This window comes from Somniosus microcephalus, chromosome 14, assembly GCF_052327205.1.
Source record: "Somniosus microcephalus isolate GS21.2 chromosome 14, FLI_Smic_1.0, whole genome shotgun sequence".
NCBI classification, from domain to species: Eukaryota; Metazoa; Chordata; class Chondrichthyes; order Squaliformes; family Somniosidae; genus Somniosus; species Somniosus microcephalus.
The window spans coordinates 91,589,339-91,707,173 of record NC_141000.1 but is presented as its reverse complement, the minus strand read 5'-3'; the positions used below and the strand labels follow the sequence as shown (position 1 = coordinate 91,707,173).

Here is a 117,835-nt window from a genome sequence, read left to right as displayed (position 1 = left end):
ATCCGGATATAATACAGAGACAACAAGTCGAGTTCAGAAGCAAAGCGCCGAAATTGAATCAAAAAGAATGGGACGTATTGGCAAAATGGTCAAAAGAACCCAATGATCGGGTCCAAAAGTCCCAATTTGCCTCCTGGTAAAGTAATGCCCGAGCAAAAGGAATATTATTGCAAGATGAATTTGGTGTGCAAAAATCCCCAGACAGGCTTAAAGCAGAATGTAAAGCCGACAATTTAAAACTGAAACAAGATCGTGAAAAACAAAAATTAGAAAAAGGTATAAAAGATCGAAAGGAAGGAATGTACCCGATGGCTGAGAAATCGGCTAAAGACGCGAAGGCAGCTGCGGATAAAGTAGAGCAGGATATGTTAACTATGAAACAAGCTTTTGAACAACTGCCATACGATGAAGCATCAGAGGATGATGAAATTATCACTCAAACGTTGGTAAAATTGAGGGGATTATTGGCTTCAGCTCAGTCTCGGCAACAACAGCAACCCCAACCATCTTCACCAGCACAGTCACTGTCGGTGCAGTCACCTCGGCAACCACTTCCCCAACCATACAGTCACCCTCCGCTACCCAACAAATCAAATAATCCGTTTCTCGGGTTATCTAATTTACCGACCCCACCAGTGTCAGCAGGACAAACGATCCCATTAGGAGGCCATTTTCCATTACCGAATGCGGCATGGGTTCCCCCAGCCAACTCTGGATGTTTTACTTGTGGTAGTCCTCATCATTGGCAAAGGAATTGCCCATCCCGACTGTAGTGTATGTAACCTGTACCACCTTAAGAGGATACCTTAAGGTGATGGACTACTTTTTGATGGCTCCTGTACATTGTAGTACCGGTGGTGACCACACCGGTATATAAACCCTGCGGAGCAAAGTTGTATCCCAGTTCAGCCTTGACCCTCAATCACTAAAGACCTGTTTAATTATTTCTGTAGTCTGTGTCCTGTTATTCAGCATAACTACATCTGAAAACACAGACTCAACACCGACCACAAAACGAATGGTCATTTCAAGGGGCAAGACCACGTTTTAATCCAGGCCAGAGAGGCAGGGGCAGGGGAGGTTTCAGAGGACGTGGCGGACATAGGGGCAGAGGAGGTTACACTCAGGATGATCAGGCCTGGCAATCTTGACAGGAATGTTGGAACGGCGGTCAGTCCACTGCCACCCCCACCACCACCGGCGACCCCACATTATGAGGGAGGTGCGTGGTATCCCCATAATAATCAGTTTTGACAACCCACACCCTCGGGAACCTCGAGTGATACTGACGCCGCGTCACTAATAGACAAACAATTTCCCCAACTTACGGCGAATGCCAAGTTGGAGCCATATGTATTTTTACGGATCGAAGGACAAGATTTGGCCTTTTTAGTGGATACCGGAGCCACATACTCATCCATCTCAGGGAAGGATTTGGATATCCCTGGCACAGGAAAAGTTAAAAATCTTTGGGGCTTCTCAGGAACTATGGTTACTAATGAAATCTCAAAAGAAGTAAAGGTGGAAGTAGCAGGCATCGTCACCCCCCCAATTCCTAAAAACAAAGGATATAGAATTTAATGTCCTCGGCCGGGACCTATTGTGTAAATTGGGTGTAGTGATTAAATGTAATAAGGAAGGATTATCAATCGATCAGGAGGAAAGGAGTCCTATGCTTTCCCAAACGGAAAGGTATTCTCCGCAATGGTGGGCTTTGGACTTTGGAGAAGATGAGAAAGAAAAGCTTGTCCTGTCCCTTGGATCACTGTGGTGTAAAACTAATCAGTCACAAGTTTTTACGGAACAAATAAACCCGAGATCACCTTTACATTGTACGCTAGCATATGATAAAACTGGGAAGGATCAGGTTCTGGAAGATTTTTTCAAACCTTTTATTGGGACACAGCATACTCTTGAAGTCTGGGGATACTTTGCGGGAAGGGAGGGAACTGCCGCCTGGGTTCAGCTAGCATCCGGAGATACGAGTCTTTACCAACAAGATTGTAATAGGGCCCCCCATATCACCCTGCATGTCAACCTAGGTTTTTCGGCTAAAGATCTCGGGCCGATGGCTCAAAGAGTTCTGTCGAAACTACCAATCGATGCTGAACCAGGATTTCACCGGCTAGATGAGCACACTTTCGCTTGGTTATGCGATTGGCCCCTACTCCTGGCATCGATCCTCATTACCCGGATCGATCCACGGTTCCCTTAAAAATGGAAGAGGGGGTTAATAGGAACCTGACAGAGGGAATAGATCCTGCTGTATGGGCAATACATCCTAACCAAGTAGGATTCGCTAAAAACGCTGAATCATACAGAGTCCAATTAAAGCCAGGGACTAGATTGCCAGCCATTCCACAGTACCCGATGAAACTGCAGGCTAGAAATGGCATTAGACCAATGCTGAAGGATTATGTACAACAAGGAATTTTAGTACCCACCTCCTCGCCGTGCAACACACCTATATTTCTAGTTCCTAAGCAAAATAATGATTGGAGATTAGTACATGATTTAAGGGCCGTAAATGAAGTAGTTGTTCCAATGTTTCCATTAGTCCTGGACCCATCCACTATTATGGCTTCTATTCCCCCGAAGGTTGAAAGATATACGGTTATTGATCTAAAAAATGCTTTTTACGCGATTCCAATCCATGTGGATTCACAGTACTTGTTCGCCTTCTCTTTTGAGGGCCAACAGTATACTTGGCCACGATTACCACAAGGTTTCGTTGATTCTCCGACCGTCTTTTCAAGGGAACTGCACAAATGTTTGGCCCCTTTGCAACTACCAGGAGGTTCAACTCTTGTATAATACTGTAGTGTATGTGCCTTTAAGAGCCCCCTGTGTACTGTAATGCTGGTAATGGCCACTCGGGCTATATAAGCCTGTATATTGTGTTGTATCAGTTAGTTCACCTCCAGACTTTGTCCAGTAAACACCTGTAAACCAACTCCTGCCTTCAGTGTCTCTATTAACACACGGATACAACAGTGGTGACGAATTGGAAACAGACTTACCGCCAATTTGGCGGCACCTCAAGGACATCGATTCCTCAGACATCCAAAGTCGAAGAAAAGCAAGAAAAAAAAACTGTGGTTTCACCAGCTAGCCGAGCTGGTGGCAGGTACTGCAATAATCCTTCCTGGGCGGTGGGCTGGGGCTCCATCGGCTGGCTCTGCAGCGAAGGCGGAGGCAAACAGAAACAGACGGGGTGAGCAGTCGGGAGACGGCCGGCGCTGCAAAGCAGGTCGGCGTTCGGACCTAGCAGGGCGGGGAAAAGTCCCAGAGAGTCCGGCGGGAACGAGTCTCCACCTGTAAAAAAAAAACGCGGGAAACAGCGTTGTCAGCAGCAGCAGCGGCGGGAAAGCGCGGGAAGAGCCATATTTTTTCTGCAGGAAAAAAAAAGGAAAGCGCGGGAAGCGCCATTTTTTTCCAGGATGCCTAAGGCTGGCAATATTGATGCTTTTGATAACGATATAGAGGATTGGACCACATATGTGGAAAGAGTGGAGGTATATTGCACAGCAAATGGAATAGAAAATGATAAAAAGGCGTCAGTACTTCTAAATCTAATGGGCGCAAAGGCATACAGGCTGTTACGAAACTTAATCACTCCAGCCAAACCGATGGACAAGAATTTTAAGGAGATTGTTGATACCCTACACTGCCAATTCGGGGCAGGACTGGCAGATTCTCTACGAGACAAATTCGTCTGCGGTCTCCTAAGTGAAGGAACACAAAAAAGGTTACTTTCTGAGAAAGATTTGACACTGGACAAGGCTTTCAGTGCAAGAGGAGCTGCAGAGATACAGCAAAAGCCACAGGACTTCGGCACCCATGAAATGACACGGGGTTTCGAGAGATGTTATCGCTGCGGCAGATCCACCCATGACCAGAGGGACTGCTGGTTCAAGGACAAAGCATGCAGGCAATGCGGAAAGATGGGACACATTACACGTGTATGCCGATCTGGAAACAAAAAATCCACTGACAGAAAAAAAATCAATAAGGAAAAGTACAGAAAGGTACAAATGATGACGGACAGTTGCTCCGAAGACCAGAAGAGCGAAAGCGACTGCGGAAGCAAGAGACTAAGCTCTCTCAAATTACATAATGTAATTGCCAAAGAAGATTACCAGACCATTTGGGTTACCCTCATGATAGCGGGGTCCCCAGTTAAAATGGAGCTAGATACAGGATCAGCTCTGACCGTCATAAGTCGACGGGATTACGAGCGGCTATTTCCGCATATACCTTTGAAAGACACATCCATTATCTTGAAAACATATATGGGGCAGAAAGTATACCCCAAAGGGAAAATAAAGGTGCCTGTTGTATACAACGGCAAGAAAATACAGAAGTTGTATTTATACGTTCTGCAAGATGGTGGTCCACCGCTGTTGGGACGTGAATGGATCAGGAAGATACGTTTGGACTGGCACTCCATTCAGGCACTGACGGTGACCAGTAAGAAAAAAAATGATGATGACGTCATACCTGAACGATTAAAAGACATCTTGGCCAACGCCAAGGAAGTGTTTCAAGAGAAACTAGGAACCTTGAAAGGCATCACCGCCTCAATAAAAGTGGAAGATGCGGCAATTCCCAAGTTTTTTAAGGCAAGGCCGGTGCCATACGCAATTCGTCCAGCAGTCGAGGCAGAGCTGGAGAATTTGGAGAAGGCAGGCGTATTATCCAAGATAGATTGGAGCGAGTGGGCAACACCCATCGTCCCGGTCATGAAGAAAACGTCGAATAATGATAAATCTGAAGAACAGAGAAAAATTCGCATCTGTGGAGACTTCAAGGTGACTGTAAACCCGGTCCTTCACACGGTACAGTATCCTCTTCCGAGGATAGAAGATATTTTCGCCTCACTATCTGGAGGGAAACGTTTCACAAAAATTGTCTTGGCACAGGCATATCTACAGATGGAGGTTGAGGAGGCCTCTAAAAAGTATCTCACAATAAACACACACAAAGGCCTGTACCAGTACAATCGACTGGTTTTCGGAATAGCATCAGCTCCAGCTATCTGGCAAAGAGCTATGGAACAAGTCCTGCAAGGGATTCCTGGTACTCAATGCTACCTAGACGACATCCTTGTAACAGGAGAAAACGACAATGAACACCTTGCCAATTTGGAGAAGGTGCTCACTAGGCTGAGAGAACGGGGCCTACGAGCAAACCGCCCCAAGTGCGAATTTTTCCAGAAACAAATATCATATTGTGGCCACATAATTAATGAAGAAGGGTTGCATGAGTCCCCTGAGAAAATTGAAGCGGTAATAAAAGCACCAGCACCTGAAAATGTCTCACAATTAAGGTCGTTCCTGGGATTGATAAATTACTACCATAAATTTTTACCAAACTTGTCAACTGTTCTGCACCCTCTTAATGAACTGCTACAAACGGGAGTAATTTGGGAATGGAGCGAGGACTGTAAACGTGCCTTCCATAAATGTAAAGGCTTGATCACGTCCAAGGAAGTTTTGGCTCATTACAACCCATCACTGCCAATCAGACTGGCGTGCGATGCATCCCCTTACGGCGTAGGAGCGGTATTATCACATAGATTCCCTGATGGCTCAGAACGGCCGATAGCTTTTGCGTCACGCTCATTGAACTCAGCTGAGCGTAACTATGCCCAGATCGACAGGGAAGCACTCAGCCTGGTATGGGGAGTGAAGAAATTCAACCATTACCTACACGGACAAAAATTTACCTTGTTGACTGACCATCAACCCCTCGTCTCCATATTCAACCCTAAAAAGTGTGTTCCCATTATGACAGCGCAAAGGCTACAGAGGTGGTCCCTTTTCCTAGGGGCACACCAATATGACATAGAATACAAAGGATCAAAACAGCATGGGAATGCTGACAGTTTATCGTGCCTACCGTTGCCAACGGTAGAAGAGGCACCTACAGTAGACCCAGTGGAGATGTTCCACTCAACCATAGTGGAATGTCTACCAGTAACAAATTCTGCCATTGAAAAGGAAACGAGAAATGACCCGACTCTCTCAGGAGTCTACGATTTAACGGTGAAGGGATGGCCAGCACATGGCGAACCACTGTTGCCAGCATTCTCGCAAAGAAGAGAACAGCTGTCAGTGTGCCGAGGAACCTTGATGTGTGGATCCAGAGTGGTGATTCCACCCAAACTCCAGGATAAAGTGCTAAAGGAGCTTCACGAGGGGCATCTGGGTGGAGTGAAAATGAAGAACCTAGCCAGGGCGTTTGTATGGTGGCCAGGTATCGATGGAGACATCGAAGAAATGACCAAGAGCTGCCTAGGATGCCAGAAGGTCCAAAACGCCCCACCACAAGCCCCTCTACATCCATGGGAGTGGCCCTCATCTCCATGGCAAAGGGTACACATCGACTTTGCTGGTCCATTTATGGACTCAATGTTCTTAATCGCGGTTGATGCACACTCCAAGTGGCCGGAGGTAATAAAGATGTCCTCCACCACCACGGAAAAAACCATCACAGTATTAAGGACCATATTTGCCAGGAATGGGCTGCCTGGGCAGATCTGTTCTGATAATGGACCGCAATTTGTGTCCGAAGAATTCAGGAAGTTCTTAAAAAACAATGGGGTTAAGCACTACACGTCCGCCCCATACCATTAGCTGAAAGGTTTGTCCAGACCTTCAAGAAGGCCATAAAGCCATGGGCAATGAAGACATAAAACTTCAGCATAAGGTAGATAACTTCTTGTTTGCATACAGGAATGCAACACATATGGTTACAAACCAAACTCCCGCCATGATGTTCTTCAATAGAAGCCTAAGATGCCGGCTGGATTTGATCAAGCCAAACATCAGAAGGGACGTGGAGAACCGGCAATTTCAAGGCATGAATGAAAGGCCAACTAGAACCTTCCAGATAGGTCAACAAGTTTTGGCCCGGGACTACCGTACCGAGAAATGGCAGCCTGGAACTATTTGCACACGACTAGGGCCGCTGATGTATACCGTGGACATTGGAGAAAGCATAATAAGGTGCCATGCTGACCAGATCATAGAGTCATCCAAAAAGGGACAACCTACACCACAACTCTATACGCCTAATGATGAAGTAGAGATACCCATAGTATCTACCTCCGATCCGGTGATACTGGAACCAGATGAACCCGACACTGGCATTCAAGCCGAATCAGCCTTGCCAAAAGAACCTACTACACCACCAGAAACTACTACACCACCGAGGCGTTATCCGGACCGAGTCAGGAAGCCTCCAGAGAGACTGACTTATAATTGATTAACTGCAGCAATGTGTAGATTATTGTTCTTGTAACATGTAATTAATGATTACTTAAAACATTATGTACTGGTTGGCTAAAAGGGGAGGAATTGTAGTGTATGTGCCTTTAAGAGCCCCCTGTGTACTGTAATGCCGGTAATGGCCACTCGGGCTATATAAGCCTGTATATTGTGTTGTATCAGTTAGTTCACCTCCAGACTTTGTCCAGTAAACACCTGTAAACCAACTCCTGCCTTCAGTGTCTCTATTAACACACGGATACAACAAATACGTGGACGACTTGCTTATTGCATCACCCACAGAGACGGATTGTCAAATGGATACAAAATTCATTTTGAACCATTTGTCAAGGGAAGGGTATGTAGTATCAAAAGCAAAAATCCAATTTTGCAAGAAGCGTGTCACGTATTTAGGGCACATTCTGACACCAGATGAAAAAGTCCTGCTCTCGGAAAGGACCCAAACAATATCCCAATATCCGGAACCTACCACTAAAAGAGGGATACGAGCATTTTTAGGATTAATAAATTTCTGCAGGCAATGGATACCAGAAATCACTAAACATACAAAGCCCCTAACTATACTAACAGGATCACAGGTTAGAGAACCGTTTGTTCTATCAGAAGCACAAAGAGATGCGTTTAATTCTTTAAAACAAGCCTTAAAGAGGCCCTGCCCTTAGGAAGACCAATGTATGATAGACCATTTAGGTTGTATGTGACTGCTACCGATGGATGCTCACATTCAGTCCTAACTCAGGAACATGGAGACAGGCAGAGACCGGTGGCTTACTTCTCCACTAGCCTAGGCCCAGTAGAGAGAGCCCTCCTTAGATGTCTACAGGACATAGCTTCAGCCTACCATGCAGTGACCTCAGCAGAAACTATTACCTTACACTCAAAGGTGGAGATCTATAGCAGTCATGCCTTACAATCATTACTGAACAAATTATCCACACAGCACATGACGTCGGCAAGGATAAGTAGATACGAGATTAAGTTAATACAGAATCCCTTGTTGACCTTCAACTTTGCAAAAAACATAAACCCAGCCAAATTCTTACAACTACCCATAGAACATGTAGGTGACAAAAATTGAGACCCAAACAATAATTGTGGTGTATGTAACCTGTTCCACCTTAAGAGAACTACCTTAAGAGATGTACTACTTTCTCTTGGCTGCTGTATACTGTAATACCGGTGGTGACCACACTGGTATATAAACGTTGTGTAGTGATTTGCTGGGCAGTTCAGCCCTGACCTCCGAATAGTAAAGACCTGTTAAAGTTATTCTTGTTGTCTGTGTCCAGTGATTTATAATAAGCATAACTGGGACACACAGACTCAACAGTGGAGACGAGTCTGATCTTACCCTGCGGCAGTTTTACATCCAAGGCAGCTTCGTCCTCAGAACGGGCGTCGAGAAGAGGCATCCGCCCTCATCATCCTGCTGAGCACCACATCGCACGGGAGGCATCGAGAACCCGGGAAAAAAAAAAGAAAAAAAAAAAAGAAAACTTCTGACCACGAAGCCCTCCATCAGCGACAGGCAGTGATCATCCCTTCTACCACGGTGGTGGGTAAGCCGACCAGCAACACGAGCAGAAAGTCGGCCGCGTTGGCTGTGGAGTAGGGGAGGGAAAACGGAGGAAAAAGGGCGGAGAACTCGACTGCGGCCGGTGAAAAGGGCCGGGCTGCAATCGGGGCCGAGAGGCGCAGCGACTGGGGTAGCGTTAAGGCCACGAGAACCGCGGAGAACTCAACCGCAGCCGGTGTAAAGGACCGGCCTGCAAGCGGGGCTGAGAGGCGCAACAGCAGGGGAAGCGTGAATGCCACGGGAACCGCGGGGGAGCAAAAAAGCAGCGTCGGGGAATTGAGAACCGCTGGGGAGGCGAGAACGGCAGCAGCACGGCAATCGCCATTGCAGCCAGCGGGGGAAGAAGGCAAACGCGGGAAGCCGCCATTGTAGTCGGCGGGGGAAGAAGACGAGCGCGGGAAAAACCGCCAAGCGCGGGAAGCCGCCATTTTAGTAGGTGGGGGAAGAAGACAAGCGCGGGAAGCCGCCATTTTGGGAAAAAGAAAATTTAAAGAAACTTGCAAGGATGCCTAAACATGGTAACATCAATGCTTTTGATAGCGATGTCGAAGATTGGGCCACGTATGTAGAACGCATGGAAGTTTATTGTAAAGCAAATGAGGTACCAGATGATAAGAAAGCACTAACCTTATTAAACTCAATGGGTGCGAAGACGTACGGGCTATTGAAGCACCTTGTATCACCAGATAAACCGGCGGATCAGACTTTCGCGAATATTGTTACTGTCCTGAAAAATCATTTAAACCCCACGCCGCTGCTGATAGCGGAACGATTTAAATTTTACAGAAGAACGCAGCTGAAAGAAGAAAGCAACGCTGAATTCTTAATTGAACTGCGTAAGCTATCAAAGTACTGTCAGTTTGGAACAGGACTAGCAGATGCGCTGAGAGATAAATTTGTGTGTGGATTGTTAAAAGAAGGAACACAAAAGCGACTGCTAGAGGAGAATGATCTTACGCTTGATAAAGCTGTCACTATTGCAGCATCGCACGAAGCTGCAGCGAGAGGCACTGCGGAAATGCAGCTAAGGTCATCGGAACTCAGCACCAATCAAATGGCCTTGGGTGCAGTAAAGTGTTATCATTGTGGAAAGACAACGCACGATCAGAACCAATGCTGGTTCAAAAATCAGGATTGCAGAAAATGTGGCAGGCTTGGTCACATAGCTAAAGTATGCCGGTCAGGAAAGAAGACCAGCAACAAAAAGTCACCGCAGGAAAAGTGCAGAAAGGTACACAAGGTGACAGAGAACAGTTCGGATGAACAGAAGTCAGATTCAGACTCCAGCAGTAAGGAACTGGGTTGTCTAAGAGTACACAATGTGGGTAATGAAGCAGACCTCCAAACTATCTGGGTCACACTTCAGATAGCAGGAGTCCAAGTGAAGATGGAATTGGACACTGGATCGGCATTGACGGTCATGAATAAGCAAGACTACAAAAGGTTATTCCCACATATTCCCCTACGGGATACGGAGATTGTATTGAAAACATACACGGGGCAAAGAGTATACCCCATCGGAAAGATAGAGGTAAAGGTGGTCCACAAGGGCAAAGAAAGCCGAGGAATGGACTTATATCTGCTCCCTGAGGGAGGTCCACCACTACTGGGACGGGAGTGGATCAGGAGAATAAATATGGACTGGCATTCCTTAAAAGCACTAACGGTAGATTCCGGTAAAAAAGATGTCAAACCTAAACGATTGTCCAGAATATTGGACGATGCTAAAGAGGTGTTCCAACAGGGACTGGGAACACTGAGAGGAATTACGGCAAACATCAAGGTTGAAGAACATGCAAACCCGAAGTTTTTCAAAGCCAGACCGGTACCTTATGCGATACGACCTGCTGTGGAAGCTGAGCTGGAAGGGCTAGAACGTTCAGGAGTACTGTCTAAGGTGGACTGGAGTGAGTGGGCCACGCCCATTGTTCCCGTCATGAAGCGTTCATCGAGCAACAAGCCGGAGGAACCGGGGAACGTTCGCATCTGTGGAGATTTCAAGATCACTGTTAATCCGGTGCTTCACACGGTGCAATATCCGCTTCCGCGGATTGAGGATAACTTCGCTTCGTTGTCTGGCGGGAAACACTTCACCAAGATAGACCTGGCGCAGGCGTACTGACAGATGGAAGTTGAGGAAGAGTCACGCCAGTATCTCACGATCAACACGCATAGAGGCTTGTATCGGTATAATAGACTGGTTTTTGGAGTGGCATTGGCTCCAGCAATTTGGCAGAGGGCCATGGAGCAGGTATTACAGGGAATTCCAGACACACAATGTTACCTGGACGATATTCTGATTACAGGAGATGATGATGAGGAACACCTTGCAAATTTGGAACTGGTGCTCACCAGATTGAAAGAATATGGACTTCGAGTTAATCGCCAGAAATGTGAGTTCTTTCAGAAGCGGATCTCGTACTGTGGTCATGTCATTGACCAGGAGGGGCTTCATAAGTCTCCTGACAAGATCGAAGCTGTTGTGAAGGCTCCCGCTCCAGATAATGTATCCCAGTTGAGGTCGTTCCTAGGGTTGATTAACTATTACCATAAGTTTCTGCCAAATTTATCCACGGTGCTGCACCCGCTGAATGCTCTTTTGCAGAAGGGAGTACCATGGAAGTGGAGCGAGGACTGTAAGAGGGCCTTTCGCAAAAGCAAGGCATTGATCACCTCAAAGGAAGTGTTGGCTCACTTCAACCCAACGCTGCCTATTCGTTTGGCTTGTGATGCTTCTCCATATGGTATTGGGGCAGTACTCTCACACAAGTTGCCAAATGGCTTGGAGAGGCCAGTCGCGTTCGCATCCAGATCATTGACCTCCGCTGAGCGCAACTATGCTCAGATAGATAGGGAGGCTCTCAGCCTTGTGTGGGGAGTAAAGAAGTTTAATCATTACCTGCAGGGCCAAAAGTTTACGCTACTGACAGACCACCAGCCATTGGTATCCATTTTTAACCCTAAGAAGGGTGTTTCGGTGATGACAGCACAGAGGCTCCAGAGATGGTCCCTTTTCCTAGGGGCACATCAATATCAGATTGAATTCAAAGGTACAAAGCAGCATGGTAATGCTAATGGGCTGTCGCGCCTGCCACTACCTACAGCGGAGGAGGCACCGACGGTTGACCCTGTTGAGTTATTTCACTCGACCATCATCGAATGTTTACCAGTCACCAATGCAAGTATTGAAAGAGAAACCAGGAACGACCCGACACTGTCCCGGGTCTACGAATTGACAGTGAAGAGATGGCCAGCACATGGTGATCCACTGTTACCGGCACTCTCAGCAAGACGAGAACAGCTGTCCGTCTGTCAAGGAACATTGATGTATGGAACAAGGGTGATTATTCCTCCTAAGTTAAGAGAGAGAGTTCTAAAGGAACTGCATGAAGGTCATCTGGGGGGAGTCAAGATGAAAAGCCTTGCTAGGGCTTATGTGTGGTGGCCGGGTATCGACCAACAGATAGAGGATCTGATGAAAAGCTGCTCAGGGTGCCAAAAAGTTCAAAACGCACCTCCGATTGCACCGCTGCATCCATGGGAATGGCCTTCAACCCCATGGCAACGTGTACATATTGACTTTGCTGGTCCATTCATGGACTCCATGTTTTTAATTGTGGTGGACGCACATTCTAAATGGCCAGAAGTGATTAAGATGACTACCACTACCTCGGAAAAGACGATTGCGGTGCTAAGAATGATATTTGCAAGAAATGGATTGCCAGAACAAATATGTTCAGACAACGGACCGCAGTTCGTGTCAGAAGAATTCCAGAAATTCATGAAGAAGAATGGGGTGAAACATTATACCTCTGCCCCATACCATCCGGCTACAAACGGGTTGGCCGAGAGATTTGTACAAACGTTCAAAAAAGCAATAAAGGCCATGAGCGAAGATCAGATTCCACTACAACACAAGGTGGACAATTTCCTACTGGCATATCGAAACGCCACTCATGCAGTGACAAACCAAAGTCCTGCCATGATGTTCTATAACAGGAGGTTGCGGTCCAGGTTGGACTTGTTAAAACCAAATGTGCGGAGGGAAGTCGAAAACAAACAGTTCCAGCATATAAATAACAAGACCACTCGGAGTTTCGAAATAGGACAACCAGTGTTAGCCCGGGACTATAAAAATGAGAAATGGCAATCTGGAACAATTCAGGCCAGACAAGGACCCCTGATGTACACGGTAGATATTGGTGAAAATGTAATACAACGTCATGCTGACCAACTGGTAGAATCGAGAACAAGGGTCGAACCCATGGTTACGGCAGAGACAACCGTGGAAGAAGTTAGTGAACCTGAAGCATCTACCTCAGAAGTGAATGTACCTGATGATGATGTCCAATCCATAAGAGATCAACTAGATGAGTCACCCCAGCAACGAGAATCAGAGATCCCTGAAAGGCGTTATCCAACTCGGATCAGGAGGCCTCCTCAGAGACTGAATCTTTGAACTGTTTTGCATGAAGTTGTATATATATATATATGTTATTATGTTATGTTAAATGGGGATATACACTGTTAAGCTAAAAAGGGAGGATTGTGGTGTATGTAACCTGTTCCACCTTAAGAGAACTACCTTAAGAGATGTACTACTTTCTCTTGGCTGCTGTATACTGTAATACCGGTGGTGACCACACCGGTATATAAGCGTTGTGTAGTGATTTACTGGGCAGTTCAGCCCTGACCTCCGAATAGTAAAGACCTGTTAAAGTTATTCTTGTTGTCTGTGTCCAGTGATTTATAATAAGCATAACTGGGACACACAGACTCAACAATAATCAGATCTGATTTAAAGGACGTGCCTTTGAATACCCCAGACCATGAATACATTGTGGACGGATCGGCCTCTAGATCAAATACAGGTGAAGGACAGATAGGATACGCAATTATAGAATCACCAAATGTGGTAGAATCAGGTAAACTTCCAAATCATTGGTCAGCACAGAAAGCAGAATTACACGCACTAGCAAGAGCATGCGAATTATCAGAAGGGATGAAAGTAAATATTTATACGGACTCGAGATATGCCTTCGGAGTAGCGCATGATTTCGGAATAATATGGAAAAGGAGGGGTTTTCTGACCACATCCGGGACTCCCATATCGAACCAAGTACAGGTAGAAAGATTGATGCAGGCAGTATTACTACCCAGGGAATTAGCCATAGTAAAATGCCAGGCACACACACGGTTACATACACAGGTTGCTGAGGGGAATAGAATGGCAGACGAAGCAGCAAAATATGCCGCTATGTATGAGGACCAAAAACAAATGCCCCAGTTGGAACAAAAGGAGGGAGGGAAGTATCCTTCTTGTGCGCCATCGTTGGAAGATGTACAAAAGCACCAGGAGGACGCTCCTGGAAATGAAAAACAAAAGTGGATAAAAGAAAATTGTAAAAAAGATCCTTTGACACAACTATATGCAGACCCGAAGGGAAGGATAGTTGCTCCAAATTCTATACTCCCCTGGATAGTGCATACGTGTCACACACTATTCCACGGAGGAAAGTACCCTATGGTAAAACAATTGGAAAATTCTTGGTACAACCCAAATTGGGGAAAAGTGGCACAGCAGACAATTGATCACTGTCTGATATGCCAGCAACACAACCCGGGAAAATCCACACCAACCATAACAGCAACAACTCCTATCCCAGACGGTCCTTTTCAAATACTACAGTTAGATTTTGTACAATTAGAATCAGCTTACGGATATAAATATGTACTAGTTATCATTGATGTATTTAGTAAATGGATAGAAGCCTTCCCAACAAGGAACAATACCGCAAAGACTGTGTGCAAAATAATACTGAAGGATATCGTGCCAAGGTTCGGAGTGCCAATACAATTGAGTTCTGATAACAGACCACACTTTGTTGCAGAAATTAATGCTGAACTTTGCAATGTTCTCAATATTAGACAACATTTACATTGCCCGCTCCATCCACAATCAGCAGGACTGGTGGAAAGGGCTAATGGAGCCCTAAAACTAAAATTGGCCAAACTCTGTGTAGAAACCAAATTAAAATGGCCAGAAGTATTACCAATCGCATTATATGTCATGAGGACCAATCCTGCCCGAAAGACAGGATTATCACCAGCAGAAATTATCTTCGGAAGACCTTTAAGAACCCCGTTCTCGGCTCCCATGCAAGACGACAGGCAAATAGATATTCATGTAATGGACAATCAGATGATGTCTTATTGTATGTCACTAACCTCTGCTTTAAAGTTGTCTCAGCAACAGGTAACAGCCGTAACTGAACCAACACCAGATGATGCCTGTCATCGACTCAAACTGGGTGATTATGTCCTCGTAAAGAACTTCTACTGAAAAGGATTAGAACCCAGGTGGAAGGGACCCTATCAAGTAATGTTAACCACGCATACAGCAGTGAAGGTCGAAGGAAAGACAAAATGGATTCACGCTTCACACTGCAAGTTGTCATCACTGCTCTTGTCATAATGGACATAACCTCAACAGCGACAGAGGGACAATGCATCAATCGCTGCTCCAAACAGCACGGGTGCACTGAATTTTCTTGCGGATGGGGATGTCGTGACAATTCCAATATTAACCGAGGGAACTGCACGAATGACTCTGCCGACAATGATAAAATTAAGGCATCAGCAATGTATTGTAAACAAGGACAGACTACATTGTGCACCTGTACTCAGAGACTTCCCACGGGGCACACATGGTGCACCATAATTGACGAACGGTCAACCATCAGCACAACAGCTAGCCCGATAGATAACACTCAGGAAAGGGGATACAACCAAGCAAAATATGAGTGCAGAGAAGGGTATAGAGCTAACGTACTAGGAATGGATAAAAATTGTGCTGATGTGAACGAATGTTGTACGGACATCAGTGATTTCTCAAAGCAAATCCAAAACGAAATTGATGAAATTGACAGAAAGGGAAAGGAGGCCGAAGACATTGACCACATGATATACCTATCAATTCATCCAATGAAAAGCGATGAGTTAAGACAGTAACTATAGGTTTTTATTGGCTAAATAACAGAGCCCACCCTCGTGGGTGATCGGATCCAACAAGGAGGAATACCAGCCAGTCGACCACCTTTATACCTGGGCAAGTAGGTGGAGCCATGGGCGGAGTCAGCAGTGGTCAGCCCAGGTATAACAGCGTGACAAGAGGCGACCTCGTGTAGTGATACAACAGTGTAAACAGTGATAACCATAGTGTAACGATATAACAGTGATAACCATAGTGTAACGATAGTGAACGATAAAAGTGGTTTACCACATTCACCCCTTGTTTAGATTTGAGTCCGGCGGGGTGAAGTGTACTACCAGTTCGGGTATGTCAGTCTGTCCGGAGGCCTCGTAAGCCTTTCCGATCGTCGCAGCAGCGGCGGCGGTGATGCAGTATCCGATGTTAATGCTGGTGTCTGCGTGGTCGGCGAAGGCTCGTGGGGTTCCGGCATGCCATCTACCTGGGCTGGATTTGGGGGGGTGGTGGGGGGTAACGGTGGTGTCTCAGGGATGCCCGAGGGTGCGAGGTCTCGTCAGGAGACTGTGTCCTCCCGCCCGTCTGGGTATGCCACATAGGCGTACTGGGGGTTGGCGTGCAGGAGGTCCACCCTCTCGACCAGGGGGCCCGTTTTATGGGCCCTCGCGTGCTTTCGCAGCAAGACGGGCCCCGGAGAAGTCAGCCAAGTTGGTAGCGTGGTTCCCGTAGTCGACTTCCTGGGGAAAACAAACATTCGTTCATGGGGGGTGGCGTTAATGGCAGTGCAAAGCAGTGACCGGATGGAATGCAGCGCTGCCAGGAGGACTTCCTGCCAGCGAGAGGTTGGGAGGCCCTTGGACTTTAAGGCTAAGAGAACGGCCTTCCAGACAGTCGCGTTCTCTCTTTCCACCTGGCCGTTCCCTCGGGGGTTGTAGCTGGTGGTCCTGCTTGCAGCAATACCTCTCACTAGTAGGAACTGGCGAAGTTCCTCGCTCATGAAGGAGGAGCCCCGGTCGCTATGTATATAGTTCGGGAACCCGAACACGGCGAAGAGGTCGTTCAGGCATTTGATGACCGTGGTACTGGTCATGTCTGGGCAGGGGAAGGCAAAGGGGAAACGAGAGTACTCGTCAATGATGTTGAGGAAGTACACATTACGGTCAGAGGACGGGAGGGGCCCCTTAAAATCGATGCTCAAGCGCTCGAAGGGGCGGGTGGCCTTGATCAGGCTTGCTCTGTCCGGCCTAAAGAAATGCGGTTTGCATTCGGCACAGGTTTGGCAGTTCCTGGTCATGGTCCTGACCTCCTCGATGGAGTAGGGCAGGTTGCGGGCCTTAATGAAGTGGTAAAGTCTGGTGACTCCGGGGTGGCAGAGGTCGTTGTGGAGGGTCTGCAGTCTATCAATTTGCGCGTTGGTGCATGTACTTCGTGATAGAGCGTCTGGGGGTTCGTTCAGTTTACCAGGCCGGTACAAGATCTCATAATCATAGGTGGAGAGCTCGATTCTCCACCTCAAGATCTTGTCGTTCTTGATTTTGCCCCTCAGCTTGTTATTAAACATAAAAGCGACCGAACGCTGGTCGGTGAGGAGGGTAAATCGTTTGCCTGCCAGGTAATGCCTCCAGCGTCATACAACCTCCACGATCGCCTGGGCCTCCTTCTCGACCGAGGAGTGTCGGATCTCAGGGCCCTGGAGGGTCCTTGAGAAGAAGGCCACCGGTCTCCCCTCCTGGTTAAGGGTTGCGGCTAGGGCGAAGTCGGATGCATCGCTCTCCACTTGGAAAGGGATAGACTCATCCACCGCGTGCATTGTGGCCTTAGCAATGTCTCCCTTAATGAGGGAGAAGGCTGCGCACGCTTCTGCCGTCAGGGGGAAGGAGGCGGACTTCATGAGGGGTCTGGCTTTGTCCGCATAATTCGGCACCCATTGGGCATAGTAGGCGAACAGCCCCAGGGTCCTCTTCAGCGCCTTTGGACAGTGGGGGAGGGGAAGCTCCATGAGGGGGGCGCATTCTTTCGGGGTCGGGGCCGATGACTCCGTTCTCTACTACGCAGCCGAGGATGGCAAGGCGCGAGGTGTTAAACACACATTTCTCCTTATTGTAGGTGAGGTTCAGCCATTGGGCCGTAGGGAGGAATCTCTCCAGATTAACATCATGGTCCTGCCGGTCGCGGCCGCAGATGGTGACGTTATCTAGATAGGGGAACGTGGCTTGCAGCCCGTTCTGGTCAACCATCCGGTCCATCTCCCTTTGGAAGACCGAAACCCCGTTGGTGACGCCGAAGGGAACCCTAAGGAAGTGGTAGAGGCGGCCATTCGCCTCGAAGGCGGTATACTGGCGGTCCTCAGGGCGGATAGGGAGTTGGTGGTAGGCCGACTTAAGGTCGATGGTAGAGAATACTCGGTACTGTGCAATCTGATTGACCATATCAGATATGCGGGGAAGGGGGTATGTGTCCAGCTTGGTGTAACGGTTTATGGTTTGACTGTAGTCGATGACTAGGCGGTTTTTATCGCCGGTCTTAACGACTACGACCTGGGCACGCCAGGGGCTGTTGCTCCTCTTGATGATGCCCTCTTTCAGGAGACGCTGCACCTCAGAGCTAATAAAAGCTCTGTCCCCGGCGCTGTACCGCCTGCTCTTAGTAGCGACGGGTTTACAGTCGCGGGTGAGGTTGGCGAACAGGGAGGGGGGCGGAACCCTGAGGGTGGATAGGCCGCAGGTGGTACGCGGTGGGCGGTTTAAAGGCTGTTGGTTGTCGACTGTGAGTGGGGGGAGGGGTCCACCGTATGCCAAAGTGACACTTTGAAGGTGGGATTGGAAATCCAGCCCTAGTCGGATGGCAGCGCAGAGTTGGGGCAGGACGAGAAGTTTAAAATTTTTATACTCCGTGCCCCTAACCGACAGGGTCACAACACAGTATCCGCTGATGTCTGTTGAATGGGACCTCGACGCCATCGAGATCCGGTTGCGCGTTGGCTGGACAGTGAGGGAGTAGTGGCTCACCGTGTCTGGATGGTTGAAACTCTCCGTGCTTCCGCTGTCGAACAGGCAGGTCATGGCGTGGCCGTTTACTTTGATGTCCATCATGGACTTGGACAGGTGATGCGGGCGAGCTTGGTCCAGTGTGACGGAGGCTAGTGTATGGCTGAGCGAGCTGCTGTAGTCTGCGGGTGAGGCTGTGGTCGGGTCTGGAGACAAGGTGGCGGTCGAGTGTGGTGAACAAAATGGCGGTGCCCACGACGTTGCATAAAATGGCGGAGAAGATGGCCGCCCCCACAACTCACATGAGGCACTGCCGGTGTCGGTGGCCTTGATCAAAGATGGCCGCCCCCACGACTCACACGAGGGGATACTGGCATCTGTGGCCTTGATGAAAGATGGCCGCCCCCACAACTCGCATGAGGCACTGCTGGCGTCTGTGGCTTTCCCCCTGCAGGCCTTCGCGAAGTGGCCTTTCTTGTGGCAGTCGGAGCAGGTCGCGTTTCTTGCAGGGCAGCGCGCCCTCGGGTGTTTCGCCTGGCCACAGAAAAAGCAGCCGGCGGCCCGATCGCGGGGCTCCGATGTCGCAGCTGGTACCGGGGGTGGCGGTCCCGATCGGGTCCGGGACGCCGACGCTGAGGTAGGTCCCAGAGGCGGCGGTGCGAGGGGTATTGCGGTCGGGGTCGGGCCCGAGTCCCAGGGTCGCGCAGCACAGTACCTGGAATACGCCTCGAGGTCCCGATGGGCCACTTCCAGAGAGCGAGCGAGGGCTGCAGCTGTGTTCAGGTCGAGGTCCTTTGATTCGAGCAGTCTTTGCCGTGAGTAGTCGGACCGAAGGCCTTTCACGAAGGCATCGCGGATATTCTCTTCAGTATTTTCTGCAGCCGTTACAGCTTTAAAGTCACAGTCCCTGCCGAGTGTTTGTAGCGCCCGTAAAAATTCATCTACAGACTCTCCTGGCTGTTGCGGGCGGGATCTTAGGAGATGTCTGGCATACATAGAATTTACCGGGCTCTGGTACTGCTCTTTCAGCAGGTTGAGGGCGGCCTCGTATGTAGTAAGGTCCTGGATGAGTGCAAATACTTTAGGGCTCACTTGGGCGGTCAGAACTCTTAGTTTGGATCTCTGAGGCACGCCGGATTCTCCCAGGTAGGATTCGAAACAGCTCAGCCAGTGTTTGAAGTCGAGGGCTGAGTTTGCTGCCTGTGGGTTTAGATCCAGGTACGGCGGTCGGAGGGCTCGCAGCCAGGCCGGCTGCTGTGGCTGTTGTAGCTGGGCGTCTGACTGGTCGTTTGGCTGCTCCGTTAAAGACATTTCAAAATTTAGCCAATAAAATTGATATACCTATCAATTCATCCAATGAAAAGCGATGAGTTAAGACAGTAACTATAGGTTTTTATTGGCTAAATAACAGAGCCCACCCTCGTGGGTGATCGGATCCAACAAGGAGGAATACCAGCCAGTCGACCACCTTTATACCTGGGCAAGTAGGTGGAGCCATGGGCGGAGTCAGCAGTGGTCAGCCCAGGTATAACAGCGTGACAAGAGGAGACCTCGTGTAGTGATACAACAGTGTAAACAGTGATAACCATAGTGTAACGATAGTGAACGATAAAAGTGGTTTACCACACCACACAACGGGAAATTGTGGATGGGGGCCGTTGTGTCTATTAGATGGACTATTTGGAGGACTGTTTAGAACAATATTGGAATGGATCATTTGTTTGGTTGTCTCATATGTACTAGTCTCGGTGATAATCAACCGACTGATTAAGTGTGGATCAGGAGGTGAAAAGCAGATGGTTATAATCAGTAAACCTCAAGGAAATGTCAATGTCACACTGGATTGGACTAGGATTAACATGGAAGAGCTGCAAGAATTAGAGGAAGGTGATAGCATTTACGAAGATTCGGTGTAGTACTAGGATAAAATGGGACAAGAATGGACCCAACCCCTGGACATTGGTAACGGGTTACCTTTGCTTGATTGTATGCTTATATTGTATATTGCATTTAACTCCCAACTGAAATATGGCGACTGACTCGGATAACCATATATGCTGTATATGTTCGGAGGAAACTATAAGTGATAAAAAAAATATAATCTTTGAATATGTAATGTATGTATGGAATAGTTGACACCCTGTCCAGTATGTAGAGGAAAAGGTCGAGGTTATCATGTAATGAAAAAAGGAGGGAATGATAAGTTAATCATATACTGCCTTACAAATGCCTTGCAAGGCATGATGGACTAGTTGACATGGGTTAAAAGTTTAAATGTAAAAAAAACTGATGCAGGACTATTGGAATGCAGTAGAAGTAGATCAGAAGGAACAGAAGGAGCAGAATGTTCTACTCCCTAACCACACCCAAGGTGACATAAGATAACTGGTGTAGCAGTCTCATGGTCACTATCTGTTGAAAGTTCGCCCACTTATGTCTATACAAAATGTGAAACTTAAGCAAAACTCTGTAAAAAAAAAACAAGTAACTCACGGAACGCGTGATCGCCTAGTTTCCTGTTTTCCCATGACTTGCAGTGTATGAAAATGTATAAATGTTGTAGCTCCGTGGGTCTCGGGGCTCACTCTTGGGAAGGCACACTTGTGTGCAGACACAAAGGGTTTCTCAGAGTGAGTCCAGGTACCGGATTACCTTAATAAAACTTTACTTATTTTACAGTTTCTGACTTTGTGTATTACTGAGAAAGTGATAGACTGACCGGCGTGTTTAGTCTCCTAAAGCAGCGAACCCTGATCCCCCAAGGTAGGGGTAGATCCTCCTCATTGATGGCGAGGAGTTAACATCGTGTCCCCTAGTCCTTGTACCATCAACTAGTGGAAACAGCCTTTCCCTGTCTAGCCTATCCAAACCCCTCATAATCTTGTACACCTCTATTAAATCACCCCGCAACCTCCTTTGCTCTAATGAAAACAAATCCAACTTCTCCAACCTGTCCTTGTAGCTAAGATCCCCCCATCCCGGGAACCATTCTGGTAAATCTCCTCTGCACCCTCTCAAGTGCCTTCACATCCTTCCTAAAGTGTGGTGACCAGAACTGGATGCAATACTCCAGTTGTGGCCGAACCAGTGCTTTATAAAGTGTAGAGGGTGGTGTGTTGGGTCGGCTTTGTCCCTGGCTGTTTTGAGTGTTTCGAATCGCTCCCACACCCTTGGGTTCTAGACTCCGGACTTAGGTACAGGCTGCGATACAAAATTGGAGTAGACAACTGGTTTGGCACAAGAAAACTGTGTTTATTAGAGTCACAATAAAATTATACACTTAAATTACTGGAGTAGTTACAGACATTCAAGAGTACACTTAATTAAGAATGGGGAACACACGGCACAACGAGGGAAAATCGCATTAATAATCCCCCTAACCTTGTTCCACCCCCAATATCTAACTAAATTGTACTAAAAAGAGCCAGGGATCATGCTCACCAATAGGGGTTGCTTGACAGTTCGAATCCTGTCAGTTAAGCCGGTTGCGTTTTTGGGGTTCGCTCTTTTTGTCCTTTGAGGCCTGCCATTGCCACATGGTCCCAGTCTTAGAATCTGCAAAGGTTCTTCAGTTGGGTGGAGTCCGCTGATGTGATATGGGCACGGTTGTGAATTTATCTGGTAAGTACCCTTTCCTTAGTTAGAAATAGGGAATAAAGTTTTTGTTGGGTACTTTAGCTTATAGAGTGGAAAACTTTGGGTTTTGTTCTTCCGGTGGTGGTCTGGTCGTCGAGTTTTGTTGCGGATGAGGTTTGGTTGATGGTCTTCGGTGTCGGCTCGGTCGCGGTAGCCTAGATCATTACCTGTGTAGTGGTAATGATCTGAAGGTATGGTTTACCTGGTGCTCGTGGTCGGTCCTTGTGTCGGGCTGCGGTTGCGGCCTTGTTGTCTTTGGTCGAGCCTGCCCCACCGTGTCCCCTTGCCGTGATGTTCCGTGAGCCTTCCGGTTGAATGCCCGTGTCCTGTAAGCTTCTGCCTGTGTCATGATGCCTTCTTGGTTACCGGTGGGCCTACAGTTATACTGTTTTTGAGTTTGTTATCTGCACGCCAAATCAGGGTTAGTTCTTTGTCCTATTTTTGGCGGGCTCGTTAAGGTGATTATAGCCGTTCACCTTAACTGGTTTTTGGGTGGTTGGCCCGTTGCTAAATGGTTTTTAATGTCTTGGTATTTGTTATGCATAATGTAAATCGGTATCTTCCTGGCTTGGTAGCTAGTTCGAACGGTAAGTGATTATATATGCATTGTCTTGATGGGCTTTAGGTTTGTACAAGATTAAGTCATTTCCTGAGTTGATTTGTTTTAAAGGGAATAATGCGTGTTCTGTCTCCTTCAGCTGTCTAGTTTTGAAATAACAAATCAAAGCTGTCTCCCACAGGCCCAGGCATGTCAAGTTTTGAGTTTTGAACTTGACATGCTGTGTGCAGGGCCCTGCTTTAACCTTGCAGCTTTTGCCATAAAGTCCAAAAGCCGTTTCCTTCAGGGTTCCCTTATTTATTAACTTGGGAAATGTGGGAATTTTGAGAATCCTACAAAAGGTTCAGCATAACTTCTCTACTTTTGTACTCAATAGCTCTATTTATGAAGCCCAAGACCCCATATGCTTTGCTAATCACTCCCTCAATATGTCCTGCCACCTTCAGGGACCTATGCACATTAACTCCCAGGTCCCTCTGTCCCTGCACACTCTTTAAAACTGTGCCATTAAGTGTATATTGCCTCTCCCTGTTCCTTCTGCCAAAATGCATCACCTCACACTTCTCTGTATTAAATTCCATCTGCCACTTGTCGTCCATTCTGCTAGTCTTTCTATATCCTATTGCAGTTGATTGGTATCATCCTCACAGTTTGCCTCACCCCCAGGTTCAGTGTCATCGGCAAATTTACTTTGGCAGCATCTTCTTCCTTGGTAAAGACAGATGCAAAGTATTAATTTAGTACCTCAGCCATGCCCTCTGCCTCCATGCGTAGGTCTCCTTTTTGGTCCCTAATCAGCCCCACCCCTCCTCTTACGACCCGTTTACTATTTATATGCCTATAGAAGGCTTTTGGATTCCCTTTTATGTTACCTGTCAATCTATTCTCATACTCTTTCTTTGCTCCTCTTATCTTCTTTAGGTATCCAATCCTGCCCTTTTTTGAGCCAGGTCTCCAATATTGCCACAACATCATATTCCCACTTGGCTATTTGCGCCTGTAGATCACTAACCTGATTTACCACGCTTTGTACGTTTACACACATGCACTGGAAACCTAACATAAGAACATAAGAAATAGGAGCAGGAATAGGCCGCTTGGCCCCTCGACCCTGCTCCGCCATTCAATAAGATCATGGCTGATCTTGGATTCAAAGCCACTTCCCTGCCCGCTCCCCATAACCCTTCACTCCCTTATCTTGCAAAAATCTGTCTATCTCCACCTTAAATGTATTTAATGACCCAGCCTCCACGGCTCCCTGGGGCAGAGAATTCCACAGATGTATGACTCTCTGAGAGAAAAAATTCCTCCTCATCTCAGTTCTAAAAGGGCGACCCTTTATTCTAAATCTGTGCCCCCGCATTCTAGATTTCCCCACGAGGGGAAACATCCTCTCTGCATCTACCTTGTCATGCCCCCTTAGTATCTTATATGTTTCAACTAGCTGAAGTGCCCGGCGGTGCCGAGGCTTTTTCGAGGGAATGTTGTTGTTGGAAGAGAGAGAGAGCGAGCGACTGGGGGGAAGAGAGAGCGACTGGGGGGAAGAGAGAGAGCGACTGGGGGGGAAGAGAGAGAGCGACTGGGGGGAAGAGAGAGCGCGACTGGGGGGAAGAGAGGGAGGGGAGGGGGGAGGGAAGAGGGGGAGGGGAGGGGGGAGGGCGGAGGGGGGAGGGGGAGGGCGGTGGATGGGGAGGGCGGGGGGGAGGGGAGGGGGGAGGAAGGGAGGGAGGAGGGGGAGGGGAGGGAGGGGAAGGGCGGGGGGGAGGGGGAGGGGGAGGGCGGGGGGGAGGGAGGGGAGGGCGGGGAAGGGAGGGGGAGGGGAAGGGAGGGCGGGGGGAGGAAGGGAGGGGGGAAGGGAGGGCAGGGGAGGGTGGGGGGGAAGGGAGGGGGGAGGGCGGGGGGGAAAAGGGGGGGAGGGAGGGCGGGGGGCGCCCCCCAAGGGTCGCGGCCCCCCCGAGGGTCGCGCCCCCCCGAGGGTCGCGGCCCCCACCCCCCCCCCCCCCGAGGTGAAGACCGCCGATTGCACGCGCAGCAGGAGCTGAGACGCGGCGTCTCTCTCGGCCAGTGGGCCCGGTTGCCAGGGCAACCGTGACGCTGACCAAGCCAGAGAGAGAGACGCCGCGTCTCAGCTGCTCCTGCTGCGCGCGCGGCACCCCCCCCCCGAGGGTCACGGCCCCCCCCCCCCCGAGGGTCGCGGCCCCCCCCCCAGGTGAAGACCGCCGATTGCTGCTGTGCGAGACGTCCGGCGGGCCCGGTTGCCAGGGTAACGCTGGACGCTCAGCAAGCCCCGCCCCCCGGCCGAGCCAGAGACATCTCAGCTCCTGCTGCGCGCGCACCCTAGCGGCGCTGGGCTGAGGCTCGGCCCTCCAGCCTTCGAGTGGGGCCGGGAGGTGCCTAGCTCGGGCGTGGGTGCGGAGGAGACGCCGAGGCTTCTAGGCCTACCTGGAAAAACGGGAAAGGTAGGAAAATTAATGAGATTAGATAAGTTAATTACTTTCTAAATCATTTTTTAAAAAAACAATATGTGTTTTAAAAGCAACGTTTTTTTTAAGACGCAGAAAGCGGGAAAAAGAAAGGAAAAGTTTGGAATCAAGATGGCGGCGACTCACCTCGGTTCAGAACGATAAAGCCCGGCCACACGCGCACCGATTGGCCCGGCGGCACACGCCAGCAACCCGGCGTACGATTGGTCGAGCTCGAGGTCCCTCTGTCGCTAATGAGCGGATAATGAGATGCTAATGAGCGGAACGTTGAAGGTTTTTGGGATACCGCGGGCGGGATTTTAGCCCGGCCGAAACGTAAATACGCTTAAAACCGTCTCGGAAGCGTAAGCTTTCTTTGGAGGTAACGCGCGCGTAGGTACGCCCTGTAACTTTCGAGTGCATACCCATAAGCACACGCGATGACAGACAGATAGACAGATAGACAGATAGACAGACAGAATGACAGAAGTACCGATTTATATATATAGATAAGATCACCTCTCATTCTTCTAAATTCCAATGAGTATAGGCCCAGCCTGCTCAACCTTTCCTCATATGTCAACAACCTCATCTCTGGAATTAACCTAGTGAATCATCTCTGAACTGCCTCCAATGCAAGTATATCCTTCCTTAAATAAGGAGACCAAAACTGTGCGCAGTACTAAAGGTGTGGTCTCACCAATACCCTGTACAGTTGTAGCAGGACTTCCCTGCTTTTATGCCTTTTTGATTACTTGCTGTACCTGCATGCTAACTTTTTGTGTTCCATGCACAAGGACCCCCAGATCCCTCTGAACTGTAGCATTTTGTAATCTCTCTCCATTTAAATAATAATTTGCTTTTTTATTTTTCCTGCCAAAGTGTATAACCTCGCACTTTCCCACATTATACTCCATTTGCCAAATGTTTTCCCACTCACTTAGCCTGTCTATATCCCTTTGCAGGTTCTTTGAGTCCTCTGCACAACTTGCTTTCTCACCCATCTTTTTATCATCTGCAAACTTGGCTACATTACACTCAGTCCCTTCATCCAAGTCATTAATGTAGATTGTAAATAGTTGAGGCCCCAGCACCAATCCCTGTGGCACCCCACTAGTTACCATTTGCCAACTGGAAAATGACCCATTTATCCAGACCAAGAAGGTCTAACCTATCTTAGACCTTCTTGCATTCTCTCTTAGTCTGACCCCACCTAATATTGTACTATTTCTTACTCTAGTGCTAGTCTCTCCCAATCCTTTGTGCACTTTGTTTCTCCTTTCTATTGCTACATCCTGGTGCACATCCCATTGCCAAATTAGTTTAAACCCTCCCCAACAGCACTAGCAAATCCACCCCCCCCCCCACCGCAAGCGAGGATATTGGTCCCAGCTCTGTTAAGATGCAACCCATCCGGCTTGTACAGGTCCCACCTCCCCCAATGTCACAGGAATCTAAAGCCCTCCCTCCAGCACCATTTCTCCAGCCACGCATTCATCTGCTCTAGCCTCATATTTCTATACTGACTAGCTTGTGGCAGTGGGAGCAATCCGGAGATGACCACCTTTGAGGTCCTGTTTTTTAATCTTTCCTTGAAGTCCCCACAGATGCGAACCTTCCTTGGCTCCCCAGGCGTGCTGCTCAATGCTTTCTTCATTACCGGAATGATGGGTGTGGCCCACCCGCTCCAGTCCACCTTAGACAGCACCCCCGAATGCTCCAGACTCTCCAGTTCAGCTTCCACAGCTGGGCGTATCGCGTGGAAGCTGAACTGGAGAAAAATTTTGGGGTTGCGTTATCCTCAATCTTTATGGTTGCCTTTACTCCTTTTAGAGTCCCAAGTCCTTGTTGGAACACCTCTTCCGCGTCAGATAGAATTTGTGACAAACGTCCAGGTGCGACATCATCATCTTTTTTGTCAGTCACCGTTAGTGCCAGAATGGAATGCCAATCCAATTGTAGTCTTCGGATCCATTCACGTCCCAATAATGGTGGTCCTCCATCTCGTAGTATATACATGTATAGTTTCTGTGTTTCCTTTCCGTTATATTCAACTGGCACCCTTATTTTTCCTCTGGGGTAGACCTTTTGCCCCGTGTATGTCTTCAATACAATGGACGTGTCCTTTAAGGGTATGTGTGAGAATAGCCGCTCATAGTCTTGTCGATTCATGACAGTTAGGGCTGATCCTGTGTCCAATTCCATCTTCACTGGGGACCCTGCTATCATGAGGGTGACCCAAATGGTTCGGTGATCTTCTTTTGCGATCACGTTGTGTAATTTTAAACAACTTAGTCGCCTGCTCCCGGAGTCCTTATCACTCTCCTGATCTTCAGAACTACTATCTGTCAGTTTCTTTACTTTCCTGTACTGTTCCTTAGTAGTTCTTGTCATGTTGGTCTTCTTTCCCGACCTGCAGACTCTTGCTATATGTCCCATTTTCCCACATTGCCTGCATATTTTGTCTTTAAACCAGCAGTCCTTCTGCTCATGGGTTGTTCTGCCGCAGCGATAGCACTTTTCGGCTCCATACGCCATTTCGTTAGCGCTGTATTCTTGTGGTTTCTGTTGTATTTCCGCAGCTCCCCGTGCTGCTGTTTCGTAGGATACTGCCACGCTGAAAGCCTGTTCTAGCGTCAGGTCCTTTTTTGAAAGTAGTCGTTTCTGGGTTCCTTCACTCTGGAGCCCGCAGACAAACTTATCCCGTAAGGTGTCTGCCAGTCCTGCTCCGAACTGGCAGTGCTTCGATAACTTGCGTAGTTCCGTAAGATAGTCAGCATTGCTCTCATCTTTGTGCTGGTTTCTTTTATGGAACTTGAATCTTTCTGCTAACAGCAGTGGTGTAGGGCTTAGGTGTTCCTGTAAGATATGAACAATCTCCTCAAAACTTTTCTCCATTGGTTTAGCTGGGGTAATTAAATTCCGCAATAGGCCGTACGTACTCGCACCCATCAGATTTAATAATGCCGACGCCCTCTTTCCATCAGCCACCTCATTTGCCTTGCAGTACACTTCTATTCTTTCTACATATGTGGTCCAGTCTTCTACCTCGTTGTCGAAAGCAGTGATACTGCCACTTTTCGGCATCTTGGGCGATTTAAAATGGCGCCTCCCGCGCTTTTGCTTCTTCCCCAATGGAATAAAATGGCGCCTCCTGCGCTTTTGCTTCTTCCCCAACGGGATAAAATGGCGCCTCCCGCGCTTTTGCTTCTTCCCCTTACTGCCACGCTGCTCCTAGCGTTCTACGGGGTAATGGCGGCGACCCGCAGCTTCGGCGCGTCTCGCTTTCCTTCCCCCCCGTTTGGTTTCTCTCCGCTGTCCTGTTCTCGAGCACCGACCGCGCCCTGTGCTCTCCACCCCCTCTCTCTTGTTTTCTTTTCCCGGCGACACTGCGCGACCCGTTTCGTAGAGCCGCTCGATCGATCTTGAGCCCGCCGCAGTCCGGAAGGGTCAGCGCGCTACCTGCTACCAGCACGATTCGCTGGAACCACAGTCTCTACCGCAATTCTCCAAACACCGATGGATTCTTTGGGCGGTTTCCCTCGGTCGACGCCCGTTGCTCAGACTACGACCTTCCAGGACCTTCCTTTCAGGCGAGATCCCCGTGAGATGATGCCACACTGCAGGTGAGTTCGAACTTACTCGTCGCCACTGTAAAGTCCGCGCCTCAATAATACACGGACTTCGGGAGAACAGTTTAACAGGTACTTTACTGAACAAGAGGCAGCTTGAAACTGAAACTACAGAAGCCTGCTCGGGCCTTTTATACAGGGGTGGTCATTGCCGGTACTGCAGTCTAAGACCAGTTATTCCCTTAAAGGTACATACACAACACAGGTGCCTTAGCTGAATTAGATATTGATGTAAATAATAATTGTCAGTAGTTATTGAAAGAAACATAATTTTAACACAAAAAGCACTGATGTATAGGAAATAACAACAAGCCTGTAATTCTATACATCTCAAGCAATCTGATCCCTCCTGTAATTCTCGCTATAAGTCACAGAATGTTACAGCACTGAAACTGACCATTCAGCCGATGAATTGGGTTTTTCTCCATATAATCCACCTTGCCTATCACTCTCTCCTGATGCTCCCCATACCCTTAATATGTCTCTTTTTCACCAGTTATCTAATTGAAAGAATTTATGGATTCAGCTTGAAAGAAAAATTTACATTTGCATAGCACCTTTCACGACCAGTGGACGTCTCAAAGCATTTACAGCCAATGAAGTCACTGTTGTAATGTGGGAAATGTGGCAGCCAATTTGTGCACAGCAAGCTCCCACAAACAGCAATGTGATAATGACCAGATAATCTGTTTTAGCAATGCTGATTGAGGGATAAATATTAGCCAGACACCAGGGATAACTCCCCTACTCCTCTTCGAAATAGTGTCATGGGATCTTTTACGTCCACCTGAGAGAGCAGATGGGGCCTTGGTTTAACATCTCATCTGAAAGACAGCACTTCCCTCCCCTGGAGTGTCAGCCTAGCTTTATGTGCTCAAGGTCCCTGGAGTGGGACTTGAACCCAAAACCTTCTGACTAAGAGACAAGAGTGCTACCCACTGAGCCACTGGCTGACACTGCTACAGCTTGTGTACAGCCCAACTACCCTCTAAATAAAGATTTTTTCTAACCTCCCATTTAATTCTTCTCATGGTTAGCTTAAATTTGTGCCCTCTCGTTACCAGCTCATCGAGCAGTGGAAACATTGAGGGTGAGATTCGACTCTGGCAGTAGTGCAAAACCGCCGATAGCAAATCGGCGGCCACATCCTGCCGGTTTACTTCTCTATTAATTTCAATGGGAAAGGAAATCAGCAGGATGTTAAACGGGCTGCCGAGTCAATATCGCCTACTTTGCGCTACAGCAGAGGTCAAAGTTCACCCCCATTCTACTATCACTATTTGTCCCATCATAATCTTGACGACCTCTATCAGGTCACCTGTTAACCTTCTCTGTTCTAGTGGAAGAATGAGCTAACTTCTCAAGTTTCATCAACTGTAATCTGGTAATGTTCTAGTGAATTATAGTACACTTTTCCCTCTGCTATGATGCCCTTCCAGTGCCCAAAACAACACACAGTACTTCAATTGCAACTTAACTAATGTTGTGTCCAAGTTAAACATTACCTTTGCTTTTGTATTCTGTGCCTTCTAGATATAAAGCCAAAGGTTCCATTTGTCTTTTTTATGATAGCCTGATGGTAAAGGAGTCACTACTGCTTGAATGTTTGCCTTCAGACATGCTGCTGTAAAATTATTCTACAAATAAGTGTACGGAAGCTACGAGAACAAGAATGTTGTCCAGATTAATTTTTTCCTGTTTTCCTGTTTGTACTTTTTCTTTCAGATTTAAGAAGCAGCAAGTGTTGCCCAAGCCGATTGAAAATACAAGTCAACCGTGAGTCTCCAAAATGGATGAACAACCCACCATCTCTGTACTCCGGTCCCTTTACTTGCTGCTGGTTCTGATGATATTTTTGGTGCTGTTTCTAAACGTGGGCCATATAAAGGTATTGGGATTGTACTAAAATATGGTGGTTTGTGTACATGTCGATTATGCATTCCAAATGGCTAGCGTTAGGAGAGTCATTGTGTTTTGCTTTTGTCTTTCTTTTATAACAGATGATGATTATGCTCCTTTTGGTCTTGTTTTCTCTCCCTAGATTTCTCTCCACCCACCTTTTCCTGTCTTCCACAACCTCATCCAAGTGGCTGTTAAATGAGGGTCAGATTTTCTCCTTTTTTTTTTGTCTAGAGGTGTTTCTGAGTTATATGTCCCTGCCAACAGGCAGGCAGTATGTTCCAAAACCTCAGAATGTCCTTGTTGGCTACTAGTGAAAATGCAACTGGGGTCTGCCAAGGACACCTTGGGGGGTAGCCATTCGGGCGTGCCCATTTTTGGAGCCTTGTTAACATCAAGCCAGCGAGGTACAAAGAGCTAGGCAGCGAAGAGTAAATGAAGATCAGGCTGGTGCTAGCGTAATAGCAGCACTCGAGTAAGTGAGGAATTGGAGGCTCGGGTTTGGGAGATAGGAGACCAGCGAGGAGAATCGGAGGTCGGAGAGCGGGATCAGAGGCCGGGTGACAGGAAGCCGGGGAAGGGGATTGTAAACAAGCCTCAAGCAATGCTTCCACTGCCTGGAGCATTCCGGAGAAGCTTTGCAGTACATTCCTGAGCGGGTATCCTGATTTGTCACCATCTGCTGCATTCTCCACAATTTCGACATCATGAAGTACCAGCTCTTACCATCACCCGGCCAGCAAGAAGTACAGAAGGAGGAGCAGAAAGAGGAGGAAGATGAGGAGGAGAGGCAGGGCCCAGCAGAGCCCTTATCTGCCCGAGCTCTCAGAGACAAGCTCATCGAGGAGTGTTTCAACTAAACCAGCCCTCCCATTCCCCATTCACCAACAGTCCCACAATCCTTACCACGCTTCATATAACCACCATCCGATTGCCTTCCTTCTCTCCAAACTTATGGGCCTTGCCCTCACAAAGACACCAAATCCAGAACAAAAAAGCAAATTTATCAAACAAATCATGTCAGCATTGACAAAAATAATGACTAATCACCCTTGTGCAAACCCTTGGTGCTTGTCTTTTGTGCTTGTTTTCCTATGCTGGTGCTCCTACAAAGTGCATCCCCAGTGGCTACAGCTTGGGAGGTTGAAGGCTGCTGAGAGTCCACCGAGGACACTTCAGATGCCCTGGGAGGATGACCTCGAGCAGCTTTGGGCCTAGAGGGCCCGGCTGCAAACTGCAGCATCTCGGCTTGGGCCGGGGCTGTCTGGCCCAGCTGGCTGTGTGGCACTAACAAGGGCACTGGTGGAGTGGGTGGCAAGGTAGCAGGCATGCTATCTGATGTGCCTCAATGAATCCGAGACTCGACGTTAACGGAGCAAAGCAAGGCTTTTATTAACTCAGAAAGTAATACACATTGGAGAAGTGTCTCTCATCCAGAGATCTGCTGTACTGCTCTGAGACACGCTGGGGCTTGCTTAAGTAGGGGCCAGGTATGGGCGGAGCCCTACACACAATACAATACAGGTAAGGAAATGAAACTGAAACTAAACTAAACACAGGGAATACAGTGCCTGATGAATGGCATATTTCATCACATTCACCCCTTCTACAAATTTAGTCTGTTCGGGGGTTTGATAGTCCTCTGTGACCGACGTAGCTGTTGTGGTGCCGCGGGTGTCGGCTGGGTGTCCCCGGTGGCCTCCTGGGTCTCTGCCGGGGGCGCCGCCAGGGTTGTTGAAGGGGTAGTTGGTGGGGGCACCGTTGGTCGATGTTCTTCCGGGGGTGGTGAAAGGATAGTGGGTGGGTAAGAATTGCTGTGATCGTTGTTGCTGTTGTTGTCGTGGTTGTTGTCGTTACCGGCTGGGGCGACGTCTTTTATGGACAAGGTGTCCTCCCTTCCGTCGGCGTGCCGGACATACGCGTATTGGGGGTTGGCGTGGAGTAGGTGCACTGACTCCATGAGGGGGTCCGTCTTGTGGCCCCTCACATGCCTTCATACAAATACCAGACCTGGGGTGGAGAGCCATGATGGCATGGATACGCCTGAGGTGGATTTCCGGGGAAAGACAAACATTCGTTCATGAGGCGTGGCATTAGTGGCAGTACACAATAGCGACCGTATCGAATGGAGCACATCTGGGAGGACTTCCTGCCAGCGGGAGATAGGGAGGCCCTTGGTCCTTAGAGCTAGAGTGACTGCTTTCCATACTGTCCCGTTCTCTCGCTCCACCTGGCCGTTACCCTGGGGGTTGTAGCTGGTGGTACGGCTCGTGGCGATCCCCCTGGACAGCATGTACTGGCGTAGCTCTTCACTCATGAAGGACGCCCCCCTATCCGTATGGATGTAGCTCGGCATACCGAACAGGCAGAACAGGCTGTTGAGGCATTTAATGACCGTGGCGCTGGTCATGTCTGGGCAGGGGAAAGCGAATGGGAAATGGGAGTATTCGTCCACAATGTTCAGGAAGTAAACATTGCGGTCGACTGACGGGAGGGGGCCCTTGAAATCTAAGCTGAGCCGCTCAAAGAGCCGTGTAGCTTTGATTAAGTGGGCTCTATCTGGGCGGTAGAACCGAGGCTTGCACTCAGCGCAAGTGCGGCAGTTCCTGGTCAGAGACCGAACTTCCTCCATCGAGTAGGGTAAGTTGCGGGACTTTATGAAGTGGAACAGCCGTGTGACCCCTGGGTGGCAGAGGTCGTTGTGGAGGGTCTGTAGCCGATCCCCGGTGGCGCTGGCACACATCCCTCGTGAGAGGGCGTCGGGGGATTCGTTAAGGGCCCCTGGCCGGTAAATGATGTCATACTCGAAGGTGGAGAGCTTGATCCGCCACCTAAGAATCTTATCATTTTTAATCTTCCCCCTCTGTTTATTATTGAACATAAACGCTACCGACCGCTGGTCGGTAAGTAGGGTGAAGCGTTTGCCGGCTAGGTAGTGCCGCCAGTGGCGCACTGCCTCCACGATGGCTTGGGCCTCCTTTTCCACGGAGGAGTGTCTGATCTCGGGCCCTTGGAGGGTCCTCAAGAAGAAAGCTACGGGCCGCCCCGCCTGGTTGAGGGTGGCCGCCAAGGCAAAGTCAGACGCATCACTTTCCACTTGAAAGGGAGTGTTCTCGTCCACTGCCTGTAGCGTGGCCCGCTCAATATCCCGCTTAATGCTTTTGAAGGCGGCGTGGGCCTCAGCAGAGAGCGGAAAAGAGGATGCTTTCAAGAGGGAGCGGGCTTTGTCGGAGTAGTTGGGGACCCATTGGGCATAATAAGAAAATAACCCCAGGCACCTTTTCAGGGCTTTGGGAGTGTTGGGCAGGGGGAGCTCCCGTAGGGGGCGCAATCGGTCGGGGTCTGGTCCGATTTCCCCATTCTCCACCACGCTGCCTAGTATGCAGAGGCGCGTGGTGTTGAAAATGCACTTGTCCTCGTTGTAAGTGAGGTTGAGTTTTTGTGCGGTTTTCAGGAACCTCTCGAGGTTCGAGTCGTGATCCTGCTGGTTGTGACCGCAGATGGTGACGTTGTTGAGGTAGGGGAAGGCTGCCTTCAAGTGGTGGTCATCGACCATGCGGTCCATCTCCCTCTGGAAGACCGAGACCCCATTCGTCACCCCAAAGGGGACTCTGAGGAATTGGTAGAGGCGTCCGTTCGCCTCGAAGGCGGTGTACGGGCGGTCCTCTGGTCTGATAGGGAGCTGGTGGTACGCTGACTTGAGGTCGATGGTGGAGAACACCCGGTATTGGGCAATTTGGTTCACCATCTCGGATATGCGGGGTAGCGGGTAGGCGTCTAGCTGGGTGTATAGATTAACCGTCTGGCTATAATCTATCACCATCCGCTTCTTCTCGCTACCCCTCACCACCACCACTTGGGCGCGCCATGGGCTGTTGCTGCGTTCGATAATGCGCTCCTTCAGGAGCCTGTCTACCTCGGTCGCGATAAACTGCCTGTCCTCCCAGCTGTACCTCCTGCTTTTGGTCGCTATTGGCTGGCAGTTGGGAGTAAGGTTCGCGAATAGCGAAGGCGGCTTTACCTTCAGGGTAGCCAGACCGCACACTGTGAGGGGCGGCTGGGACCCACTGTAATTGAGCGTGATGCTTTGGCGGTGGCACTGGAAATCCAGGCCCAAGATCACGCTCGCACATAGATTCTTCATGATTAGTAATTTAAAATTATCGTATACAGTTCCGTTAACGGACAATTGTACCGCGCAGTAACCCATAATGGTCGATGTCTGGGTTTTATCAGCCATAGAGATGGTGCCCCGAGCAGGGACCACCGTTAGAGAGAGTTGTTGTGCTAGTTCAGGGTGGATAAAACTCTCCGTGCTTCAACTGTCAATTAAACATTTAATCCCGTACCCGTTTACCTCGATGTCCACCATTGATTTGGATAGCGGGTGCGGTCTGGTCTGGTCCACTGTGACCGATGCCACTGTAGGGCCCTGATCGAGACAAGATGGCGTCCACGCTGTCTGCTCACAAGATGGCTGACCCCACGAGGTCGGGCAAGATGGCGTCCAAGATGGCCGCTCCCACGGCGCACACGCGGCGGTGGCGGGTTTTCCAGCGGGGTTCCCTCTGCACACCTTCCCGAAGTGCCCCTTCTTACCGCACTTAAAGCAGGTGGTGCCTTTCGCCGGGCACAGGTTTCTGATGTGCTTCGGCTGCCTGCAGAAGTAGCAGTTGGGGCCCCGACGCGTCGCGGCTGTCGTAGGGCTTCTGGGGGGAGAGCGGGGCCCCGACGGTGTCGGGCTGCAGGGCGGGGAAGATGCCTTCCAAGATGGCGGCGCCCTTGGTGCACACGTGGCGGCGTGGGTGGCGCGGGCCGAAGAGTAGGCGTCCGAGTTTCTCTGGGCCACATCCAGGGATCGCGCTGTGTCCACAGCCTGTTTCAGGTCCAATCCCGTTTTTTCCAGTAGTCTCTGCCGGATGTAAGTGGAGCTGAGGCCTGCGATAAAGGCATCACGAACAAGCTCATCAGTGTACACTGCGGCTTTTACATCTTGGCACTTGCAGTCTTTGCCAAGCGTTTTCAGGGTGACTAGGAACTCATCCAGCGATTCCCCAGGTCGCTGTGTGCGAGTAGCAAGCAGATGCCTAGCGTACACCTCATTCGTAGGCTGCTGGTAATGCGCCTTTAGGATGTCGCAGGCGGCCGGGTACGTGTCGGCGTCTTGGATGAGGGGGTAAACCCGGTGGCTTACCCAATTCCGCAGGATTCCGAGTTTCATACTCTCAGCGTCCGTAGCACCTGTGATGGCTGCGGAATTGTCCAGGAAGAATTCCATACACTTAAACCAGTGTCCGAATCATGCCGATGCGTCCGAAGCATGCGGGTCCAAATCCAAATGTTCGGGTTTCAAGAGTTGGTCCATTGCGTTGAAAATTGAGTTAATAAAATTGATGTGCCTCAATGAATCCAAGACTCGACATTAACGAAGCAAAGCAAGGCTTTTATTAACTCAGAAAGTAATACACATTGGAGAAGTGTCTCTCATCCAGAGATCTGCTGTACTGCTGTGAGACACGCTGGGGCTTGCTTAAGTAGGGGCCAGGTATGGGCAGAGCCTTACACACAATACAATACAGGTAAGGAAATGAAACTGAAACTAAACTAAACACAGGGAATACAGTGCCTGAAGAATGGCATATTTCATCACACTATCACCCTGAAAGAGGTCAGCAGGTGCCTTTCCCATGGAGCCAAGGCCACTCTCCTGGGGCAGTGTCGCTGCACTCCTAGGGTTCTGCTGTAGAAGAGAGTGCAGGAGTGATGTGACACCCTGGAAGCCGCTTTCAACAGTAACCCCAAAAGCCAAGATGGCAGCTGTCTGACATTCCATGGCAGCAGAAATAACAACTTAAATTTTCTCCATTCAGCATCACTCTAGCCAGGATGGTGAGGCAGTCTACTTACAAACAATAGTTATTTTACAAGCTAGAGTTCTATTTTAATTGTGATGACCTTGATTTATGTGGTAGTATATGCTTTTTGTCTCGTTTCATCTAATATGGACCAGTATTGCTTGTGGCTAGTTGTCAGGTAAACTTCAGGTACATTTAGTGTACTGTCTGCAATTTTGGACACCCCGTTATAGAAAGGACATTAAAGCCATAAAGCGCATACAGCATATATTAACCAGGATGATGCCAGGGGTGGGAAACTATAGTTATGCGGAAAAACTTGAGGGTTACTGGGACTATTCCCACTGGAACAGAGAAGGCTAAGAGGAGATTTAATCGAGATTTTTAAAATTATGAAGGATTTATGAAGGAGAAAAAAGGGAAAGACTGCTTCCATTGGGTTTGAAGAGTCGTCAAGTTAAAATTGCCATTGAGAGTGAGCAGTCAAGTTGGAAGAAGATTCTTAAAGCAGAGGGGGAATTAGAGCGTGAAATGCTTTGTCACAGAGTGGTTGAAGCAGAGAACTTTGCATCTTCTAAAGAAAAATGAGGTAAGTATTTGGAGTATAGGAAGATGCAGGGCTATGGGGATAGAGCAGGGCAGTAGGATTAGTTTTACATTGCATTAGCAAAGAACAAACACATACGTGATGAGTTGAATAGCCTCCTTCTGTGCTGTAAAGTTCTATGGTTCTAATAAAGCTCATTAACAGAGACAAACTAGTTCAAATAATTGGCAATTATTAGAGTAATCATTATTCAATCATTTTGGAGTCAGAACATTTGATTTATTCAAGTGATCCTATAAATTTCCATGTAACTTGGATTTGCATTTGATGTAAGCCCCCAAAGTGTGGACTAAGTGATATACAAAGTCGACAACACTGGCTTGTTGTAAGAAAGACAGACCCAATAATTGAAGTAAAAACGGTTTATTCAGGCCTGGGGAGCTATGGCTCTTGCGTCCCAACACAAGGCTCCAACTCCCCCGAATCTCTTGAGGTTCTCACAGTTATACAAAACTTAAGGCCCTGCCCTAAAGGCGGGGATAAGCTTATTAACATATACAGAATTATAGTTAAATTGTAATTATAAAACCATGACATTCCATTCTTCCAGTCGCTTACAAATCTCACATTTCGTTATCAGTTGGTCTTGTTACTTTCTCATGACCCGGGCCTCAATTTTATTACTTTACGATCGTCCATTTGCTGTTGTCAGATGGCTTGGTCTTTCTAAGTATTTCTCTAAGATAGTAGATCTTTCCAAAGCGGGCAATCCGCAGACTTTCTGTCTCTCTCTCTTGAATTATTTCTACAGAGCAAAAACACTTTAGTTAGTTAAAAGAATAGAACCCTATTGAGCTTCACACTTAACAAACCCTTAAGTGCAAGGGTGTCGACTCGCGTGGCCGAACCCATATATCTCTCCCTCTTTCTAAGGGGTTGTTTTGACAGTTTTAATCTCTCAGCAGTTAACCCGTAGTCCTGTTTAAACCTTATCTGGGTTTATACAACTTTTACAGACTTCTATTGTTCAACTCAGAGCACAAATTAACCTATTCCCTCCATTTTATATATTGGTGTTATAGATGAATCCTGGTTTGTTTTACCTTATTAAATCCAATTTTTAATATCTTACTTCAGCATTGAACCATTTATAGTTCTATTATTTCTGCTATTTTAATGTTTTGTGTTGTAGATACATTTTGGTGCTGAATAACACCATAACCTAATTAGCACAGATTACAAACCACTTCAACTGTTCAAAATGCAGCCTGAAAATACACAACATTAAATCTAGACAGGGGTAATTTTCCAGCTTTGTGCTTCTGAAAGCAAATCTCGCATGTTGAAAGCCCATCTCATAAATTTCATTTAAAATAATAGAAAAATACATCAGAGGGGTGAAATTGATCTTGGGTGGTAGCGCAAGGCGGGCAATAGTAAATCGGCAGCTCACTTTACACCTCACCTGATATTCTTTTCCATTGCAGTAATTGGAGTGTAGAACTCCCATAATGCATGCCCAAATTATTGATAAGCACTCTTCCCAGTCAGGACCAGAAAATCACTGAATTATCATACTTCGAAGTATATCCCATGGAGCTCCACTGTCAAAAATCCTGAAGAAGATTACAGCCCGAACCACTCTTCCTTGCTTTTTTCTTAACAGGAGGAGGGTATGTATTGGAAAATGGCATGTGAGAGCTGGAAGCAAAACATTTTTCTTATAAAAGGTTGTTCCTTTTCACAGTGTAATAAATATTCAATCTCTGGATCAGAGCTAAATAGGAAGAGTTACCCAGCTCCAAAGTCTTATCCTGCAATGAAGGAACAAATACAGAAAGAGAAGAATCCATGGATACACAGACTGTTGCAGTGTGGCTACCAGAATCAGAGCTTCACCCCTGAAGAAAGGTCAGAGGGGACAATCCTTATGAAAATGATTGAATGGCCAAAACCACCCAAGCCTGCTGTGCCCTTTGTGAAAAGCAGCGACCCATCACATACTCGCTTTGTTATTTTAAATTCTGGAAAGACTTTCTATGTTGGAGATCAGTTACAAGTGATGCTGCGTATGAATGATTTTGAAGGAAACCCAAAGCAATATGGGGGTGACTATCTCCAAGGCCGGGTCCACACCCCAGCTTTAAAAGCCGGTTCAGCAGGAACAGTTATAGATAACCAAAATGGATCTTACTATCTAACTTTTAATTTATCTTGGCCAGGGAAAGTTGAAGTGTCCATTTCCTTGGTTCACCCCAGTGAAGGGATCCAAGTACTTGAAAGGCTACGTGAGGAACGGCCAGATAGAGTGTATTTTAAAAGTACCTTCAAATCAGGGAATACCTCGGAGACGACTGTGTGTAATCTTTGTTTGCCTAAAACTAAACCGCTCTGTAACTTTACTGATCTCAGGACCAGGGAGCCCTGGTTCTGTTACAAACCAGCGAAGCTCCCCTGCTCTGCTCGTATCAACCATGCGATGGGAGGTTATGCCAAGCACCCCTTAATAGGAGAAGAAGGTCTTTATTTCCTAAGGTACGTCATTTAACATTTTCTTTTTCATATTTTCCTTTTCCTTTTCCTCAGTGCCAACCTATATTGACAATCGGGATCCTATTTACGTCATAGGACTGTAATTTCCATATTAAAAAGGGCCTATCACCTGAAATAGGCGGTCGCTTTGGATACCCTGCAGTAGGCCCCTTTTTAAATGGAACCGGCCCCTTCGCTGGTGTTAACAGGGCACTAAAGCTACTGACCCCATGTTAAGGCTCTGTCACCCAATTTAGTGCTAACTATTGATTTTTGCATCAATCTCTATTTAGAGAGCTAACTAGTCTGTAGAACCTATGTGGTATTATCATTCTTGTGGTTAGGGACCAATCTGATGGTACAACTTGATTGGAAAGTGGCCATGTTTGATCCAGGCCCTCTCACTGAGGCAGCAATCAAAACTTTTTTGTTTGCTTTTAGGTAAAACTTGACCATTAAACATGAAGAGTGCCAGAGTAGAATATACATCAGTTCCAGATTATTTTGTTTTGTTTCAGTCTGGTTTCTGCCCTTGGGAGAGCAGGGACCTGAGTCCATTTACACAACCACCCTATTCCTTAGCCTGCTCAATGGCGTAACTTTAATCCTTTGCTTCTGATGCCCTTTCCTCAGCATTCGCTCATCTCCTTGTTGGCCCCTCATAGGTCTCTGCTTGCCTTCCCCAACTTCTCCCGGTCTTTCCTGGGGTCTGCTTCTGTCTAGCCAATAAGGGTAGAGGATACATGCCCATTATGTGTACTGCTGCTCAACCTGCCGCTGTCACTCTTTTCCTTCCCTGTGTCTCTTGCTCCTCCCAATACCTTCTGGCCTTGAGTGCTGCAATATCATGTGCCGCCATCCATGCTTATGTTCCTCTGCATACTGCGCAAATATAATGGCTCCCAGAGCACAAGCAGCCTTGGAGTGAAAGCAACCTTGAAAATTCTGTGCATTTTGCGTCCCAGATTGTACTCTTTTACAAACGTGTCAACTTTCACTGACGGTTTAGATAGAGATTTCTTCAAAAGTTTGTGAATGTCAAAAGTGTGAGGCTTAAGAGTTCCAAAAGAATTTTATTTTTTCAAATGATGTTCACAGCCTCTGAGCTTCCTGTCATGTCACTGAAGTCTACTGCTTGTTACCACCCGTCATGCCTCTTGACACTCAATGCTTGGCATCTGCCTTTCTGTTTCTGATGCTCATTGCTTGTTACCTGTCCTTTTACCTCTGATAGCCCAATACTACAAATCTTCCTTTATTGAAATCCATTGCTTGATATCGCTCTTCTTCCATCTGCCTAATGCTTGATATCTGCCTTCGCGCTGCTGATGCCCAGTGGTTTGAACCTGCCTACGTGCCTTTGATGCTGAATTGTTAATATCTGCCTGCATGCCTTTCTGCTGACAATGCTGTCAAAGGGCAACAAGTTGGGAGTGGCGAAACTTCATCACAACCAACCTGCTATCTTTTGACTTGACTGTGTTGACCCGAACTGGAAAAATAGTCTCGAGTTATGAGTTAAAGGCATGGACTGGAGACTACTGTACCATATATCCCTATTCAGAAACTCCATTTTATTTGGTAAAGATGCATAAATCCCAGGCTATACTTGCTGAGGCACAGTTCCATAGATGCTGGTCGCCCTCTGATACCTCACCAATATGGTCACTATTCATATATAATGGTGTGCATTGATAACTTATTTGACCACTGGGGCATCACAGCTGAGGCTGATCTACTCCTCACTCAATGCCTGCAGATGTACACTTCCAGCAGGAATCACTGGCTGAGCTCAACTAATTCAGCACAGATGGGACATCAAACTTGGGATCTTTCTCATTTGTATGACTCAGCTACTCACTGAAAAAAAGAAAGAAGAAAGATTTGCATTTATATAGCGCCTTTCCCGACCACCGGACGTCTCAAAGCGCTTTACAGCCAATGAAGTACTTTTGAAGTGGAGTCACTGCTGTAATGTAAGAAATGTGGCAGCCAATTTGCACACAGCAAGCTCCCACAAACAGCAATGTGATAATGACCAGATAATTTGTTTTTTTGTTATGTTGATTGAGGGATTAATATTGGCCAGGACACCAAAGATAACTCTCCTGCTCTTCTTTGAAATAGTGCTATGGGATCTTTTATGTCTACCTTAGCGAGCAGACGGGACCTCGGTTTAATGTCTCATCTGAAAGACGGCACCTCTGACAGTGCAGCACTCCCTCAGCACTGCACTGGAGTGTCAGCCTAGATTTTTGTGGCTGTCAAAAATCTACCTTGTTGAGATACCGCGGCAAACGTGGGAGTCGAGACAGAGCTATTGAAAACACAACTGCTTTATTCTGACCACATGGCAAACAGGAACTAGAAAAGCCCGCACATCCACTTAAATACTTCCCAGACAGGAAGTGCTCCCGGCAGCCTGTCCCTGCGGGAAACAAGTTGCTGGAGGAAAGGGCCCCCGGCTGGGGGCTTCTGCTTAGACTGTCTGTGCCGCCATGAGCGGATTATGTCCAGTGGTGGCGTGTCGCCACAGAGCTCCCCCCAGAATCCGCTTAGGAGGAGTGGACGAGTCGTGACGGTGGTCTAATGGTTCTGCCGCAGCGGCTCTGAGTGGTCACTGGTCTGGTTGGTTGGGTCGGGCGGTTCGTCGCCGGCTGTGCTGGCTTGCCGGGGGGACGGCCTCTGGCTGGAGGCTGGGCCACGGGGACCTGTTCCCCTGGTTCTGTGTGTGCTGGTTTGAGCCGGTCGATGGAGACTGTCTCGACCCTGTCGCCGAGTCGCAGCTTGAATACCTTGTCCCCGGTTTGTAGTACCTCGTACGGACCGTCGTACGGGGGTCGCAGGGGCCCGCGGTGCGCATCGTGTCGCACGAAGACGAAGCGCGCCTGCTGTAAATTTGGCGGGACGTGAGGTGCGAGTTCGCCGTGTCGGTTGACCGGAAGTGGGGCGAACTGCTGAGCGGAAGAGAAAGAGTCGAGCCGCTGCTGTTTGGCCGACCAAGACTTGGTAGGCTCCGGAAGGAATTCGCCAGGGACGCGCAGCGGTTGTCCGTAGACTAACTCCGCTGCCGAGGACTGGAGGTCTTCCTTGACCGCGGTGCGTAGGCTGAGTAGCACCCACGGTAGGCGGTCAGTCCAGGTACTGTCCTGCAGGCCGGCGCGGAGTGAGGCCTTGAGTGACCTGTGGAAGCGTTCACAAAGTCCGTTGGCCTGCGGGTGGTACGCCGTGGTGCGGTGGAGCGTCACCCCGAGGTTGCGTGCTGTGGCCGTCCAGAGTTCGGAGGTGAACTGGGCGCCTCTGTTGGAGGTTATGTCGGCCGGTACGCCGAACCTCGCAACCCAGGTGTTAACGAACGCCCTGGCGATGTCGGCTGTGGTGGTGGAGGTCAGCGGCACTGCCTCAGGCCAGCGTGTGTAGCGGTCGACCATCGTGAGGAGATAAGTTTGGCCTTGCGATGGCGGCAGGGGACCGACGATGTCGACGTGTACGTGGTCGAAGCGGCGGCTGGGTACCTCGAAGTCTCCCAGGGGTGCTTTGGTGTGCAGCTGTACCTTAGCCCGTTGGCAGGCGAGGCAGGAGGTGGCCCAAGTCCGAACATCTCTGCTAAGGCCGCGCCAGACGAAGCACTTGGAGAGGAGTTTGACGGATGCGCGGGAACCCGGGTGAGAGAGCCCGTGGAGCGCGTCGAAGATGCGGCGGCGCCAGGTCTCAGGGACGACCGGCCTGGGTTGGCCGAGTGAGACGTCGCACGTGACTGCCGTGGCTTCGGGCCCGTGCGCGACCTTGGCTAGGTGTAGCCCTGGCAGGCTGGTAGCCGCCGAGAGGAGGTCTGGGTCCGTGAGCTGGGCTGCTGCTAGTTGTGCGTAGTCGACCGCGAGGTGATTCACACAGACGGCGGGACGGGAAAGGCAGTCGGCGACCACGTTGTCTCTACCGGAGACGTGCTGAATGTCCGTAGTAAACTCGGAGACGGCCGCGAGCTGGCGTTGCTGCCTAGCGGACCAGGGTTCGGTGTGCTTGGCCATCGCGTATGCGAGTGGCTTGTGGTCCACATACGCGGTGAAGGGGCGGCCTTCCAGGAGGAACCTGAAATGGCGGACCGACAGGTGGAGTGCGAGAAGCTCGCGGTCGAAAGTGGAGTATTTGACCTCCGGGGGGCGCAGTTGGCGGCTGTAGAAGGCAAGTGGCTGCCATGCGCCATTGACCCACTGCTCGAACACGGTCCCGACCGCGTGGTCGGAGGCGTCGGTGGTGAGCGCGACCCGGGCATCGGCCCTCGGGTGCGCGAGCAGAGTGGCGTCGGCGAGCGCATTTTTGGTGGCGTCGAAGGCGGCTGCCGTGTCAGTGGTCCAGGCTACGTCCATCTTGCCGGATTTTCCTCGGAGGGAGTCGTATAGGGGCTTCATAAGGGCTGCGGCTCTGGGGATGAACCTGTTGTAGAAGTTCACCATCCCGAGGAACTCCTGGAGGCCCTTGATGGTTGTGGGGCGGGGGAATTGCTGGACGGCCTGCACCTTGTTGGGCAGGGGGACGGCCCCAGCAGGGGTGATGTGGTGACCGAGAAAATCGATCTCGGTTAGGCCGAATTGGCACTTCGCCGGGCTGAGGATGAGCCCGTGTTGGGCTAGGCGCCCGAACAGGATGCGAAGGTGTTCGAGAATGTCGTCTAGATAGACGAATAGGAAGTTCAGGTCCCGGAGGACTGAGTCCATAAGGCGCTGGAAAGCCTGTGCTGCATTCTTGAGGCCGAAGGGCATCCTCAGGAACTCGAACAGGCCGAATGGGGTGATGACGGCCGTTTTGGGGATGTCCGCGGGGTGTACGGGGACTTGGTGGTAACCGCGCACCAGGTCGACTTTGGAAAAGACGGTTCGTCCGGCCAGTCGGGCCGAGAAGTCCTGGATGTGTGGCACCGGGTACCGATCGGGGGTGGTGGCGTCGTTGAGGCGGCGGTAGTCCCCGCAAGGGCGCCAGCCTCTGCCGGGCTTGGGGGCGATGTGGAGGGGCGAGGCCCAAGGGCTGCTGGAGCGGCGGATGATGCCGAGTTGTTCCATGTTGGTAAACTCGGCCCGTGCGATTTCCAGCTTGGCCGGGTTGAGTCTGCGGGCGTGGGCAGAAACTGGGGGGCCGGTGGTGGGGATATAGTGTTCCACACCGTGCTTGGCGGCTTTGGCCGAAAAGGTCGGGTTAGTGAGGGCGGGAAACTCAGCTAGGAGTGCCGAGTAGTCGTCCGTGGCTCTGGCGAGGCAGTAGGTCGTCGGGCCGGCCGAACGGGCCGGGGTAAAGGCGCCGGGGATGGGGGCCATAGTGTTGATGTCGACGAGGCGGTGCCTCGGAATGTCGACAAGGAGGCCGTGGGAGCGTAGGAAGTCGGCGCCAATGAGTGGGCAGAGGACCTTGGCTGTCAGGAACTCCCAGCGGTAGCGGCGGCCCGCGAGGTCGAGCGTGACCATGCGGGTGCCATATGTGCGGATTTCAGAGCCGTTGGCTGCAGCCAGTGTGATACCCCGTGTGCCGCGTTGGATCTCGAGGGCGGAGGCGGGGGTGATGCTGTGCTGGGCCCCTGTGTCGCACAGAAATCGGCGGTTGGTTCTGTCGTCAGTGACGTACAGTAGGGGCTCCTTCTGCCCCGCGGCCATCGCGGGGGCCGGTGCGGGGGGGGGGTTTGAAGGAACACGGTGGCGTGCAGCGTTGAGCCCTAGCGCCAAAACGGGTGTGGTAGTAGCAGTGACCCGGAGTGGTAGGGCGGTCGGGCCTAGCGGCCCGGGAAGACCGCGTGGTCGTTGCCATGAGGTCGGGCGCGACGTCGCGAGCGGCCTGTGCAGAGAGCAGCCGGTCGGCCTTTTTGGCTATCTCATTCAGGTCCGTGGAGTCAGACTCCACAAGGAGCGGGCGGATGCTGGCGGGGAGCTGCCGAATGAAAAGCGTGCAAAAAAGGGCGCCGGGATTTTTGTCGTCGGAGAGGGACAGCATGTGGGAAAGCAGGTCTGATGGTGAAGCGTCACCAAGGCCGGGGAGGTCCAGGAGTTGGCAGTGGCGCTGGTAAGAGGACGTTTGAAATTTTTTAAGTAGCGCAGCCTTCAGATGCTCGTACTTGCCCTCCGTTGGTGGATTCTGCAGCGCTGCCCAAACCTTGGGGACTGTAGCGTAGGTGAGCGAGGCGACGAGGTAGTCGTACTTCGTGGCGTCGACTGTAATGCCTTTCAGCCGGAATCTGGACTCAGCTTGAACGAACCAGGCTTCGGCGAGGTTCTCCCAAAAGTCAGGTAATTTAACCGTGACTACGTTTGTATCCGCCATGCTAGCTTAGGATTCGTCCTGAGCGTCGGGGTCACCAGTGTTGAGATACCGCGGCAAACGTGGGAGTCGAGACAGAGCTATTGAAAACACAACTGCTTTATTCTGACCACATGGCAAACAGGAACTAGAAAAGCCCGCACATCCACTTAAATACTTCCCAGACAGGAAGTGCTCCCGGCAGCCTGTCCCTGCGGGAAACAAGTTGCTGGAGGAAAGGGCCCCCGGCTGGGGGCTTCTGCTTAGACTGTCTGTGCCGCCGTGAGCGGATTATGTCCAGTGGTGGCGTGTCGCCACAACCTTATATATTTTGAGCCATCAGGGAACTGCTATTTTGTTTTAAATGTTGCATGCGATTAATCTGCATTGATTTAACAGTATGGACAACGAGATATATGGGGTAGATTTTCAAATTGCTGCCGAAGGTGTAAAACTGGTGTGTGGATCAGATGGCAGGTGTAGAAACCATCCAATTTTTTTCCCCATTAATTTCAATGGAAATGAAAATGAGGCTGTTTCTATAACAGGCATCCAATCCACTACACCAGTTTTATACCCTGGCGGCAACTTGAAAATCCACCCCATATATATTTCAAATATACACCGGTCAGTGCCAGCTGTGGCTCAGTTGATAACACTCTCTAGGTGGGAGGGGCTAGGAGTGAGCCAGGTGTGACTGGTTGCCTAATTGCAGCTGGGTGTTGGAGGGAGTTTTGTAAAAAGTTGGTGGAGGGTTTTGTTTTCAGGTTTTAGGGCCTTTTAGGCCCACAATAAACAGCCAGATGGCTGCTGAGTGCTGGGCCCCTCAGAGGACAATATTCCCGAGAGGAATTTTATTAGGGAAGAAACTGTGGGGGAAGGGGAAGAAAAGATTTGGGCCGGGACCTCAGGAGGTTTGGTAAAGAAAATACGGTGGTGGTGTAATGTGAAGATAAGAAGATTCGAGCCTGGGATATAATCCAGGCGGTTCATGAGGACTGTGGTGAGGGAAGCTGTTTTGCCTGCCGACCAAAACCAAATGTGGGATTTGAGGTGTGATACGCTTATCAATTACTTCATAAAAGGTGATGAGTCGAAGAAGAGATGATGAGTCGAAAGAAGAGATGAATAAGGCTTTTATTAGCTAAGAAGAGACCATGCTTCTTCGTGAGTGACTGAACAAGTCTGAACGAAACCCACACAGTGGTGGGTGGAGTCAGCTGAGGCATGCCTCCATACACAGCGCCACCCAGAGGTGGCAATATACAATACAGTGGTTTACCACATTCACCCCTTGTTTAATGTGAAGTCCGGCGGGGTGAAGGGTACTACAAGTTAAGTCTATCAGGAGGCCTTGTCTGACGTCCTGATCGTCGTGGTGGCGGCGGTGGTGTTGCAGCATCCGACGTCGGGTCTGGTGTCTGGGTGGTTGGCGAAGATTCCTGGGGCTTTGGCATGCCGTCTGCAGGGGTTGGGTTGGGAGGGGTGGTGGGGGATAACAGTGGTAAAGGGGATAACGGTGGTAAGGGGGATAACGGTGGTAATTCAGGGGTACCCGAGGGTGCGAGATCTCGTATGGAGACCGTGTCCTCCCGCCCGTCTGGGTATGTCACCCAGGCATACTGGGGGTTGGCGTGTAGGAGGTGCACCCGCTCGACCAGGGGGTCCGTTTTATGCGTCCTCACGTGCCTCCGCAGTAGGACGGGCCCAGGAGAAGTCAACCATGCCGGTAGCGAGGTTCCCGATGTAGACTTCCGGGGGAAAACGAACATTTTCTCATGAGGGGTCGCATTAGTGGCAGTACAAAGCAGTGACCGAATGGAGTGAAGCGCTGCAGGGAGGACCTCCTGCCAGCGGGAGGTCGGAAGGCCCTTAGATTTTAGTGCTAAGAGGACTGCCTTCCAAACCGTCGCGTTCTCCCTTTCCACCTGGCCGTTCCCCCGGGGGTTGTAACTGGTGGTCCTGCTCGTGGCGATACCTCTTGTTAGCAGGTACTGCCGAAGTTCGTCGCTCATGAACGATGAGCCCCTGTCGCTATGTATATAGCTGGGGAACCCGAACAGAGCGAAGATGTCATTCAGACACTTGATGACCGTGGTACTGGTCATGTCTGGGCAGGGGATGGCAAAGGGGAAACGGGAGTACTCATCAACTATGTTGAGGAAGTACACATTGCGGTCAGCGGAGGGGAGGGGCCCTTTAAAATCGACGCTCAGGCGTTCGAAGGGGCGGGTGGCCTTGATCAGGCTTGCTCTGTCCGGCCTATAGAAGTGCGGTTTGCACTCGGCGCAGATTTGGCAGCTCTTGGTCATGGTCCTGACCTCCTCGATGGAGTAGGGCAGGTTACGGGATTTGATAAAATGGAAAAACCTGGTGACCCCCGGGTGGCAGAGGTCATTGTGGAGGGACTGCAGCCTATCACTCTGCGCGTTGGCGCATGTACCACGTGATAGGGCATCTGGGGGCTCATTGAGTTTCCCTGGCCGATACAAGATATCATAATTGTAGGTGGAGAGTTCGATTCTCCACCTCAAGATCTTGTCGTTCTTGATTTTACCCCTCTGCTTATTATTAAACATAAAAGCTACTGAACGCTGGTCAGTGAGCAGGGTAAATCGTTTCCCGGCCAGGTAATGCCTCCAGTGACGCACCGCTTCTACAATAGCCTGGGCCTCCTTTTCGACGGAGGAGTGTCTCGTCTCGGGGCCCTGGAGGGTCCTTGAGAAAAAGGCCACGGGTCTGCCCGCCTGGTTAAGGGTCGCGGCTAGGGCGAAGTCGGAGGCATCGCTCTCCACTTGGAAGGGGATGGACTCATCCACCGCGTGCATTGCGGCCTTCGCGATATCGTTCTTGATAAGAGTGAAGGCTGCACACGCCTCTGGTGTCAGGGGGAAGGAGGTGGCTTTGATGAGGGGCCTGGCTTTGTCTGCATAGAGGGGCACCCACTGGGCGTAGTAGGAGAAAAACCCCAGGCATCTCTTCAGTGCTTTTTGGCAGTGGGGAAGGGGTAGCTCCATTAGGGGGCGCATTCTGTCGGGGTCGGGCCCGATGACTCCGTTCTCCACCACGCAGCCGAGGATGGCCAGGCGCTTGGTGTGAAACATACATTTTTCCTTATTGTACGTTAGGTTCAGCCGTTGGGCCGTACGGAGGAAATTTGCTAGATTAACGTCGTGGTCCTGCTGGTCGTGGCCGCAGATGGTGACGTTATCCAAATAGGGGAAGGTTGCCCGCAGCGCGTTCTGGTCAACCATTCGGTCCATCTCCCTTTGGAAGACCGAAACCCCGTTGGTGACGCCGAAGGGGACCCTAAGGAAGTGGTAGAGGCGGCCGTTTGCCTCGAAGGCAGTATACTGGCGGTCCTCATGGCGGATGGGCAGCTGGTGGTACGCTGACTTAAGGTCGATGGTGGAGAATACTTTGTATTGCGCAATCTGATTGACCATATCAGATATGCGAGGGAGGGGGTACGCGTCCAGCTGGGTGTACCGGTTTATGGTTTGGCTGTAGTCGATTACCATGCGGCGTTTTGCAGTGGTTTTAACGACTACAACCTGGGCTCGCCAGGGGCTAGTGCTACCTTCGATAATGCCCTCCTTCAAGAGCCGCTCCACCTCAGAGCTGATAAAAGCTCTGTCCCCGGCACTGTACCGCCTGCTTTTGGTAGCGATGGGTTTACAGTCGCGGGTGAGGTTAGCGAACAGGGGAGGGGGGGGGACTTTTAATGTGGAAAGGCTGCAGGTGGTTTGCAGCGGGCGATTTAAAAGTTGTTGGTTGCGGACTGTGAGTGGGGGGGAGGGGTCCACCGTATGCTAGTGTGACACTCTTAAGGTGGCACTGAAAATCCAACCCTAGCAGGACGGCAGCACAAAGACGGGGCAGGACTAGCAGTTTAAATTTTTGATATTCAGTGCCCCCTACTGACAGGGTCACCACACAGTAGCCGCTGATGTCCATTGACTGGGACTTGGACGCCATAGAAATGCGATGGTGCGTTGGCAGAATCGTGAGGGAGTGGCTACGTACCGTGTCGGGGTGGACGAAACTCTCTGTGCTCCCGCTGTCGATCAGGCAACTGGTGGCGCGGCCGTTTACCGCGATATCCATCATGGAGCTGGATAGATGGTGAGGGTGGCCTTGATCCAGCGTCACGGAGGCCAGTATGTGGCTTAGTGAGTCACTATAGTCATCCGCCGAGACGGTGGTCGGTTCCGGTGACGAAATGGCGGTTGAGTGCGTTGGATACGATGGCGGCGGATGCCATGCGGCCGGGGGTACACAAAATGGCGGATAAGATGGCTGCTCCCACGGCCCGCACGCTGCGCTGCTGGCTGGCTTCCCCTTGCAGGCGTTAGCGTAATGGCCTTTCTTCCCGCAGCCCGAGCAGGTAGCTGTCTTAGCTGGGCAGTGCGCTCTGGGATGTTTTAACTGGCCACAGAAATAGCATTTTTGGGCCTGGTTACTGGGCATCGAAGCAGTTCTTACCGGAGGCTGCTGTCTCGGTTGGGTCGCTGCAGCGGTTGGTGCCGGGGGCGGCGGTCCCGTGTCCCACGGTTTCGATTGCCATGTCTCGGCGCCGTTACGGGGGTATGCCTCGAGGTTTCGGTGGGCCTCCTCTAACGAGAGCGCAAGGGCAATGGCCGTCTTCAGGTCGGGTTCCTTGCTTTCTAGCAGTCTCTGCCGGGTGTGGTCTGACTGGAGGCCCCTGACGAAGGCATCACAGGCGAGTCCCTGCGCGTGCTCCACAGCCGTTACCGCTTTACAATCGCAGTCTCTGCAGAGTGCCAGTAGCGCCCGTGCAAATGCCCCTACCGATTCTCCCGGTTGCTGCCTGCGGGATCCCAAGAGGTGTCGGGCGTAAATTGTGTTCACTGGGCGCGTATATTGCCCTTTTAGTAGCTCGAGGGCCGCCACGTACGTATTAGAGTCCCGGATTAGCATATATACTTGATGGCTCACCTGGGCGGTCAAAATTTTCAGTTTGTGATCCTCCTCTGTAACCTGTGAGATTGCGAGGAAGGATTCAAAGCAGCTCAGCCAGTGTTCAAACTTGGCTGATGCACCCACATCTTGAGGGTCGAGGTCCAGGCATGGTGGTCTGAGGGCTCTCAGCAATGTCTGCTGTATCCGTTGCTGTTGTTGCTCCTCAGGTGTCGCCATTTAACTTTTAGCTAATAAAATTGATACGCTTATCAATTACTTCATAAAAGGTGATGAGTCGAAGAAGAGATGATGAGTCGAAAGAAGAGATGAATAAGGCTTTTATTAGCTAAGAAGAGACCATGCTTCTTCGTGAGTGACTGAACAAGTCTGAACGAAACCCACACAGTGGTGGGTGGAGTCAGCTGAGGCATGCCTCCATACACAGCGCCACCCAGAGGCGGCAATATACAATACAGTGGTTTACCACAAGGTGACAGTCAGTGGCCGTGAGGAGGTGGAAAAACTGCTGCTCAGCCTGAAAGTTGGGGAGAAATTCTTGGAGGTGACTGCTATATTCAGAGGAGGTGGTGGTTTCATTTTTGAACTTGCCTGTGTACATCGAGGACGAAGTGCTGAGCAAAAAGTTGGAGTCGTGGGACATTAAAATCTGTTCCGAAATAAAGAGGAGGTACTATCCGGGAACACGGGTAGCAGACGGAACCCGGTATGTAAAGGTGCGGTTCCCAGAGGGGGTGAGGTCTTTGCCTTACAGTATGAAGTTCGAGACGCTGGAAGGAGTGCAGTATTTTCTTGTGCTGCACGATAACCAAGTAAAGGTGTGTTACTATTGTCTGGGACATGACTATCTCGTAAGAAACTGGCCTGATTTGTATTGTTACAATTGCGGTGAGTCGAGACATATCGCGTGGAGCTGCAAGATGGAGAGCTGTGGGGTGTGTTGTAAAGGCCCCACCCGCTGTGAGTGTGTGGCAGAAGGGAGCGAAATGAGTGATGAGGAGATGGGAGAAGGAGCAGGAGAGGAGCGTGGAACGGCCGGAGGTGCGGTGCAGGCGGAGGACACAGCCGGTAAAATGAAGGAAAAAGGAGCACAGGAAGAGGCAGAGGATGGCGGAGCGGAGATTGAGATGGAGATAGCGGAAAACACGGCGAGTGCTATGGAGGGGAACAAAGACAGCAGCGGGCAGCGAGGGTCGAGTGCAGACTCGAGCCTTAGTGCAGTTTGGCTCCCCCTGGGAACTCTGGTGTCTGCGGGGGAAGAGGAGGAAGGAGCGGGGTGTGTGGTGGAAGTGAGTGCTCCGGGGAGAGGCGGGGAGTCGGATATTTTGGTGAGCAGGAGGGGGCAGGGCGGGGAGAGGGTGCAAGAGGCAGGAGCCTTAAAGGGACAGCAGAATGGGATCGGCGAGAGAGAGACGTCAGAAGGGAACAATTTAGGTGCGCCATTGTCCCATGGAGTGAGGGAACAAGGTGCAAGGGTCAGAGGTGGAGACATGGTTGAAGGGGGCGGCACAGTGGGAGAAACTGCGATAGCAGGAAGACTCTCAATGGGAGATGAAGTATCTGACGGGGAGCAGGATTATGTATCTGACGGGGAGCAGGCACAGGGGGTTGCAGAAGAGCTTGAGTGTGGGGAATTAGAGGGGGAAAGAGACATGGAAGTCGGGGATGGGGTGGCATCATGTGGAAAGGGAAAGGTTAATGAGGGGCAGAAGGAGGGAGAAAGGGCAGCTCCTGGGTCCAAACTTAAGGCAAGAGGCTGAAACAGCGGGGAGGGGTCAAACAGGAGGGGAAAAAGAGCCGGAGGCTGCAGGAAAAAGCAACAGCTGCCCGAAAAGTTGAGAAGGAGCATGAGAGGAGGGAAGAGCCAGAGATTAAATGATGGGGAGATTATTGGGCATACTTCCCTTCTTTGGAGCCATGATTACATTGGTCTCGATTTAATGTGAACGGACTGAGGGGTGAGAAGAAATTGCAGCAGTTGTTGCAGGGTTTTAAAGGCACGGACCTGTTGTGTCTGCAAGAAACCTTTTGGGATGAGGATGTTCTAGAGAGAGTTCAGAAGGTTTGGAAGGGAGAGGTGTTTGCAAGTTGTGCAAACAATAACCGTAGAGGGGTGGCTGTTTTGGTGAGTCCGTCCATAGAAGAGAATGCTGCCTTGGTGGACAAGGACACTGAGGGGAGATTTTTACAGCTAAGGGTAAAATTGGAGGGATTTAATTGTGATCTCTTTAATATCTATGCACCGAACGACCATTGCAAGCGTTGCGAGTTTTTTCGGGGGTTATTCACTGAAGTGGCAGAGGTGGAAAATCCTTGTATAGTGGGGGATTTTAATGTATTTTTATCTTGGATGGACATTTCAGCCCAGATGACCTTTAAAGATGATAACTCCAGAGGGATGATTGTAAAAATGATGGCAAATTTAAATTTGAGAGACTTATGGAGGGACCGGAACCCCATAAAAAGGGAGTTCTCCAGAGCAGGTTGGGTGGGTGATGTTTTAAAACAGAGCCGTATAGATTTTGTGTTAATGCGGCAAGGGTTAAGTTCAGAGGTGATGGAGATTTATTATAAAAAAGTATTTTTTAGTGATATTTCAGCATTGGTTCTTAGAATTAGGAACAGCAGAGTTAAGATCGGTTCAGGGATGTGGATTTTAAACAATCAATACCTGAAGGAAAGTGCTTATAAAGAAGGGATTATAAATATAATAAAGAATGCTCAGAAGGAACTTTTGTTCTTGAAAGGAAGAAGAGTTTGGTGGGACAATTTCAAATATGAGGTAAAAGTTTTTTCGGTACGTTATGGGAAAAAGAGGGCAGCAGCTAACCGGCATCGAGAAGAGAATATAAACAAAAGGTTTACGGATGTCTGTAAAGCAGTTGACGGAGGGGATAAGGGAGCTGAGACTAAGTTCCGGGTGCTAAAGGAAGAGTGGGAATTATTGCAAGCTGAAAAATGCAAGGGGGCCATTCTCCGTGCAAAGGCTAGAGATGCATTAGAGGGCGAAAGATGCACTAGATATTTTCTAGAGCAAGAGAAGCTGCGACAGAGATTATCGTTAATTGAGGAGTTGAAGGTTGGGGAGATGATCATTCATGAAAGTGAGGAGATTTTGGAGGCGGCTAGCAGCTTTTATCAAGAGCTATATACAAAAGAAGACATTTCCAATTTGGAGATGGAGAAGGTTACTGCTTTTATTGAAAAGGGTTTAAAGGAGGATGAGAGAAGCATGTGTGATAAAGAAGTAGAATTAGCGGAAATAAAAATAGCAATAAGTGGAATGAAGGGGGGGGAAAAGCCCAGGGTCCGATGGACTAAGTGCAGAATTTTATAAGGAATTTTTCGAGATTTTAAGTCCATTGCTCTTAGGAGTTTTTAAGGAAATTAAAATTGAGGGAAGCCTGGCACCATCTATGAGGAGAGGTATCATAAGCTTAGCTTATAAAAATAAAGGGGATAGACAGGATCTGAAGAATTGGAGGCCCATCACACTATTAAATGTGGATTATAAGATCTTGGCGAGGGTTATGGCAAATCGTTTGAAGGAGGTGTTACCGGAAATAGTTTGGCCCTCTCAGTCCTATGGAGTCATAGGCCGGGACATCGCAGACTCTGTGGTCTCAATCTGAGATGCGATAGAGCTCATGGAAGAGAGTGGGAGGGAGGCTTATGTATTAAAGATAGATCAAGAGAAAGCCTTTGATAGGGTCTCTCATGAGTTTTTATTGAAGGTTTTGGAAGCATTTGGTTTCAAGGAAAATTTTATTCAGTGGATAAGGATTTTTTATTCAAACATATTTAGCTGTGTTAAATGTAATGGTTTTTTATCCAAGTATTTTCCGATACAGAGATCAGTGAGACAGGGTTGTCCCCTGTCCCCATTGCTGTACACATTGGTAGCAGAACCATTAGGTTACATGATGCGAAAGAAACAAGGTTTAGTTGGGATTGTGGTACCCAGTTCTGGGCTGGTGCCGGTGATGCACCAATATGCAGATGACACAACCTTAACATTGAGAAATGGGGAGTCAGTGAGGAAAGCTATGGAGGTAGTGGAGGAATATTGTAGAGCTTCAGGTGCCAGAGTGAATTATAGTAAGTCCCAATGCCTGGTTGCAGGGAGGGGTAGGGGGGAATGGTTGGGAGTATGTCCCTTTTAAGGTGGTGGAGGTTTTGGAAGTTCTGGGGGTGCATATGGGGTGCAAGAAAGACAGGGAAGAAGTGGATCGATTAAATTGGGAACCGAAGGTTATGAAAATTAAAAAGATTTTGGGAAGATGGGAAAGAAGGTGGCTGAAAGTGCAAGGAAGAGCGACAGTGGTGTCTGCTCTCCTGCTATCTAAGCTATGGTACTTATTGACGGTGGAGGATATTCCTGAGTGGGCAGAAAAGTCCATCCGAGAGGCTTGTGTGAGGTTTTTATGGGAAGGGAAACCAGCCTTGGTGGCTTACAATACCATCATTGGATGGAGAAATCAGGGAGGACTCAATTTCCCAGATAATGATTTGAAGAAAAAATCCTTTAGAATCAAATGGGTGAAGAGATTTCTTCAGAAGTCAAATACAAGTTTTTGGAAGAGTTGTTTTGAGCATTTTTTAAAACGAAGTGGGATAGGAGGACAGGGGATATATTGTATATGGAATACAATAATATGTTTTTGAAATCAATTAAACTTCTCCCTAAGTTTTATAAGGGGGTTGTAGAGACTTGGGCTCAATTTTTAAAAAGTGTGCAGTTTATGCCCAAGGGGGCTGAGGAATTTTTAGAACAGCCCTTATTTTTGAATAGGTGGGTCAACATTGAAGGAGAGGTTTTATTTAATCAAGCTTTTATAAAAGCTGGGATTACATCTGTGAAAGATGTATTATACGAGGTGATTCCAGGTTGGTTGCTGGTTGCCGGAAGCGATAGTGAGGGACATGGTGTGGGAGGAGGATCAGAAGGTAGAAGGAAAAGCAATAGGAATCATGTATGAGAAGATTGTGAGGGCAATGCCACAGGATTGGATGGAAGAAATAAATGCGGAAATCTCCAAAGGAAGCAAAGTGTGTCCTGCTTTTCCAAGCTTTGTACTGGAGAAAGGGGGAGAGTTAGTCCAATTTGACAACTGTAATACTCGAGATTTCTATGAGGTATTCAGAGAATGGAGATTCAAGACACCTGCTGGTCAGGAGTTTTGGCAGAGTATATACCCACAGCTGGACTGCAACAGGATTTGGAAGGGAGTGTGGGCGAATTTTAAATGCCCAGAATGGATTGAACTAGATTTCAAATTGGTTCATAACCGGATTTTTACCATGACGGTCTTGTGCAAGATTGGACGAGTGGAGGCGGCAACTTGCCCAATGTGTGGGACACAGGATGAGACTCTGTCCCATTTACTGGTGTTATGTCCGCAGTTAAATGACTTTAAGTACTATGTTCGAACGTTTTGTGAAGCTTTTTTGCTGGGTGGGGACCGAACAGCGAGAATGGGAATCCCGTGGGACTCAATTTTGAGATGGGGATTGCAGGAGAGTCTGCCAGAGTCTAGCAGAGTGGCAATTCATTTAATGTTCAGTTTGGCTAGATTCGTGATTGTGCAAAGAAGGAATGCTCTGTTTTTTAAGGGGAGGAGAATCAATCTAAAAGAGTATTTTAAATATAAGCTAAAAGATCATTATAAGGCTCTGTGGATGTTTTATTCAGAAAGGAATTTAAGGACAGTATTTTACAACCAATTTTTAAAGTACAATCGATTAATATATGTTACAGGTGACAAATTAAACTTCAGGTTTTGATGTTAAAATGTGGTGGCGGAATGGCTGTGCAGGGCGATAGAATTGATTTGTATCATACAATGTAATGATCACGATGTTGTAAATGTTCTTAATGTTCAATAAAGTATAATTTAAAAAAAAATAGCACTCCCACGCTCTGAGCCAGAAGGTTGTGGGTTCAAGGGCCACTCCAGAGACTTGCTATCTAAATGCAAGTCTTTCTTTTTTTTGGAACCATAATTTCCTTACAATTCTCCTTTTAGAATGAGAAAATGATTCCTAGTAAAGACTGCAGGGGTAAATTTCTGTCATGGTCCTCCCACTCGTCCATTGCAAGTTTGGTGGAAGAGCCGTGAAAAGTCCCAGATAAAATGCTGTTTGCACCATTTGTATGATGTTTCCACTGCTCTTCCACCAAAGTTACGATGGATGATCAGGAGAACCACAGTGAAAATTCACCCCCTGACCTAAGAAAACTACTAGGCACTTGATCTGAGTATTAAACGAGGCTTAGTAGTTTTCTTACGTCAATTTAATCAACTGTTTTTCAACATGGAGATCTAGTTGTGTCCTTCACTAGTTCCTGTTAAAGAATGTCCTGAGCAAGCTGGGCCCATGCCCAAGTATTTATACTCTCCCTGGACAGTGCCACCGGCAGGCCACCCAGTATTACTTCATAAGTCATTTCCACATGAATGACAAGATTCATGTCACCCCCTGTATGTACTTTTAAGTTTCCTACGTTACGAGCTCTTTAATTGCAACAATTGAAGGGTTCAGTGGCTTAACAGGCAATGATATATTTTCAGTGAAGTCAACATCAAGAAGCCCATATTACCCAGTGGTCCAGGTTATGTAACTGTGGAACCTTCACATCGGACAGGTAAGAGAAACGTAAATTATTGCAATGACGAGCAGTTTGACGGTTTCATATATTCGAAGAGTGATGGAGTTGGTGTTACAGATACTTCATTATATTCCTAACAAAATGCAATTAAATGTTTCATGTATTTATTTACTGAGTTAATTAACATTTTGAGTACAGTATTTGTGCTTAAGGCAATAGGATTTGTCCCACAGAACCTTGTATTTTCATGAGTTTATACCCATTTAATTAATACTGAACCAGTTACAATCCCTCTATTGTTGCTGTACAAACAGTTTGACATTTATCACAAGACTTGAGAGTTGGGCAGTTTGGTGTGTTTTAACCATTTAAACGTTTGTTTTTTTGTGGTTTTATAAAATGATTTTTTTTTAACTAGTGGTTTCAAAAGTTTGATTTTTTTTAATCCGCTTTTCCTCAATTAACACTTTCTGAGATATTACACATCAGTCTTAGTGCAGATCTTGACTGTCAAAGCACAGCATCAAATTGACTGATAAGAAAGTATTCCCACAACTTCAGCTGTTCACAAATGCTTTTGACCACAATGTAGATAGGTGTCAATGTTGAGCATTGGGTTACCCACCATGCACATTAGCCTGGAAATTACAATGGCCCATAATTTCCGATAAGAGGATTCCTGCGTGCGGAGGCCTCCTATCAGGAAAAAAATCGACGCCCTTACCTGAGGGCTCCCGAGGTCCGGACTCTTCCGCTCCTGGGCCTCTCCTGGTCCGCACGCGCAAAGGCCCAGGTATCCCAGGGGCGCAGGCGGTTCGCAAGCGTCCCTGGGATCACGTGGGCCAAGCGAGCCAATGGGAGAAGGGAATCCCCCTTCATACTTTTGACAGGTAGACCTGTCAAAAGTATGAATGGGGATCACTGAAAAAAGACACTACAACATTAAATAAATGTTTTAAAAACCATCATGTTTTTAAAATGAGTTAAAATTACATTAAATTAAATATTTTAAACACAAATTTAATTTTTTTTTAAATATAATTAGTTTTTTACGGGGCTAAAAATAAACTTACTTTTTTTTAAAGTATTTTTAAATTATAAATAAGTGAAAAAACATTTTTTTTTAACTCTTATGCTGGTAAAAGCAGGCCAAATACCTGCTTTTACCAGGTGTAAGATTTTTAAGTGATTTCAGCAGGCGGAGGTTGTGTAGAAAGTGGAACTCTCCCCCCGCAGAGGCCCTTCTCCAGGGCAGGCATGCGATCTGTCAAAAGGATTCTTGTCAGATCGGAAGTGCCGGTTTTCAGAGCGTGCGCTTCGCATGCCTGAAACCGGCACTTGCGCGGTCCCTACGGGTGTGTACACAGCTCGTACCCACCCGTAGGCATCGGAAAATACGGGCCTTTGAGTGATAAAAGCTGTACAAATGCTTGCTTCTCTCCGCTATTTTAACTGAAGGGTTAATCCATTTAAAATAAATGGACTAACTCCTCTTAAAAGAGAAGACAGAGAAAGTTGATATGTACGAGTTACACATTCATCGCTGAGAGTAATTTGCAGGCTGTCATTATTTCACTTTGATTACACATTTACCACACATAGCAAAAGGCAAGAAAATTGTGGAATTTCTGATGAGAACCAAATAGAATGGCCTTATTTTTTACCAATCTTTACCTGGTGGAAGCTCTGGCCCATCCACAGTTTGATGTCAGATAAGCAGTCAGGACAGCAGAGAAACAGTTGTGGAGTCAGGAATGCTCTGTCCTTGCAAACTATCTTGCCATCTCCAACCTCCCTTTCCTGTCCAAAGTTCTTAAACGTGTTGTCGCCTCCCAAATCCATGCCCATCTTTCCCGGAACTCCATGTTTGAATCCCTCCAATCAGGTTTCCGCCCCTGCCACAGTATTGAAACAGCTCTCATCAAAGTCACAAATGACGTCCTTTGTGACTGTGACAAAGATAAACTATCCCTCCTCGTCCTTCTTGACCTGTCTACAGTCTTTGACACTGTGGGAAAATTATTGGAATCTGAAGGACAGGATAAATCTTCATTTAGAAAGACATGGATTAATCAAGGATAGTCAGCACGAATTTGTTAAGGGAAGGTCGTGTCTGACAAACTTGATTGAATTTTTTGAGGAGGTAACAAGGAGGGTAGATGAGGGTAGTGCGTTTGATGTAGGGTATATGGACTTTAGCAAGGCTTTTGATAAGGTTCCACATGGCAGACTGGTCACGAAATTAAAAGCCCATGGGATCCAGGGCAAAGTGTCAAGTTGGATTCAAAACTGGCTCGGAGACAGGAAGCAGAGGGTAATGGTTGATGGGTGTTTTTGTGACTGGAAGGCTGTTACCAGTGGGGTTCCACAGGGCTCAGTACTAGGTCCCTTGCTTTTTGTGGTATATATCAACGATCTAGACTTGAATATAGGGGGTATGAGTAAGAAGTTTGCAGATGATACTAAAATCGCCTGTGTGGTTGATACTGAAGAAGGAAGATATCAATAAATTGGTCAGGTGGGCAGAACAGTGGCAAATGGAATTCAATCCGGAGAAGTGTGAGGTAATGCATTTGGGGAGGGCTAACAAGGAAAGGGAATACACATTAAATGGTAGGACACTGAGTAGCATAGTGGAACAAAGGGACCTTGGAGTGCATGTACACAGATCCCTGAAGCTAGCAGGCCAGGTAGATAAGGTGGTTAAGAAGGCATACGGAATGCTGGCCTTTATTAACCATGGCATAGAATACAAGAGCAGGGGGGTGTTATGTTCATAAATAAATAGATGTTTTCATTATGAACAGCTAACTTGAGCTAGTCATTTATTCAGCCATGTGGACTAGTGTACAGGCATCCATCTTGACTACTGCCTTGTGGGTAGCCCACTACTAAACATACAGCTACACCTAGTGTACCATTCTCGAATGACATGTTACTGATCATTACATCCCCCTTCCTTAGAGGTTAAACAAAATCAATATCAATCAATCATAACGACATAAACATCTTCACAACAGTCAACACATTTTCAAAGCTTTACTTTATAAACTCTAAGCTTTTCATTCTTTTATTATAGTTTTCTTTGTACTCAAAGATTAAGTCTATCAGGCTTTTTTACTTCACGTGTGGATCTTCTCAGCACAGGTAAGTCTGATGTGTTTTCATGAGAGCCTGTATGTGTGTTTGTGTTAGATTGTTCTGGTGGTGAGTGACAAGATTCAGCTGCGGCATTGTCATCGATTTGCTCTTGGATAGTTTCTTGTGTTTTCAGGAGAGAACGGCGGTTCCTCCTGAGAATCTGTCCTTCCTCAGTTCTAACAGTGTATGACCTTGGTCCTACTTCCTCAAGAGCTGTAGCTTTCCTGTTCCATGCATCTGGATCCTCAATCCTGACAACATCATCCCTTGTCAATGGTTTCAGAGTTTTGGATGACTTGTCATAGTGTGATTTCTGTTTCAGCTTTAACAGTTGAAGTCTCTGTCTTAGTTCCTTACTCTGCTTTTCTTTTGCACAGCAGGGTAGCGTGGTGTGCAACTTACGACCCATTAGGAGTTCAGCAGGTGAAGAACCACAGTCTAAAGGGGAGGCTCGGTAGCTCAGCAGGGCGAGATAAGGATCAGACTTGCTTTCTGTTGCTTTCTTCAGTAGCTGTTTGAGAACTTGAACACCTTTCTCTGCCTTACCATTCGACTGAGCATACAGAGGACTGGATGTGATGTGTTGAAAGTCATAATGTGCTGCAAACTGTTGCCACTCCTTACAGTTGAAGCACGGACCATTGTCGCTAACGGCAATCCTGGGAATTCCATGTCTGGCGAAGATGGGTTTAACATGCATTATGACACTGCTTGCTGATGTGCTTGAGAGCAGCACCATCTCAGGATAGTTAGAATAGTAGTCGATCACTATTAGATAGTCTTTACCATTCAAATGAAAGAGGTCCATACCAACCTTTTGCCATGGCGCTGTTGGTAAGTCAGCTACTATCATTGGTTCCTTTGCTTGTTTGTTTTGCTGTTTCTGACATGTCTCACATATGCCTATCATGTTCTCAATGTCCTTATTTATGCCAGGCCAATAAACAGTGTCTCTTGCTCTCCTTTTGCATTTTTCAATTCCGAGGTGTCCCTCATGAATCCTTTTGAGCATGTCTTGACGTAGAGCCTGTGGAATGACTATTCTGTTCTGTTTTAGTAATAGTCCACTTGTGACACTTAACTCTGACCTGATGTGATAGTACTTTGGACAGGAACCTTTTGGCCAACCATGATGAATGTTCTCTATTACTGTTTGTAACACTGTGGCCTAGAAATTCAGTGCCCTTAGCACCGATTTTGCGGTGCTAGAGGGCCTAGCGCTGCAATTGGCACCGGTTCCTAAATTGCCTGGGGCCCTTCCGCGGCGGTAGACCGGTAGCGCTGCGCCGGCACCGATGACGTCATCGGTGTGCGCAGCGTCCCGGTTGCCGTGGTAACCCGGCCCCAAGCCGAAATTCAGTTGCGCCCGCCTCGCCCGTGGCAGGCGCAACTAAGACTCTGGCAACAGAGTCTTCCCCCAGTGTGCGCCGGCGCATAAAGGTGGAGCGGCGGCCGGCCGCGTTCCCGGCGGCCGCCTGCCCGCACCTCCCTTCCCGGACTCCTGCATTCCCCCCCCCGCGGCCCTGATCAGTGTCTCATGCGAGCCCGGCACTTCCCCGAGGTGCCGGGCTCAGATGTCGGGTCAATCCGCCGGACAGTTGTCGGCTGCAGGCAGCTCCTCCTTAACAGGAGGAGGAGGCCTGCAGTTCCCCCGCCGGCCGCACCGCATCGGGTGCCGCAGCGGGGGATTAGCGCCGGGAAACCCAAGTTCACGCCCGCTTTGAGGCGCTAAAGGAGGGTTTTAGCGCCCACCGCCGTCTGGGCCCGGCGCACCCGAATTTTCGTCGGGCGCTGCCGCATTACCGCTGGCGCAAACTTTCTGGCGCTACAGCCCTGGCAAGACCAGAACCCAATTTCTAGGCCTGTATCTTTTACTGTTTCTTCTGCTATTTGCCTTGATTTTGTGTCTGACACGGGCAGCGCAGCAGTGACCATACTCACATGAACATCCACGTCTTCCTCAGTAGAGCTCACATGACTCATTGTGGGTGCTCGGGATAGTGCATCTGCTAACACTGTGTTTGCCTGGTGTGTAGATCAGTTCAAAGTCATATCTTTGCAGCTTCATCATGAGTCGTTGAATCCTTGGAGACATCTCATTCAGATTTTTTTTTATGATGGCAACCAGTGGGCAGTGGTCTGTCTCAACTGTGAAGGTGGGAAGTCCATATATGTAGCCATGGAACTTTTCTAGTCCAACTACCAAGCCTAGACATTCCTTTTCTATCTGGGCGTATCGACACTCGGAGTCAGTCATAGACCTGGAGGCATAGGCAACAGGCTTCCAATCTTCACCCTCTGCTTGTAGCAAGACCGCGCCTAGGCCATCTTTTGATGCATCCGTTAACACTTTGATTCTCTTTGTTGGGTCAAAGAAGGTGAGTAGAGGTGTAGTTGTCAGCACTGTTTTGAGGTTCATCCACTCTTGTTCATGTCTTTCTGCCCATGCGAACTCATTTATTTTATGTAGCAGGTCTCGCAGACAGGCTGTCTTGGCTGACAAGTTAGGAATGAACTTTCCAATGAAGTTTATCATCCCCATGATGCGTAGCACTCCTTTTTTGTCAGTGGGTCGGGGCATGTTGAGTATGGCATTTACTTTTTCCATATCTGGCTCTATTCCTTTACCAGATAGATTATCTCCTAGGAAAGTGACTTCCTGGACGTCAAATTGACACTTGGCTTTGTTGAGCTTCAGTCCATTCCGGCGTATGCTCTGTAGCACTTTAGTCAGTCTCTCATTGTGTTCTTTCAGTGTCGAGCCCCAGATGATGATGTCATCAACATAGACCCAAACTCCTTCCAGACCTTCAATTATGTGTTCCATCACTCTATGAAAGATTTCAGATGCAGATATTATCCTGAAAGGCATTCTGAGGAACCAATACCTGCCAAATGGTGTGTTGAAGGTACAGTATTTGGTGCTCTCTTCATCCAGTTTTAGTTGCCAAAATCCTTGTGAGGCATCGAGCTTTGTGAAGTATCTGGCACCTGACATTTCACTGGTGATTTCTTCTCGCTTGGGAATCTGGTAGTGTTCACGTTTTATGTTTGCATTTAAGTCCTTTGGATCCATGCATATTCTTAGATCATTGTTCTTTTTCTTTACACATACCATGGAGTTAACCCAGTCTGTTGGCTCTTCGACTTTCCTGATGACTCCTAGTGTGGTCATTCTGTCCAGTTCTTTCTTGAGCCGGTCACGCAGAGGTGCTGGAACTTTCCGTGGAGCATGTACCACTGGCTGAGCATCCTCCTTTAGCTGGATCTTGTAAGTAAATGGTAGAACTCCAAATCCTTTGAACACACCCTGGAAATTACTCACTACAGAATCCACTGAGTCATCTGGTCTGCTTATGGCACAGTTTATACGGTAGACTCTCTTGACCAGTTCTAAGTCCTCACAAGCTTTGTCACCTAGTATCGAATCAAGTCTGTCAGCCACAACAGAAAACATGAGATGATGCACTTTGTCTTTGACTGTCACTTTGAGTGTGCATACACCTAAGCTATCTATTTTCTGTCCATTATAGTTCTTCAGTAGTACTGACTTTTTCTGTATTTTGGGCTTTTCTTTCATATTGTTAATGTCACTCATACTGATTAAGTTTGCTTTTGCCCCAGTGTCTAGTTTCAATGTAACTAATGCTCCATTTACCTGCAGTGACATCATCCATTTGTCCTCTTTTACTGCATTAACTTTATGCTCAGCATTGTCCATTCCTGAGGGCTGCACATTTTCTGTATCCTTTTCGATATTGTCACATGACACCATTCCTACAAAAAATGTCTCACTTAAATCAGTGTCCTCAATCACATTGACTTGTTGCCCTTTCTTTGTTTTTACTTTTGAAAAGCGTTGTTTGGCAAAGTGATTCTTTCCATTACATTTTGTGCACATTTTTCCAAACGCTGGGCATTGTCTTGGCTGGTGCTGGTAACCACAGCGTTTACAATTAAAAATTCCATCCTCCGATTGCTTTGCATTTCTGTTCTGCCCATGTTTCTTCCCCTTGTTGGACACAGCACCGACAGCAGCACAGTCATTGGCATGGCATATTTTCACAGCATTCTCCAATGTTAGTTCGGTTTCTCTCAACAAACATTCCCTGACCTTTTTATCATGAATACCAAACACAATCTGGTCACGAATCATGGATGATTTCAGTTCAGAGAAATTACATGTCTGTGCTTTCAGTTTCAGATCGGTCACAAAACTATCAAAAGTCTCATTTTGCTGCTGTGTCCGTGAACGGAACACGTACCTCTCATAGGTCTCGTTCTTTTTGGGAGAACAATGTGTATCAAACTTCTTTAGCACATCGTCCATTTTTTCTCTGTCCTCCTCTTGATCAAATAGAAACATATTGAATACCTCTATCGCCTGTGGGCCTACAACCGTGAGCAGTAACGCTATTTTCCTTGCGTCTGGCATCGTACCGAACCCGATGGCAGCAATATAGAGTTCGAATTGTTGTTTGAAAGTCCGCCAATTGCAGTCGACATTCCCCATGAGTTTCAAACCCTCAGGTGGCTTCAAATTCTCCATGTCGCGTTTCACAATATTCAGCAGATATTACCAATCCTGGTACCATGTTATGTTCACAAATAAATAGACGTTTTCATTATGAACAGCTAGCTTGAGCTAATCATTTATTCAGCCATGTGGACTAGTGTACAGGCATCCATCTTGACTACTGCCTTGTGGGTAGCCCACTACTAAACATACAGCTATACCTAGTGTACCATTCTAGAATGACATGTTACTGATCATTACAGGGGGGTTATGCTTCAACTGTATAAAACAGGAGTTAGGCCTCAGCTAGAGTACTGCATGCAGTTCTGGTCACCACATTACAGGAAAGATGTGATTGCAGTAGAGAGGGAACAGAGGAGATGTTGCCGGGAGTAGAGAATCTTAGCTATGAGGAAAGACTGGATAGGCTGGGTCTGTTTTCCTTGGAACAGAGGCGGCTGAGGGGAGACCTTACTGAGGTGTATAAAATTATGAGGGGCATAGATAAAGTGGATAGAAAAGACCTATTTCCCTTAGCAGCGGGGTCAAAAACCAGGGGCCCAGATTTAAAGTAATTGATGGAAGGTTTAGAGGGGATTTGAGGGGTAATTCCTTCACCCAGAGGGTTGTGGGGGTCTGGAACTCACTGCCTGAAAGGGTGGTAGAGGCAGGAACCCTCACCACATTTAAAAAGTACTTGGATGTGCACTTGGGATGCTGTAACCTGCAGGGCTACGGACCAAGAGCTGGGAAGTGGGATTAGGCTGGATAATTCTTTGTTGACTGGCACCGACATGATGGGCTGAAATGGCCTCCTTCTGTGCTGTAACTTTCTATGATTCTATGACACGGTTGACCACTCCATCCTCCTGCAACGCCTCTCCACCGTCATCCAGCTGGGTGGGACTGCACTCACCTGATTCCATTGTTATCTATCTAATCGTAGCCAGAGAATCACCTGCAATGGCTTTTCTTTCCGCTCCCGCATCTTTACCTCTGGTGTCCCCCAAGGATGTATCTTTGGCCCCCTCCAATTTCTCATCTACATGCAGCCCCTCGGCGACATCATCCGAAAACACAGCGTCAGTTTCCACATGTATGCTGACGACCCCAGATCTACCTCACTACCACATCCCTTGGCCCCTCCACTGTCTCTAAATTGTCAGCCTGCTAGATGAGCAGAAATTTTCTCCAATTAAATATTGGGAAGACTGAAGCCATTGGGGGAAAAATTCAGTATCGCCCAGTTTGGGGCACGATTAACGGCTGTGTGCAAAGTTTAGCGCCTGGCGCAAATTATCGCCCCCGACGGCAAACCTGGCTTTTATCACCCCTGGAGGTGGTTGGAGCGCTAAATCAGGTGCTATACACCTCTCGGTGCAAAGGCCAAGGAGCGAGGCACTAACTCAGAGTGTGGGCGCAGTGCAGGTGCTGTCAGTAAGCCATGGAACACAGACACACTGGCACCGGACAGTTCTTAAAGGGGAGGGTCGATCTTGCTCTCCAGCCACACCCTGCTTATTGGAGCCTTGCATCTCGGCCTGGAGAGACCTGTGCCTAAATCTTGCAGCCAAGGACTATGGAGAGGGCCAGGGAGCAAGCACAGCACTTCAGCGAGCAGGCCTTGGAGGCTCTGGTTGGCGCGGTGGAGCGCAGAAGTTCAAATACTGTACCCAGAGAGTGGCAGGAGGCCTTTGTCGCGCGATTACAGAAGAGTGTGGAGGGAGGTGGCACAGAGCGTTTCCTCCAGGAGCATGGTGCCCAGGACCCATATACAATGTAGAAAAAGTTCAACGACCTCACTCGGGTCGTCAGGGTGAGTGGCTTTTTTTCCATACCTCTCCATCCCTCCATCTCAACCTCACTCTATGGTGAGAGGGTCTTAAAACCCCAATGCCCAACACTCATCCAACACCTATGGCCCTCTCATGAAACACACACGCACCTTCCACACTTTGCATACAGTAAGGGCTATTCACTTATGGGAGGCACATCAGGCAAGGCCATGGCTGCATTCAGTAAGGGCTATTCACCTATGGGAGGCACATCAGGCAAGACCATGGCTGTATATTTATCCAGACGACGTCCTTTTTCTTGCAAGCCAAGCTATCTCATAATAGGAGACGCAGCAACGGACGGGTAGAGGGCGGCCTCAGCTGCAACCCCTCAGCGATCTTGAGGGGGTGCGTCCACTGGATTGTGGCAAGCCAGGTGATTGGTCCCGTCGCCACTGGAGAGGCCGACCCGTTCTGGACAGTAATGGTAAGGTCATCACCTTTTTGTCCTCTCTCCTTCCACTTGTACCTCAGAACACCAGCCTTTGACACTTTCAATCCAACTTACTAAATCGCTGCACTCATTCCTCCCTTACTGCCACCCTGTCCTCACGCTAAAGCCACTCTTGTACCTCCCTGCTTTCAGATGATGATTCACCAGCGGAGGAGACGGGCCCTCAATCTGCCAGTGGGAGTGAAGCTGCAGGCGAGGAGGAAGATGAAGCCGGAGAATCAGCACCACCCTCTCCCGGGGAAGCCCATGCCCACACTGGGAACATGCCTTCCCTGGAGGGGAGCAGGGGAGAAGGGTCTGATGAGGGTGAAGCTCCAGGACCCAGTGGGCTGCAGCAACACAATGTAGCTAGGGAAGCTCGGGGGCCTTCTCCATGGAGGGAGAGTATGCCAGCGAGTCCTACTGCACTGGACACAGAGGAGCAGCGGCTGACCGCTTAAATGAACACCCAGGCAGTGCACATGCATACTGAGCTCATGGGTGCAGTGGGAAGGGTGCCTGAATGCATTGAATCACTGGCAAGGAGTGTGGTGCACTTCGCTGTAGCACAGGCAGATGCCGTGCAAATGTTTAGTGCTGCAATTCAGTCACTGGCTGCCATGACCCCATCTCTGACTGCTGTCATGCAGACTCAGATTGAAGCCACGCGAGCACTGTAGAAATTAATGGGGATGGGGTTATAATCTCTGGCCAGTCAGAAGTATCTGAGCTGCTCCAGAGCCCCGTGCGGTTTCGAATCGCTCCCCTTTTCTTGGTTCTGACCACCGGACTTATTCAGTAGCGATGTAGACAAAACGAGACTCGTGGTTGGGTGCAAAGAAGACCAGTATTTATTGAAATAAAAGGAAATAAATTGAAAATAATCAATACAGCACACCTATGCTTAATACAGCACTATTTTGCTTAATACAATACTCTTTTACTTAATACAGCACCTTTACCTAGTGCGGCACACTTTTACTTAATACAGGGTATACTTTTGCTTACTACAGCACTCTTTTGCATAGTACAACTCTTTTACTTGATACAGCACTTTTTCCTAGTGCAGCACACTTTTGCTTAATAGGGGAGAGGAAACGGACACATCGAGGGAAAATTGACTAAAATTACAATTTTAACAAAATCCCCCTTAATTCCCACCCCTAATACCTATCTAAGTTGCCTTGTAATGGGCCAGAAAAATCTATGCTCACCAGTGAAACGCCTGCTCCATGCCCCTGCGGTCTGTATTCTTCGCCGCCCCGCAGTAGAGATACCCCAGTATTTAAAAGTAACTGCTGGTAATCCACTTCTTTTGGGCGGGCTTGCTGAGCTGTTCTTCTGTAGGCAGAGCACGGAGGTGAGGCAGCAGAGAGAGAGAGATGGCCTCCTGAGAGGCTATCTATATACCCGAATTGGGAGCCGAAATCTTCGCGCCCAAATCCGGATGTATCTGGGCTATACAAAAGGGAATCGATCTGTCCCCATTGACTGGGATGGGTTTTAATGTATTACCCCATTCATTGGTTTGAATAAAGCTGTCTCAGTTTGAAAAAAAATGTCTGTTTCCTTAAGTGCTGAGTAAATAGCCCTTGGATGTTAGTGTAAACAAATCCAATTGTCCTGTTGTCCCGCCCAACCACAATTGATTGACAGTCTCAAGTACTTAATCTCTTGAGTCAACATTGTAAGAGTTCGTGTAAACAAACATCCATTGTCCTGCGGTGAAACTTCCTAAACTGCAGTTGATTGACAGTTTAAATACCTCATTACTTCAGAGGCTGGGTTTTTTTTCAAATCCTTTATCAGCCATCTTTGATTTTCCTTCCACATACACACAGGCTGTGTTGTGTCTTTTGCCACGAGGCCGGACAGCCATCTTTGATTTTCCTTTCACATACACACAGGCTGTGTTGTGTCTTTTGCCACGAGGCTGGACAGCCATCTTTGCTTTTCCTTTTCACATACACACAAGGCTGCCTTGTGTCTTTTGCCATGAGGTCGGACAGGCATCTTTTGATGCCCTGGATTTTTAAGGTATATTCTACCCAGGTTTTCTTTAATCAAAAATATAATCTTCGGGGCTGTAGAAATTTTGGAAATTCTTGCGAAACCTTACACACTGACTGCTGCCATCCTCGCTGGTTCAGACACATTTCCCCAGGGCTCTCACCACACCGCAGCAGGCCAGCAATCTATGCTCCAGCAGATTCCTCCGGATGCTGATGTGCTGCCCCTTGGGAGTGCCAGTGTGTCGGTTGAGCAGGGAGTTGCTGTCCTCTCTCAAGATGACAGCATTCCTGCTGCCACCACTGTCACTTCTCCACTGCACTTGCCACCGCCTGTAGGACAGACTGCTGTCACCCATGCAGAGTTGGTGCAGTCTGCATTCGGACCCTCCAGGCCCAGAGCTGGTCGAGGCCGTACTTCAAGGGCATCTGCAGTCTCAGGTTCTGACAATCAGCAGCCTTCCACCAGCCTTGCTGCAGCCACTGGGGTCCCATTACGCAGGAGCAGTAGGGTGGGAAGGGGGGAAGTGCGCAAGGGAAGGAGATCACACTCGAAGGGCAAAAAGTAGGTGGTGTGACAAAATGTTGGTCATATTTTTATTAAAGACCGAGGTTCGTGGTCAAACATTTGTTTAGTATTTTGGACATTATCATGCTGCTTGTCCGGGGTCATGGGGAAAGAGATGTACTCTCGTCTCCTTTTATAGAGGGCATTTGTGACCTGACGGATGCAGCAATGGACCGCGAACTGGGAGCTATTGCCGATGTCACCAGTAGCTGATTGAAATGAGCTGGTGGCATAAAAGTTGAGAGCCACTGTTATCTTCACTGCCACCGACAGAGACGTCCTGCTCCTCAGTTGAGGCTGCAGATCTGGCTGCAGCAGATGGCAGAGCTCAGTGACCACCTCCTTGCTGAAGCGCAGCCTTCGCAAACACTGCTCCTCAGACATAGTAATGTATGAGAATTGTTGGTGAAATACCCTGGGAGGGTAAGGTCTCCTGTACAGAGGCCTGTTGGCCCTCCTCCGTCTGGCCATGATTGCCACGCTCTCTCTGCGTTTCTGTGGCCTCCGGATCTGCTGGCGCAGGACGACGCCCCCAATTAGTGCAGCCCCCATAGTCTCTTGGCAATCAAAGTAATGAAGGTCAAAAAACAAAGTACCTGCAAAGTTATGGTCAGAAGCCAAAACTTCTTCAAACAGCTTTGACTCAATGCAGAAGTCTCTCTTTCTCTCTCTCAAAATCTCTCTCTCTCTCTCTCAGAACAAGTGGTGCAAAAATGTCTACCACACAAAAAACCAGGAAGAGGCCCCCTTTAAATAGCGCCCCCCCCCCCCAGCCCCACAGCGACTGGGAAGCGTTCCAGTCTACCTGTCGTTGGTTGCGCCAGGCAGAAGGGAGGGGGGGCATCACTCAATTTCCATTCTGGGGCGCCACAAGGGTGTTGCACGCTCGATTGACGTCAAGATCTGCGTGCGCAGGAGATTGGGGCGGTATTGTTTAGCGCCGCCGCAAAATGCCCGATCAATTCCGCGAGAGGTGCAGATATCGCCTCGCCCGGGCGCTAGTTGCTTTGTGTACCATTAGCGCCCTCTTAAGGCGCTAACGGGAGGCGCAAACAACTGAATTTTCCCCCCATTGTCTTCGGTCCCCGCCACAAACTCCGTTCCCCAGCCACCGACTCCATCCCTCTCCCTAGCATTTGTCTGAGGCTGATCCAGACTGTTCGTAGCCTCTGTGTCATATTTGATCGTGAAATTAACTTCTGTCCACATATCCGCACCATCACTCAGACCGCCTATTTCCACCTCTGGACCATCGCCCGTCTTCGCCCTTGCCTCAGCTCATCTGCTGCTGACAACCTCATCCATGCCTTTGTTACCTCTAGACTTGACTATTCCAACGCACTCCTGGTTGGCCTCCTACATTCTACCCTAAGTAAACTTGAGGTCATCCAAAACTCGGCTGCCCGTGTCCTAACTCGCACCAAGTCCTGTTCGCCCATCACCCCTGTTCTCGCTGACCTACATTGGCTCCCGGTTGAGCAACACCTCGATTTAAAAATTCTCATCCTTGTTTTCAAATCCCTCCATGGCCTCGCCCCTTCTTATCACTGTAATCTCCTCCAGCCCCACAACCCCCCCGAGATATCTGCGCACCTCTAATTCTGGCTTCATGAGCATCCCTGATTTTAATTGTTCAACCATCAGTGGCCGTGCCTTCAACTGCCAAGGCCCTAAGCTCTGGAATTCCCTCCCTAAACTCTTTCCGCCTCTCTACCTCTCTTTCCTCCTTTAAGACACTCCTTAAAGCCTACCTCTTTGACCTAGCTTTTGTTCACCTGCCCTAATTTCTCCTTATGTGGCTCGGTGTCAAATTTTGTTTTATAACACTCCTGTGACACACATTAGGACGTTTTACTACATTAAATGGGGCTATATAAATACAAGTTGTTGTTATTGCTGTTGTTGTTGTTGAGAATGATGGTGGGTATTGACAGTATACATATAGAAGCTAACTCTATGATTATGAATAATGTTGTTAACTGGCCACTTGTATAGGAGGAATAGAGGGGGGCCAAAGATGGACCCTCAGGGAGGGTAGAGGAGTGATGACAGCAAGTTCAAAAGTGGGAAAACAATGCCTGAGGAAAAGGAGCTGTTGATTATCTCTGAGAAATGCTGTCTATGTTTGTGAGCATTTTGCCCAGGAGAAGTAATTGAGTGGTCAGGAATTGGGTCAAGAGGAGGTTGAAAGAGTAGTGACAGGCTTTAAGGAGGGGTTGTATTTGATCAGGGTGACAGGGGTATAACAGCAGAGTATTCTGCAGTTGGTGCTTGCATAGGAGAAGGCTGGACAGGGAGGATGAGGGAGGCATTGGGCAGGAGGAGGCTGAGCCAGAGGTTTAGATAGTCCCAGTTTTGGAAATGAAGAAATCCATGAGCTCTTTTCGTCTGGCATCAGAGGTGAGGATGGAAGAGGGAGGTCAAGAAGGAAATGTGTAATGACAAAGAAGAGTTTAGGTTTGTGCTTTCCTTCCAAGATAATGCTGGAATAAGTTGTGAAGATTTGGTGGCCAAAATTAGCGATGGGGTTAAGGCAGGTCCATATGTCAGATGACCATGTGCGCTCGAGCCTCCACTCCACAGATTTGAGGTTGTAAAATTAGATGGTGTACCATAGGAAACAGCAGGAGTGAGAAACCACTGGGACACGGGCATTAAAAGTAGAAACAAGGCAGCTATTAAGCAAGTTGATAAAGACTGCAATGTTGTCAGTTTTGCATTTGTCACATATCTACTGGGCAAATCTGATATGTCCAGCAGACTCAAAGCATACTGATTGGCTTCAATTTCACATTCACTAAAATAGAACCAGAAAACTCAAGCATAGTGCACCTCACTGTCACTTGAAAAGAAAATCTGTTCCCAAAAAAAAATCCAAGCCCATCTCTGGGGGAAGAAATTAGGGTCCTTTCAGCAGCCATGTTGGTTTCCCACATTACTAAATACCCTTAAAAATTAAATTAAACTTTTAACATACTAAACACGTTAAAAAAAATCTACCTTTATGGAAAAAAATGACAAAATATATCCCTAAACTTGCTCATCCTACCTTCCCATACCTAGACGAACTTGTGCCTACACACAGCTGCTCTTCTGCCAGGGGGCTCAGGCTCACTTTCAGCCTTGAGTCCTGATATTTTTCACGGCTCCGTGCATGAGTGACCTGGGTGCCCCATAATCCATAAAATTGGAGGGACAAAGTTTTGTTCAGCAAATTTGTGCACTAATTCAGGCTTCTATCGAAGAATTCTCACATCCCAGCAACCCAACAACCCTCTCCCTCCTCTTCCAGCCATGTGAGGTCATGGCTCCTCTGTGTACTTGCATCATCTTTCAGGCCTCTGTGCATGCACTTTGCTCCTGGCTGCTGTTTGCTCTGCCAGCTTAGATTTGCCTTGGCTCCCCTTTAGTGCTTCCAAGCCAGAGCTCCCCAACTGTTCACAGGTCCCTGCTCCTTGAATACTCACCATCCCCCCCAGTCCCGGTGCAGAGATTCCTAAGTACTCCCCAAATTACCTACCAGATGCTCCCAGACACTTGGACCTGAGTACCTGTAGACCCCACATTCCAAACTTTACCCAGCTGAGTGGTCTGAGACCCCAATTCCACAGTGTGCTTCCAGAGCCCCTCCAACCCTCCATACTTCCAAGGCCCAGACTTCAGTTGTCCCAGACCTCATCCTCCACAAGTGGCCTCAGTCCCCTCGACAACCTGCCTCCCACATGCCTCCAACACAAAATTTCCTCCTTCCCTCCCACTGCCTCCAGCCTCTTAACTACAAGTATTCCAGTAACTCCCAGAGCCCACCTCCAATCCAGTTTGTGTTGGGTACTATTGTACTACGTAGCTTGGATTTAAAAATGGTAAAAGTTAGAAAATGAGTACATTGGTGAAGGAACATTTGTGAGAAAAGAAAGAGGAGACATAGAGAAGGATGGACTTACACAAAGACTAAAAGAAAAAAATGGAGACAAACAGAAAGATAGATACCACAGTCAGAAATGTGTGAGAGCTATATAGGGTGAAAGGAGAAATGAAGCATGGAAGACAGAGAAAGACAACGAGTATATATAATATGGTAAGAATTAGAAAGGCGGAAGAAATGAGAGAAACAGTTACAACAAGAGAGACAATGGCCCCGATATTTATGGGGAGGTGAGGAGGGAGCAGAGGGGAGGTGCAGTTTAGCGGTCGGGTCCCTCAGGTCCTGCCGAATTTAATGGCAAGACCTGATTACCATCCGTTTACGGCCGCAGCCAGCCCGATTGAGAGGCTGTCGGGCGGGTAGGCCTGCGGCACCAGGCCACAGCCGGGCAGTGTAGAGGAGGGGGGGTGAGATCGAAGGTCAGAGGAGGACATCGATGGGGAGGCCTGGATAGATCGGGGGTCGGGGAGAAGATCGCAGGGGGGCACGGCGAGATCGAGAGTCATGGGGGGGGCATCACTGGGGGGGTTTGCCTGGAGAGATAAGGGGAGGAGTGTAAAAGATCACGGGGGCCCAGAGAGATTGAGGATGGGGGAGAAGATCATGGGGGTCCCATGGAGGAGATGGTAGGGGAGCTGTGGAGGAGATCACGGGGGGCCGTGTAGGATATTGGCAGGGGGGGAGCGGTAGCCACGGACAAGATCACAGTCTGAAGAGGTCATCGGGAGGGCACTGGATTGCAGGAGAGGCATGGTCTGATCGCTGGGGAGGTTAACAAGGTAGCTTGGTGAGCTGGGGTGAAGCACTTCTGCTCCTCCTGGCCCACAAGCAGTGCTGGAAAGGCAATTAGTTGTTCCACCCGGTACTCCTCGCCTCCCTTCAGCTGCCAGGATTCCCGAGGCCCAGGAAACCCAGCCGGACAGTGTTAAAGCTGGAACAGAGATAAAATCTTAGGCACGCAGCCTCATTAAAATATTAAAGTGAGGAACCCGCCTCCTGGGAGCATGTTGTTTTTTGCTTGTATTCCCTTGAGCTTAGAAGGTTGATGGGTGACCTAATCGAGGTGTAGGGGGTTTTGGTTTGGGGTTTTTGTCTGGTCAGTCAGTCGTGTGCCTGAGCTGCCCCAGCCCCGTGTGGTTTGAATCACTTCCCCCTTTTAGTTCTGAGCACCGGACTTATTTACGAGTAGCGATATAGACAAACGAGACCAGTGGTTCGGTGCAAAGAAAACCAATGTTTATTAAAATAGAGAACAATTACTATACAGAGAAAATCACTATGGATGCAACACAATTACACTTAACGGGGGAGGGGAAATGGACACACAGAGGGAAAATGACTAAAATGACACTTTAGCAATTCCCCTTAACGCCCACCCTTTACACCTATCTAGGTTGTCTTGTGATGGGCCAGAAAATTGATGCTCACCAGTCTAGGATGTTGGAACGCCTGCTCCGTGCCCTGTTGCCTGTCGATGTTTTTAGGTTTTCACCGCCCCAGAGCAGAGATACCCCAGTAATTCAAACGTAACTGCGGGTGTCCGACTTCCCTGGACGGGCTCTTCCTCGACGATCCTCTCGCTGGGTTGATAATATGGCAGGGCACTGGAGGCGAGGCGAGAGAGAGAGAGAGAGATGGCTTCCTGAGGGACTAGTTCTACCCTTCCCGGTAGCCCTTATCTCCCGCCAGATCAGCTCATTTCTTTGTCTGATCTGGACGTGTTAAAACTCATACAAAGGGTACCGATCTGGGCCCATCGACCAGAATGGCCGGTTAATCGGTTTTAAACATCGCATCAGTGTTCCCCTTTGTCCAACTTGTTTCGTGATGAGGCCATTCCAGTTTGAATGCCCCGTTGATCGTTTGCAAACAGTGTTGATGTTCGCTAACGAAAGTCTGAATGCAGCTATTACATATTGAATAGGCCTTGCCTGCTCTTGAATTGTCTATGCAAACAACCTTGATGGGTTTTAATCAGAGGCCCGAATGCCACTGGGTTTGCTTCTCATGCATAAATGCAGAAGGTCTGTCTGCATTCGAATTTCTGGAAAATTCCTTCTTTGTCAGTCCAAACTGAAACTTACAGGCTTTTGCCATGAGGCTGACCGTAGCCATCTTGTTGAGCCCTGGATTTTAAACTCAGTCCAACCAGGGTTTCTTTACTAAACCAAAAGTAGATCTTCGGGGGAGAAACATGAAATTTGCAAATTCTTTCAGTCCTCCCTAGGATACTGAAACTTGCTTAAAGTGTCCAATCAAGGTGAGCACATTTCTGACCCCCCACGAACAACCTTCCCCTATATTTATCTATCCATGATCCCTCGACACATACATTCCCCTTACTTAGAGAAAACCGCAGTGCACGACAGGCATCTATCGATAGAAACAATTACTATCTGTTACATCAGTCCAAGCACGGAGGGGTCCAACACCCCTGCACTACTTGGGACATCATAAAACTTTATTACAACACACAACCTTTAATAAAAATCAACATCAGGCCAAAACCATATTTATTAAAAATAACGAATGGAAGAAATGAGCTTTATTAAAAATAACAAACGGATCTGCCATCACTCGGCAGTGATATGACACAAAGCTCACACGGGTGTTTCTTCTTCCACCCGGGCATACTGGTCCTTCCACAACCCTTTTGCTTTAAATTCTACCCCGGGACCCTTTCTCCTAAACTGGACACAAACCAGGTAGAGGACAATCCCTAGCTGACAGACTACTAAGATGTGTGACGCCATTCGAATCCAGGAGGGGGCCTCTATACTCTCAAAAACGTCCCACCAGGGCGGGGTCGTAATATCTAAAATGTCGGCCCCTACCTGTACAGTCTTCTGTTCCAAAGTGTAGAAGTGCTTTTGTGACACTAGAACGGCTTTTAATAATTTGGTAAGGTGCTCTGGGAGAGGGGGAATCGGGTAACCGAAGTGGGCGACCTATTTCTGGAGGTGGGTAAAATTCTCCTCCACAGTGAGGTGAACAGTGGATGGTTCAGGAATGGGGACAATTCGTATCTGTGCCACTTGAACTTCTGCCTCAGGTTTGAAGCAGAAGCTGCTGTCACTCACCGCGCACCAGCTGTGCTGTCCGTGCTGGTAGTGAGACGCTCCTGTGGTGACGCAATATGTCCCACCTCCTATATATGCTACCTGTGGGGGAACATAGCCTTGTGCCATGGCTTCCATGGTACAATTTACAGGTTTCGCGTCAGCAGCTCTCAACCCGCATTGTGGTTTCGAATAGGCATTCAATTGCTGGGGACACAGGATGATGTGTGCTCCCTGGCTACGGCACCCTGAGAGGTCAGTACCCGACATAGTGTGCTCCCACTTTATGACATAGGGCGGGACCACTGTAAAACGAATGTGTGCACCCCCTTGAATGATTCCAATGTTCTCCACCCTGTATACCGGTGCGGGTCGGGCCGTCCCGCCAATGACCGGCATTCTTACAACTATCCCCATAATTGGTAAAATTCTCCTCTGCACCCCGTTCGCCGCTCCCATCGATCGCTATCGGTGCTGTGTCTCCAGAGCACCCATAGAGGTGGGAATCCTCCACGTCACCTCTCCTTCCGAAGCTCAGTCCTATCAGGGCGAGTAGGATTACGCCCCCCTTCATTCCGTAAATTTTCTTGTAACAGATATCGAAGCACACAGCCAGGTTCCCTAGAGATTCGCTGGCTTGGGTAAAGCATGGTCGGGTCTTGCGACCTCGACTCAAATGTACACACTCTGAACAGATGACTTAAAACTAACCATCACCTTAATTAGAATTAATTAAAACACCCTAACTTAACCTTATACACATTACTAAACTTAAACAAAGCTATGTACATCTGCCGCCCGTCTCCGAGCGGCCAGCCTAATCTCTGTTAGGACTGTTGCAGGCTACTACCTGCAGCGAAGCTGGACTGATCTCCAGTTCTGGTCCCTCGCAGCTTATGGCTGCTGGCTGGGGACCTCTATCTTTCGGCTTCTCCCTGTCTCGGGAGGCCGCCCTTTTGAACTGAAGATCCGGTGACCATACTTTTCTAGGCTGGGGTGGCCGAGGAGACCTCCTAAGGAGTGCTACTGGTGGGGCTACCCTGGCGAGCGGACCCTTGGCTCGGGTCACAGTTCTCGCTGGCTGGGGGCCTTCTCCCTCGGGTCCCTCCCCTCCCAAACCTGAACTGGGGATGGGCAATCCCTCGCCACCGGCTGTTCCTATATTACTTACCTGAGATTGCTTAATACAGCATAGACCAAGGATTAAACATGGCATCTTTCATATTTGTATGGCTTAGTACCATGACAGAACATGTTTTCACAATACCACTTTTTATGTATGTAAATTTTTTGTGCTAACAATAAAAAGGACAGATGTGATTTGTCATTGTCAAGTAAACTATGATTAGTCAATTGGAAAATGTATTGATGACATATACGAATGGTAAAGTGCATTGGAATATGTGTACCTGAATTCCTTTCCAGTCTGAGTTCCTTTTATTTTCAGGCACAGGTCTTGAAGAATGTGTCCCTGGCAAGCCTCTGCTTTCACCATCTGGATTTTATTATCAGGACCAGTGGGTGTCAACAACCTGTAACATTCAGCGCTTCGACACTCCTACAAGTATTACAGACTGTCTTCGTGGGAAAATAGTTTACATTTTTGGAGATTCCACTATACGGCAGTGGTTTGAATATTTTACAGAATTTGTGCCAGGTTAAGTTCAGCCATTTGTATTTTGGTATTGTGATGTAATCTGACATTTCCTGAGCCTCAACTCAACTACATTATGCTCCACCTCCAATACCTCATCCTCTGGCTTCCTTCTTATGAAGTTGTGCATGACTCAATATCAATTCCTCATCTAGACTATCTGGGGGTGAAATTTGTCTTCGGCCATTGTGCAAAACGGACAATAGCGAATCAGCAGCCCATTTCGCAACCAATTTTTTTTTCCATGGAAAGTGTAAACCGGACTGCCGATTTGTTATCGCTCATTTTGTGCTACTGCTGTAGATGAATTTCACTCCTTCTGTATCACCCCAAGCTAACCTATCTGGACTGCTGAGTACAAGTGATAGGATTCATGATGCAGTGGGACAATTTTTGCCTTATAGTACCAGATGTTGAAGGCTCTGTCATTGGTTTTCTCTCTCTCTCTCGCTGCAGCATTTTCCTGCTTTCCTGGAGATGAGAAGAGTATATATGTTTCAGCTGTCCATTTGTTCATTCCAGCTCATGTAAGGGTCTCCTTAGATTATGGACCTCAAAAAAGATAAACCATTTCTGATCAGCATAAACCATCTGTGGGTGCAGGCCCTCCCATGTCTCCATTTCTGAGTAAGTTTGTAGCTTTTCATGTGCCTCTTCCTGTTGCCGTTGCTGTCCGCCCTCTTCCTGTAGGCTGCCCTTCTCAGAAATTGTGCACAATCTTTTCCTGCCTGGAAACGAAGGCTTATTGTTGTCAGCCGCAGATTGTTTCCTTAAGAATGCTCAACATTTCCGTTCTGAAATTCTCACCCAAGTAGTGAGGGTTCAAAAGAAGTGTATTCATTTAAGTGAAATCTTCCTTATGCAGGAGGCAATACAGTTCTTTTAGTGCACAGGGTGATAGCCTTAGATTTGCGAATGCACTCAACGGCAACAATAAAAACTTGCATTTACATAGTGTATTTAACATAGAAAAATGTCCCAAGGCACTTCATAGAATCGTAATCAGACAATTCTAATGACGTCAATGGAACTGAATATCGGGCGGGACATATTACGGGTGGCTGGTGTGATACCTGTTGTGTATGTAATATGTGTGCTACTTTGAACCTATGGACAGGACTGCACTACTTGTTGGGCGTAGTGATACGCAGTACCACTCCTGGCCATAGGGGTATAAATAGTACTGTGGGTACTGATCCCCCTCAGTTCCCGCCTGTGGGCATGAAGTAAAGACCTATGTGCAGTCCCTACCTCCAACCAGTAAAGGCCTGTTTGAGTTATACGTTTAAGTCTTTGTGTTAATTGTTCAATACAATACACATACTTAACAATACCGCCCCAGACAAATTTCTACCCCACCATGAACTTTAGTAACCCCTCAGACCCTGTACATTCTGATTGGCAGATCAGTTGTTCATCACTGGTTTCTGGGAAACTCATTTGCTGATTTTAACCCTGCCCCCCTGGTGGAAATCAGCAGTTAAAAATGCCCGTAGGACTCAGCTGCACTGATCCCACCACCTTCCTCCGAGTCCCGATATTAACCTGCTCTTCTGAGCAGACGCGAGCACACCTGCCGTATGTCAGTAGTGGGGTCCTTCATTAAATATTCAGATTGGGCTCCGATGATGTCTCCGATTAACCAGAATCCATTGAAACATATAAAAAATTCTGAAGGAGCTTGACAGGGTGGATGCTGAGAGGTTGTTTCCCCTGGCTGGAGAGTCTAGAACTAGGGAGCATAGTCTCAGGATAAGGGGTCAGCCATTTATGACTGAGATGAGGAGGAATTTCTTCACTCAGAGGGTTGTGAATCTTTGGAATTCTCTATCCCAAAGGGCTGTGGCTGCTCAGTTGTTGAGTATATTCAAGGCTGAGATCGATAGATTTTTGGACTCATGGGGAAATCAAGGGATATGGGGATCGGGGTGGCAAGTGGGAGGTAGTGGATCCGCTGCCTATTATAAAACCCATCGCATTTTGGTGTCTGTTTACTTCAATAGAAAGGAAAATCAGGTGAGGTGTAAGGTGGAAGGCCAATCCACTACATTCACTTTCTGTCAGGGAGTAAAGGTGAAAATTCAATCTAAGATGCAGACGTTGCCATTTTTCTGGTCGAAACCCTTTTCTACGTCCGGGGATCAGTCACCAAGATGGGGGTATTTGTGCCGTTGGATCAATACAGTAGCCTGGTACTACCCCTGACAGCTGTCCTTGTACTCTCACTGGGCCAGGATGGGGGGTGTGGCTCCATTTTGATGCTCTGTGGTTATAAATAGTATGTGTCCCTGCTTCATAGCTGTCAGTACTTATGTGCAAAATTAAATTGCTTATAAGACGATTATCTTCTGGTTTAGGTCTCAAAAAGATGTGCACCCGCAATCATAAAAATATCGGCCCTCAACGCACTGTGGATGTGGCAAACAACATCAGCATGGAATATTATCCCCATGGCACACCAATCCGAATCTTGCCCATTTTGATGCAGAACTTGCCATTCATTGCAAATAAACTGGATGACATTAAAGGAGGAAAGAGCACAGTTATAGCTTTCACCATATGGTGCCATTTCAACACTTTTCCAGTAGAACCATACATCCGAAGGCTACAGAACATCCAGAGGTCAATTCTGCAATTGCTGGATAGGAGTCCAGATACACTGATTGTAATAAAGACTGCCAATGTCCAGGCCCTTCCGCGGGAGGTCAGTCTCTACAACAGTGACTGGTACTCCTTTCAGCTTGATTTAGTGCTCAGAAAGATATTTGAGGGCATCAACGTGGCATTTGTGGATGCGTGGGAGATGACGATAGCACATTACCTGCCACATGAATTACACCCACAGCGAGTCATTATAAAGAATGAAGTAGATGTGTTTCTTTCATATGTATGTCCTTAGAAAAAGGATTAAAAGCTGATTTAGATCTGTTCCAACCAGCGTTTGGCAATCATGAGATTCCAAATGTTAAAAATACTAAGAGAACTAACAATGCTCTCAGAACTCTAAGGATTATGGAACTGCCTTAAATTAATATGCATGGCAGTTATTTCCACAGGGGTTTTCCTGATTGTCCGCTGCAACATAAGAAACCCCAAGGAAAAGATGTAAAACTTAGTCCCCATGCAAATTCAACGCCGCGGTTTCTAACATTAATACACCAGCCTAGAAATTCAGCGCACCCATTTTTGGGCACGCAAGCATCCAGCCCAGCGCCTGAATGGTGAGGCCCGAGGCACACCTAATTTTGGGCCTCGGGCCTCATTACTACAGAGCCGGCAAATTGGATACTAACAGGCAGCTCACTGGCAAAGCGGAATGGAAGATCGGGCCGCTGCGACGCCAACGCGATCGGTTTGGGAGGCAGTGGTGGCCGAGGGAGGGGAAGCAGTGGCTGAGGGAGAGGTTAGCGTAGCCGAGGGGAGCGATGGTAGCGGAGGCCACAGGTAGTCCTGGTTTTCCTGAATGCATGTGCCGCCAATTGCCTCAGGGTAAACCAATCCTGCAGTGGGGGTTCTGAAACAGATGTTACGACCCTTATCTGCATATAAAGAAAGGCCGAATGCCTGTTTCAGGCATGGGCAAGGTACGCTGATTTTTTTGGTCTTTGCCGATAAGGCGGGCAGTAATGAGCATGTGCTTCCTGCATGTCATATTGGAGGCTGTTTTCTCCAACTAAATATTGGGAAGACTGCAGCCATTGTCTTTTGTCCCGCCACCAACTCCGTTCCCTAGACACAGACTCCATCCCTCTCCCTGGCAACTATCTGAGGCTGAACCAGGCCATTTGCAACCTTGTATTTGACCCTGAAATGAGCTTCTGACCACATATCCACTCCATCACCAAGACTGCCTACTTCCACCTTCGGAACATCGCCCGAATCCGACCCTGCCTCAGCTCATCTGCTGCTGAAACTCTCATCCATGCCTTTGTTACGTTTAGACTTGACTATTCCAATGTTCTTCTGGCCGGCCTCCACGCTCCATAAACTTGAGCTTATCCAAAGCTCTGCTGCCCATGTCCCGTTCACCCATCACTCCTTTGCTCGTTGACCTGGTCCAGCAAAGTCTCAATTCTAAAATTCTCATCCTTGTTTGCAAATCCCTCCATGGCTTCGCCCCTCACTATCTCTGTAACCCCCTCCAGCCCTACAACCCTCCGAGATATCTGCGCTCCTCCAGTTCTGGCCTCTTGAGCATCCCTTCCTAAACTTCTCCACCTCTCTCCTCCTCCTTTAAGACGCTCCTTAAAACCTGCCTCTTTTGGTTCGGTGTCAAAAAATTTTTTTTATTCGTTCATGGGATGTGGGCGTCGCTGGCAAGGCCAGTATTTATTGCCCATCCCTAGTTGAGAAGGTACCTTTGATAACGCACCTGCGAAGCGCCTTGGGGCGTAAAGGTGCTATGTAAATGCAAGTTGTTGTTGTTGTAAAGCACCCAAATAACGGCCACCGCGCAGCCAAATTCTAGGTCCGACTGTCTTGAAAGTTTTTAAAACAAACGGTACTTTTTGAGCAATTCACGTGTGGAAGCATTCATTATGAATCTGCATATTCACACTGAATTAGGCCTGAACGTACTTCTGCCGTGTGTATCAATTGTTACTACATCAATGAACATCAAACTTGCACTTTATAATCGCCCTTGCTGCTGAAAAAATGTATTCTGAACTGCAAACAGCATCCTCTCTGCCAGTGGAAAATTGATGAAAATGATTTTCTGCATTAAACCCTGAAACAGAACAATTTTTATTTGAGATCCTGGTCTGAAGAGAAAATTAGCCAGAGGAGAGCAAATACTCCTTTTCCTTCAGCCTGACATTTATCATTACAGTAACTTGCCTTGTCAATGACATATGTAGGCATCGCAGAATCTGGTTGATTTGTGATGCGCAACGCTAAAATAATCATTACTGCTGATTTAGTTTATACAGTAAAATATCATGGCCTGGACCTTCCGCCAGGTTGTGCTGTTTTTTTCAGTGCAATTAGCCTGAATTCAGCCAAACCAGCGCAAAAGATCACGGAATTTTAAGCGCAAATTACAATCAGCGCAAATCAAGTTTCCGCGATCTTTTGCGCTAATTTAAAAAACGTAACGCTGGAAGCCGGTCTTGCTCACAAAACTGGCCACGCCCCCAGATCGAATGAATAACCATTGCGAGTTTCCGCTAATTGCGCTTGTTTGTAGGCCTTCGAGGAGGCTCTTACTTAAGCTTTTTTTTTAGGTGCAAGGACACTAATAGGCATGTTTTGTAAGCTTTTGAATATTTTTTTTAAATTTACTATGTACACCATTGTAACTAGCAATTGGCTCTGAGTAGTTTTGTTAAAGTCATGTTCAGTTATTTAAAATTGAGTTACTCACAGGTGGTGGACTAGACACTCTGACTAAAAATGCTGATTTTTTGTGATAAACTCATTTTCAGCTGTATTAATCAAACTGCACCACTCTTAAATAGATCAAGGAATATTTTTGCAGCAAATTTTTTTTTTTAAATGACTTTCTAAAATGCTGCTCGATTGCGCTGGTTCATTGAAGATTTTATGTTCGGCGATATGCAAATAAGTTTCAGCAGAAACCTGAGGGAAAAAAGCACTTCGAAAACTAGCACAATTTTGGGCACAATTTGCACCGGGATCGCCGATAGCATGCCAAAGCGGAAAGTCTACCCCATGCCTTTTTTACTTTGCTGTTACAGTTGTGTATTTGTTTATAATTTCATTATAATTTGTTGTTGAGTTTGATCATTTATTCTTATTTTTGTAAAGAAGTAAAAACTTCCAATAAAAGCGATGAGTAACCAAAGCTTGAGATTCACCCAATGGCTTTCCGGCTAAATGCAGTGTAGTGTGTAACATACAGTGGCACATTATTTGGGAGTCATGAGGAAACCTGAGTTTGGCACCATCTGTGGGAGTACCTTCACCACACGGACTGCAGCAGTTCAAGAAGGCGGCTCACCACCACCTTCTCAAGGGCAATTAGGGATGGGCAATAAATGCTGGCCTTGCCAGCGACGCCCACATCCCATGAATGAATAAAAGAAAAATCTGGGGAAGGTAATGGTAATACATCAAGAGGCAGGTAAAGAAGGATATGACTCGTGATGTGATGGAACAAGGGCTGTTGTAACCTAAAAGTAAGACTTGCATTTATATAGCGCCTTTCACAACCTCAGCACGTCCCAAAGTGCTTTACAGTCAATTAAGTACTTTTGAAGTGTAGTCACCTTTGTAATGTAGGAACTATGTAGAGATCAGAAAAGTAGGCCTTGATATTAAATTTGGCAGCACCTCCACATCCCCGGCCTTGCCGGGTTTCCCTGCGATTCCACGCTCCCCTGCACCCTCACCGTAAATATTGGGGCCATGGAGTGTACTAGTACACCCTCAAAGCGGAGAAGGCACGCATGGGTAGAACTTCCTCTGTGTGTTAAATATGGGAAATGATGGGTTGCTTTTCAGTGTCTTGGGTTATAACTCACATGCAGGAACTGTAATCATTTTACTCTTTGACTTGTGAGACTTTGAATGGCTATAATAGATCCAGAACAGATTACTGCACATGCACTCTCATTCTTTAATGAGGTAAGTAGCCACTTACCCATTATAAATAGTGCAGAATACATATGGGAAATATCTATATAATTGATACGGGTACTGTAAGCATCGAACATTAGACACGGACAGCACAGAAGGAAGTCATTCAGTTGATCATGCTTGTGCCAGCTTTTTGCTAGAGCAACCTAAAATTAATTCCACTGAACCCTCTCTCCCCATTGTCTTGTATCTTGCTCTGCTTCAAATACTTATCCAATTTCCCTTAAAAAATGCAATGGTCTCTACCTGAACCATTCCCTGTAGCAAAATATTTTATGCTCCAGTACCTTCTGTGCAAAAACAAATTCTCCTTACCCTCTTAATGATATTATTAAATTGATGGCCCCTCACCATCGACTCCCCAACCAGAGGATATAGATTTCCCCTATTCATCCTACCAAAACTCTTCATAATTTTATAAACCTTTATTAATATCCTCTTAGCCTTCTCTGCTCCAGTGGAATTAGACCCAGTATCTCAATCTCTCCTAATAACTATAGTTTCCCATCCCTAACATAATTCTGGTGAATCTATACTGAACGCTATTTATAGCTTTAATGCCTTTTCTATAATGGGACACTCAAAACTGCACACACTATTCTAACTGTGACCCAACCGATGATTTGTATAAATTCATCAGCAAATGATTACATACGCACGATGGACCTCCTTCTGTGCTGTAAATGTCTATGGTTCGACGCTTACACCATCCATATCAATTATATAGTTATTTCCCATATGTATTTTGCACAAATTCCTTACAGTTCCTGTATGTTATACATGCGATAAATCAATGATATATATGGCTTCAACACAGTATGTGCGGCAGTTGTAAAACAGAATTTGTTATGATGCCTATCACGACCATGGATTGAATTCAACGGATTCAAATTGAATTAGTTCTTCCTACTGTTTGTGCTGCAGCCTACCTGCAAACAGTGTGAATTTATCAGTTCAGCCAAGATCGTATCAAAATACAAACCAGCCTACACTCAGAGGAATAAGGTAGTATTCAAAGTGAATCTTTGGAATTTTCTACCCCAGAGGGCTGTGGATGCTCAGTCATTGAGTATATTCAAGGCTGAGATCAATAGATTTTTGGACTCTAAGGGAATCAAGGGATATGGGGATCAGGCGGAAAAGTGGAGTTGAGGTCAAAGATCAGCCATGATCTTACTGAATGGCACAGCAGGCTTGAAGGGCCATATGGCCTATTCCTGCTCCTATTTCTTATGTTCTTATGTTCTTACGTGAGCAGGAGATAAAATAACATTTAACAAGGTAACCATCCCAAACATAATTCCACTTCCTTTAATTATGAAGGCTCTAACCACCATTTTTCCATGATTACTTCTTGATTTATAAATGTAGCCCAGCAACTAAAATGGTGACCATAAAACTACCGAATTGTCATAAAAACCCATCTGGTTTACTGATGTCCTTTAGGGAAGGAAATCTGCTGTCCTTACCCGGTCTGGCCTATATGTGACTCCAGACCCACAGTAATGTGGTTGACTCTCTGAAATGGCCTAGCAAGCCACTCAGTTGTACCAAACCACTACAACAAAGTATAATACCTTCACCACATGGACTGCAGTGGTTCAAGAAGGCGGCTCACCACCATATTCTCAAGGGCAATTACGGATGGGCAATAAATGCTGGCCTTGCCAGCGACGCCCACATCCCACGAATGATTTTTTTTAAATGCCAATTTCACTTCACCAGTCAAAATGGCAACAGGTGTATTGCTAATTTAAAATACCTTCTCAATTCAGCTCCCCACAGGGTATTTCAGAAGCCATCTTCCTCATTGCCCTTTGGCTAAATTCAAGTGGTGTATTTTTTAAAATCTATTGGATATGTATCTCTGAGCCATGAACCTTACACAAAATAGATTTATATTTGACAGGGAGAAACGCTTTAATTTTAGGTTGGCACGCCAACTCACCCAGTAGAGCTTTCAGCAGGCAGTGACGTCTACCAACCTTCGGCATACTTCACCATTTTGAATAAGATTTAGACAGAACTGACTATTTGGGCCTTACCCCCTGGATAAATACAATGACATTTCAACATGAAAATCATGGTTATCAGGCAGCCAGCAAGTATTTCAGTGAAGCTAAAGACACCTTGAATCAGGAAGGGGACCTCATAGGTCACTGAGTGAGATGCAGGCATTATAAGATTTAATTAATGACTATAGGTTTCTCTAACTCCTCCCCAAAGAAGCAGCAGTGCAGTGACTGGCAGAGGATAATCCAGCTCTTCTTTACCTCATATGAGACAGGTTAAAAAGCTGGTGTGAGCTTATTTTAAAACAATTGTTTCAAGGTACAATACACCCCCACTACTGTTTTCGATTATTGATCCTCTTTCTCACTTCTGGTTGAGCTGCCTCGTGGCAGCAACTGCAAGGCGTCAGAGAAAGGGAAAGAGAAAATAAGAAAAGAGAAAGAACTTGCTTCCCATTGGTGCATAAGCAGCAGGACAGGTGCAAGAACCATATCTCACAGCCACTCTGTCAACTCACATAGCCTGCCACAGGGAGTTCTACTTGTCTTGGAGGACGGTTCATTTAAAAGGACAATGCACCTGCACTTCTCATCGCCATGTTCACATATGGGAGAAAACAATCCTCCTTACCACTCATGTTCCTCTAGCATTGTGTTCTCTCCCCACAAAGGAAAAGGTTGTGCACAACCATCGACGGAACTGCAACTGGGGGAGGAACACCAATACTGCAAATCCTGAGTCCACACAAACAGGAAGCTCTGCAAATAGCAGAAAGACAGACAGGAGAAGCTGTGGGATACGGTGAGGTTGGAGGCAAGGTGGGAACAGGAAGTTGGGGGCCGATTTTCCCGCAGGTGCGGGGAATTGTCGGGTTCCCCGAAAGTCGGGTTCCGACACGAATCTAAATGGGTCAGCCAGCTGGATGCAATTTTCGCACAATTGGCCAATTATTTTCCAGCGTGTGGGCACCCTTGCTAATTGACTATTTCCAGTCAGAAAGCCCCACAGTATGATGTCATCATTCGTGGTGCTTTTAAAGTCTACAGCAAGCTTTTCAACCTCTGCAGGCTTCCCAACGAGCCGTCCAGTATGGCAGAGGAGCCTGCAGCAGCTGTTGCCAGTGGCAGACCCTGAGCTGCCGCCAACTTTGACGAAACCTCACTGCAGACATTAGTAGATGGGGTTAGGGCCCACAGGGAGGTTCTCTTCCCCAGCTCAGGGAGGAAGAGGCCTCCCAATGAGACGAGGACTGCTTAGATGGAGGTAGCAGCAGAGGTGAACTCTCAGGGAGTCATGCAAAGAACCTGGATGCAGTGCAGGAAGCGATTCCATGACTTTCACCGTATAGGAAAAGTAAGTATGAAGTTTCCATCACCCTCAACCTGATTCCCATTGCCTTTCCCCAACAGCACTCAGCTTCAGCACTCTCTTCCTCCACATCCCACTTCACAGTCACATCCATGCACCCTTACCCATTCCCTCTCTCTCTATGCTCACATTCACATAACTATTCCACCAGGCAGCCCTCACACTGCCTCTCACTCTGATGCTTCGAACACAACTGACAACACACAGGGAGGGCCCTTGGCCTTGCAGCCTCACACCATCTTTGTCTCCTTCTAAGTATCTATGCTATGCAATCTCTACACTCACTCCTGCACTCTCACTCAAACTCCACTTGTCTCCCCCATTGCAGGAAAAGAGCGCCCACAACAGGAGAGAGCGAGCCAGGACTGGAGGAGGCCCACCCTCAATCGCCCACCTGACCCCCTGGGAGGAAGGAGTGATGGAGATTGTCGGGGCTGATGTGGCTGCGGAAGCTGGGGAAGGAGAGACAGGAGCAAGCCTGCAAGCTGGTGACAGAATAGTTTTCCATCTCTCTCATTGACATAGCATGAGTCACTGTTATGATTCTGAAGCTACATCATTTGGACTTATGAGCATTTGCAAAATCCAATGTGCATGTAGCCTTGGCATCACATCTCTAACTCTTTCCTTTACTCCCCCACAGGACCATCCAGAGCCCCTGTCCCCACTGTCGAGGAGGAAGAGGCTGTGCAGCCAGACTCCTCAAAGGAAGCTCCAACCTCTGAGGGCGCAGCGTCAGCAGAAGTAAGCGCACCCAGCACCAGCGCAGACACTCACACCTCGGGGGGGCCTTCGGGTCATAGAGTAGTGTTGTCACCTGGTGTTTCACAGCTCACAAGTGAGCATCAGCAGATTGTGGAGACAGGGACAGCAGTGGAGAGTCCTCGTCGGAGGGCACAGACCTCTGCCAGCTCAGCTCAGCTGCATGTCGACCCTATGCCTCTGGGTCCATCCACAAGAGAAGAGGTGATGGATCTCCATGCACAGATGCAGGAGTCTCTGGCAGGTTTTGTCTCTAGGGTTGCTGCGAGTGTGGAGCGAATGGAGGAGTCCATGGCGAACATGAGCAGAGCCTTATTGGAGTCATTGGCGCATGAGTGCAACACCACGGAAAGGATGGCTACCTCCGTGGTAAGGCTGGCTGCTGCCGAGGAGAGGAGGGCTGCGGTCAAAGAGAGGAAGGCTGCGGCCGAGGAGAGGAGGGCTACGGCCATGGAGGAGCTTAGTCGCCAGGGTATGGAAAACATGGTGAGTGCTCAGAATAGAATGACATCTCTTGAGGAGCGATGGGCATCTATTGAGCACCGAAACCAAACCTTCATGGAAGTCCTTCTGAGCAGGACTTCCAGTGCAGAGACGGATCCCCATGGCCCCCCTGATGTGCAGCAAGGTGCTCTCCAGCCACTTGCAGGCGCTGAGGGGGAGCTGACCCATGAGAGGGAGCTTGTTGGCACACCTCAAGGAAGTGGGGGCTCCTCTCCACGCGCTCACACTTCCATGCCACTTCAGAGCCCTCGGTCAGAGCCCCGCCGGAGTCCACACCCAAGTGAGATAGGCGTCTCAACCCCTGCACAGCCGCAGGAGCAGCAGACTGCTGGCGAGCCCTCACAGGCTCGCCACCCCAGAGGACGCCCGCCAAAGGTGTCGAGACAGGAGCAGCAGGAAAGCGAGCAAGGGGCCTCCACATCTGCTGAAGTCACAGGGGTACCACTACGTAGGAGCACGCGTAAGAGAAAAATAAAGCACCACTAATCACAAGGGTAGTCACTTGGGTGAAAAGTTTTGTATATAGTTTTAATGCCATCAGTTTCTTGTACATAAAAAATCCGATGGCAACTGCTGCAGTTGTGGCGTCTGTCATTTGGCGAATGGGGATTTTACATTGAGGCCATGAGGATTACTTGCAGATGTCAGCAAGCTGGTCAAATAGGTAGAAATGCGCAGGGATGAGCCATTGTCCATGGTCAGGTAAGAAGAAGCGAGGCTACAGTGTTTAATGTACCAGGCTAAGTAAATCTGGCCAGGATGAGTGCGTTCCTTGCATTCCGGCCAGCAATGTTCTCGCGCACTGGTGCCGCTGGTTGATGGGCCTCTGCAGGATGCTCGTTTCCGGCCTCCTCCTCCTCCTCCTCCTCCTCAGCATCATCCTCAGCATCATCCTCATCCGAGGTGGCTCTGTGAGGAGCCTCTTGGTCCTGCGGAATCTGCAAGCCACGACGCTGTGCCATGTTGTGAAGCACACAGCAAACCACGACGATTTTGGAGACCCTGGCTGCTGAGTACTGTAGGGCTCCACCTGATCTACCGAGGCATCTGAAGCGCATCTTCAGCAATCCGATGGTTTGCTCGATAATGCATCTGGTGGAAATGTGGCTGAAGTTGTAGCGCTCCTCAGCTTCGTTGGCTGGCCACCTCAGCGATGTCATTAGCCAAGTCCGCAGGGGATATCCCTTGTCTCCAAGCAGCCATCCCTGAGGTTCGTTTGGTGGACTGAATATCGGAGGCACAGTAGACTGGCGCAGTATGAGGGAGTCATGGCAGCTGCCAGGGTACTTGGCACAAACATGCAAAATCTCCTTCTTGTGGTCATACACCAGCTGAACGTTAAGGGAGTGGAAGCCCTTGCGGTTGACAAAAACTCCTGGATTGCGATGGGGTGCTCTAAGGGCCACATGTGTGCAGTCAATGATGCCCTGCACCCTTGGAAAGTCTGCCAGCTGAGCAAATCCAAGCGCTCATGCCCTCACACTTGCGCGATCCCTGGTGAAATTGATGTGATTGTGTGCGAGGGCAAAGAGGGCATCGGTTACCTGAGTGATGCAAGTGTGTGCGGCCGCCTGGGAGATGCCGCTGATGTCTGCTGCTGATCCCTGGAAGGAGCCTGAGGCAAAAAAGTTGAGTGCGGTGGTGACTTTGATGGCCACTGGTAAGGAGTGTGGACCTGGTGCTCTGGGCTCCAGGACTTGCTGCAGCATTGCGCAGATGTCAGTCACAACCTCTCGCGAAAGTCGGAGCCGCCTTTGGCACTGCTGCTCAGTCATGTTGAGGTAGCTCACCCTGTGTCTGTAGACCCTGTTTGGGGGGTATCTCCTGCGCCGACAGCCTTCCATGCGCTGGCCCCTTCTGGCCTGTGCTGCCTCAGGTGGCTGAGCCGCAGCCTGCCACTCCTGCTGCTGCTGCTGTTGCTGGTGCTGCTGTTGTTGCTGGATCTGCTGCAGCCTCCTCTGCTGTTGGAGATCTTCTAATGCCAAGAAGGGAAGGAACAAAAGGCCTCCCATGCTTCTGGCAGATGCCTCCGTTGAGGAAGCGCTGAGTGAGGGTGGTGAGAGGGGCTTCCCAGTAGCTCACACTGGAGAAGTGTGTGAGGCGCCAACCTTCCACAGCTGTGCCTAAGCCTTGAACACGTTGCCCCAAGCCTCAAACAACAAGGTCCTGCAACCTACAAATGCTGTATGATTAAATCTCTTCTTCCCTGATTGACCTGCAGCTGAAAGTAAGCAAGCAGACATTGTTCACGCCAGGTTTCATCAGCGGTGTTCCCACCAGGCGTGGTTTATGTGGGGAAAGGCTGAAAATTGCAAGGGCCCCTTAAAATGGCATTATAGATGCCAATTATTGCTGATTGGGCTCCCGACGACCAGTCCCGCCTGCTGCGGGCGGGACTGATTTAGGTCGCTTTGAAATGCCGGGGCGAAAGTCGGACGGTGCGGGGAATCAGGCGGGGGGTGTTACGGCCCCCTATTTTTGTGATTTCCCCCCCCCCACATGCCTGAAACCCCACCTGATGGCTCCAGGAAAATTGAGGCCTTGGTAAAGGCAAGGCTAGGCTCATCTTAAGGACTGCCAGCTTCATGTGCTTTCTCAACGTACTGCAGTGCCCTGACATTCAGCCGCTATTTATTCAAGATCAAATGCTTGAAAAGCGAAACCAGCTCTTCTGTGTTTCCCATGACTGGGCATGTCTTGGAGGAACACACCAGGCACTCCGATGACCACTTGTTATGTCCAAAGCTACAGTTGCTGCCACAATCCCTGACACTTCATTACTAACTCCATCATGGCATCCTACCTGCGCAAGCACCAGCACAGCAGTTACTTCAATGAGAAGAGAGTCACCTCGGGCCTCCAAGGCTCCAGGGGAACCAACCCAACCAGCTACTGCTTAACTGCATTTCACACAGGGAGCATCTCACAGGAGTAGCAGAATAGGAGCTCAAGCAAGTAGCTGGCACATAGGGTAAGCACAATGTTGAGAAATTCTTGTAGATATGGTGAATGGACTGTTTGGCACCCCTGAATGAATGGTGCTCTGCAAAGTAAACATGCCTAGGCAATAATCAACCTGAGTTCATTTCTGTGCATGCTTGCAGCCTTTCATAGTGGGATGATGTCAGGTGAACTGTAAAATCAGTATTGTACAGGATCTAAGCAGAAGTCTTTGACAGTGAGGGTGGGGGTGGGGGGAAGAACAGGAAGGTGTGAAGCAACTTCATTTGGTGTGTCAGCCTTTATTCTTGAAAGCCCCGGCTTAGTTTGTGCCCACTTTTCCCTGGCTGTTATCCTGATTGACAGCCTCCCCTTCCAGTGCACGCTCCTCATGCTGTGGGACGGTCTCCTTCCCTGCACCCACCCCCCTGTCTTCATCACCAACCCCTTCAGCTTGTGGGAGCGGTAAGACTTTCTTCATTGTGATGTTAGGTAGTATACAGCAAGCTACAATGATTATGAAGACTCTCGCTGGGCTGTATTGCAAGGCTCTGCCAAATTTATTAAGGTACCTAAAACAAGATTTCAGAATGCCTATAGTCTGTTCTATGGCACATATTATACTGCCATAGGTTCAGGGGTGTCCAAGTAACCCGCTCTGGAGAGGCGGGTCCATAATTATAATATTTAAATGAGGCTTCATCCCTCAGATTTTTGGAGCCATTTGAATTTAACGGCTGCGGGCCGAGTTTCCCAGGGCTCGGGAAACCCAACAGCTAAAGGGAGGTGGAAGCTGCCAGATCAAGCAAGTAAGTGCTTTTCAGAGCATTACTTGTGGGTCAGGTTGTAAGGGGTCGTTTTAACGAGCTTGTGGTGTGCGAGATCGGTTTTTGATTTCACACTGCTCGTGAGCGGTTCCGAAGCGCTCCCCCCTCACCGGTTCTAGACACTGGGCTTATTGCCAGACCACCTTGATGTGTTGGCTCAACTTGTGACTCGGAAGACAAATGGATCAGGTGAGACAAGGGAAGTTTTAAATCAAAGGTATCTTTATTTTTAAGGAGAATAAAACATAGAGAATGAAGAAACAATGCAGACAAAAATCATGAACACGCCTCTCAATGGGAACTAAAATTTAACACACAAGAGTTACTTTGACTATCATAATACATCAATTCTAGATCAGCGATATAATAAAACGGGGGTGGAGAAAGCGCACGGCACAACGAAGGATGAATAACACTCCTGAATTACAAAGCCCTTAATATTAAAAGCCCTCCTGTCTCTAAAATATACCTCAACTAGATCAGCTAGGTGGAGTTGGGCCTCTATGCTCACCAGGGTTTTAAAAAAACTGTCCTTGACCTTGGTGCTCCTGTATCGTCCGGGATCTCCAATCTTCCTTATGGGACCGGCTCCTGAACCTGCTCGAACTTGTAGGCCCTCCGTGCTCCTCGAACCATAATCGAACCTCTCCACTCGCTCCGCCTTTTTACCTTGTGTCTGTGTGAAACCGTGCTTTTGTCTCTTTTCCCCCAACAGTTAGACTGTTTTCTTGCCCTTATCTTGGTGCCAAATCAGGGGTTTTCTTTTGTTAAAGTAATGGGCAGGCTGCTTTGACAAAAGCGGGTACTTTATTTTAATGTCTTGTAAATGAAACTAATGGGATCTGTCCTGTGTCCCTCTGAGTTTGGTACAGATAATAGGTTTTGTCTGTGCTCTGTGATTTCAGAGATGGGTTTGCGTTTTGCTAGCAATTAACACACCTTGAAGTGTAAATACATTTGTTTTGACTTCGTTACTACTGTAACCATTTTACCATATCAATTGCAGTCAGTTCTGGAATCTTCTAATCGGTGGCGACTCAGGTTTCTTTAAGATACTGCAGTGGTATGTCCTTCTGAAATGAGTCATGTGATCTGCCAACTCCATCTTGTGTTCATAAAATGTGGCCATTTCAGGGGTTTTACAATGTAGACTGTATTTTCCTGGATTTTTGCGAATCCTACAGTCCCCCCTGTGATACAATGGACATCTCAAATCGTCTTTTGTATCATGAATGTTTGAGGGTGAGCATAAATCCGTTCCCCCCCCCAACTGACCTTCCCCGTAGTTTACCTGACTATGGAGTGTACCTCGCACACGCACTTTCCTCATCCCGAAAACGGAGTTGAGTAGATATCCCCTACCGGAGAAACATTTATGCTATGTACAGACTCACCTTAGAGTCATAACCCGACGCAACACAATCTTTGTTATAATACACCAAAAACAGATGGAATAAAAACATTTAGCTACACGGGCGAGTCCTCGTTTATGCTGACATAGTGGCCCCGCCAATTCCGCTGACTAGGGAACTCCCTGTCGTGTCCCTTCCTCCTACACTGGACACAGACCAGGTACAGAACGATCCCTACCTGGCACACCACTAAGACGTGGGAAGCCAGTCTGACCCATGATGGGATCTCTATATTATCAAAAAGGTCCCACCATGGTGGAACCACTATGTCTTGGATTTTTGCCCCTATGTCGGTGGTTTTCTGCTCTAAAGTAAAGAAGTGCTTCTGAGAGACAATAACTGCTTTCAGCAGTTCGGTTAAATGTTCTGGGAGAGGGGGAATTGTGAAACCAAAGTGGACCACGTACTTCTGGAGATTTAAACCCTGTGAACCAGTCGTTCACGGCGCCCCTTCTTTGTCTCCCCAATTGCTCCCATTCCTCGTGGCCCTCGGTATAGAGTTCGGTTCTATTGACCCCCGCGAAGTCAAATTCGAAAAACTTCTGCAGAGTCTCTTTCAGCAGGGCCTGATACAGCCTTGCCGTTTCTACGGGGCACCATTCCGGCAGGTGCACCTTGGTCAGGTTGAGGATGACCAAGGCCACCACGTAATGGACCCCCTGATAGGCCATTTGGTCAGTGGGAACTAATACTAAACCGTTCCCTGGTCCCTTGGTGGTGGTGGGGCATCCCTCTGCTACCGTCCGTGGTGTCTGGGTCGTGGGCAGGGGCTGTCGGGGGCGGGTCACTAGCTCAGTGGCATTAACCGCGATTGGGGAGTAGGGGACCGCGCATGCGTCCAAGCGCGATTCCCAATCCATCCCCCTCCCGTTATCTTGCCACTGGCTGTGGAAAATGATGGAAACACCTGTGGGGCAGACTTTCTCTGAACCCCACATACACACGTAAATCCCCTGATCGGGTTCCCACCATTTATCCCAGCACACTGTCAACCCTCCCTGGGTCCCTGTGATAGTCCAGTGAGTGTCGTTCCCTAACCTTTCCCACTTTACTCTGGGGTTCCCCATGTCCCTGCTCAGTTTCCTGAGCCACCACCACCTATCCAGGGGGACGTACCCCCTGCAGGTTAGGCAAATATGTTTCCCCACAGTCACACTGATCCACGTGGCCTGGATCTTGATCCGAGGACACGACAAAGAGACCTCCCCGTATGTGAAGCCAGTTTCGCTTGAATATTTCGTGGCGTTCGAGCCCAGCCATCCGGGCCAGTTGCCCTCGTGGGTGTACCCAGCGACTTCCTCTGCTTCGCGCAGGCCCTGCCCGTCGTGGGCCAGAGGCGCAGTTTCCCCGGAGCAGCCAAAGATACGGTGATCCTCCGTCCCTCCCCTCCAGGCAACGTTGAGGCCCACCAGGGCCGCGAGGATGATGCCTCCGACTGGCATCATCTTGTTACTATCTGGTGGAGAGATAAAAAAAAGGTTTCGAACCGGGCTCCCTGGGCTCCTCGGCTTGGGTGCGGGGTGAGTGGGTCCCGCGACCCTAACTCACCTAAAACTTGCCACATTCTATCGCTCCAAAGTGCTACCATACTTCCAGAAGACCACATTACTTATTTTCTAAAATTACAATAAACTAAACCTTATTACCCAAAACTATATAAATATATACATCTGCCGCCCGTCTCCGGACGGCCAGCTTATAATCTGCGGGGACCGTCGCAGGCCTCCCCCTGCTGCGTTTCCACATCGGTCTCAGCTGCTGGTCCCTGGCAGCCCGTGGCTGCTGGCTGTGGACCGTTTAAACTTCTCGCAGCTTTCTTCCAGGGGGTCCCTCTTGTGAAAACCGGCGACCAAACCTTCTTCGGTTGCGGTTTTCTATTTGACCGTCTAAGGGTCACCACATATGAGGCTTCCTCGTAGGTCGGACCCTTGGCTGGAGTTTTGGCCCTGGCTGCAGTCCGTGGCTTCCCCACGACTGCCGGCTGTGGGCTTCCTCCCGCAGGCTCTGCCTCCCGAGGCTCTGGGTCAGCGGCAGGCACCTCCCCGCTACCTGGGACTCCAGGTTGAGAGTCTCCGCCCCCAGACGCCACCTCTCTAATGCTGCACTCAGGGGCAAGACCTAAGACCTCCGGCTCCTCCCCTTCACCGCAGCCGGGGGGCGGGACCTTCGTCCTCCGACTCGGCTTCCTTGTGACCAGGGACAGGACCTAGGACCTCCGGCTCCTCCCCTTCTGGGTGATCAGGGACAGGACCTAGGACCTCCGGCTCCTCCCCTTCTGGGTCCCAGAACAATGGGGGAGTCTCCCGTGTGGACGGGACAACTCCTCCCCTCGCGCAGGCTGCTCGTCCAGCCTGTGTGATCTGCGGCTGCAGCTCCCCTGCAGTTTTTAATTCTTTGCTGCCTTTTTCAGCCCCCGCTGCCTGCTTCCCTGCCTCCGGCTTAAACAGCTTACGTTGATTGATGTGAAACCATTTTGTGCGCCGGGGCAGTTTCACAGCATACACCATGGGGCTGGCCTGATCTACGATGCTGTAGGGACCCATGTAAAGTGGCTCAAAACTCCCCACACGGGCGAAGTTCCTTACCATCACTAGATCCCCTACCTCCCAGCGATGGGTTTTACTGGGCTCGAGCAGCATCCTATTTCCCTGGTGCTGCCTCCCCATGTTACCTGCGGCCCCCTCATAGATCCTTTGGAGGCGTTCAAGGAGCGTGCGGGCGAATTTGTCCCGATTCACCTCCCTTTGCTGCCCCTCCGTTAGGACTGGGGCCAGGACATGGGTGGGGGTTCTCATGACCCTCCCGGTCATGAGCTCATGCGGAGAGTACCCCGTACTCTTCGACGGCTGGAGCGGATCCCCATGAGGACAAGAGGCAGGACTTCTGCCCACCTTTGGGGCGAACCCATTATCTCTTTCCTCATTTTTTCTTTTAAGGTGCGGTTCATCCGCTCCACAATCCCCGATGACTGTGGATTGTAGGCTACGTGCCATTTCCCCTGAATGTCCAGCAGCATCAGGGTGTTCTGCATTACTTAGCCGGTAAACTGGCTTCCCTGATCGCATTCCACGAACTGGGGCAGTCCCCATCTCAAGAACACCTCCCGCACCAAGATTCTCGCAGTCCCTAACGCTGTGGCTGTTCGGCAGGGGAAGGCTTCAACCCATTTAGAGAACACGTCCACCAGAACGAGGCAGTACTTATAGCCTCCCTGGGTGGTGGGTAAGGGTCCGATATAGTCAATTTGGATTGACTGCCATGGGCCCTCTACCCCCCTAACGTGTCCCATCAGCACCTTCCTCCTGTGAGGATCGGGGTTATTTGCCGCGCACACAAGACAGTTCGCGCAAAACTCCCGGACATCCTCCCGGAGTCCTGGCCACCATCCTGCTTGTTCCACCCGCTGCCAGGTGACCTCAGGCCCGGGGTGCCCTGCTCCTGGTCCCTCATGGGCCAGTTGAAGGAATTCCCTCCGGTGCTGCTGAGGCACCACCCACTGCTCTTCTTTAAACAGCATTCCCTCTCTTATGGACAGGGATGCTGCACCATACGGGCCTTCCATTTTCTTCCCCTCGCTAACCGCGTTAAATACCCCTCTCAGGGCAGGGTCCTGAGATTGGACCAATTTGAGGTCCGGGGCTAGTGCTACCCCTACACTCTTCTGGATCCCATCCCTGCCTTTTACAGCTGCCACTGGTCCGGAACCGTAGGGGTCCCAGAAAATGCCGGTCTGGGCACCCTCTCTCGCCAGTGCGTCAGCTCGCTGGTTCCCCTGACCGCGAGGTTCTGTGGAGGAGTGAGCCTTCACCTTGTGGATGAAGACCTCACCCTTCTCCCCCACGGCTGCCAGGATCTTCTCCAGCAGGGGCTTTACCACCAAGGGTCTCCCATCCGCGGAAGTGAATCCGTGACGGGACCAGATGGCCAGGTATTCGGTACACGAATTGCATGTAAACATGCTGTCTGAGCAAATCGTGTACGGGGTAGGGAAAACTTCAGGATGGGTAACCACATACGCCATAGCAGACAGTTCTGCCTGCTGGGCGCGCATGGTACTGGGGAGTTTAATCGCCAACGCAATGTCAGCCATTGGGTCATACACTCCGAACCCCGTGAGCCGCTTTCCAGCGGATACTGTGCTGGAACCATCCACGTAAATCTCACGGCCGGTGGGATGTATCCCAGCCCGGAGACCAACATCGACCTCCCATACCCCTTCAATGGAACATTGATGGGCTGCCCCAGGATAAGCCAGGTTGGCGGCTAATCTGGGCTCGCACAGGCCTCGTACCCACAGATCCATTTGTGAGAGGAGTAGGGTCCAGTGCGCAATGCGGGCACTGCTTACTGTCCCATCCTTAATCCTCCCATCCAAAAGCATCTTGGTGGGCGTGTGGTGTGTGAGGAGGGTGATGGGGGAGGTGCCTGTGAAGATGGCGGATCTTTTCACAGCCCAGTGTGTGGCCAAGAGGTGCCGCTCACAGACCGAGTAGCTCCTCTCCATGTCAGTGAGCACCCTGGAGGAGTAAACCACGGGTCTCAGCTTGCCATGTCGCTCCTGGAGCAACACAGCCCTGAGACTGTCCCCGCTGGCCGCCACCTCCAGGAAGAACTCCCTTCCCCCATCTATCGTTCCCAGGGCCAGTGCGGTCTGCAGCTTCCTTTTTAGGAGCTCGAACGCGGCCTGGCATCCTTTATCCCACGACCACTCCACTCCGTTGTGCAGGAGTCGGAGTAGTGGGGCTGCCATGGCCGCATAGTCCTCCATGAAGTCTCGGCAGTACCCGGTTAGCCCTAGAAACGACCTCACACCCTTTATGGTGACGGGGACCAGTAACTCCTGTACCGCCTCCCTCCTAGCCCTATCGATGGCCCTTTCTCCGGCGCGGATGGTCAGCCTCAGGAACTTGACTTCCTTTTGACCGATCTGCGCTTTCTTTGGGTTGACTTTGAACCCCCTTCTGGTCAGTAGTTCCAACAGTTCAGCCAGCAGTGGGCCGTGCTCCCCGACCGTGTCGGTAAACAGGAGCAGGTCGTCCACGTACTGTACTAACTGAAGGGACTGACTGAACTCCTTCAGGCTGTCCGCCATGCATTGGTGGAAAATGCTGGGACTATTGTGGAAGCCTTGTGGCAAGCAATTCCAGGTATACTGTTGTCCTTTGAAAGTAAAGGCAAATTTATACTGGTCCTCCCTCCGCACAGGGATCGACCAGAACCCATTGGAAATATCCAGCACCGTGAACGTAGTCGCGGATGCGGGGATACTCCCAATGAGGTCGGCCACTGCTGCCACTGTGGGGGCACATGCGGGGATGTTGCTGTTCAACACCCGATAGTCCACCGTGGCTCTCCAGGAATTGTCCGGTTTCTTAACCGGCCAAAGCGGAGAGTTCACATGGGTGGCTATAGGCCTCAGCACCCCCTGCTGTACCAGCGCTGATATGGCCACCTCCATATCAGCCTCTGCTTCCTTTGGGAAGTTGTACTGCCTTTGGGGCCGGGCCATGGGATCCCTGTCTACCCTAACCTCAAAGCTAGCAACCCTCCCACAGTCGTGTTTGTGCGTGGCGAACGCACCTAACTGAGCCTGCACCTCGGCTCTAAATACTTCTGGGATACCCTCCATCACTTCACCGAGGTCGTAACTCCCTTTCGGCTTCATGGTACACAGGGTTCCCTTCCCATCCTTTCCCGGGATTACTACCACTCCACTTTCCTTTCCGGTGTTGGCCCCCCAAAGGCAATGGTTTCTGAGGTCCACGAGGATCCCATGGCCCACGATGAAGTCGGCCCCTAGGATCCCCTTCCCTCCCTCCGCATCCCATCTCGCCAGGACACATGTCCACTTTGTCTGGAGTGTGCCCAGGCGGATCAAGAGCGGCCTGGAGAACGCACCCGTCTGCTCCGCCCCTGTGAACCCCGATAGGACGTATGGAACCCCGTTAGACAGAGGTGAGGTGGTGGGATTCTCCGTATGGATCACTGTGCATGAAGCTCCCGTATCCAACAGATAAGTCCCCGTTTCCTTCTCTACCTCCATCTGCACGAGCGGTCTCTTCCATCCGTCGTACTGGAGCGCACATAGATAGACAGGCTGCGCAGGCTCCAGGAATTGCGGGCCACTTTGGGGAGGGGTTGGGGGAACCGCTGGACCGGTGGTGGCTGCTATCTTTCCCTTAGTGAGGACCAATGACCTCACTGAAGCCAGCAGCACGTCCAGCAGCTCTGGAGGGACAGTTGGCTCTGTCTCTCTCTCTGGGGCAGAGGTCGGGGGTGCGGCCGGGGCTTGGGCTGGGGCTGTGGGGACCTTTTCCCTTGTGTCCTCCCAGGGATTCTTGCAGTCCCTGCGCCAATGCCCCTCATTCCCGCAACCGTAGCATGTTTGTCGGCTTTGGTTGGGACGGCTCCCTTCCTGGCGCCACTCTTTACGGGGCTGGTCACCAGGCCTGACCTCACAAACCTTCCCGTTTTGCTGGGGTGTCTCACTATCTCTCCCGTTTCTAAAGGTGACGGTGAGTTGGCGGATCACCGTCGCCTCCATGGTCAGAGGGTTTCGGAGGTCGAACCAGGCCATTGCCTGCGTTCGAACGCGGGGCAGGGAGTTATTCATCAGGCACCTGAGCCAGTGGACTAACTGGTCCCCGTCCAGGTTCGCTCGCGCCGGCATTCCCGGGCACGCACCCTGGTAGACTGGCCACAGCCTGTCCGCGAACGCCTGCGGGAATTCCCCGGGGAGTTGGACTGTTTTCTCCACCCGGGTGAACAGACTCCCCTCGTTCATCCCCATGGCCTCCAGGATCTCGTCCTTCAGCCTGCCATAATTTTCCTGACCCCTCTTACACCCATCGGGTAGCGTCTGGAGGAGATCGCTACCCAAGGAGAACAACATCATCTTGGCCTTCTCTGCCTCGTCGCAGTCGTTAACACAGGCCGCCTGCTCTATCTCCCTAAAGTGAAGAGAAGGGTCCCCCTTCATGGTGAGCTTGGGGATGTAGCTCACCATGGAGCGCAATTGTTGCGCACCGTGTGGCACCAGGAATTGGTTCTGGAGGTCCCCAGGATCCCGTCGTCACCGGGTGGTCCGTACCTCCGTTGTGTCACGGGGTACACCGGTCCCGGTCCCTGATTCTCTCTCGGGCTACCCTGGTCTACCTTGGATTCTTCATCCTCCACCCCCTCCTGATCCCAGACCTCTGGAAAACTAGGGGCTAGGGGTGGTGGCTGTGAAAACTCTGGTTCCCTAACCCGTTTTGTTCTGGGGGCTGCCTGTGGGACTTCCCTGCTTGGGTTACCGTTGAACTCAGCCTGGCCGACCTTGGGGCTAATGAAGCATATCATCCCCTTTGCCCCGGCCAATGCCAGATTCAGGCTTTCTATTTCCTGCCTACAGGGGCCGATGTCTGCCTCCTCAAACCCTTGAGCACAGGCCAGCTTATAGGCTGCTTTTACTTCGCCTACCTTTTCCTCCTGTGCCTTCAGTTCCCCTGTAAGGCGGCTAATCTCCGTTTTTAATCTCCTCTCTTTCTCCCTGGATTCTCTTGCCTGATACTCTACGTGTTCTACCCTGAACCTAGCGCTCCCCTCCAGCTCAGCTATCTTGCCCTCCAGCCTTTCTACCTTCCCCCGATGGTCCAGGACCATCGCTGCCCTCTCTTGGCTTATGGCCTCCAGAGCCACTAGCACCTTCCCTTCCGCTGCAACCTTTTCCTGCAGCTCCCGGGACAAATGCTTAATTTTGGTTTCCTTACTGGCCACCGCGTGGTCCAGTACCAGAACCTGCTTTTTATAGCACATAAGCCACACCGCTTTTTCAATGCCCTTGCGGTGCTCTTTACTAGCCGTCCACTGGGCGGCTGCCTTTAGGGGACGCTCGGCTCCTAACAGGTCATATACCCATTTTTTTGCTACATTTACTTTGCCACACACGTAGGAGGATAACCTGTCCTCCATAGCATCTGTCTCACCCGAGTCTTTGTCCACCACACAAGGGTTCTGTAGCCAATGTCCCATCTGGGTCGCCATTCTGTAAGGGGTCGTTTTAACGAGCTTGTGGTGTGCGAGATCGGTTTTTGATTTCACACTGCTCGTGAGCGGTTCCGAAGCGCTCCCCCCTCACCGGTTCTAGACACTGGGCTTATTGCCAGACCACCTTGATGTGTTGGCTCAACTTGTGACTCGGAAGACAAATGGATCAGGTGAGACAAGGGAAGTTTTAAATCAAAGGTATCTTTATTTTTAAGGAGAATAAAACATAGAGAATGAAGAAACAATGCAGACAAAAAATCATGAACACGCCTCTCAATGGGAACTAAAATTTAACACACAAGAGTTACTTTGACTATCATAATACATCAATTCTAGATCAGCGATATAATAAAACGGGGGTGGAGAAAGCGCACGGCACAACGAAGGATGAATAACACTCCTGAATTACAAAGCCCTTAATATTAAAAACCCTCTCGTCTCTAAAATATACCTCAACTAGATCAGCTAGGTGGAGTTGGGCCTCTATGCTCACCAGGGTTTTAAAAAAACTGTCCTTGACCTTGGTGCTCCTGTATCGTCCGGGCTCTCCAATCTTCCTTATGGGACCGGCTCCTGAACCTGCTCTCCTGCTCGAACTTGTAGGCCCTCCGTGCTCCTCGAACCGTAATCGAACCTCTCCACTCGCTCCGCCTTTTTACCTTATGTCTGTGTGAAACCGTGCTTTTGTCTCTTTTCCCCCAACATTTATACTGTTTTCTTGCCCTTATCTTGGCGCCAAATCAGGGGTTTTCTTTTGTTAAAGTAATGGGCAGGCTGCTTTGACAAAAGCGGGTACTTTATTTTAATGTCTTGTAAATGAAACTAATGGGATCTGTCCTGTGTCCCTCTGAGTTTGGTACAGATAATAGGTTTTGTCTGTGCTCTGCGATATCAGAGATGGGTTTGCGTTTTGCTAGCAATTAACACACCTTGAGGTGTAAATACTTTTGTTTTGACTTCGTTACTACTGTAACCATTTTACCATATCAATTGCAGTCAGTTCTGGAATCTTCTAATCGGTGGCGACTCAGGTTTCTTTAAGATACTGCAGTGGTATGTCCTTCTGAAATGAGTCATGTGATCTGCCAACTCCATCTTGTGTTCATAAAATGTGGCTATTTCAGGGATTTTACAATGTAGACTGTATTTTCCTGGATTTTTGCGAATCCTACAGGTGGAGCAGGAGTACCGCAGTCTTCAGACCCCCTGCGTTCCGCCTCCCTCCCTCCTTGCTGCAGTGCACCAAGCCCACCTCCAACCAGGCTTCTATCTTCTGCGATTGCCGGGGACCATCCACAGCGGTCCCCAGCTGCAGCCTTCTATCGCTGGCTGTCCAGCCCGGCAGCCAGCCAGCCTCTCAATCTGGCTGGCAGCCAGGCGGGAAACGGAGTAAAAAAAAATGATAATGAGGTGCTCCCGTTAAATCTGGCCGGACCTCCGTGTTCTCAGCATTTCCAGCTCCCCATAAATATCGGGGCCATTATGTCTGTTTCACCTCTGTCAGCAGAAGCATTATTGGTATCATAAGCTGTGACTTTAGGGCATAGCGCTGATCAGTATCAACCATCCTGTTACAAGGCTTTGTGTCATTAGGACTGATAAGATATAGTGTTGCATGACGAAAGCACCATGACAGCTTCCAGGGTATTGTGAATTTGCACGCAGGATAAGGTGATTGTCATTGCACATTAGCTGCAAGTTAATGGAATGAAAGCCTTTCCTGTTATCATAGAAATATAGAAAACTAGGAGCAGGAGTAGGCCATTCGGCCCTTCGAGCCTGCTCCGCCATTCAATATGATCATGGCTGATCCTCTATCTCAATACCATATTCCCGCTCTCTCCCCATACCCCTTGATGCCTTTTGTGTCTAGAAATCTATATCTCCTTCTTAAATATGTTCAGTGACTTGGCCTCCACAGCCTTCTGTGGTAGAGAATTCCACAGGTTCACCACCCTTTGAGTGAAGACATTTCTCCTCATCTCAGTCCTAAATGTCCTACCCCATATCCTGAGACTGTGACCCCTCATTCTAGACCCCCCAGCCAGGGGAAACATCCTCCCTGCATCCAGTCTGTCTAGCCCTGTCAGAATTTTATAAGTTTCAATGAGGTCCCCTCTTATTCTTCTAAACTCTAGTGAATACAGGCCTAGTCGACCCAATCTCTCCTCATACGACAGTCCTGCCATCCCAGGAATCAGTCTGGTGAACCTTCACTGCACTCCCTCTATGGCAAGTATATCCTTTCTTAGGTAAGGAGACCAAAACTGCACACAGTACTCCAGGTGTGGTCTCACCAAGGCCCTGTATTACTGTAGTAAGACATCCTTGCTCCTGTACTCTCATCCTCTTGCAATTGAATGACACATTTATTACATCAATTGCTCCTTGCACTTGTGAGAACCCTACCAATCTGTAGAAGTGAATAGCTCTCTGTTTTTGTTTATCCGTTTCCATTAAGAAGGATATGAAGTGAGCGTTCCATCAATCACCTTCTTTATGCAATGGTGAGCTGTTTCCTGACTATCACAGCTGATGAGAGGTACAAACCTCGATTTCTAGTCCGAAGCAGCCCTTTGTTATGATCAAGGACGGGAACCAAAGAACAGAGAAATTAGAATCATTTGATTTTATTAATATTAACTGTTTTGATGACTTCACTGATGTTCATACTTGACAGCATCAGAAGTTTATAGAATTCTATACACAGATTTTCATCACACAGATTCTCGGTGGAGCACAAAAAATCACAAATACCTGCTGTACGCAAAATGTTATTATAAATTCGTTATGTTGGAGGTGCCGTCTTTTGGATGAGACGTTAAACCGAGGCCCCGTCTGCTCTCTCAGGTGGATGTAAAAAATCCCATTGCACTATTTCAAAAAAGAGCAGGGGAGTTATCCCCGGTGTCATGGCCAATATTTATCCCTCAATCAACATATCAAAAACAGATTATCTGGTCATTATCACATTGCTGTTTGTGGGACCTTGCTGTGCGCAAATTGGCTGCCGTGTTTCCGACATTACAACAGTGACTCCACTTCAAAAGTACTTCATTGGCTGGAATGCGCTTTGAGACGTCCGGTGGTCATAAAAGGCGCTATATAAATGCATGTCTTTCTTTTTTCTTTCTTCCTATTATTTAATAGTAAGCTATTTTTATCTGGACTTATAGCTTGGGCTTGAAATTCCACCATAGTTTTGGCAGGATACCAGTGGAACCCCAGTTTTCAGGATTTTCTGACTTCTGACCGACCCTTACAAGGCTAATCACGAGTCACAGACAAGGCCAGGGAGAAGGATTTTCTTAGCTGGGAATTTTCACGCCTGCGCCACAATACGGGCTATATGGGTGCCCTACCAAGTGAATGGGGATGCACTGGCCTTCACAAGAACTCACTTAAGACCCAAGTGAAGCAAATGGCCTGGACCCCAGGAGAAGGGAAGTTATTTGGGGGGGAGGGGGGGCAATGGTGTAGAAAGGCTCCTTTATTTAAAGGACCAAGGGGAATGTTGACAGGGTCAGGAGAGGGGCCTGGGCAAGATGGTCACCAACCTACCTTGCAGGCTCACCCATCCCTCATCCTACTCACATCCCAATCTGACTAGCCACCACTGACACGCACCCTCATCCTAATGCAATCATAGAATCATAGAAATTAACACCACAGAAGGAGGCCATTCGGAAATGTCACGTCACTCCCTCATAGTCACTCTCTACAGATGTAGCCCATCCATCCCTTACATTCATTCCATGACTCTTTTGTTTCCCTCCTTGCAGAAGAGAGCATAGAATACTATTGTTTGCAACAGAGGAGGATGCGTTGGACATAAGTGGAGTTGTGGAGCTGCTGGTGGTGGGAGATGGAGAGAGGGGGACCTCCCAGCAACCTGGTGATGGAATTAAATATCATAGAGCCACATGGCATACAACAGTCACTCATGGTGACTTGATGTCAGCAGCCAGTGAAATATGATCATGTGCATAATGGTAACTTAAAGCATTCTTATCATAACAGTTCTAATTCATGTCTTTACTATCCCACAGGTCCATCAAGTGCCTCCCAGCCAGAGGAGGAAGATGACTCATCAGAAGAAGCTGCAGTCTCTAAGGGTGCACCGTCACACGACCCAGGCGCACGCAGCACCAGCGCAGATATGCACACGTCGGTGGGTTCAGTGAGAGAGTTTTGTCACCTGGTATCTCACAGATCACAAGTGAGCAAGAGCAGATGGTGGAGACAGGGATAGCAGTGGAGAGTCCTCGTCGAAGGGCACAGGACGCTCCAAGCTCTGCTCAGCTGGACGCAGATGTTGAATCTCGGGGGCTGTCGACAAAGAGGATGATTCTGGAAGAGCAGCAAAAAATGCGGGAGGCTCTGGCAGCTTTTCCAGCCGCGATGTGCGCGATTGTAGGGAGAATGGAGGAGTCCATCTCCAACATGAGCAGCACCAGCTATGATGTGCTCTTCCATGGAAAGGGTGGCCAGCTGCATGGAGCATCAAATGCACCAGTCGAACAAGAGCATGCTGCTGTGAACAACAGATTGCAGACTCTAGGAGGGATACAAACCAAGATATGGCCGTTCATCGCCCCACTGATGGGCAGCAAAGTGCTCTCCAGCTCCTTGCTAGCAGGGAAGTTCAGGTGGGCCATGTAGTGTATGTACCTTTAAGAGGAAAACTACTTTTACAGCTCCTGTATACTGTAGTACCGGCAGTGACCACACCTGTATATAAACCCTGAGTAGGGATCTGTACTGTTAGTTTTTACAATACCCTCATCCAGTAAACACCTGTTGATTGTTCATCTGCAGTCTCCGTCTATTTATTGAAGAACACCATACCTTAAGATTCACGGATTTAACAGTGGCGACGAGGCCGATTCGAACCTACCTGCAACTCTGCATTTCCTCCCAGGGATTCGCTCCTGGAGGACAGTGGAAGAAAGTCGAGGCAAAAAGCATGGGCGTCGACCACGAGCAACCGCCCAGTCATCCGGCAGAAAGTGAGCATCGCAGGGGAGGCTGTTGAGAGCTGGGCTTGGTTCTCCAGCCACGACGATCCAGCAACAGGCTGGCAACAGGTACGGCGCAGACCCTTCCCGGACAGCGGCGGCTGGAGCCGACCGACGGCACAGAAAAGGCCGAGCAGCGTCGACGGGGTAAGAGAGAGGGTAAAGCGCACAGGGCGCAGCCGGGGGTTGAAGACCGAGCGGCGTCGACGGAAAACAAAAAGAGAGAGAGGGTAAAGCACAGCCAGGGTTCAGGACCGAGCGGTGGCAACGAGAGAGACACGCAGGAAAATGCGCAGAGCGCAGCCAGTGCTCAAGGGCTGAACAGCGTCCGCAGGGGAAGAAAGGAAGCGCGGGAGACGCCATTTGAGCCGCGGAGAAGAAGGGAGAGCGCGGGAGACGCCATTTTTGAAGCAGCAACGGAGAAGAAGGGCGAGAGCGGAGAAGAAGGGAGAGCGCGGGAGACGCCATTTTAGCCAGTCTAACCACACCCAGGGATGCTGAAGAGTGGCAGTGTTACAGCGTTCGACAATGAAGTCGAAGATTGGGCGACATATGTGGAACGCATTGAAGTGTACTGCAAGGCGAATGAAGTGCCAGATGCCAGGAAAGCACTGGTATTGTTGAATTCCATGGGTGCAAAAACGTATGGCTTACTGCGAAACCTAGTAACCCCAGAGAAGCCAGTGGATAAGGATTTCGAAAGCATAGTGGCAATCCTACAGGACCACTTAAACCCCACACCGCTGCTGATAGCAGAAAGATTTAAGTTCCACAAAAGGAACCAGCATAAAGACGAAAGTAATGCTGAGTATTTAACGGAACTGCGCAAGCTATCAAAACACTGCCAGTTTGGAATGGGACTAGCAGATACGTTAAGGGACAAGTTTGTGTGTGGGCTGCAAAGTGAAGGGACCCAGAAATGGCTTCTATCAGAAAAGGATCTTACGCTGGACAAGGCTTTCAGCATGGCAGTGTCACACGAAGCAGCCGCATGGGGCGCTGCAGAGATACAATGGAGACCGCAAGAATATGGCACCAATGAAATGTCATATGGAGCAGTGAAGTGTTATCGCTGCGGCAGAACAACACACGACCAGAAGGATTGTTGGTTCAAGGACCAAGTGTGCAGACAGTGTGGGAAAGCAGGACACATAGCAAGAGTCTGCAGGTCGGGAAAGAAAACCAGCAGCATGAAATCTCCACAGGAGAAGTACAAAAAGGTACATAAGGTGACAGAGAGTAGTTCAGATGAACAGAAAAGTGATACAGACTCCGGAAGCAAGGAGCTGGGTTGTCTGAAACTACATAATGCAATCAAAATGGAGGATCACCAAACTATCTGGGTCACGCTCAAGATAGATGGAGTCCAAGTGAAAATGGAATTGGACACAGGATCAGCCCTAACAGTCATAAACTGAAGGGACTACAAGCGGCTATTCTCACATATACCCTTGAGAGATACAGAGATTGTCTTGAAGACGTACACGGGGCAAAAAGTCTACCCCAAAGGAAAAATAAGGGTGAACGTGATATACAACGGCAAGGAAACACCAAAAATGGATCTATATGTATTGCCAGATGGAGGACCACCACTACTAGGACGTGAATGGATCCGGAAGATACAGTTAGATTGGCATTCCATACAGGCACTGATGGTAGAGGCCAAAAAGGATGATGACGTCACACCTGGACGACTGTCAAAAATGCTAACTGACGCACAAGAAGTGTTCCAGGAGGGACTCAGAACACTAAAAGGCATAACAGTGACGATCAAAATAGAGGAAAACGCAAGCTCAAAGTTTTTTAAGGCCAGACCGGTGCCTTATGCGATCCGCCCAGCCGTCGAAGCAGAGCTGGAAGGTTTGGAACGTTCAGGAGTACTGTCCAAAGTGGACTGGAGCGAGTGGGCTACACCCATCGTTCCTGTAATGAAGAGGTCGTTGAGTAATACGCCTGGGGAACCAAAGAAGGTTCGCATCTGTGGGGACTTTAAGGTGACGGTGAACCCAGTCCTTCACACGGTACAATATCCGCTTCCGCGGATTGAAGATATTTTTGCCTCGCTATCTGGAGGAAAATGCTTCACTAAGATTGATCTGGCCCAGGCGTACCTGCAAATGGAGGTAGAAGAAGCCTCGAAACAATACCTCACGATCAACACTCACAAAGGTCTCTACCAATACAACCGGCTGGTGTTCGGGGTAGCATCAGCTCCGGCTATTTGGCAAAGGGCAATGGATCAAGTCCTGCAAGGAATTCCAGGGACCCAGTGTTATTTGGACAACATCCTGGTCACGGGCGAAAATGACAGTGATCACCTCGCCAACCTGGAGCAGGTGCTCACTAGATTGAAGGAATATGGACTACGAGCTAATCGCCACAAATGCGAGTTTTTCCAGAAGCAGATCTCGTATTTTGGCCACGTTATTGATGAAGAGGGGTTACATAAGTCCCCTGAACAGATTGAGGCAGTAGTCAAGGCTCCAGCACCGGAAAATGTGTCACAACTGAGGTCGTTCCTCGGGCTGGTGAACTACTACCATAAGTTCTTACCAAATTTGTCTACAGTATTACACCCACTGAACACCCTACTGCAAACGGGGGTACCATGGAAGTGGAATGACGAATGTAAACGAGCTTTCCAGAAGTGCAAAGAATTGATCACATCAAAAGAGGTGTTGGCTCATTTCAACCCAGCACTACCAATTCAGTTGGCGTGTGATTCATCACCCTATGGTATTGGAGCGGTGCTGTCACACAAATTCCCAGACAGGTTGGAGAGGCCAGTAGCCTTTGCGTCTCGGTCACTAAACTCAGCCGAGCGCAACTATGCCCAGATTGACAGGGAGGCCCTCAGCCTAGTATGGGGAGTGAAAAAGTTCAACCACTATCTACACGGGCAGAAGGTCACCTTGCTGACTGACCATCAACCACTTGTCTCCATCTTTAATCCAAAGAAGGGCGTTCCGGTGATGACTGCGCAACGGCTACAAGGATAGTCCCTTTTTCTAGGGGCAAACCAATATGAAATAGAGTATAAGGGCACGAAACAGCATGGAAACGCTGATGGGCTATCACGCGTGCCACTGCCTACTGCGGAGGAAGTACCAGCAGTGGACCCTGTCGAAATATTTTATTCGATTATAATTGAACGCTTGCCAGTAACTAACGCGGATATAGAGAAGGAGACCCGAAATGATCCGACACTGTTTCGGGTATATGAGTTGACGGTGAAGGGATGGCCAACACATGGCGACTCACTGTTGCCAGCATTCTCATCCAGAAGAGAACAGCTGTCAGTATGCCAGGGGACATTGATGTGTGGATCCCGAGTGGTAATTCCACCCAAGTTAAGGGAGAGAGTGCTCAATGAGCTTCACGAAGGCCATCTGGGAGGGGTGAAAATGAAAAGCCTTGCTAGGGCTTATGTGTGGTGGCCGGGGATCGATCAACAAATCGAGGACCTAACAAAGAGTTGCTCAGGATGCCAGAAGGTCCAAAATGCACCACCACATGCCCCTCTACACTCATGGGAGTGACCCTCCTCTACATGGCAACGGGTGCATATTGATTTTGCTGGTCCATTCATGGACTCAATGTTCTTAATAGCAGTGGATGCACACTCGAAATGGCCTGAGGTGATCAAAATGTCCTCCACCACTACGGAGAAAACGATTGCAGTCCTACGGACCATATTTGCCAGGAACGGCTTGCCAGAACAGATTTGCTCTGATAACGGACCACAGTTTGTGTCCGAAGAGTTTCGGAAATTTATGAGAAGGAATGGGGTAAGGCATTACACATCCGCCCCGTATCATCCAGCCACAAATGGATTGGCTGAGTGGTTCGTACAAACCTTTAAAAAGGCAGTAAGGGCCATGTGCGATGACGACATTCCACTGCAGCATAAGGTGGACAATTTCTGTTAGCCTACAGAAATGCAACACATGCAGTTACCAACCAGACCCCGGCCATGATGTTCTTTAACCTAAGGTTGAGATCTCGTCTGGATTTGCTCAGACCAAATGTACGAAGAAATGTTGAGAATAAGCAATTCCAGCACATCAATGAGAAGCCGACAAGGAGCTTCAATGTAGGACAACCAGTCTTGGCCCGTGACTACCGAACAGAGAAATGGCAACCAGGAACGATATGCACACGGCAGGGGCCACTAATGTACACAGTGGATGTTGGGGAGAACATTGTGAGACGCCATGTCGACCAGATCCTAGCGTCACAAGAACGAGTCAACCCCATGTCTCGCGTACCTGGTGATGAACCCGACATACCGGCAGCATCTACCCCAGAAACAGTAGCATCGGAAGCTGATGAACTAACCGACGACAGGGGGCCAGAATCGCCTCCGCACCAAGAGCAAGACACTCAGGAAAGGCGCTACCCAGAAAGGATCAGGAAGCCGCCCCAAAGACTGAATCTATAAATGGACTATTTCAGTTAATGTGCATGTTAAAAGTGTTAACTGTTAATTGAATGTTATGGTACTGTTAATCTAAAAGGGGAGGAATTGTAGTGTATGTACCTTTAAGAGGAAAACTACTTTTACAGCTCCTGTATACTGTAGTACCGGCAGTGACCACACCTGTATATAAACCCTGAGTAGGGATCTGTACTGTTAGTTTTTAGAATACCCTCATCCAGTAAACACCTGTTGATTGTTCATCTGCAGTCTCCGTCTATTTATTGAAGAACACCATACCTTAAGATTCACGGATTTAACAGACCATGAGAGGGATGATGGCGAGAGGGGACATGGAAGTGGGGGCTCCTCTAAAAGTGCTCCCACTTCTCCCCCGTTGCCTCCCCCTCAGTCAGAGCCCCATATGCTGTCTCGGATCCCCATGGCTGAGTCTGCCCCTGCACAGGTGCAGGAGGTGCAATCTTTGGTGGGCTCTCACAGGTTTCAAAACCTAGAGGACGTCCACCAAAAGTGTCTAAGCAGTCAGAGCAGGGAAGTGAGCAGCCTGCCTCTACCCCTGCTGAAGCCACAGGGAGTGCACCTCATAGAAGTAGTAGGAAAAGAAAACTGCCACAATTGTAGATGCACAAGGGTATGCACATGAGTGTGTTCCAAAATGCTAGAGGGTTAACTTTCGGTTGTATTTATGAGCCACATAAATTAATTTACTTGCATCTCTTTCTAATCTTGTCCATTTGTGCTTGCTAACTGGGAATTGCCCTTGTCAGTTGGAGTGAATGGTAAGGTATTACTTAACCTCGAGCAATGGGTGTGTGTGTGTGTGACAGGAATGGTTTGGTCATTCAAGGACTGCTTTGGGGCAGAGTTGGTTCAGCATCTGGGTGCCATATGGGTGCACTGGTGCAACTTAACTAAATCGTGCCATTATGAGGCCATCCCCGGCCTCCTGCGCAACAATGTGCGCCGCTGCTGGTGCCATCTTCACCTCAGGTTCCTCCTCCTTCTCCTCCTCCTCCTCATGTTCCACCTGCTCCTCCTCCTCCGAAGAGGCTGTGCGCTCAGTGCCTTGCTCCTCCTGCAGCTCCAATCCTCGCTGCTGCGCTCTGTTGTGCACTGCGCAGCACACGATGATCATTCTGGAGACCCTGGCTGGTGCATACTGAAGGGCTCCTCCAGACCTATCCAGGCATCTGATGCACATCTTCAGCATCCCGATTGCTTGCTCTATTACACATCTGGTCATCATGTGGCTTTGATTATAGCACGCCTCGGCCTCATTTCTTGGCCTCCTTAAGTCACCAGCCATGTCATCAGTGGATATCCCTTGTCTCCAAGCAGCCAGCTGGTAAGTCTGGTCGGAGGTGCGAAGAGCTGAGGGAGGGTGAACTGCTGCAGGATGAAAGAGTCATGACAGTTCCCTGAAAATCTGGCACATGCATGCATGATGATCTTTTTGTGGTTGCAGACGAGCTGGACATTGAGGGACTGGAAGCCCTCCTGGTTCACGAACATTCCTGGGTGATGTGGGGGTGCCCTGATGACCACGTGTGCAGTCGATGATGCCCTGCACCTGTGGGAAGCCAGCCAGAGCCGCAAAGCCGAGCACCCACTCAGTCACACTGGCTTCATAAGTGGGAAAGTGTACATAAGTGCCTGACTTGTGAAACATGGTATCGGTCACTTGGGTGATGCATCTGTGGGCGATCGACTGTGGGATCCTGGAAATGTCTGCTGCAGATCCCTGGAAGGAGCCTGAGGCAAAGAAGTTGAGGCCGGTGGTGACTTTGACAGCCATTGGTAAGGCGTGTCCACCAGGTCCTCTGGGCAGCAGGTCTTCTTCCTGCAAGCTACAAATGTCTGCCACGATCTGACATGACAGCCTGAGCCTCCTAAGCCACTGCTGTTCAGTCATGTCCAGGAAGCACATCCTCTGCCTATATACCCTGTGTTGGGGTAGCGCCTCCGGCGAGGTGCACCCCTGTGCTCATCCCCTCTCTCCTGTGGAGCAGCTGGTCACTGAGGAGAAGGCTGCCACTGCTGCTGCTGGTCTTGTTGGTGCTGGGGCTCATCTTGGTCCGAATCTAAGGTTCAAGGTGAAACAACATAAGCGACGCCCATGCTGATCTGATAGATTCGAGATAAAGTGGAGATCAGAGGCACAATCCTCCAATGTAGTGAGAGTGGCTTCCAAAGTTGTATTAAGAGGGAAGGTGAGTTTTAAGGATGGCCTTAAATAAGAATGGAGAGGGAGAGAGGCAGAGGAGTTTATGGAGGGTAATCCAGAACGTGGAGCCTAGACAGCTGAAGGCACAGAGATAGGAAGGAGTTTACCTTGGAGGGATTTAAACACAAGGATGAAAAATTTAAATTTGAGGCATTGGAGGACTGGAAGCTGTTATGTATTGGGTGTTCTCCTCCCACCTGCAGTGGCGCTGTCACAGCAGATAAATGGTTGGGGTTGTTCTCTTGGTTAAGTTTTAGTTCTCTTTGTTCGGTTCTCTCCAGAACCTTCTTTTTGAATAAAGCACTTCATGTTTGAATCTCTGAGTTCTGAGTCCTAAATTGTGTCTAGATAGAAAGGCACAGACACAACAAAGTGGCGACGAGGATCGGATGAATCTGCGTTGTGGGAACTTTCTTGTTTTCGACTACAAAACACTCGGAACAGAGATTGCAGCATCACATTAACGTTATGGGTGCAGTGAGTAAACAGAAAATAAAATTTGAAATGTGAGATGGCTACTATATTAGGAAACATCGGTGATTTTGATGAAAATGTGGAGCGATGGAGCGCTTATACGGAACGTTTTGACTATTTTGTTTTGGCGAATGCGGTGGCAAACGAAAAGGTCGTGCCTACCTTTTTGAGTGTAATGGGGGCAAAGACATTCAATTTACTTCGCAGCCTTGTACAGCCAGATAAGCCAGGAACTAAAACATATAAACAACTAGTGGAAATTCTTAGAGCACATTTTTCACCAAAACCTCTGGTTATTGCTGAGAGATTTAGATTTCACAAACGGAATCAAGAGGAGGGGAATCAGTGACGATGTTTATTGCTGCTTTAAAAAGGTTGTCAGAACACTGCGAGTTCAAGGAGGTGCTGAATGACACCATTAGAGACAGACTTGTGTGTGGTCTGCTAAGTGCAGCCACACAGAAGCGCCTTCTTACTGAGGACAACCTTACTCTTGAAAAGGCCATTGAAGTTAGTGTCTCCATGGAGATGGCGGAAAAGGAGGCTCACCAGTTGAGTTCAACAGGGAGAGTTCACAAGGTGTCGTCTGAGCCTAAAGGTGTGCGGAACGGCACATGTTACCGTTGTGGGAAAACGGGCCATCATGCTAATGACTGCTGGTGTATGGAGCTGGAATGCCGAAATTGTGGCAAAAAAGGTCACATTGAACGTGCCTGTAGAGGTAAAAAAAAGAACAGACAGAGCTGGGAAGCATGAAAGCAAAATGTCTGTATTTGGACAAGAGAAGAAAAAGAGTGTTCATTCAGTGCAGTATGATAGAACAAGCAAAACAGAGGGGAGCGACACCTCTGAGGAGGAAGAGGTGCACATACTGACGGTTGCAGGTGGTCCAAATGGCTATTGGGTGTCGCCACTGGTGGAGGGACAATCAGTGCGGATGGAGGTGGACACAGGCGTGGCTGTGTCCTTTGTTTCAGACACTGTCTATAAAAAATTCTAAAGCATCTTACCCTTCAGCCAACAAACATTGTGCTAAAGACATATACTGGCAAACCTGTGGCCATGAGAGGCGCCATTGAGGTGACAGTTAAATTGAACGGACAGACTGCAAAACTGCCACTATATGTGGTAAAGGGAAATTACCCATCTCTACTGGGACGTGCGTGGCTAGAGAAAATCACGCTAGACTGGCCTGCAGTCCGCATGATGTCAAAAGGGGAGTCAGGTCTGACTGCAGTTTTAAACAAACATGCAGAACTCTTCAATGGTGAACTTGGGAGCATGAAAAAGATCAGCGTGAGACTGGACATTAAACCTGACAGCAAGCCGAAGTTTCACAAAGCCTGACCTGTACCCTATGCAATTAGGCCAAAAGTTGAGGTTAACTTGGAGGCCTTAGTCGAGAATGGAGTCCTGGAGCCTGTGAGCGTGAGCAAATGGGCCACACCCATTGTTCCTGTCCTGAAAAAGGATGGATCTGTTCGAATCTGCGGGGATTTTAAAGTGACTATTAACCCGGTGCTGTCTGCGGAACAGTACCCTCTTCCCCTCATTGGTGATCTTTTTACGGGCCTGGCCGGAGGGCAAAAGTTCAGCAAAATAGACTTATGCCAGGCTTATCTACAAATGCATGTCGATGACAAATCAAAGGAGCTGCTGACAATTGTGACACACAAAGGGCTATACAGGTACTGCCGCCTTCCATTTGGAATTACGTCGGCCCCTGCTCTATTCCAAAGGGCAATGGATCAGATTTTGAGTGGACTGCCAGGAGTCCAGTGCTACCTGCGCGACATCCTTGTCACTGGGACAAATGAGGAGGATCATCTTCTGAACTTGGATGCGACACGACAGCGACTGAAAGAATACGGACTCAGAGTTGTTGTATCCGTGTGTTAATGGAGACACGGAATGCAGGAGTTGGTTTAACAGGTGTTTACTGAACAAAGTCTGGAGGTGAACTAACAAATACAAGACACGATACAGGCTTATATAGCCCGAGTGGCCATTACCGGCATTACAGTACACAGGGGTACTTAAAGGCACATACACCACAATTCCTCCCCTTTTAGACAACCAGTACATAACATTTTAATTAATCATTAATTAACATGTTTACAAGAACAATAATCTACACATTTGCTGCAGTTAATCAATTATAAGTCAGTCTCTCTGGAGGCTTCCTGACTCGGTCCGGATAACGCCTCGGTGGTGTCGTAGTTTTCGGTGGTGTAGTAGGTTCTTTTGGCAAGGTCGATTCGGCTTGAATGCCAGTGTCGGGTTCATCTGGTT

The 117,835-nt window shown here is 48.8% G+C and overlaps 1 protein-coding gene across 1 annotated transcript; it reads left to right on the top strand.

Moving 5' to 3' along the window:
- The first annotated feature begins 30,875 nt into the window (after positions 1 to 30,875).
- Positions 30,876 to 84,731, top strand: LOC147107694 (NXPE family member 3-like). The gene is made up of 5 exons (XM_086006919.1): positions 30,876 to 31,020; positions 39,181 to 39,968; positions 57,758 to 57,831; positions 78,729 to 78,938; positions 81,293 to 84,731. The coding sequence occupies exons 1-5, from the start codon at positions 30,922 to 30,924 to the stop codon at positions 81,832 to 81,834; spliced, it is 1,713 nt and encodes a 570-aa protein (XP_085863045.1). The 5' UTR covers positions 30,876 to 30,921; the 3' UTR covers positions 81,835 to 84,731.
- The last annotated feature ends 33,104 nt before the right edge of the window (positions 84,732 to 117,835 follow it).

Bases quoted from the DNA above. Each gene is read 5' to 3' on its own strand.
- LOC147107694 (XM_086006919.1), top strand. From the start codon at position 30,922: ATGGATGAACAACCCACCATCTCTGTACTCCGGTCCCTTTACTTGCTG. The intron at 31,021-39,180 runs GTATTGGGATTG...TCCTTTTCACAG, and splicing joins TAAACGTGGGCCATATAAAG to TGTAATAAATATTCAATCTC. The intron at 78,939-81,292 runs GTTAAGTTCAGC...CTTCTGGTTTAG, and splicing joins TTTTACAGAATTTGTGCCAG to GTCTCAAAAAGATGTGCACC.